General features: G+C 36.9%; 1 protein-coding gene and 1 long non-coding RNA gene across 4 annotated transcripts; one reads left to right on the top strand and one right to left on the bottom strand.

Annotated features, from left to right (window-relative positions):
- Positions 1-15,679: 15,679 nt before the first annotated feature.
- Slc12a2 (solute carrier family 12 member 2) lies at positions 15,680-91,839 on the bottom strand. 3 transcript variants are annotated; one of them, XM_090340119.1, is made up of 27 exons: positions 91,105-91,839; positions 71,344-71,463; positions 70,883-70,958; positions 70,511-70,606; positions 63,852-63,991; positions 62,289-62,399; positions 61,459-61,567; positions 60,041-60,168; positions 59,863-59,947; positions 57,608-57,759; positions 50,332-50,439; positions 49,136-49,259; positions 47,886-47,987; positions 46,059-46,214; positions 45,127-45,226; positions 42,713-42,824; positions 40,017-40,157; positions 37,635-37,741; positions 35,240-35,319; positions 30,487-30,612; positions 27,773-27,820; positions 26,232-26,354; positions 24,427-24,538; positions 22,851-22,937; positions 21,839-21,974; positions 21,046-21,113; positions 15,680-18,482 (listed from the first exon to the last, which is right to left on the bottom strand). In XM_090340119.1, the coding sequence occupies exons 1-27, from the start codon at positions 91,807-91,809 to the stop codon at positions 18,347-18,349; spliced, it is 3,588 nt and encodes a 1,195-aa protein (XP_090196245.1). In that variant the 5' UTR covers positions 91,810-91,839; the 3' UTR covers positions 15,680-18,346. The 3 variants fall into 3 exon arrangements, with proteins under 3 accessions (XP_090196245.1, XP_090196243.1, XP_090196244.1); XM_090340117.1 differs by lacking the exon at positions 27,773-27,820; XM_090340118.1 differs by lacking the exons at positions 15,680-18,482; positions 27,773-27,820 and adding an exon at positions 20,528-20,646.
- On the top strand, positions 34,521-45,250 carry LOC150057361 (uncharacterized). The gene is made up of 4 exons (XR_016536820.1): positions 34,521-34,608; positions 38,759-38,843; positions 40,764-40,799; positions 44,755-45,250. It is a non-coding gene; the product is annotated as an uncharacterized LOC150057361 (long non-coding RNA).
- Positions 91,840-127,240: the final 35,401 nt, after the last annotated feature.

Genomic DNA, 127,240 nt, shown 5'->3' with positions numbered 1-127,240 from the left:
TTTTCTTATATTTTATGCCCTGACACACTATTTGAGATGTGACAGCTCAATAACTCTTGGCAACCTTAATCAAATTAGTTATTTTCACAGGTCACATATACAAATGGTCAAATATTTCTCCCTCAGCAGGATTACAGAAGATACTAAGATGACAGCAGGCCTAGACAAGTGAGTGGTTTCACCTCTTTAAGCATGTCTCAATTAGAGTAAATAAGCCATGGGACGTAATGAAAATGAGACTTTTCTATATCGTTTATCATCTCAGAATTTACTCAGAATACAATGTATCAAGTCAGATTTTACTTTTACATTAGGTTACTCTGTTCATTTAATTCATAATTACCTATTGAAGGATGACTATGTGAGTTCAGTTCTTGAGTGTTCTGAAAGAGGTAGAAAACACAATGAGTAAAAAATATATCAATAGATCATGAAGTGGTTTTTTTTTTAAATGACCCAATCTTCAAATAATAGCCTAATAAGGAGTAAAGATATATTTATGCATTACAATAGTAGGTAGTAAGTAAAAAGTTTCAAGAATTAAGGAGTGCATGAAGTGCCAGGTGTTCGTGGCTCACACCTGTAATCTTAGCTACTCAGAAGGCTGAGATCTGAGAAACATAGTTGGAAGCCAGCCTAGGCAGAAAATTGTGAGAGACTTCACTTACAAGCAACCAGAAAAATATCAGACTAGCAACGAGGCTCAAGTGGTACAGCACAAAAACCAAGCAAGAGTTCAAGGTCCTGATTTCAAAACCTAGTACTGGTACAAGCACACACATACAAAGAACATATGAAGCATCTTACAATGTGTAAATCATATTAGAGGGAAGTTGGCACAACTAGAGAATGGAATCAGATGCCCCATTTCAAAAATCTTCAATCCTAAGGAGTCTCTACAGCTACAACTCTCAGGATCAAAAACCTTCTTTGGCATAGGACATTTTTTTCCTTCATTTATTCTATCATTGAAATATGCCACTTCTGACCAGAAGATTTTGGAGTAATGGATGAAGAAATGACCATACACTGATTTCTCATTTTTAACATAATTTAATATAATATTAGAATTTAATAGTAAATGAGTAATAGCCCCAAACCATCACGGGATAAGGAATGAGTTGACTGACAAACATTATTAAACCAACCATGCTTCTCTATAACCTCTGCTTTTACAGGCTCAGATAGGCCAGCCCATTTTAAAGGAGTTAGGGAAACATAAACAAAAATGGCACATTCTAAGAAATAGACAATGAGATAACAAGAAGTACTGATAAGGAGTTTCAGCAATATATCCAGGATGCTAGGAAGGAGATAGAATCACACAAGGACTCATCTTATTTTTTGACAGGATTACTGCAAAAGGCCAGACATTCACACTCATAACCAGGGTTTTTCACTGGTGTCATCCAAACACCAATCAAATCTTCTGCAGAAAGTTACCAGTCCCACAGGGCTGTAGGATCCTCACCGAAGCACACAACATTGAAGTTTCCTACCTACTTAAAGGATATGTCACTGTAAATATGAAAGTACTTAAGTTGGCTATTCAATCTAATTGGGAAATCAAATGAGCACAGATTGATTGATTGTCCCTAATTAAAAAAATCTAAAATCTAAAATGCTTCAAACTCCAAAACTTTTAAAATTAAATGTCAACTTAATGCTGCATCTTAAAGAGGCCACTGTTTACACTATGGCATAATAATAATAGTAACTAATGATTTAGGTATAAATATGGTTTAAACATGTCATATACCATAATTATTTATTATTGACATATAATTGTATGGCATAATTATATATAACTATTCACTTATATCTGAATAATATATTATGTAATAATAATTAAGGAGAAGATGGAACCATTGTTGACTATCCCATATAATGCTAAGATCAAGCATTAGTATCAATGTCCTGCAGTTTGACTAACAGTGGGGTATTTAGTTTCATCTTTGATCAGAGTATGGTAGGAAAACATACTCCACCAAGTGCTATGGCAGTGATGGTAATACAGAAGTTACAATCTTTTCTGCAAAGTGGTTGCTTAACATATACATTGTCATTTCAAGGGTAGCTGCCATCTTTGAAGTTATTTTAGGTTAACTACATCCTATTATAAAAATTGTTATTTTAGGGATTGGACACATAGCTCAAGTGGTAGAGTGCCAGGTGGGTAGAAATTGTTATTGATAAGTTTTTTCCAGTTGTCTTTGTTTTGGTTGATTGGTTAGATAAACTTTTAATCCCTTTCAAATTAGCCAATCATGAAAAATTATGTACCTAGTTTCTGGCCAATCAGAAGAAAGAGCAGCAGTGATGCATTATGGATTAAACTTGGGTGGACTGCTTGAGCCTTGTGCTTGCTTACTCAGCTTCCTGTCAGTAGCACACCCACGTGTGGAAGTCAACTTTGCTTTGCATAGTTCCTTCTGAGTTAATATCTTTATTCCTAGAGGACACCCCAATATCCAGGGACATTTTCAACAATTTGGGGGATTCCCAGGATCTTCCATGCCACTTGAGGGGGATCCTGGGAGTCCCTCCTTGGAGAATACATTTCTTGCTGACACCTTCTGCCACTGTGTTGCAGCAGCCTTCATCTTGGACAAAACCTGTGTTTCCTTGTGGGTAACAACAGACTAGACATGTAAAGCTAATTGTCAATTCAAACAAAGGGCCCACAGAAGTACCCCTCATGCATAAGCCAAGGCCAATAAACTGGGCTATAAGTTCTGCCTCAGTGACTGGTTATATTGGGAGGTTGAGTGTGTGTGACTGAAATGTGTCCTAGCAACAGAGAGAATGCAGAGTGTGGATTCATGTTTTCAGTTCTCTCTAATGAAGAAGAAAACATTTGAGGTAGAGAAAGCAAACTTGGGGTGTGCAAGAAACCTCCTCCTGCAGGGGAGTTGAGTACAAGAGGGGTACCCAAGGAATTTCTGATTTGGGGTGAGGGGCGTCACATACACAGGAAAACTTAGCCCCATAAACCTACTGAAAATGGAGAATAAGAATTCTAGGCCTAAGTGTAAACTAGTTCAACCACTATGGAAAGCAGTATGGCGGTTAATCAAAAGACTAAACATAGAGTTCCCCTATAATCCAGCAATTCCACTACTTGGCATTTACCCAATCGTCCAGAATTAAGGACATACTAAACCCTCTAGCACAACAATGTTCACTGCAGCACTATTTACCATAGCAAAGATATGGAACCAACCCAGATGTCCCTCAGTTGATGCTTGGATCAAGAAAATGTGGTATGTATACACCATGGAATTCTATGCTGCCATCAGAAAGAATGACATTGTTCCATTTGTAAGGAAATGGAAAGACTTGGAAAAAATGATATTAAGTGAAGTAAGCCAGACCCAAAGGAAAATAGGCTCAATTTTTTCCCTCATTTGTCATAATTAGTACAAACCTAGGACTTTCCTAACAGAAGATTACCATAGCTCAAACCCTAGATACATAAGGCCATATAGGATGAGGCTAAATGAAAGTATCTCCAGGATATGGAAACAAGAGCTTTATCTTGTGTGATTGTTGTTCTTAATGTACTATATAATTTCTCTTCTCTTTTGTTACCCTTTCATTAATCTCATATTGTTATAGTATTTGACTTTGGTACCTTGTGTATTGTATATATGTTTATTTGTTTATTTGAAACAGAAAAGGGAAGGAGGGAAAACAAGATGATTGGGAGGGGGTGGAGGGAGGAAGGGAAATGGGGACAAAAACCATGAGAAGGGGTATCAATATGTAAGAAGTAACCCCTCTATACATTACAATAATAAAATAAAATAAAGAAGAAGAAAAATACCACCAAAAAACCACAAAGAATTCTAGGCTTAGCTGGGCGCGATGGCTCACACCTGTAACCCTAGCTACTCAAGAGGCTGAGATCTGAGGATCAAGGTTCAAAGCCAGCCTGGGCACAAAAGGACCTGAAACTCTTATCTCCAATTAACCTCTAGAAAACGGGAAGTAGGGGACTCAAGGGTAGGGTGGTAGCCTTGAGCTGAAGAGCTCAGGGACAGGGCCCAGGCTGAGTTCAAGCCCCATGACCCCCCCGCCCACACCCGCAAAAAAAAAAAAAAAAAAGATTCTAGGCCTAGAGAAGCCAAGAAAAGTGAAGCTAAGGTGACACTCCTAGACCATACCTAATAGTTCCTTGAGGAAAAGGTCTGAGTCTATAGAATGGCCAATATTCTTTTGTATGTTGGTCATTCGTGCGGCCTGAACTCTGGTCTGGGTGCTGTCCCTGAGCTCTTCAGCTCAAGGCTAGTGCTCTACCATGTTGAGCCACAGCACCACTTCCAGTTTTCTCCTGGTTCATTGGAGATAGTGGTCTCACAGACTTTCGTGCCTGGGTTGGCTTTGAATTGCATTCCTCAGATCCCAGCCTACTAAGTGGCTAGGGTTACAGGTGTGAGCCACCACACCTGGCTCCAATGGTCAAAATTATGTTATTTTTAATACATAAAATTTTATCACTACAAAGATGGTTATCTTATCGCAGTTTAATCAGGCACAGGCATTCAGGAATTAAGGGGAGAAATGGGTGTTTAAAGTCAAATAGCAATGATATCTTGAAATTTGGTTATTTACAGTGTATGGATTTTAAGGGAAATAGTTTTAAGAATGCTCTTCTTCCTGAGTATTTTTATTTAAAAATAAGGTTATCTAATGATGAGAACCAACTGACTGTAGCTGGTTTGGGCTCACTACTCAATAATTGTCAGCACAAACCTGTCAACATATTAACAAGCAATAGTTCATCAACAGCAAAGAGTTAGCTGTTGTCCACAGGTTGCTTATTTAAATCCTGGAAGGTTGCCTGAAGGACTATGTGCCAGGTCAGTCCTTTACTTTCTTTGGTGTTTGTGAGGACTTTTAGCTCCAACTCCTCTTCCTTGTGCTTCCAGCTCACCCTCAGCAGCCTGTAAGAGAAACCCAGTCTTATCTAGGAAGGATAGCAAATGCTCACAGCTGAGTCAGTTGCTCAAGACTGGAATTATTACACCAGAGTCAAGGTTGTTTGGCCTTCTATGGGACGGGACAATAAACAATGGTCCCATGCCTCAGTCCTAAAACCTTCTATAGGGGTGATCTGATTCCTGTAAAACATCATTTGCTAACATGACCATCCTTGACTCTGAGGCCTGGACTGACCCTCCACTGGAGCTGAATCCCTGGGCACACTCAAAATTCAACTCATAAATCCTCCCACTTCAACAGGCCCTCCAGTGAGGTCCTGCACAGGAGAATCCAATACCCCTATCCCTGGGCACACTCAAAATTCAACTCATAAATCCTCCCACTTCAACAGGCCCTCCAGTGAGGTCCTGCACAGGAGAATCCAATACCCCTTCAAATGACTCCATTAAGGTCACCATAGTGGAGGTAAGGATTTGAGACCAGTGGCATACACTGAGGCTGGATATGGGAGACCAGTGCTTGCGTGGAATGAAGTAAATATTCTGTTGGCACAGGAAATACTGCTGGTCCTGGTCCTGCCAGGATTGACCCCAGACCCTAGGGGCTTGGGGTATGTGATGTCTAGCATGAAGACATGACCTGGGAAACTCTTCTTGTGAGATCCTGTTATTTCTGTGTCAGTCAGTTAAGAATCTAAGACAATAAAAGAATGTCAATGGAAGAACCCCTTGCCTCTTAAGTAGAAGGAACTATGGGCATTTCCGGGAAACTTGACTGGGAGTAGTGAGGGCCAGTCCTTAGAAGGTATGAACAGCCAGCATTTCCCATAGCCATGGCAGATGTCTGGTGGCATGACCCCAGACCACTGTTGGGGACTTACCAAGCCACTTAATGAGACATTTGTGTTGGTTCAGTTGGCTGTTGCTAACTGCAACCTGAGGCAGTGTGATGCAATAATACCAGAGCCAGGGAAAATCAGAAAATCCACAGACAGGTGTAGAGAGGAAGAGAAAGTTAGTGGGACCAGGGGTCCTAAGATTTACTGGCACTGGGGCCCTGAGTTCCCACTAGGAAACATATTACAGGGAAGGTTACCATGGGTACATGCAAAAAAGAAATCATCTATACTAATGTTACAATTCAAGCCAAAAGAGTTTGTGAGAGACACTGTCTCCCTTATTGTTCTGAGATAAGAGACTAAAACCCAGGGAAAGTCCAGACATGAAGGTCTACCTTATTTAGCCCCCGATGCCAGGCTATCAGCCTTTTTGTCCATCCTTCAAAGCCCCCAGCAGCCAAAGTCCAGAACCCAGTCTTTCCAGCACTGCAGAAGGGGTGCAACACCTCAGCCTTTTTATCCTCTCTAGAGCTGTCTGTTTTAATCCTTCCATGGCCAGCTCAGCATGAGGTATCACCAACTCCCCCTTGCCAAGCCTGCAAGTGTCTAGATCAGAGTTTGCCTACTTGCTTCTCAGCCAGTCTGATTAGAGACCCCTGTGGCAGCATTTCCCACTCTGCTCACACCCTTTGCCCCATGGGAGCACTCAGACTGACAAGACCCATCCAATTTATCTAGAACTTAGAGAGGTACTTAGTGAAGACTGAGTGGCACTGTGGCTGAAGTGGTAGAGCGCTAGCATTGACCTGAAGAGCACAGGCATAGAACTCGGGCCCAGAGTTCAAGCCTCATGACCCACAAACAAACAAACAAAAAACCCCACTGGTGTGGAGACTGGCCTGGGATAGGGAAGAAAATCCCTTCCAGGTCTTTGTACCCAGTGCACTGAGGATTATAAAGTGAGCTGTGTTGTTGCTAAGAGGAGGAAAATACAAGAAAATAAAAGATTGTTAGGTTTTTTCCCCTAGTTGGATCCCCTTTATGCTTGTCTCTGTCACTTTGTTGCTCTAGCTAGGAATTCCAGTACTATATTGAAAACACATAGAGAGTGGACATCCTTGTCTCATTCCTGATTTTAGAGGGAATGGCTTTAACTTTACACCATTAAGTATAATGCTGGCAGCAGGTTTGTCATCCATAGCCTTTATTATATTGAAGAATGTTCATGGATTCCAAATTTCTCCAGAGCTTTTATCATAAAGTGCTGTTGAATCGTGTCAGATGCTTTTCTTGCATCTATTGAGATGATCATATGGTCCTTGTCTTTGCTCCTGTTAATGTGCTGAATTATATTAGTTGACTTACTCATATTGAACTAGATTTGTACCAATGGAATAAATTCTGTTTGATCAAAGTATATGCTTTTTTTGGGTTAGTTGCTGTATTTTGTTGGCCAGAATTTAGGGACTTTTGAATTGATGGGTCTGTAGTTCTCTTTCTCTGATAAGTCCCTACCTGGTTTTGGAATGAGTGTCATGCTGGCTTCATAGAATGCATTAGTTTGATCTTTCCCTTTCATTGAAGAATTTGAGGAGCATTGTAATTCCCTTTTAAAGACCTTATAAAATTTGGCTGTAAATCAGGTCCTAGGCTTTACTTGTCATTTCAATTTTATTATTGGTGTATTTGGTTGGTTTAAATCTTCTTGGTTCAATTCTTGAGAAATGATTTTATTTCTCCCGAATTCTCCACTTTGTTGGCATAAAGGTTTGCAATGTATTCCCTTAAAATATTCTGAATCTTGCCTTTTTCTGTTGTGATATTCCTGTTTCATCTCTAATTTTATTAACTTGGATGTGTTCTCTTTAAGTTTTTCCAATATCCATTTTGTTAATTCCATGTTTTCTTTTTTTTAGTCACTACATTGTTTATTTCTGGCTTGGGGTTTGTCTTGTTCTTATTTTTCAAAGAGTTTGAGGAGCATCACTAAAATGCTGATTTGACATTTCTCCAGTTTGTTGGTGTAGGCCCTTTGAGATATAAATTACCTTCTGAGCATTGCCTTTGTTGTGTCCCAGTGGAGGTAATATTTTATGTGTTTATTTCTATACAGTTTTATAGTGCTTGAATTTCCCTTTTAATCTCTTTGCAGATGATATGATATGATCATATATATATATATATATTTTTTTTGCCAGTCCTGGGGCTTGAACTCAGGACCTGAGCACTCTCTTTGGGCTTTTTCTATGTATGTAGTTCTGAGGAATCAAACCCAGGTCTTCGTGCATGCTAGGCAAGCACTCTACCACTAAGCCAAACTCCTGGCCCGATATGATCTTATATTTAAAGAATCCAACAGTGTGAGACTCAAATCAGGACAGGACTCTCAATTATAATAGCTCCAAAAATACCTAGAAATTAACCAGAGATGTGAAGTATCACTATTGTGAAATTTTATCATAAAATTTGAACAAAAGGTGAAGCAGGTTTAAGGAAATGTAAAAAGGTTCCATGTTCCTGGGTAGGAATAATTAACATCCTAAAAATGGCAACACTGCCCAAAAGCTTTCTACAAATTCAATGCAATACCCATAAAAATCCCAAAAACTTTCTTCAAAGAAATAGAGAATGCAATCCAAAAATTCATATGGACTCTAAATACCAACAACAACCTTTAGCAAGAACAGTTTTGGAAGCATATCAATACCAAACTTCAAACTCATAACATTATAAAGCAATAGTAACGAAAACAGTTTAGTACTGGCACAAGAACAGGCATAGGGCCAGTAAAACAAAAAAAGAGTGTGGGATAGGGGTAGAGTGCTTGTCTAGCATGCATGAAGCTCTGGGTTTGATTCTTTGGTACCACATACATAGAAAAAGCTGGAAGTGGTACTGTAGCTTAAGTGGTAGAGCACTAACCTTGAGAAGGCTCAAGGACAGTGCTCAGGTGCCCAGGCCCTGGTGGCAGAAAGAGAGAGAGACAGAGAGAGAGAGACAGAGAGACACACACACACACAGAGGGACAGAGAGAGAGAGACACAGAGAGAGAGAGACAGAGAGACAGAGAGAGACAGAGAGAGAGACAGAGAGAGACAGACAGAGAGAGAGACAGAGAGAGACAGAGAGAGAGACAGAGAGAGAGACAGAGAGAGACAGAGAGAGAGACAGAGAGAGAGACAGAGAGCGAGAGACAGAGAGAGAGAAAATATTTGGAAAAAATATTAAGGGAAGTAAGCCAGACTCAAACATACATAAGTTGCATGTCTAGAATATGCCTATAAATCTATAAGTAAACATGGGACATGACAAATTATACAAGTCTCTAGAAATTCACACTGTGAGACCAAAGGAGAATATTCATAGGAGTGGATTACAAAGACTAAATAGCTATGTGCACAGGATCATGCAAAAAAATGTTTTACTAAATTAATCCTAAGAAATAGAAATAAGAGAATAGATTGCACTCTATCAATCAAATTTATATGGAATCTTTCAGGAATTAAGTAGATGCTTTAGATTAAGCTACACTTTAATATAAGCACCCTTCCCAGTATGTTTACCTTGTTATGATTTATGGCCTCTTTTAATTGTATAATTATATATTTTAGTTGGAAAATAATAGAGAGGGGAGGCTCTGGGCACTTTATGGTTCTATTCAGTTAGGCTCTATATTCTATTTAACACTAAATCCTTTGACTCTTAAAAAATATTTTATTCTTAAGGTATTGTTTCATAAGTCGGGGAATGACTACTTCTGTTTTTTTGGACAATGTCACCCTTCTTCTGCTTTTCTTTAGCTCCCTTTAACCCTGTCCCTACTCAGAGGTGCTTAGTTCATTTTCCACAGTGTCTACTGAGTATGATGATGCATTTGTTCATTTGGCTTCCATTTCTGTGCCCTCCAGGACAGAAAAAAAAAACAACAAAACACCCCCAACACCAATACCAACCCATGTTTCCATTTCCTAGACTTCATTTGGATAAATAGTATTTTAAGTATTCATAAGTGTTGTTTTGGGCATTTTAGTCTCATTGTATATGACTGTCTAGAATCCTGAATAATGTATCATGCCCCTGTGTATTTTAGATCTAGCTTCTGAAAATGAGAAAAGGTGCAGTTTGGGTCTCTGACCTGGCTTACCTCATCTGATTAGTTCTAATTTTCTAGATTCATCCATTCCCCTGTAAATGACCATAAATATTCTAATGGATGTGTAAAATTCCATTGCGTGTAAGTAGGGCACCTGGGCTGTTTCTGTAAGTTGGCTATTGTGAACAGTGCAGCAATGAACACTTGTAATGTTCTAGGATGATGCCCAAGAGAAGTACGGCTGAGTCATAGAGTTTATGTTTAGTTTTTTGAGGAACCTCAAAACCACCATCCAGAGTGGTGTACTTGTTTACAGTCCCGTCAGTAGTGTAACAGGGTAAAAGGGTTTCTTTTTACCCGCCCTTGATTCTTTAATCGTTATCCTCATTACCATCCTTCTGTAGTTGTAGAAGGAGTTGCCATTTAACAAAGCAGTTTATGAATACAATGTATCCTGATCATTGTCACCCCTTTAAACATTCTCACCCATCCCTCCCTTGCCTTCTCCTTCCCCCACTCTTCTTTTGTAGGAGATACATTGGATTATGTGCATTTTCCCCACTTACCCTTGATTTTTACCCCACCCCAGCCAATACCCACTTCCTGGTGTTTTGTTTTGTTGAATGCTGATTTTTGGCTTTTTAAGCAATTACATTAGTTGAGACCTTCCTTGAATCTACCATATTTCAATGAATATATTTGTATACACTTGTATACCACCTAAGGTTTTTACTTGTGAGTGTCCAAGTTAAATCTAGCTTCTACATAAAAGGGAAAACATGCATCCTTTGTCTCTCTGGGCTAGACTTACCTCACTTAATCTTTGCCAAGTCTCCATTTCTTTACAAATGATACAGTATCATTCCAATGGATGAACAAAATTCTACTGTGTCCATAAGCCACATTTTCTTGATCCATTCATCCAGTTTCATTAAGAGCTACTATGGGAAATATTCTTGAAGTAGAAGATAGAACCCATTTCTTTGTATCCCAAGGATTAGTTCTTGATCTAACATTTTTATGTCAAGAGTTGTACTTTTAAGACTGTCTTAGGGCTGGGGGTTTGGCCTAGTGATAGAGTGCTTGCCTAGCATGCACGAAGACCGGGATTCAATTCCTTGGTACCACATACTGGAAAAAAGCCAGAGGTGGTGCTGTGGCTCAAGTGGTAGAGTTCTAGCCTTGAGAAAGTCCAAGGAAAGGCCCTGAGCTCAAGGCCCAGGACTGGGGAAAAAAAAAAAAAGAGACTGTCTTAGGATTTGCTGAAGATGGTACATGGGATGAGTTTGCAAAAGATGGTAAATTTTACGTGGTTTATCAAATACAGAATAGGCTCCTTTCAAGAGGGATACTACAAAGTTCCTCGATTCTTAAACTACTCTGGTATTATTTGGGTGAATAATTGTTGTATCCTTATTTTTGGGACTAAGCATAATTGAGTAAAGCCAGTTCCGGTCTTTCTACTGTAAATTCAGATACATAAAGGTTGCGTGTTGTGTGTGCATGTCATTCCTTAGGTTTGAACATTCTTGCTGTTCCTGAGCTTTTTCTTAAGGCTAGCACTCTATTATTTGAGTTACAGTTCTACTTTTGGCTATTTGGTGACTAACTGGATATAAGGTTCTCATGGACTTTTCTGTCTGGGCTGGCTTTGAACTACGATCCTCATTAGCCTCCTTAGTAGCTAGGATTACAGGTGTGAGCCATTGGCCCCAGCTAAAGGTTACTTCTATAATTTTATTTTTTTTCTGTAGTCTTTGCTGCTTAAAGTTTAACATAAATATTTTGATTTTTTTTTACTTGGAGTTAATTATAGGACTTTAATTTCTGGTAGGAAGTTAACCGATTCTGATGGTAATGCTTGGTCAATATTTCACTTATTGCTTAATTTTTGACCCTGCTAATGGGGTTGCGCTCAGGCAAGGCATTGTGAACTACTGGGTAGTGTTTGATGCCTGCTTCTTTGGATCTTTATGGTCAACCAGGCATTTGTACTGCGACTTTTTTTCTAGTATTTCTACTAGAAATTAATAAAGTCCAGGACCCAAACTGTATATTATTGAGCTATAAAGGAATCTAAGTATTTCAGTATCTTGCTTTTAAATGGAATCATTCACAGAAAGTAACATACTTTATGAGAGTTCGGTTAACATTTGCTTCTATTTGGAGCTAAATAAAACCCCAAACATGCAGAATTTTCTTCAAAAACCTGAAGTGAACTAACATCAGTGGTGGGATTTGTTGCGGTTTTGTATTAAATTTCTATAGGCCTTTTTTGTTGTTTTGATTGTGTTCTTAATTTACTGAGGAGAAATAATGGTGATGTTTGAATATCCTATAGATATAATTATTAAGGACTATCCTGAGTCTTGGGAAAAAAAAGTAATTTGAGGTACATTAACGTTTTTTTAATGGAATTATTTTCAATGTATGGATTGCGATAAAATAGAAATTTAAGTTTTAAGATGTGTACATGTGTGTGTGTGCGCGCACCAGTGCCAGGTCTTGAACTCAGTGGCCTTGTGGAACTGTTTGGCTTTCTATCTCACTCTACCATTTGAGTCTTCATGGACTTTTCAATCCAGGCTGGCTTCCAGAGTAGCAACAATTACAGGTGTGGCTTGCTTTTGAGTGATTTTTTGAGGAAAACAAAATTGGTCTTCATGAATATTCTACAGGTACGCCCTTATTGCATGGCAATGGAAGTTGGCTCACAGTTGTACAGTTGTTATTACTGTGATTTAAATTACTTATGGCAATTTAAATGATTGGTGTTATTAACTAGAGGTGAGGTTGAGAGAATACAGTTAAGACTAATCCTCTTTGGTCAGAAAAAAGTATTAAAGCTGTTACTTGAAAACAGGTGACATTTTGAGGGGCTACTTTTAAAAAATGAGATGAGCTGTAGAAGAGTGGATTCCTTAATTTGACTTAGTGATAATTTTATATCTGGCAATAAGAGGTAAATAACTGGGAAAAGTCCAAACAGATTTGAGAATTTACAGTTATGGGAGAATTTAATTTTAAGGAAATAATTAGCAGGTCAAGTTGTATTGCTAAACTGAAGTCTGAATAGGGCAAGAGCTGATATGTTTAGGTAAGATGGCACAGCTAACTGAGGGATATTTACAGAAATAAAATTATGAGAAATGAAAATATCTGCAGAAACACTAGTGACTATAAAGTTATTTGCTTAAAATTATATAAGAAATGGACTGTTTTTGTTAACTGAAGTTAGAGGTCACAGTTATTCTTAAAGCGTAAGGAAGATAATGTGTGTGCTACACAGCTGGTAGGAAAGTGGCAATGAAGGTACCATAAGGGATCTTGTGTTGGTATGTGATGTACTTCAATTCAATGGCTAGACTTTTGGTATAAAAGCCTGTGTAACTGGTTAAGTAATAGGCTTCCAATAATTAAAAGAGGCAATGATTAATGGCATGGCTTTAAATAAATCTTTTTTAAACATTTTGCTCATTTGATAAAATTGTGGGTCTTGAGTACATATAACTTTAAAATCATGTGTGTACAACAATGTTCATTGCAGCACTATTCACCATAGCAAAAATATGGAACCAACCTAGATGTCCCTCAGTTGATGAGTGCATCAACAAGTTGTGGTATTTGTACACAATGGAATTCTATGCTGCTGTCAGAAAAAAACGACATCGCCCCATTTGTTAGGAAATGGAAAGTCTTAGAAAAAATCATATTAAGTGAAGTAAGTCAGACTCAAAGGAAATTAGGCTCAATGGTTTCCCTCATTTGTCATAATCAGTAGAAACCTTGGGCTCTACTAGCAGAGATCTGCAATAGAGCAAAACATTGATACATAAGGCCATATAGTATGAATCTAATTGAAAAGACCTCCAGGATATTGAAACAAAAGCCATACAATGAATGATTGTTGTCCTTAATGTACATGTTGTCTCTCATCTCTTTTGCTGTCCCTTGGTTATCTCATACTGTTACAGTATCTTACTTTGTTATCTGATATATTGGATTTATTTGTATTTGGTTATTTGAAATTGGATAGGGAAGGGGGGGAAACCAAGACGGGGGAGGGGGTGGAGGGGAGGGTAATGGGGACCAAGACATGTGAAAGGGTATCAATGTATGTGAATTAATGCACCTTCTATCTGGCAAATATCATGTAACCCTTTTATTAATTACAATAAAGAAAAGAAAAAGAAAAAAAATCATTTGTGTAGACAGATATGGAGATATGCTAGATGTAACTGACAATACCAACAGTAGTTGATATGATAGAAATATACTTTAGTCATTGTTTAAATAATATGTTAAACATGTGAATAACATGTTAGAGTTGCCTATGTAAATGAGTGCTTGATTGTTTTGTCTTGTATTAATGGACCTTAGATTGCAGGAAGTTTTGTTCTCATTTTGGAATGGAGGGGAGTCAATATGGATGCAAGCCTCTTTGTTACCGAGGGCATTCAGGCTAAAAACTGGCAAATCACTCACTCCAGTGTGGCTTCACTCACGGGGCCTGAGCACTGTCCTTGGACTTTCTCAAGGCTAGAGCTCTACCACTTGAGCCTCAGCACCACTTCCGGCTTTTTTCTATATGTGGTACCGAGGATTCGAACCTGGGTCTTCATGCATGCTAGGCAAGCACTTTAACCACTAGGCCAAACTCCCGGCCCCTCTTTTTCTTTTTTCTTGTTCAAAATTAGTGCTCTACCATTTGAGTCACAGCTCCAATTCTTGACTTTGAATAGTTAATTGGAGGCAAGAGTCACACTTTCCCACAGGGCTAGCTTCAAACTATGATTCCCAGATCTCAGCCTCTTGAGTAGCTGGGATTATGGGCGTGAGCCACTGGTGCCTGCACAACATAATGTTTTATATAAACTGTATTTATAGCATATGCCTAATTATTGGACACTGATAAGAAGGGAGAAGACATATGAAGGCATTCTGTCTGGTGAAGAATGGATAATCGTTCAATGTAATATGTAACTTTTCCTCACTGAGTTATAATGAGTACATAAAGTGAATACATGCTGTAATAAGCATAGCAAACCCCATGACAATGGTGAGGGTAGATTTCCAAAGTTATTGAAGTTGCTGACCAGCCTTAAAATGCTCACAAGTCATACAAGATAGCTACTGGCTAGTCAAGACTGTTTATCAGAAGACTGAGATGTGAGGTTCAAAGCCAGTCTGCAAGAAAAGTCCTCAACCATCAAAAAAAGGGGAGTAGAGGTGTAGCTCAAGTGGTAGAGAACCATCTGTGAGCCAAAAAAATCAAAGTGAGCATGCCAGAGGCACAAGTAAAAGCTCTATACTTGGAGGATTAAAAAAAAAAAAAAGGTATTGGTAATTCTCTTGTAATATATCTCTTGTAATATACCTACCCCAAAGAGGGAAATACTTTGCAAAACTGCAAATCAGCTTAGCAAAAGAAAACTAAATCAGCTTAACAAAAAAACCTTAGGAAAATATCAGATTATTTTGGAGAACACGAATCCTTTTGAATATTCTAGTTTCTTCATGTATAAATGAGGGATTTAGCCCAAAGACAAGCAGTATTAGAAAAGCGAAGTGTTAAATTCAGTCAAAAACAGTTATAAGGAGTTGAATTATACAGTCCAGTCTTTGAATCAGTGATTATTCCAAAGGACAAGGAATAGTGTACAATTTCAAACAATGTTCCCCAAGTATAAATATTCAGAGAAAGGTTTACTTATTCAGATGCTAAGATGTAACATCTACATGAGATGAACTCATTAAGCTAACATAGTTGATAGCACAGGTAAAATACAAGGGTAGACATTGAATAGTTTGAATGAATCCGCTTCCTTTATTGCAGTAACCTCTGTACAAGCCGCAACTGCAATACTCAAAGTTAAAACATTAGAAAAGCAGCTGTGTGACAGTTATCATACAGTATTATCAAAATATTACGTTTTCAACTTTAGTAGATAATAATCCACCAGAGCTCAAACCTTTAAATTATTTCCATAGTTTTAAAAAACATGTAATGTCAGAAAGCAATATAAAAAAGGATGTAAAAGGAAACCTAAAATACAAAGGAAACAATGTAACAAATAAATATTTGATTTAATTAACTGTTAATAATTAGCTCAACAACAACATTCTCTCTGAACCCACTGAATTCTTCACCTATAAAAACAACGAACTCAAATGCCATGGTATAATTACTTCTGAGTTATCACCAATGATTAGTACTATACAAATTTGGCATAAAATAATCAAAATTCAGCATAAATAAAGCAAAACAGCTTCACACTAGCTAGCATCTCTAAGGATTGCTGAAATTTTTCGAGTACTACATACAACAATCTGAAAATTTTTGACCTGGTGTGTTGTGTTAAGTGAAAAGAATGCATCTCTATAAGTGAAAACCTTCTTATGTTATTTCACACAATATTACCCTTCCTGTGTTATGCACGTTTAGATATATTTTATGTACTTTATCCACACACAATGCATGACATTTGGTTCATGTAATACAGATGCTTTTCTGAATGGGAAAAACCTGAAATAATAAAAAAAAGTAAGTGTACCTGTGCACATTTCAATATAGCAGCACTAAATCCATGCCCTAGTATCATTTAGAAAGTTCACACATAATGATGCTTATGAAAATTATGACATATCTACTGCCTTTCTCCCAAACATTGCAAAACCTGTGACAAAGGAACAATGCTGTTATGCTGTAATAAAAATGGTGTAAAAAATCAAGTACTTCATTTTATTAATATTCTGAATTTAAATAATCTGATCTCCAATTTATATATAGTTCATATTCATGCAGCAAAAAATGCTGCACGACTAGGAACAATTCTATACATAGAATCTTACTAGTAAGATTCATGAACCCTGTCTAAGTTCTCTACAATTGGAGCTTATTGATGAACACACTGTGTGGTACTTTACATGAGATGTTCTCCACATTGTACCTGGATGACAGCTGTGTGAAAAGGTACACTATGTCCTTCAAATCATCTTTATTCTCTGTGAAACCTACTGTCTGTGATCTGATTTTGAACATGTTTAACTAAAACAAAAAAAATTAATGAATCCTGATCATTGAAAAATGTAAAATACCAGAAACACAAATTTCATTATATATACACATATGCATCTGTGTATGCATATTGGTGTATGTATGAATGTATGTATGGTATATATACACATACACAGAGATATGTAGATATAAATCCCTTGAAATGTTTTTAGGAAATCCTTCCTTGAATAAAAAATGAAAAACTTCACATTAATAATTGAATATAAAGCTTTTAATAACAGTACTTAACGCACTGCCCAAACTGTAGACTAGTAGACTATGACGTCAAAACAGACATTTCAAACATACAAACTGGCAGTTTTTCTTGACACAAGTTTTGAAGTATTATGAATGGTTTAAATTTCAGTGTTCAGAATAATCTGCTCAAGCCTGAGAGTATTAAGACCAAGTGTACTTGACAATTGAATTAATTAAGCCTAAAAAATTTCATTAAGAAACCAGTGGTCCATTTAACCATTTGATAAAACATTTTAATGCTTATAAAGGATACTAGATGTAGTGTTATTGAAATACCCTATTACATAACATTGTTTTGTCTATAAATTTCTTCCAGAAATTTTCTGTTTATTAGAAGTCTCTCAGATTTGAGGGAAATTCTAGATCAGGACAAATCTCTTAAATACAAATGATCTTGAGGAATTTTGTTTCAAGAATGATGGTTTTTTTTTTTTTTTTAAAGCATAGGGTTCAGAAGTACTTAGGTAAATTTTCAACCTTTTCTTAAGTTTCAAATACAGATATTTTATGCCTCTTTCTCTTAGCTCTACATTTTCATACACTTATAGAATCCTAAACTTGGGTTCACTTTTTGGATATATGTATTTTTTCCATTAACTTGCCCTAATTCACATCTGTAAGTATCTAACAGATATGCTTTTACAAAAGTAATAGAAAACATACAGTACTCAACACTAACTGGTCAATGAAAGATGAAAAGCAGTGTCCATTATGTTTAAGGTGGAAGAGACTAACTAAAAGTAAAAATATCTAAAAGGTAGAATTTGACAGTCTATAAATTTATAAAAAAAGGATATATGGATGAAATTTGGTTAATTTCAGAAGGCACCTCAAGGCTAAAGGCTTTTTGTACTCTTTTCATCAATCAAAAAATAACACACTTTTATTGCTATTCAAGTAGCAAAGGAAAACTTTACTCTCATCAACTTCAGTCCAACAAGAATCATCATTCATTAAGATTGAGATATGGAACTGACTACAACTGAAGTCCCCACGCACACATCAATGGAACAACTTTCCTGTGTGCTTTCAAATTAATGAAACAGTGAGAGAAAAGTCACAGTTCACCACTGTGATGTTAGCATGTCAATGAAGATTTCAGTCACTTCACTAGGCACTGAAGTACCATTCTGGAGGGCAGTCATATGTAGTACAATTAAGAATAGAAGGTAAGGACACTCTGATGATTCCCTCGAACCAGGAGGATTGGTGGCAGGTCCTTAGAGAGAGCTTCTAACCATGCCATGTAGAGAGCACTAGACACAGCTCCTTTTCGTGCTACTGGGAGACTCCTAGGATCAAAAAGAAGATATTGAGCAGTGGCTTCTAAGTTGAGAGAAAAAAAAATTGTAAAGTTCCAAAACAGAAACTATACATTACAAAATTCTTCTGAGTGCAAGGAAATTATATATGTGGAACAGCAACTACTATGTTCTAGCACTATTCCTATGTTTTCAAGTTTCAAACAAAAGTTTTTTTTTAATACTTGTTCATTAGGATTAACAGACAACAAAATAGAGGATTAGAAACATCTGTTTTTTGTTTTTTAACTCCATGAGCGAGAAGAGTCTGAGGCCACAAAAGAGTATATTCCAAACAGAAAGACAGAGCAAGAAACCTTAAAGGAGGTGATGAGGAGGCAGAAAACAGCAGAGAAACTATTCTAGTGAACTGCAACAGCCACCACTCCCAAGTTAAGTAAAACAGTCTAGCCTACAAGCTGTGGGAAAAATCCCTAATAGCTTGCAAGCCATAATATCTGTACAAGGACTGGTCAGGACTGACTTTAGAAGGTAGCCTTGGTGAAGAAAGACATTCTGTCTGATGTCGGAGTGTGACATCAGCCTGTTGTTAGGAATGAGTTACGCTGGAGTCTCAGGATGAGGGGCAATCATGACTTAATGACTCCCAGAGCCATAAGACATTATGGAGAAGGGAGTGTCGGCACCACCATGCAGAGAATCCTACAGTGGGAAACTATGTCAGTTCACACCAACAGCAGACACCTGGGAAGCTTGTTTGTCTGTACTGGGTGACACAGCTTAGCATTTCCTGCTGGGCACACAGCAGAGGTTGATAGCCACTGTTTTCACAGATGGTGGGTTGCAGTGAGAATTCATAACAAGGCACAGATTGCCATTAAAAGCTGCTCCAGATGCAAGGCAGTGAAGGAGTCTGAGGACTTCCTGCAGGTCACACTGCAGAAGCATACATTACATTAGAGGCAATTGGGACTCTGAAAGCACAGGTGTGGCAGTTGTCTGTGCTCCACCCTCCCCGTGTACAAAAGAGGTAAGGAAAACTTTGAGTGGGAGGTCTATGAAGTACTCACTGTCCAGGGAATGTTCCCTGGATTTATATGCTGACTGCTGACACAGCCCTGCACCCTACAGCACTAAAATCATATCTGTACCATAACACTTGCATTCCCCTGTTCAATTTGAAATCATACTCATCCTGTTTCTAGAGCCTTTCCTTCTATCTCCAAGAAGAACTGTCCTCTTGTTCATATAACCTCAGTACCTACATTCTTAACTAGATTACATAATTTGTAACATAATTTGTTTGGAAGTTGAATTTTTTTTCTTTTGTTACTGCTTCTGTTTTTTTGTGCATGTGTGTGCTTATTAACCTTTACTTCTCTACTCACTTTTTTTTTTTTGTCCTTGGAAACTATTTGTTCAAGGCTAGTGCTCTGCCATGAGCCACAGCACCACTTCTGGCTTTTCCTATGTGGTACTAAGGAATGGAACTCAGGGCTTTATGCATGCTGGGTAAGCACTCTACCAAGCCACGCTCCCAGCCCTCCCCACTCACTTTCAACACAACATTAACTAGTCTCCTACTATCTCACTTCTTCGCCCCAAGTGAAGAAGACACTCACACTCAGTGTCTTGTGCACTGAAATTTGACAATTTAGCCATATTCAATCTAGTAACAGGAAAATGTACAATTCAGCCACTATCCAGTCATGAATGGCCACTGAGAAAACTACAAAGAAGATTGAAATCTCCAGATTTCAATAAACCTCAGTGAACAACAACAACAAAAATCACTGAACTCATGAATAAGCTAGAATTCCTATACACGAACAAGAATCGTATAAACCATAATACACATATTTGTACCTAACATTAATTTTGAAGTTTCTTTTTAAATAAGGGTATACTTGTCAACATGTATCTTCAGGAGAAACTTTCTGTCAGAATTTAGAAAATGAAAGCTATCTATGGGTAAACAAAATTCAAGCATAATTTTACACACTGATTTTACCTTATCTGTAATCACTTATCTGTGATCACTTATCCATAAGGTTGACTCTTAAGTTTCTATTCTTTACTATCTTCCCACATTTATCATCACCAACATAAGTGGACATTAAAGGTGTAGTACGAGTTTGAGGATGATCATTTGCAGTCTTTGGAGACCCAGGAAAATCTGAGTTCTAGTAGCTAGCTAATCAAGTTAAGCAGAAGAAAAGCCAAAGTAAGCACCAGATACAGGACTACTACTTTTCTTAATTTTCTAGCTTCCTGGGGTTATTTTCACAAGGAGGATGTTTAGGGTCCAAATTTTAATGTGGGATCTTCCTATCCCACACCCCTGCCTAAGTCTAGTTGGAGGTGTTTCCAAAGTTAGGTATTTTTTCAAAGGTTAGAAAAGTAAAGAATAGGAAGAAAACAGTAACTTTATATAAGAATTACTTAGATTCACATGAACTTAGAAATTTTTGGGTTCTCCCCTAACAAATGATTTCTCCCTATGCTTAATGCAATATATATATACATAGTGAGACCCTGTTTGAAACAAAAAGTGCATTTTCAGGAACAAGAAACATTAACAGACAATACTTACATGACAATAATATTAGCTGTGTTTGAATGTTCCTTTAATAATTCATTTAATCTGATCTGTCGATATGTCTGAAATGAAAAGGGACAAATATCATTGCTAGACAATTTGCAAAACTAGAATTTGTAGCTCAGAGATGAGACTGGAGCCCTATGGAGAGTGTATGCCTAGTATGGTTGAGCTACTGGGTGCAATCCTTAAATCATTAAAAAAGAAAAAATACAAAAAGGAGCGTAGTTCAAAAAAGAAAAAAAATCAAAACATGGTTGAATTTTGTTAGAATAAACTATCTGGCTGGGCAAGGTGGCTTATGCTTGTAATCCTAGCTACTTAGTAGGCTGAGATCTGAGGATAGTGGTTTAAAGCCAGCCTGAGCATGAACGTTCATGAGACTCTTATCTCCAATTTAATCGAACTTAAAGCAACTTTAATCTATATAGCAGATATCTCCCAGGTCAGATTATAGTGCTTGAATTGTTTTCTGTTAGGAAGTTTTTATATTGATCATGACTCATGTATTCATTTATTGTCTGTCAGTCATGGGGCTTGAACTCGGGACCTGGGAACTGTCCCTGGGCTCTTTTGTTCAAGGCTAGCACTTTGAGCCACTTTCTCAGATCTCAGTGTCTTGAGCAACTAGGATTACAGCTGGGACCCACCAGCACCGCACTTTGATTCATTTATTTATAAACTAACATGTTGAGTGGCAACTACCCCTTTATTTGCAATTATTTAAATGTAATAAAAACAATTTATAAAATGTTTAAAAAAATGAATGAATGAAAAGACAGAATACCTTGGTTTTATAAAGTTCAAGCTCATTGTCTGTTATTCGCCATGGTTCATCTTCTTTCATTTTATCTGCAATATCTTGTTCTTTATCATCTTCATGAAGTCTGAAAGGCTCAATCATCTCATCAAAAGCTACAATACTTAAAAGAACAGACAGGCCACCGATTACCTCATTTTAAATTATGTAACTTTACAACAGTGAATCTTAACTTAGGTTTTCTTATCAATTAAGTCCAAGGATATTTTGAAACAAATAAGGAGCAGACAGCCAAAAAATAAAAAACAAAACAAAACAAAACAAAGTAAGATACAAGGATCCATATATACTTACAAAAACAAAATACAGTGAAAGAACATGCACAAATATCTCTCTAATCTGCTACAGATATGAACACCTCTGAATATCAAAGCTGTTGCATATACTTCCATAAAGCAATCTCTTCCTGATTAAAACATTAGAAACTGTACTTTACTCTTTTCTATTTAAAATGAAATCTTTACAGAGCTTCATCATTTATTCAACATTTATGTGAGGATAATTAAAAATATGTGATACAATATAAATACAATTACAACTTCTACACAGTTTCCACGTAGACTATCCCAAGAGCACACATTTTCTGTAGTAGGAGAATCTTAATGGAATTACTACAGGCAAATGAATTCTTAGATTCTTCTATGCTAGCAATAAAACAAACAATGAAAAGTCAAAACTTATGTAGAGAGTTGAATGCTTATGATGGCTATAGAAAGGAACCTATCTAAAATGACAAAAACTGAAATTTCTGTGGCACTAACAATTTTTAGGAAGCACTTATAAAGCAGTAATAAAATCCTCTCTGAAAATTAAGACTTCAATGTTTACTACTAGTTACCTATCAATTGGCTTTACATATAATTAATAACTGGGAAGAGAAAAAAATCCATTTAGGTAACTATGTAATTGAATTATGTCTGAGTATTGTGTCCATAAACTGATTGGAAACCTGTACAGAATAATATATTCAAAAACTTACTTTTCTTTCTTCGGCTTAGTATTGATATCTCCTAGGACCATGATATCAGAGAAGTCTATTCGGAACTTGCTAAGCAAGGTAGCCATCCTAGAACAAAAAATGAACAGCATTTACGTATGTGAAAACTTTAAGTATTTTTTTATTGTACATTGGGCCCAATTTATTCACTTGATGGTGTCTAAATTATGTCAATAGACTACAGTTATATTCTTCTTTCTTGAAATCTCTCCTCAGTACTCAATAGAGGGTAGATGGAGAAGGAGAAAATTTAAAGTGTACTGATAAATGTTAGATTTAAGGAAAATTATTTTTAAAATTAGCACTGGATTATCCCAATTAAGAAGGATGTTTATCCAAATGTGACTTCCTAGGCCAAATAGAAGAAACAGCTGATGGAACAGCTGACTTTTTTTTTTTTTTTTTTTTTTTTTGCCAGTCCTGGGGCTTGGGCACTTTCCTTGGGCTTTCTCAAGGTTGGACTTCTACGACTTGAGCCACAGCACCAATTTTGCCATTTTCTGTGTATGTGGTACTGAGGAATCAAACCCATGCTTCATGAACACTAGGCAAGCACTCTACCACTAGGCCATACTCCTGTCCTAAGCTGACTTTTAGGGGGACATATATAGTTGCGATAAAACCTTGGTGACAATAAATGATATTTCAACATATTAGAAAACACAAACAAGATTTTATGGCTGATGATTTTTCTTTCAATTAACGGTATTAGGAAACAGACAAGCAAATTGCTATCCAACTTACTAAGCATTATAGAGTCCAAAAAATTCAAAATTAAGAAAATAAATATAAGCCAGAAAGTGTTACAGTGATTTAAGAAGGAAACATAATTTACTTGGGAGTGAGAGAATCAAGAGAACAATGCACATTCTGAAAAACTGAGGTAGGCTATAGATGAACAAGAGAAGAGGGAAGCTAGAGCTGGTCACTCACACTTATAATCCTAGCTACTCAGGAGGCTGAAATCTGAGGATCAGTTTGAAGCCATCCCTGGAAGTAAAGCCTGTAAGACTTTTATCTCCTATTAAAAACCAAAAAGCCATAAATGGACTTGTGGCTCAAGTGGTAGTTACAGGGCACCTAGTTAAGCCCCAAATACACACACACACACACACACACACACACACACACACACACACACACACGAACACACAATCATGCACAGACAGAGACAGGAGGGAGATGAGTAAATGCAAAGCCATGAAAGCCTGAAATTACAAACGTGCTTAGGATATGTGCAGAAAGACACACTGGATAGAGGGCATATCTGAAGGAGTAAAAAGTAAGAATGAAAAGGAACGTGAAGACATCATCAAAAACTTTGTTATATATTGCTTTAATATAAGAGTAATATGAATGGTCATTTCTGAATTGTCTAAATTTTATCCTATAAAATGCATACTATGATAATTGAGTACCATTAAATTAAACTTATGCTTCAGTATAAGATAGACCAACACGACTGATATTTTGTAGATTGTCTAAGCTTTATTTTATCAAATGTACACTAGGATATAAGATAATAAAGAGCCATTAGATTAATTTAAAATAAACTTACGCTCTCCGGTCATGGTCTATTCTGTTTATTTTTCCACCAATGAATACTCTGATCTTACAGTCCTTCCACTTTTTCTTGGTAGTCAGAAGATAAGGTATTAATAAGGTCAAACCTAAAATATAAAAATATAACAAATCATTTACTAAAATGATAGTTCCAACTTGGTCTCTATAAACATTTACCACAATTCAATATAAATAAAATTCTGTCCTGATGATTCAGTCAAAAAGCTATTAGGGAATAAGGGAAACTGGATAAGGATCGTCAAATAGTGTGGATCAAAAGGGAGACGGTAGGCCTGGTAGTAAGAAAATGAATCACGTAAGGGAGGATTGAAGAAATGGATAGATTAAATGATTCTAGGAGGAGTCAGGCTTCATACTGGGAGATTTTTTTCCAATGTCGTGTATACACAAATATGTGTATGATACATTTTCCAGCTCTGCCATCAGCCAGTTTAATGCCCTGATCTTTATTATTCGCCATGAAATGGGGGTTGCTAGATTAAAGTCTCCTTCCATGGATTATGTTTGCAAAGTGTAAACTACAAAACTGAACCTGCAACATGGTCTTATTTCAGAAAGCAACTAAAAGAATGAGTGGGCATGATAAGTGGACATGGCATTTAAGGAAGATCTTGCTGCTAAATTCGGGCAACTGGAATATCAAAACAAGTAAGTAACAATTTATATCATAATGAAGATCTAAAATAAGAATCAATACATAAACACTGATAAAGAAGTTTTTCCTTACAGTCAAGTGCCAACTAACAAAAAGGAATGGTGGGAATGGATAATTCACCTTTTGACAACCAACACAGCAATAGCACAACAGCAATAGCTTTTGAAACATCAGTGGATGCTAAATATATATGTTTAGCTGAAAAACAGATAGTGTATTTATACAAAAACTTCACAAAGATCTGTAATCATAAAGTTGAAGATACAAGCAACTTTTCAGTGAGTAAACTAGGCAAAAATACCACTTGAGAGGCTGGGAGGTTGGCCTAGTGGTAGAGAGCTTGTCTAGCATGCACAAATACCTGGGTTCAATTCCTCGGTATCACATATACAGAAAAAAGCCAGAAGTGGTACTGTGGCTCAAGTGGTAGGGCTCTGGCCTTGAGAAAGCTCAAGGACAGTGCTCAGGCCTTGAGTTCAAGCCCCACGTCTGGCAAAAAAGGAAGTAGTGCTGAGACCCAGAGTTCAAGTTCCATGACCAACCAAAACAAAGAAAAGAAAAAACAAAACAACAACAAAACAAAAACAAAAAGAAAAAACAAATTAAAAAAAAAAGGATTCATCTGATACATTGTACATATGCATATTTGTTTATTTGAAATAGGATAGGGAAGGGGGGAAAACAAGATGAGGGGTGGGGGTGGAGGGAGGAAAATGGGGACCAAGACACGAGAAAGGTTATCATTGTTTTTGAAGTAATGCACCTTCTAGCTAGTGAATATAATGTAACCCTTCTATTATTACAATAAAAATATAAGGAAAAAAAGGCAAAAACAACAAAAACAAATAAAAAAACAAAAACAAAAAAAACTTGACTCAATGGTTCAAATTAAGTCCAGTGACAGGACAGATTAGCAACATCAGCACTATCCTGCTAAGACACAGAAAGAAAAACATGGCACCATTCCTGTGATATTTCTGTCCAAAATGAATAATTTAATTGCAATGAAACATCTCATGGTAGTCTAAATGGAGTGATATTTCTACAAAACTTGCCATTTTTAGTACTATTTTCACATATGCAGTAAGTTTTAAATTATCTAAAACATATACTAATGGTATTACCTCCATCATCAAATAGCCACCAAACATCAATAGTATTCTTTCCTTGTTTTTTCTGAAATTGTGTACTAGCTTCAAGGAGTTTTTGATCAGCTACATTTAAAGGTGCAACAGGGCCTTTGGATTCTAAAGGATCAAGAAAAAAAAAAGATGTGAGAGAGGTAGAGTCCTTTTCGTTGCATTTCTATAATTTCCTAGTTTTGTATATTTAAATGTTTTAATAAAGGTAACTGTATATGGCATCCATCATAAGCTTGCAGTAGTTTATACTTAAATATACTTCAAAATGTTTATGCTTTCTTATAATAGCATTCCTCACTCAAATTATCTTGTTTGCTCTCTAATACGATGGTGCGTTCTGATGAATGTTAGTGGAATCAATCTTATACCACTCAAAAATTACACTTTGCTAGTGAAGACACTTTAGGTTAACTGGACAAATCAAGTTTATACCTGCTGTGTGAAAATATTTCTTTTGCCATTCAGAATCCCAGTGATTTACAGCTCACACAGCATTTTATTTAAAAAGTAAAGTTATCATCAGTATTATAAATGACAGAAGGGAGTTGAAGATATATCAATAACATCTTACAATGAACACAGTAATACCTTAGGGTAAGGATCAACTCCTTCATTTTTATCTTTCGTCCTTTCAATACGTGATACCCAATTCTAAAACCATATAACTCTTACATCTTTCTTACAACTACAGAAAGATGATGGGAACTCTGTGGAAGAGAACCCCACTCTGCTGTAGCATTAACAGACTATATATACATATGTATATATATCTATACATGGATGTATGTGCATATATACATACATACACACACACATATATATATATATATATCCTTAGCCCTGTGAACAAGCAAATGACTATTACAAAACTCTAGTACTAAAATTGTAAAAGCAGAAATCCATAGAAGGAAATCTGCCCACTTTTCCAGGATGTCTCTATCATTCACTTTTCATGCTGCCATAATATATGCAAACATGACAAATGATTCTGTGTGATGGAATAATATGGCTACCAAACCACACTGCTCCGAAACTCTCACCTCTATCTCCTGCTCATAAAATTCATGTATGTTGACATGACTGTATCTCCCAAACGCAGCACGACTGTGAGAAATATTATAATTTTTAAATGAAAAATATATTAGTATCAAAATTGAGGACTCTGCTTGGTACAACTGATGGTAAAGAATTCAAGTGACACCTATTTCAGTGTCCCTACTTATCTAAACCATGCAGTTTAAATAAAAAGAAAATCAAGAATGGACTTTTCAGGTTGGAATATTTCAGAAATTCCATCATGATTTAATCAAGAACTTGTCTGTAATATGTCACTTTGCCCCAGGAAGCTTTAACTGTTTAACTGGAATAATGATAATTTTACTAATCTGCATTTAATAAATAACTGTAACATCACCTCACCATGGAAATAAAAACTAAGGTAAAAAAGAAAATAATAAGGTTGGAATTAAAGAGTTAACAGTATGAAGAAAGGGATTAAAATAAAATGATGAAAAAATGCCTGCCTTTTTTCAACAGTGGTTGAGTTGGTGTCTTGCCATCCTCTTCCTCATCTAGATTATGTTTAAAAAACACAAAATATTAAGTTAATTGTCTTTATATTCATAAAATGAAAAAGTAAAATAGAGTACATTTTTATAAACAGAACATAGCATGAAGCAACGGTCCATGAAAAATGATTAAGACTGAAGATTAATATTTTCTACACTGAGTGTTCAAGATCTTAGAAAGCAAATATTTTAGACTCTAAAGGTGAATGATTAACACTCACCCAGAAGAAGTGTGATGCTTAATATTGACTTTGTAGACAACATTTATGTTTTACGCATGCCACTGCATCACTGCTCAAGTGACTCAAAAGCAATTTCAGAAACACTAAATGTATGGGTATCTGGTTATTTGTACAAGTTAGTCACTACTGGAAATACTGAGGCATTTATTTCATCAGAGACACAAGTCTTTTGCTTCATATAAATGTAAGGTTGCATTGGATTGAGTTTCTTCAAATAAAAATTGTATATGTATACATATGTGTACATAAATAAATCTATTTATATTTCAATATTCCTTTTTTTCCTAGAGTTAACACTGTACTTATTTTCTGTTGGACTCAGGGCCTGGGTACTATCCCTGAGCCTAGCTCAAGGCTAGCACTCTACCACTTCAGGCCACAGCACCATTTCCAATTCTCTGGTTGTTAATTGGAGATATGAATCTCATGGATTTTTCTGTACAGGCTGGCTTTGAACTATGATCCTTAGATCTCAGACTTCTGGGTAGCTAGGATTATAGGCATGTGCCACTGATGCCCTGCTATTTTTCTATTACTTAAAACCCGAACTTTGAACTTGGACAGGGATCTTCAGTTAGAAACCCAAATTTCCACTATTACCTCTACCACTCTCCTAGTTATGTGAGCTTGAGCTGATTACCTAACTCCTTGATTTCCTCATCTGTCAAAGGGTTAGCAGTACCTACCTCTTAAAGTTATTGCTTTGTAAGTACTGATGCAAGGAGCAAGGGTCTGGCACACATCAAATACTTAAAGGGTGTTCTTTTTGTTCCCTTGCATATATATACACATATATATATATACACATATATATATACACATATATATATATACCTTAATAACCTAGAAAGACATAATACTGTACCTAATAACTACACTAATATGCTTCTAAGTCTACAGATCTTTTAATACTCATAAATTTCTCTATAGTATTTATGCTAATCTAGAGAACTGACCAAATAGAAAGCAAATATAAAACAAAGCTACACTATTTCTGAGTGCTATTTGTTATTCAAGTTATGAAAAAAGTAAATTATTACATTAAATTTGAAATGTTATTCTCTTTACAAAATAGGTAAGTTAGTAGTGTTTACTTTTGATAATTAAAACTATAACTATGGACATTATATATTTAAAAGAGCTCAGAAACGTCAAGAAAATCTTGGCAATTAAAAGTTGTTAAAGTAGGTTAAAACTATGTACGTTTGTACAATATAAAAGTGAAGAGAAATGTATTTGGCTAGTTCTTATTCTTTAAAAATTTAATGAGATCATAAATTTGTGAGATATATTATTAAGTTAACATAAGGGTAACACTAAAACTGGGTACACAGAATAGCTGCTTGATACATTACATTTTTCCCACCCAACACAACTATACCAATAATTCTTAGTAGACTGTAGAGAAAGGATTTGTGCTTAGGCAAGATAAACAAAAATAGGAAGAAATAAAAAATGTACAAATAAGTTCAAATAAAGCAGAAACTCAAGTTATCAGAATCAGTTTATGGAGTTTTAAAGCAAAGCAGAACAGAACTATAATCAAGCCAGCAAAGAACTGTAAGGGGAAATGGGTGAGAACTATAGACTCAACTTTTAAGCAAACAAGGAACATAAAAAAGTAAAGAATAAAAAGCATCAACAGGGGCTGGAGTTTGGCCTTGTGGTAGAGTGCCTGCCTAGCATGCATGAAGACCCGGGTTCGATTCCTCGGTACTACATACATAGGAAAAAGCCAGAAGTGGTGCTGAGGCTCAAGTGGTAGAGCTCTAGCCCTGAGAAATCCCAAGGACAGAGCTCAGTCTCTGAGCTCAACCCAGGACTGGCAAAAAAAAAAAAAGCATCATTAATTCTTTCAAATAATCTAAAAGGAGATGAACTATGCAGAGACATGCTTGCCTACAAATTATTTCAGAGAAAGAATGACTAATTTCAGAGAAATCAAAAGTATGCTATGGTTTGATGATTTACAGTGCAGATTTTTTTTCCTGTTGCCTATCAGCTGGGAATAGGACAGATGGAGATACTAGTTTGAACAGAGGTAGGAGAGTGAGGATGGGAGAGTAAGATTTGGAAGTCATCCCTCTTCCCTTTTCATAGATGAAAATAATCTAAAAGCCTTATGAGATTTGTTACTATGAATTTACCGTACTTTATTCCTATGCATCAAACTGAAATGTTTTCTTTAAACCAAATTTAACACACAGGACAATGTTAGTAGCTAATTCATTCACATAGTTTTGTTTTATAATTCAATTTAAACACTTTAACATAGGTAGTCATTGTGTAGCCCGTTTTGAAAGTGATTAAATTTACCTGACCAACTAGAAATCAACAGTGCCAAGTTAGTGACTTTATTATAACCACCATCTCCTCTGAAATAAAAGCACAATCATTAGTACAATTTCTTGTTGGAATAAAAATTACCTTTATGTGTGACAGATTTTTCTCCAGATGGTTTAGATGTATCTAAATCTGATTTTTTACTGTAGTCCACATTTAGTACAACATCCTTGGTGCCAGGTGATTTTTCTTGTGATGACAATAATTCTTCTGTAGACATGACAGTATTGAAAAGAGTAGTTAAGGTCATATTTTAATTGTTCAAGAGGCATTATATTTTTATTTTTTTATTTTTTTTCAAGTGGATTTTTTATTATTGTCTTCAACTATATGAGCAAAGGACTTGCAATTTAACAAAGAAGTTTCTAAGTACAATGCATCTTAATCAATATCATCCCTTTTCAACATTCACATCCATCTTTCCCCTGCTGACCCAGTGCCTCACTCTTCTTTATTTTGTAGGACATATATTTAATTCTTGGCTGCAGTATTTAAATATTTACAAAGAAAATACAAGTATGTTATCATGTAACCCTCTTTTTTATACAAGTTACTAGACTCAGGACACTATGGTTACTTACTAAAGTTACTGAAACATTTAAGAATAATAACATTTTAAGAATCATATAAATATTTTATTCTTGGTTAACAAACTTTTCATAGTAGTAATAGAAAAACATAATCTTAATGATCCAACAAGTTACCAAAATAAATTAAAATTTTCTATATCAATGTAATAATATTTTAATAAAATTTATTCATTTTAAAACATTTTATATAACTTGAATTCTTTAATTTTTAACCATATTTATTTGTGAAACAAACATATTAATAATTTATTGTAAACAGACACTATGCTAAACTATGGGGGAGAAAAATGATAAATTTCCATCTTTCTGATCTTTGAGGAAGTAAAATGATTATATATGTATATGTACATAGTTTTTTTTAATATTTTTATTGTAATTAATAAAAGGGTTACATGATATTTGCCAGATAGAAGGTGCATTAATTCACATACATTGATACTCTTTCACATGTCTTGGTCCCCATTACCCTCCCTTCCACCCCCCCATCTTGGTTTTCCCCCCTTCCCTATCCAATTTCAAATAACCAAATACAAATAAATCCAATATATCAGATAACAAAGTGAGATACTGTAACAGTATGATATAACCAAGGGACAGCAAAAGAGATGAGAGATAACACAGTACATTAAGGACAACAATCATTCATTATATGGCTTTTGTTTCAATATCCTGGAAGTCTTTTCAATTAGCTTCATACTATATGGCCTTAACCAGAATGAATTAAAACACAATCATTATATTATAAATGATTTCTTGAAAAAGTAAGTATGATATTGTTTGAAATGCCTATACATTTAAGTATGTGAGTTACAATAAGGTAGATAAAATATTTGAGTTAGGCCCTAGGGAGTAAGTAATGTCTCAAATTCGTATAATAATATAACTAGTAGATAAAAGAAGACATACATGAGGCTGGGAATGTGGCTTAGTGGCAGAGTGCTTGCCTAGCAGGCATGAAGCCCTAGCTCGATTCTGCCATACCATATCAACAGAAAAAGCCAGAAGTGGCACTGTGGCTCATGTGGTCCAGTACTAGCCTTGAGCAAAAGTAGCTCAAGAACAGTGCCCTAGCCCTGAGGTTCAAGACTCAGGGCTAACTGCTACCCACCTCCCGCAAAAAGGTGATAATGTGGCAAATGTTCATATGTATATCAGAAGGATATACAATGAAAAAGTTTACCCATAAGTACACAAAGCCAAGACCACAGGTAGAGCCTTTTCCCAATAAGCTCATAATGAAAGTATAAGCTTCAGTTATGAAGCAGTTTCAGTTGAGGGGACAATGAGTTTGATAACTATTTAACCTGTATAAACAGTGAAGATGAAGACAAATGTAAAACAAAAATGGGAAATCTATCCTCAATCTTTATCACTTATTTGTGTGGCTGAAGAGAAATAACAGTAGCCCAAGTGCCAGCACAACTAGGAGTGACCCTGTATTTATCTTCATGACAACTCTATGAGGCAATCGTGTCAACAATGAAACAGGCCATTCTATTTCTACTGCTTTCAACAGAAAACGAAGGGAAAGAGCTGGGATTATAAAAAAACATGTTCTTGGTCCCAACAGTGTTCTCTTAATTACTATGCCAAATAATTATACTACATCTGAATCTTAGTGATGAGTGAAACAACATTTCGTAATGACTGTACATGCATAAAAGTGCATCTTATAAGTTTCAATCATTACTCAGATCTCAGATTATGTATTTTTAAATACCAGGCATCTCTTTGAAGGATACTGAGATTTCCAGTTTTTATGATGGCAAAAACAAAAATCATACTTTGGGCATTAAGCTCATTTAAAATGCTTTAAAAATCCAACAGATTTCTTAGTATTACTGACACGATGGGAAAAAGGAAAAGCATATGATGAGGGTTGCATAGGGGAACCACTGTACATCTTGATTGGCAATGGTTACATGTGTATGTGAAACTGGCAAAACCAGAATGTAATCTGTGGTCTATTCTAATGTAAATTTCCTGTTTTAGTCAAATTTTATGGATACGAAGGATGTACAGGACTTCAACTATTTCTTTTACAGTTTCCTATGTATCTGTATTTTGTTTGCATTTTAATAATTTTTATTGTAATTAATACAAGGGTTACAGTTATACTCGCCAGATAGAGGGTGCATTACTTCACACACATTGTGTATCTGTATTTTTAATGAGAATTTAAAAAAAAAATCTGGGTCTTTGTACACATGTACATACTGGATGAGGCTAAGCAAAATGAACTCTATGAAAACAAGAGGTTTATCTTTGTGATTGTTGTTCTTTTTTCTTTTTTTTTTTGCCAGTCCTGGGCTTTCTCAAGGCTAACACTCTACCACTTGAGCCTCAGCACCACTTCCGGCTTTTTTCTATGTATGTGGTACCGAGGAATTGAACCTGTGTCTTCCTGCATGCGAGGTAAGCACTCTACCACTAGGCCAAACTCCCGGCCCCAATGATTGTTGTTCTTAATGTACTATGTAAAGCTATTTCTTTTTTCTTCTTTTTCCCTTGAAGTTTATCTCATGTTGTTACTATACCTGACTTTGGTACCTGGTATACTGTATATACACTAATTTGTTTATCTGAAAATGGGAAGGGAAGGACAAGATGAGTGGAAGGGGTTGGGGGGAGGAAAAGTGAGAAAAAACATGAGAAGTAATGTACCCACTACCTGAAGAATATAACTGCAACCCCTCTGTACATCACCCCAACAATAAAATTAAAACACAAAAACAACAACCAAAAAACCCTGGTTCTTTCTAATCAGAGGAAACATTATGATTAAGTATGTCTTTCATTATTAATGCCTTCTAATAAAGCATTACTTTATTAAATAATCACTCAAAACATTTTTTCACACTATTATTTTACTTATATACACAATTTTTTTGAAAATGTTAAAAAGAATAATTTTATTTTTTGAACCCTTATAAATGTATTTATTTTTCATATATTTTTATTGCAATTAATAGAAGGGTTAGATTATATTCACCAGATAGAAGGTGCATTAATTCACATACATTGATACCCTTTCTCATGTCTTGGTCCCCATTTCCCACCCTCCACCCCCACCCCTCATCTTCTTTTCCCCCCTTCCCTATCCTATTTCAAATAACCAAATACAAATATATCCAATATATCAGATAACAAAGTGAGATACTATAACAATACGAGATAACCAAGGGACAGCAAAAGAGATGAGAGATAACATAGTACATTAAGGACAACAATCACTCATTATATGGCTTTTGTTTCTATATCCTAGAGGTCCTTTCATTTAGCATCATACTATATGGCCTTATGTATCTAGGTTTTGCTCTATTGCAAATCTCTGGTAGGAGACACCAAGGTTTCTACTGATTATGACAAATGAGGGAAACCATTGAGCCTATGTTCCTTTGGATTTGGCTTACTTCACTTAATATGATTTTTTTCTAAGTCTTTCTATTTCCTAACAAATGGGGCGATGTCATTCTTTCTGACAGCAGCATAGAATTCCACTGTGTACAAATACCACATCTTGTTGATCCACTCCTCAACTGAGGGACATCTGGGTTGGTTCTATATCTTTGCTGTGGTAAATAGTGCTGCAATGAATATCGTGCTAGTGGATTAAGTATGTCCTTGTTTCTGGACAATTGGGTAAATGCCAAGTAGTGGAATTGCTGGGTCATAGGGGAGCTCTATGTGTAGTCTTTTGAGAAACTGTCATACTGCTTTCCATAGTGGTTGAATGAGTTTGCACTCCCACTAACAGTGTAGTAGTGATCCCTCCTCGCCACATCCCCTCCAGCATCTGTGGTTATTCGTTTTCTTCATCCTGGCCATTCTAACCGGAGTGAGGTGGAATCTCAGAGTTGTTTTGATTTGCATTTCTTTTATGACCAGAGATGTCGAGCATTTCTTCATGTGTCTATAGGCCATTTTTATTTCTTCTTCAGAGAAGACTCAATTTTTAAAAAATTGTGGCCAACTTCTAATAATAAGTAGTCTCTTCTCTAAAGTTCATGATTCAGATTAAATTTTATTTTCTCCATTAACAATCACTAACCATCAACCTTCACCTATGCTGGTACAAAGAGAAAACAAAAACTATGGTGGGTTCCAAACAGAGCTGATCATACAATGCCATATAATGAATATGTAAAGAGAAAACAAATATTTATGAAAATAATTTATAGTAACTATATAATTTACCTAGCAAAGTAATTCATACCTTTAATTAAAACATTTCAAACATTATTTACCTTGGCCTTGAAGATGAGATATGTCTAGACCTTCCTGAAGGCGGATAACCACTACTCCGTATTGTATGTCGAAGGCATCACTAGAGTGGGAAGGGGGAGTACAGAAATCACAAAGACTTATTTATGTTCTATAAGAAGTAAAGGCCATCATAAATGATTCTTGAGAATATCTGAGTTGGTTGTGGCATGAAGTCTTGAACACAGGGCTCTGCATCTGATAGGCAGTTGTTCTACCACTGAAGCCACACTGTAGCCAGCTTCTTTTTATTTTCAAGGAATGGTCTCACTTTATGCCTAGACCAGCCTCGGGTTTGCTTATTATACTTGTCCCTCTCATGTCATATGGCAGAGAGGTGTAGGGCATTGCATCTGCCACAGATTTTTCTGTTTGATCTCTTAACAAGCAAAGCATGAGTCACAGTACTCAGGCATTGACTGAGATGGAATTTTGCAGACATTTATGCCCAAGCAGGCATTGAACATAAACCCCAGATTTTCTCCTCTGAAGTAGTAGGATTAGAGGCTTGAGAATGATTCTAAGCTAAAAGCTGTTTAATATGTTTAAAATTTTAGTTGGGAGTTACGAATGACAGTTTGAAACCTAAACCTTCCATTTTTCTTTATGCTGGAGTACTCTCAAAAACTACTTATATGTAGATCTTTATAGTATAATCATGCTACACCTGATATTACACTCATAATGAGGTTACAAAGACACATGGCTTATGCTACCTGTATAGTAGGCTGTGTCATCTAGGTCTGTATAACTATGTACACTCTGTTCAATCACAAGGAATCATTCAATGATACATTTCTCAGAATGTATTTTCAGCATTAAGTGACACGACTTCTACTGTCATGACAGGTTAAAGTAGTATTTTCACCCTACCAAACTATGAAGTAATTCTAGTATCTTTACATTTAAGATTGTATCTTAAAGCCTATGACCTGATCTTGGTTTCTACTGTCTTTTTCTAGCCCCCAAGTATATATAATATAGATTTTGCTTATAAAAAATGAATAAACCCCAAACGAAACTGCAGTCAAATGCAAAATCTGTAGTTTTAATCTTCTAAAAAGCATTTAATAGTAACCTAGGAAATTTACCTCACCTATTGTGCAATATGATGAGTTTTGTTTTTTTTTTAAAGAAAGTATAGCTCAGTTCATTTCCTCAAAAACTTCAAAACCAGCTATGAAAAAAGCCATTATATGCAAACTACAGTGAATTAAACATTGTCAGATCAAAATTTGTAAAGAAAAAGACTTGACTTTGATTTTAGAGCTTTGCTATATACATGTTTAGTTTTGATTTTCTTTTGGTCAGTCCTGGGGCCTGAATTCATCAGGGGATAATTCTCAGTGTGAACAGCATGGTTCTGCTAAGCAAATCCAATAATATTATGAAAAGGAAGTATTGCTTAAATTTAAGAAATAAACCTGACAACAAGAAAAAGAAGTTGTTTTTTTTATATAACTCAGCTCTAAAAATCACTAGTGACAGATTAAAAAGATACACAGAAATCCATGAAGAAAGACTAAGTAACAAAAAGTACCCATGAGACAATTTTCATGAAGGAAACTTAACATGATGTAAAACAAAACTAAACTTTATCATAAAGGTCATTAAAATTACCTTTAAAAGGTAAACAAACTCAGAATTTAAATATTTCAAGGAAGTAAAAAAAGAAAGTAAGTACATACAAATAAGAGAAAAGTGAATAAACTCATGGATAAATCAAATGACAAACTGAAAAATTCATCTGAGAAAGGAACAAAATAACCATTTGAGATGGAGAGCACTGAACAAATGCTGTTCTTCAGACTAAGACATCAGTATCTACAATTACAAAGTTCACACTGTGATGGTTCTTACCACATTTGGAGATTCTGGTGAGTAATAACTTAGGAACAGGAGAAAGCTTATTAAATTAAGGATGCCAGAGTGTACACACACTCTCTTATGAATGTTTCCTTCTCTACATATATGTGTTTATCAGTGTGTTATATGTACAAAGACATAAATAAAAATATTTTGTCCACAGGACTATAGATATAATTAGTGCGTGTGTTCATGTACTGACATATACATATGTATTACTGCATGTTGCATATAAAAAGGTAGTAAACTGAAAACCTGTTACAGATCACCAATTTAAAATTCATGGGCTGTAGCCATAGCTCATGTAGCAAGGTTACTGCCTAACAAGTACAATAGATACCCTGAGTTCACAAACGAGAGAAAGCAAAATAAAAGTAAAGCAAAATAAACCCTTGACAATTCAAGATTTTTTTTTCATTTGTATGTTTCTGTTTGAAGAAATTATAAGGCAAGGATGAAAAAAAACAAGGGCAAGGTTTTAAAAAGCACTTTCTGAGCCAAAAAGTTACTTACTGAAATAAGTTTATATACATATCCACATCTCTCATATCTGCTTGTAACCAATCTTTCTTAAATCCAAGGACAAGTGTGTTTGGTTTCATACGACCAAGACCAGCAGCCTGAAATACATGACAAAGAGTACTTCAATTATATACTGTTTAACAAAATAATATTTTAAGAGATACTTTCCAAACTCATCATCTTGTTGTTGCCCTTCCCTAATTTCAATAAACAAATTCTAAAATTTTAATTAAAATCATCTAGGTTAGAAATCAAACCTCTTACAGTAAGAGATAGATATTTTAACCCTATTTAGATATTATGCAATGCATTACCAGTCAAAACACATTAAAAAATATTTTAAACTGACAGTCTGTAAAAACCTCTCATCTTTATCAGCAAAAGTTCTTAAGCATCTAATAAGTATACATATGCTTGCAAGTTGCATGTACATTGATCACATATTCAGACAAAAATGGAATTACAAAAACTAAACATTTGAAAAGTTCAAAGTGTACATTACTAAGCACTTATGATTAGTCAAAATTCATGCTTCATAGAGAGAAATATAGGACTATATATTTTAATAAAAAATCCTAAGTCCATTGTGGTTTGAATTATTTTAAAACTAGACTTCAATACCTAGAAACAAAAGATAAATGACTGTAATTCTGAATCACATCAATAGTAAAAATTTGAAATCTGTAATTAGGTGAAATGTTTCTGCTAAAATTTAGCTTATTTCTCAACTTTATCAGGCTAATTATACTTAAATGTGACACACAAAGTCCAATAGTCTCTTCTTTTGTAAGGTTTTAAAACACACCAAAGGAAGAGCACAAAGGCCCATAGTTTCAATAACCACAATATCTTAATTATTTAGCAACCTAATCTCTACTCTTTCTTATTCCTGAATATTAAACAGTGGCTAATTTGTTAGACAGGTATTCTTCCACTTGAACCATGTCCTCCGACCTTGCCATGGTTTCCTAAATGAGTTCTGAGGAAGGATTAGACGACAATCCTCTTGAGCCTCCCACCTCTACTTCAAAAGGGAGGCACACATTTAATACAGAATGCTTCAGTGGTAAGCTATTTTTCTTTCAATAACATAATTCTTGTACTTCTCCACTTAGGATGAAGAAAACTGAATAGAGAAGCTAAATTTACTCACTCAGCATAAAATCTATTAAGATAGAAGTGGCACTACTGTTATTTAAGGTAAGACTTATTCCATAACTTCAATTCTGGGCTGGGAGTTTGGCCTACTGGTAGAGTGCTTGCCTAGCATGCATGAAGACCAGGGTTCAATTCCTCAGTACCACATATACATAGAAAAAGCTAGAAGTGGTGCCGAGGCTCAAGTGGTAGAGCTGTAGCCTTGAGAAAGTCCAATTCTGGCTACTATGCCACACATAAAACTAAAATTTATATTTAATATTATTAAATAGTGAGAAAAACTAGGGGTCAGGATTTTTAATTAAATAAGGATTAATTTACTTAACAGTCTTACAAAATAAATAACTTAGACACAATGCCTATGTACCTCTGAGCATATAAAATAATATTTATTGAAATGACCTCCAGGAAACAGAAACAAGAGGTTGTTTCCTTTGTTGTTGCTGTTTTCTTTTTTGTCGTGTTTGGTCACTTATGTGTCTTCTGAAGGTAAGGGTGGACACAGAAATTGAGGGATAAGAAGTAAACAAATGCAGCAGTGGTGCTCACTAGATATAGATATTATGTTCAAAAAGAACTATACAAATTGTGAGTGGGGACAGGAGGGAAACACTGGGAGAGAGTGAGCAAAGGAGGTGACATTGCCCAAGAGAAATGTCCTCATTACTTGACTTATGTAACTATAACACCTCTATAATAATAGGATTACAAAGGATTGTTTTACTTAATATTCTCTCTTTTTTTGTTTTTGGCCAGTCCTGGGCTTGAACTCAGGGATTTAGCACTGTTGCTGAGCTCCTTTTGCTCAAGACTAGCACTATACCACTTGAGCCATAGCACCACTTCCAGCCTCTTGTTCATGTAGTATTGAGAGATTGAACCCAGACTTCATGTATGATAGGCAAACACTAAGCCACATTCTCAGCCCTTTACTTAATATTCTTACAAAAAACTCAAGTCAGATAGAGGAGGACCTAAGTACAAAATATGTTCTAGAAGGAGAGAAACAATCTAAGATAGCTTTCAAAGAGATTCTTTGTTGTCAGTTAATAGCACAAAGTTTCTGAAGTTTGTTTAGTTCTAAATTAGAGAAATCTTAGTAGTTAAGATCTATTATACATTCACCTGCAATACTATGAAGAATAAAATTTAAATAGTAAACTTCTTAGAAGCTTATACACAACTAAAACATAGGCATTTGCAAGGCTAGCTCACCTGCATTAAATACTGTGCACCTTCTCTCAAGTCATCGGCGTGTACTGGAGCATAGAAAGCCTTCATTTTGTTCTTAATGAGCCATCGTTGATATCTGGCTTGATCAATGGACATCTCTTTCATGGCCTGTCTTCGAGGGCCCTTCATAACAAAATATAAACATGATCTTTACTTGAAAGCTAATCAACTTCACCTCCTTAAAAGAAGATCCTATTATACTAATATTTCGATCACATCATAGTGAATCTTTTCTAATATTTAAGATATCAAAAAGATAGACTTGGTGGGCATGAAAGGCATGAGTGCTGCAAGGAGATGGGAGGAAGAAAGTGGAAAGATACAAAAATTAAAAACCAATTCAATCCCCAATTAATGAGAGAAGTTAGAAATCACTGATAATAGATTACATAGAGCAAAATAAGTCTTCTCTTTTTCTCCAGAAGTATTTTTGTTTGCCTTCAATGTCTTGAGTTATTCTCAGCAATTTAAAAACACCATTGAAACAAAAGTAAACTATATAATATTCGTAATTTCTTCTTCCTAACAGAAGGAAGGAGATTCCATTTTGATCCTTGCAAGTAACATTTAAAATGTGTTATACATAGACATAGAAAGCAAAAATGTAAAATTTTAAGAATACATACCTCAAACATGAATAAGCAAAAGAAAAATACAATTTATCTTTTCAAGTAGGGAAACTAACTTATTTGTAACATCTTGTGCTTGACCCTGACCTGAATTGATCAGCTTGGAGACAAACTGGGGACAATCATCCCAACTGAGGTCAGTGTCTTTTTCCTGTATCTTGCCACACACCTACCCCCCACACACACACACCCTTGACTTTGCCACTAGGCAAGCAGAAGAGCAACTCTAACAGAAGCTTAGTGGCATATAACACTCTTTCCCAGAACCAAAATGAATGAAATGAGCTTAGAAAAAAAAAACTCATATATAATTATTCCACTTTCTTACACATCATCCAGTGATTGTTCTCAGAGCTAAGATTCCAGAAATAAAATATGAAAGTTCATCACTTTTTGTTTTGAAATCACACTCATACTTTCTTCCCACTCCTATCCCTTTTGTGTGCCAATCCTGGGGCTTGAATTCAGGGTATGAGTGCTTGTCCTTGAGTAATATTTTGTCAAGTCTAGTGTACTACCGCTTGAGCCACATAGCTCCACTTCCAGCTTTTTGGTAGTTTATTGGCTGGCTTCAAACTTCAGTGTAGAGATACCAGTCTCCTGATTAGCTAAGATCAAAGGCACGAGCCACTGATACATGCTTATCACTCTTTTATAATGGGTTTCATTATCAATGACATTTTCATACATATATATAATCATATAATATGATATTCACTGGATTATCTGCTTCTCTTTCCTTCTTTTTCCTGCTGGTCTTCACCCACATAGGCTCCCATTTTACATTCATGTAATTAAACAGAAGTTGTAAAGTCTAGATTCAACTTTTTTTTTTTTGGTTGTTGTTAAATTTTTGCTTCTGTTCTTTTTGGTATTGATTTGTCTTGTCTATAGTATTGGGGATTTGCTACTGGAGATTGAACCCCGTGAACTCAGGGCCTTGCAGAACTGGTTAGAGCTTTGCAGGATTTGTACTAGGGGTCTAAACCTACGGTCTTGGCTCTTGCTAGATAAATATTCTCCTACTTGTATGGACTATGCCACCCATTGCATAAATTATTTTCATTTTATTGATTGATTGAAGCCAGTCCTGGGGCTTAAACTCAGGGCCTGAGCCCTGTCCTTAGGCTTTTCCACTTTAGTCATGATAGACTTTCCAAACTCACGCCCAGCTTTACTTCATCTACCACTTTAGCCACCACTTTGGGCTTTTTCGATGTATGTGGTACTGAGGAATCGAACTCAGGTCTTTCAGTATGCTAGGTAAGCATTCTAACCACTAGACCAAACCCCTAGCCCCAATACTTCTTTATTTTTTTTCTGTCTTTGGTTGTCATGGAAATGGTTTGAACTCAGGACCTGGACATTGTTCCTGAGCTCTTCTTGTTCTACCACTTTACCATTTTGAGCCACAGCTCCACTTCCAGTTTTCTGACACTTACCTAGAGATAAACTGTCTCATAGGATTTCCTGCCTGAGCTGGTTTTGCACCACATTCCTTAAATCTCTATCTCCTGACCAGCTAGGATTATAGACAAGAACTACCAGCACTGGCTTTCTTTTTTCTTTTAAAGGTAACTGTTTTTGTCTAAGTATTTTGCCAGTCTCAAAGTAGCAATTTTTTTTTAAATAAAAGGATTTTGACATTTCAAAGTTTCCACTGTTTTAATCAGAAAATGCTGGAATGAATATGATTAAAGTATATTATGGGTATATATAATAAATATCACTATAAAACTCCTTTGTACAATTAACAAATTAAAACAGGTCTATCAATTTAGAAAGGTCTACAAATAACAAGTTATACAAGTTTTAACGAGCTGGGAGTTTGGCCTAGTGGCAGAGTGCTTGCCTAGCATGCACGAAGACCTGGATTTGATTCCTCGGTACCACATACATAGAAAAAGCTGGAAATAGTGCTATGGCTCAAGAGGTGGATCTCTAGCCTTGAGAAAGCCGAAGGACAGTGCTCAGGCCCTGAATTCAAGCCCAGGACTGGCAAAAAAAAAAAAAAAAAGTTTTAACACAGAAAATAATGGTGATACTTACCATGTGTACATGGCCACAGATCATCAAACCAACATTTTTTGTGAAATCATGGACAAGATGAAGTAAAGCTGGACGTGAGTTTGGAGAGCCTGTCATGACAAGACACTGTGGTCTAGTTTGAGATTAAAAAAGATAAAGTTAGAGAAGTTTGTGTTTTCAGCAAAAAAAAAAAACCAAAACATGATTTTTTAGCTGCTTCTTCATGAGATATGAGCAACAGGGTTCTCAGGTAACTTTCAGTCACATCATTTTGGTAGGAGAAATGAAAATAAAACAAATACCAGGTCAGTCTCCAAAACAACTGGTGATATTATATAAACAAGATTCTACTGTATTATAGAAAGAAATTAATTACCATACCTGTGTAAAATTTTCTTATCCTCTAAAAGTAATCATGACTCAAAGCTTCCTGAGTATGACTGCTTTCATAAATCAACAGGTAAGCTCTACCTTATCAGGATTACTTCTATTGCATGTTACCAGCCTTCTCTAAGTCTCTTAATTTTTATGATTAATGTCACATAAATGAAATCACTTCTAATGATTTAGACTAAAAGATCTACAAGAACTCAAAGCTCTTAATTCTAATGATGGTGAGGGCTGAAACTAGATACATTTATCCTTAGAAACATCAGACTGTGACATGCATTTCATATATGTTTGATTTTTACTTACTAGAAGTGGAAATCAATCTCATTTAATGCAAAAATATTCAGGTATCCATTTTATTAGTCAAAATAAAATAAAATTTCCTTCAGAATTTCTATAACAAAACTTTTAGCATCTTTTTTTAAATTTTTTTATTTTTTATTTTTTTTATTTTTTTGCCACTCTGGAGCTTGAGCTCCGAGCCTGAGCACTCTCCTTGGATTTACTCAAGGCTAGAGTTCTATCACTTGAGCCACAACACCACTTCTGGCATTTTTCTATGTATGTGGTACTGCGGAATTGAACCCAGGTCTTCGTGCATGCTAGGCAAGCACTCTACCACTAGGCCAAACTCCCAGCCCCAAGTAAAAGACTAGTGTCATACTTAAACATTCAACTAACTTGTAGAATATTATGTAATCATGAAAACCTATAAAGACTTCTTTTATCTTTTTTATTGTAATTAATAGAAGAGTTACATTATATTCACCAGATCTATAAAGACATCTTAAAGGTACTTTTTAGAATTTTCGAAATTAGCTGAAAGATCAAATTTGTCTGAGATGGCACCTTTGGGAAAATCAAACAGTATGTCATGCCCCCTAATCAAGGCTGCTAATTATTTCTTGGGACTACATAGTCCTGACTCTGAGTATAGCAGGTTACATAACTCCTCTACTACAGAGGACATTTTTTGGCCAAACTAGAAGGGTATAGTCTTCCCATGAGTAACTTTACAGCTCATGTTCCTATTTCCAGGCTATATGGATTCTGCTCTTTGATCCATAAGGGCAGAAACACATTTTAGAAAATGGAAGACTGACAAGATATAATTAATATGGATCTCAAATAACTAAATCTGCGTACTTGCTATGAACCATACATCCATCTACTTCTAGACACCAACTATTATATTTTTCAGTTTTTCTTTTATGGTAATTTAGAATATACACTCAATATCCTCCTCCTCCTCCTCCTCATCATCTACCACTTAATTCATGCCTCCAGCACTCTTTTGCAATGGTGTTTCTCAAGACAGTGTCCTGCTTTATGTCTTGGGTGGCCTGAGCTTTGATCTTCCTACTTGTGTGACCCCATGTTGCTGAGAAGGACAGACACAAGCCACTGTGCTCAAACATGGGGTTTCACCTGTAGCTGGGATAATAGGTATGTACCATACAACCACTGGCCTAGGATGACCTCCAACCTCAACCCTGTGGTTTCCATCTCTCAAGTAGCCATGATTATAGGCTCGAGTCATCTTGTCTGGTTTGTGAAAAATTATTTTTTCCTTATCTTTGCTGAGTAGAAAACATAGTACAAACAAAGCATATAGCATTTGCCTTGATTTTTATTGTTTTCTTGGAAATCTCTATGGATTTTTTTTATTTTAGAAAGCATAAGAACAACAAAAGCAAGAAAACTGATAGGAGAAATAGAAAACAGATGGACATGTGAGAAGAACAATGAAAGGCATGACTGATCAAGATGTATAATATGCATAAATGGACATATTAAATTGAACACTCTTGCCTACTACTTGAGGAAAATAATAAAATTACCATCCTAATATTTTAAGACTCACGGAAATGAAAATACTAAATGTGATATAATCAAAATAACAAGTTCAAGTAAATGAAACACAATATTCTATAGTTTTGAAGGATTTTTTTATGAAATGTCAACCTACAAACATTACTGAACAATAACTGAAGAACTGAATGGCCATCTGAAAGCAAATATTTCCATCATACATTATAACTGACCTGAAGTTTTTCACATGGTCTTCTACGCCAGAAAGACGAATTGAGTGTTGCAGTGCACTTAGGTAAGTCAAAGCCTGAGTAGAAGATCCCCAATTCACATCTGAGGAAACAATATCCATGTAATAAAAACTCAATGATCGATAACCAACTTGATGCTTACAGAGATTTACTGGAAAGGTCATTTGGTATTTAACGACTCAATTGCTAAAATAAAGAACCATGTTTGTAAGTTGCAATAGTTCCAATATATAGTATGACATTTATGTTTATCCTATCTCAACTGATATTTAAAGAAATAGTATACTTTAGCCGAGATGCTAGTGTTGTATTTATGTTGTACACAGGAGCTCAACATTTCAACTTACTGTTCATGTAGTCAAAGGCACAAAGGTAGATCATATCCTACTGAACTGTTCAGGTTATTTGAAAATGAAAATCTTGTGCACAGAACAAATAAATCCCCAATGATAATTTTAGACATATTAATGTTTATGTTATTCATTGGTTAAAATAGCTCCTAACCCAAAAGCTCATGATTTCATATCTTATTTCATATCTCAATTAATAGTTTTTTCAGATCTAGGGACATACCTCATGGAGTTCTTGCCTAGTACATGTGAGGCCCACTTTGAACCTAGCACAGTACATCTGAAGGTTAATTATAGTAAAAATAAAATTAGTCATTTAACTCATGGACAAGAATAAAATCCCATAAGGAAAAAGCTTACAGAAATTGTTTCACTGAAATCATACAAAGTTGAGAAAAAGGGAAAATGATATATTTAGAAAATCTTTCAGATTTTATAGGAAGTAGCTTTCAAAAGTACACATGATGATGCTTAAAAATATAACAAGTATATAAACATAAAAAATATAACAAGTACAAAGACACATTTTCTAGCATGAAATACTAAATAAGAAAGGCTACTAACCTGGTTTTTTGTATGTAACATAAATATACAGTCCAAGGACTATCACATATGTAAGCAATGCAGCCCACCAGTTAATGACAAACATTACTATGCAGCAAAGAATTGCTCCAAGAAGTGATATCCACATGTTGTAGTATTTGAATGCAGGACGCCATCCTAACAAGAACAACAAAAAAGATTGATCAAAGTTACCTATTTCAGATCCACTTTTACAGATATATTCACCTATTTATTACAGATAATAAACAACTTTCTTTACAGAGAAAACTATTTTCTTTCACATTACTTTATCTCTCTAGGTCAGTGTTCAATCAAGTCTTTTAGAAATGTAAATCAATCAACAACAGTCTATTCTGAAACTAGAGAATGCTTGATATGTTCTTTTTTTTTGCCAGTCCTGGGCTTGAGCTCAGGGCGTGAGCACTGTCCTTGTACTTCCTCAAGGCTAGACCTCTACCACTTGAGCCTCAGCATCACTTCTGGCTTTTTTTCTATGTTATGGGGTACCGAGGAATCGAACCTGGGTCTTCTTATATGCTAGGCAAGCACTCTACCAAATAGGTCAAACTCCCAACCCCATTGAAATGGTTCTTTAAAACTTTTCTAGTTTTTAGCATGACATACCCATCTTCAAATAAATATTCAAAACCCTTTCAAGCCGAACTATTTTGGGAATCATTAAAAATTAATTTGATCCAATGACTGGACTACAGGAACACATAATTTCTCATTTTTGAAGTATTTATATTAAAAATACTGCTGTAAGCTGGGCCCTTGTTTATACTTATAATCCTAGCTACGTTAGAGGCTGAATCTGAGGATCATGGTTCAAAGGCATCCCAGGCAGGAAAGTCTGAGAGATTCTTACCTATATATAAATTACCTTACCTCTGCCTCCAAAAAGCCAGAAGTTGAGCCACAGCTCAAGTGCTAGAGCATTAGCCTTAAGCAAAAAAGAAGCTCAGGGACAGCACCCAGGCCCCTAGTTCAAACCTTAGGACCAATACACACGCACACACACAAAAAATTTTCTAAAAAGATTTGAAGACCTTGTTTTAAAATTTTGATCACACACACACATAATATTATATATACATATCACTATAATAAAAATTATTCACAAGGTTGATCATGATCTGGGAAAAAATACAAAGAGATCAAAGTGTAGCTGAAGTGATAGAGCCTTTGACTAACAAGTATAAATCCTTGAATCAGTTGTCAGTACTTTCCTCCCCCCAAAATATAGGATCATTTCAATAAAATTTTATCTTACAGGAAAAATGGAAGTGGAAGCTTTTGTTCCCAAAGTTCACATGCCTTATTTTTCCTGTTCTAGAATCTGATTTTTCAGCCTTTTCCTCATTTCTAACAATTGTCACAGTTTATAAAAAAAAATAACCTTATACATCTTTTTTCAATCAGTACAGTCCCTAATATTACAATTCCACAGAACTCATCATGCTCAAAATATTTTCAGGTCTGGGATTGAAGTTCACTAAGAGAACACTTGGTATGCACAAGAGTTTGGATTAAATCCTCAACATACAAAAGGGCTTGGGTGGCTAACTATATTATAATAATAGTATTACAGAACTGAAACAGAATTAGCTAAACAGTGAAAATAATTAAAAAGAGACTATTTTTCCCAATGATAATCAGAATTAGCAATGCTATCTTAAATGTGCAGGAAACCAGAAATCAAGTATCACTAAACTTCTTGATAAAAATCTCTTTGAAGACTTAACTTGATTTATGTAAAGTTTTCTTTTTTCTGAAATTAAATACATCATGACACTTGGAAAACTTGTAAAAACAATGAAAATTCACCTGGAGATTTTGCAAGTGATGCATGGAACACTGAAAAATTGATCAATGCATATGATGCAAGGAAGAAGTTAGAGATAATTGGAGCAATGACGTTCAGTTCAGCTGCAAAAGAAATGAGAGGTAAAAAAAAAAAGAAATAAGAGGTAAATTCAATGACATCTGAAATTACAAAGCATTTAAAATCTCTTGATAAAATCATAATGTATACCAAAATATTTATCATCTAGACTGAATATGTATATTTTGCCAAAAGCATCATATAATTTCCAGAAATTACACTGTATATACAGAGCTGAAAACTCAACTTCACAATTACAAACTGATATATTCCTTCCAGTAAGATTATGTATATTGTAGGATATATATATATATATATATATGGATATATTTTGTATCCTACAAGATTTACATTGATTTACCAAAGCTGAACTAGTTCAGTTTTTAACTTGCATATTGCTTTGCAATTTCATTCTTCTGATCACTTAGCTTGTATTCATTTTGCACTATTACAATCACACAAGAAACATCCTTGTATATGGTACTTCGGGCAAAAATACAAATTTCTCTAATTTGTATTCCAAAAAGAGAATTAAACACTAGGAAAATTCACTAGACAGACATTGCCAATTTGTTTTCCAAAACTAGTTAAAACAAATACACACCTAATCATCATTACTCAAGTTAGTTCCTACATGACCCAATAATTGCTGGCATTATCAGACTTCCAGTGTCAAGTATTTAAGGGGTTTGACATGATTCTTGCACTTAAAGATTTGCAGCACTTTACATATTCTTTCCTTGATTAGAAAGAAATTAAACTAGCCAAGCGCAGTCTGTAATCCTAGCTACTTAGGAGGCTGAGATCTCAGGATCATGATTCAAAGCCAGCCTGGGCACAAAAGGACTCTTATCTGCAATTAACCTACATAAAATGGAAGTAGGGCTTGGCTCAAGGGTAGGGTGGTAGCCTTAAGGTGAAGAGCTCAGGGACAGTGCCCAGGCCCAGGGGTAGGGTGGTAGCCTTGAGCTGAAGAGTTCAGGGACAGGGCCCAGGCTGAGTTCAAGCCCCATGACAAAAAAAGGAAGGAAAGGGAGGGAGGGAGGGAGGGAAAGAGGGAAAGAGAGAGGGGGGGGGTTAAACTAGCATTGCAAGAAAAGGAACAGCCTATTAGTAATGCAATAATTTAATATTTAGAATTAATTCTATAAATGTACCAAATCTATATGTCATATTATTTATTATAACTAACCAATTAAGATGAATCCAAGTGCAATCAGGAATGTTAAGATGTAACCACGAAGAGGTTCATTATTTTTTCCATAACCTTTAGCAAACATCTGAAATGCTGGGTAGATATTATCCTTACACAGAGCCTAATGAAAAAGTACAAATGTTAAGAGGAATTATATTAAAACTGAGACATGCAAAATTACTTACAGGTAAAATAAGTTAATCATGAAGGGGACCCAACTTTCTAATTCTTCATCCTCTTTCTTTCCTATTTCAGTGTTTTATCTACAATATATGAACTAGTGTCAAACATTCTGTGATACATGGTTTACAATAGTGCTTTAGTTTTTATCTCTTACACTTTACTGAAATCCATTTTATTTATAAAGAAGGAATTAGGGGAAGTTTTATAATTCAAGTACCATAAAAAGGAAATTGTAATCATGATAAGGATAACACAATAAATTATGTTTTAAGAACACTAAGTACAAATTTATAAAGCTTAACCATTTCCATAAAATATATCACTAAACATTGTTTTAAGAAATACATCCTACATTTTTGATATACTAACTGGCTATTACACTATAATATTAAGAACAAGGTTGAAGAATCAATATTTCTTTTGTTTGATTTAGTAACAAAATGTATTTCTTAGCCATTATCTCGTTGTTTTTTTTTACTGTTCATTAAATAGAAATACTGATCATCCTATTTATCATCACAGTTGTAGCAGTTAATGAAATATAAGGCACGTAACAGACACTTGAGGAGTTGTAAAACAAAACAATTAGATTATCATATTGATGAAATAAGATATTTTACTATTTCTGATTTATAATGGATGTCAAAAACTATGTCATCATTTCTAAAAAGGTAACTCACTTGATTGGAAAGTAAACTACCATGGCAAGCAAAGGAACACTTCATTAATAATGTAATAATTTAAAACTTAGAATTAATGCTATAAACATATACCTTGATAGGAAAATGCACAAATGTATGAATACATTCACCATGAACATTTTTGCTTCACTATGAAAATCTGCATACCATATGTATGAATATACATTTGTATATTTACCAATCACATATGTGTGTTCTTATCATTTATATGAAATTGGTAGACATAATTTGGAAATAACAGTAATTTCAAATTATAAATTATCACTTCAATTCCCCCTTCAATAAAGCTTGTAACATTTAAACACTTACCTGAAAGATTTTAGGAGCACTCACAAGGGATGCTAATGCTGAAGAAAGAGTGGCTGAAAAGATACCTGCAGAAATCAGTGGTGCGAATCCTGATACCATGCTCATTACCTTAAATAAAAATGACAAAAAAGGAAGAAAGTATTACAAATAACTTGAAATGCAGCACAGTATTAACTTTGACTCCTCTAAAAGAAACTAATACCAGGATTAATATGACAATAACAGTTAAGTGTATTACAAATGTTAAACACAGACTTACCATTATAAGAAAAAGTTTATCTTGTAAACTTTCAAATACACAAAATGGCAAAAAGTTCATAATGACCCAGCATACCAGGTGTGTGATCGATGATCGCACACAAATGCAGGTATTTGATGCATAAATGTTCTGTATGTCTCTACCACGTGAAGACTTTAGAAAACCAGAATGCCACTGTCCCACACTGCAAATTTAAATCCTTCTTTCAGAGTATCTCATATGCCAGCAGCATTAAAGTTCCTTAAATTATCCCCTTTTTCTTGATAAGTTTAGAAAGTGTTCAAAACACTTTCTCCACAGAAAATTAATGATATTAGCTTGACATGTCTCTAAGTCTTTTTCAACCTAGTTTCACCCTATTTTAATTTTATTCATTATGTGCTGATGCCATGTCTCTTTTTGAGGCCAACACTCTATATAGTTTGCTGACTACATCCCCACTGTGTTGTTTATGCTCTGTGTCTATCACTTTGTCTCAGCTGCTTTAGATTGAGTTACAATGAGGTATAAATACTTTTATCAGGAAGGTAGTTTCTTTTTGTGCCATTAAGACAGCATTGTACACGTTTAAGAAACAATTCCTGAGCTTAGGAATAAGTAGTAGAGCACTTCTCAAGATGGAGGGAATTTCAAATTTCAATACTGAAAGGGGGGGGGGAGCAGGGGTGATGAACTGGGAATCAGGGCCAGGGCCTGGCTAAAGCAGTATCACTTTTGGCTACCACAGACAAATACTTGGGTTCAATAAAATATGGAAGTGTTTCCAATTAAAGGATATTTTTAAAAGCCTACAGATTTATCAGAAATTATAAAGTAAGTCATTCATTGGAATTGATGGAGCTGAGGCTGTCCAGTGCACTTATTAGATTCGTTGTAGTGCTTTCCCTACGAAGACTTTCTTCAACTAAAAACAAAACAAACAAACAAAAAACAGAAGACTGATCATTCAGATCATGAGAAAAACAGTGACAAGTCCAAAAGAAGAAGCACAATGTAAAACAACATTGTTGGCTAGCTCAAAATGTGAGTGTATTGTAAGAATTAGGACAGGCTGGGAATTGTTAAAATAAGTGATAAGTAACTAACTAAATACTATTTGTGATCCTACCTTGGAACTTGGCCCTGGAAAATATAAAGATCATTATGGGACAAGTAAAGTTAACAGTACTTTATCAATATTAAACTTCTTAAGAAGTGTGACTATAAAAAGTATTGTAAGAACTTCAAACTGATTACCACATCATAATGTCTATAACTTATTCTCTTATAATTGATAAGAAAAATAGAGACACTAGATGAAACAAACTGGCAAAATGTAAATAGAAAGTAAATATAACTGAGAGGCCGGGAGTTTGGCCTAGTGGTAGAGTGCTTGCCTAGCATGCACGAAGACCCGGGTTCAATTCCTCAGTACCACATACATAGAAAAAAGCCAGAAGTGGTGCTGTGGCTCAAGTGGTAGAGCGCTAACCTTGAGAAAATCCAGGGACAGTGCTCAGGCCCTGAGCTCATGCCCAGGACTGGCAAAAAAAAAAAAAAAGAAAGTAAATATAACTGAAAGATAACAAGTATTCATTGCAAAGTCCTTCACTAGCTTTAAAGTTTCAAGCGATAAAGCAAAACCTTGATACAAAAGGCCATATACTATGACGCTAAATGAAAGGATCTCTAGGATATAGAAACAAAAGCCATATAATGAATGATTGTTGTTCTTAAGGTACTATGTTATCTCTCATCTCTTTTGCTGTCCCTTGATTATCTCATATTGTTACAGTATCTCACTTTGTTACCTGATATATCGGATATATTTGTATTTGGTTATTTGAAATTGGATAGGGAAGGGGGGAAAAAAAGATGAGGGGTGGGGATGGGGGGGGAATGGGGACCAAGACATGTGAAAGGGTATCAATGTATGTGAATTAATGCACCTTCTATCTGGAAAATATCATGTAACCCTTCTATTAATTACAATAAAAAATATATGAATCTATGGCATACAAACCCTTAGCCTAATTTTGATTAAGTTCTAAATACTAAGTCCCACTGATTGTAAATAGAGATTCCCTCCTTGAACACTTGTTTGTTAAACTTGTCATTTAAAATATGATGTAAAAATCAACATTAATAAATTCTTTAAAAAATATATATGAAAAAATTAAAATGAATCTACCAAATAAATTTAATTTTAATTTTAAATCTACCACTATAAATTGTCCAGCAATAAATGGTAACTATTATCTAGATTTATTAATTCAGTAGGGGATATTTACCTTTCATTTATATTGACATAGAATTTGCAAACTGAGGTTAATGAGGTAAATTTTATTTAAGCTGTGTCTATCATATACTATATTAGAATTTACATACTTTATAACATATATAAAACTAGCTTTGGGCACAATTCTCGGCCATGATGCATAGATTCCCCCAATCATGTGTTCAAAAACTACCTTGTTTTACTTTTTTCTTTTTCTTTGATTATCAGGGTGATGTATTGGGGGGTTACAGTTACATTTGTAAGGTAATGAGTACATTACTTCTTGAACATTGTTACCACTTTCCATGTTTTTTTCCTACCTTCCTTCCCCCCACCTTTCCCAAGTTATAAAGTTTATTTCCAACATATTGTCTTAATCATAGCTACACTGGTTTAGCCTTTGTCCTGTCTCATCGTCTTGTTTTTCCCTTTCCCTTCTATGATTCAAATAACCAAATAAATGTATATACAATACACTAGGTACCAAAGTCAGACAGAGCAACAAAAGGGGATAAGCCATAGGGAAAGAAAAAGAAAGAATAAAGGAATAACTTCACATAGTACATCAAAACCAGCAACCACAAGGATAAATCTCTTGTTTCCCTATCCTGGAGTTCATTTTACTTAACCTCATCCTATGTTTCTTAAAATGTATTATTTTGTATCTTCTACTAGACTTAAAAATAAGAATTTATATTTTAAGTCTTTTAGTAAGAAACATTAGCATTAACTTCTATGTATAAGGAAGGATTTTCTGTTTAGCCATTGGTAACAATTTCATTGTTCCATGTATATGACCCAGTTTTTATAATCACTATTTTCACAGTAAATGTAGTTAGATTAGCACTCTCAGTCTTACCTCTACAGAAGAGATTATACAAGGACAAAGCAATCAAAGACTAAAAATGAGTAGACTAACTTCTGCTACATCAACAAAATTCTATGCCTGTCTGTGATGGCCTCCAAATTTTAATAATATATTATTAGCCCGAAGATAAGGAACAGATGAAGAGAAAATATCAAGTCATGTGCTGTGGCATACACCTATAATTTTAGCTACTCAAGAGAGTGGGTTCAAGGCCAACCTGGGCAGAAAAGTTCACATGATTCCATCTTAAATTAATGCGCAAAAGGCTGAGTTAGAAGTATGGCTCAGTGGTAGAGTGAACTAGCAAGTTGAATGAGCTTGTGCTCATCTTGGCTCTGAGTTTAACTCTGGGACTAACCAAAAAAAAAAAAAAAAAAAAGATAACTAATCATAGCACATACTGAACTAAGTCAAAACATCAGACATCACATACAAGTGTAATCTTCCAGCTTCTAGTTTAAATAAACAAGTACATTTATTTTCCCTTTTCCTATCAGCTCTAGATTAATATAAATAATATAATACTATGTAACAGGAATAGCCAGTAGCTTGCCTACTAAACTTCTGGTTTTTCAATACCTTCTGCATTTCCAAAAATGTGATGAACAACAAAGAAAGTATTGAATGTAAATATCAGTAGTATCAGTGCTGCTCACACTGCACAGTAGAACCAAAGATGCAAACAAGATGGTCCTGTCTCAGAGAATAAAGAGAAAAATCTACTAACAGGTGACAAGTGAACAAGATGAATATTTAGAGTGTATGGGGGCAATTCAAGCAGGACAAAGCAGTGTGAGCCAAAGGTAGTGATAGTTCAGGAATGACAAACTTTAGCAAAACAAAGCAGCTCATAGTTGGGTGCCGTGGCTCATGCCTTTAATCCTAGCCTTGAGCTGAAGAGCTTTGGGACAATGTCCAGGCCCAGTGGTAGGGCGGTAGCCTTGAGCTGAATTGCTCAGGAACAGCACCCAGTCCAAGTTCAAGCCCCATGACCAAAAAAAAAAAAAAAAAAAAAAAGAATATATAAAAAAAAGCAGCTCAGATTTTCTTTACTGGGCAATGGTTGAGTCACATATTTGACAGAATATTGAATGGAGAAATATACAAAACAAAAGACAAGATATGCTGGGTGCTGGTGGCTCACTCTTGTAATACTTGCTACTGAGGAGGCTGAGATCTGAGGATTATGGTTCAAAGCCAGTCTGGGCACGAAAGTCCATGAAATTCTTATCTCTTACTTAACCATAAGAACCTGAAGTGGCACTGTGGCTTAAGTGGTAGAGTGTTAGTCTTGAGCTGAAGAGCTCAGGAACAGCGCCCAGTCCAAGTTCAAGCCCCATGACCAAAAATAAATAAATAAATAAATAAATAAATAAAAATATATATATATAAAATTGAAAATTAAGACTAATTTCTTAAGCATGAAAAGTCAATTATGTATGAGTACTATAAAGTGTGGTTCATATAGATTTTATCCCATTTGTCAAACAGTTATGTTCTAACTACCTAGTTATGTTCTAACCACCTATTTTATTCTCTAAATGACAAGTGATATCATTTACACATTTTACTTTACACTGTTTGGCAAGGCATTATAAAATTATTTACTCAAATTGAAAATGTCTGTGCTTGAATATGCCTATAGTAGACTTGGTAACAACAACAAAGTTTTGAATTTTAAGGCAACAACAGAATCAGATTGGCCATATCCTGTGCCTTTCATACTCAATGTCAGAACTGGCTTGATAATTAGCTGGACATGAAAACTTCTTTCTTTTCATTCCATACTTCTGTCTAGTCCTGTGACTAGAAAAGACCAACTTTTAAAAAAAATTTATTTTCTGGATAATGTATAGAGAAGTTATAGTTACATAAGGCAGGTAGTAGGTGCTTTCCTTATTGCCCATTGATAACCCTTCTCATGTTTTTGTCCCTGTTTCCTTCTCCCCACCCCCTCCTAATCATCTTGTTTTCCCAACCCTTCCTTCCCTATTTCAAATAAACAAATAAATGTATATACATAATATATTAGGTAACAAAATCAGATATAGTAACATGAGATTAATCATAAGGGCAAAAAAAGAAGAGAAATAACATATTAAGAACAACCATTACACAAAATAAACCTTGTTTCCATATTCTAGAGTTCATTTCATTTAGTCTCATCCTATGTGACCTTATGTACATAGGTTTTGAGCTATTGTAATCCTCTGCTAAAACAACCCAACTTCTATTACATAACTGCGTTCAATATTTAAAACTAGTAAAAGTACAACTAATTACTTAAAACCACACAACGGTATTATAAATTTGAGTGAAAAGGCTAGTCAAACAGTTCAAGCAGTAGAGTGCTTGCCTAGGATGTATGAGGTCATGGGTTTAATCCATAAGACCATAAAAACAAAACACAGCACAAAAAGTGTTTGTGTTGCATTATGGGTTTATACCTCCTACATAATAATGAATGCATTCAGATTTTCAATTATTTATTAGGTTTCACTTGCAATTACTGTTTTTCATTTTACAATTACATAGTCTATGAATTTAAGAGAAATTTATTTCGTAACTCTATACCTTTCTGCTCTTTCTACCATTCTAGGTCTTAGCAACAACTCAAAATGCATTTATAAATCTTTCCTTAATTTCTAAAAGCCCATAAAGTTCCCTTAAAATTTCATTTCCCTTTCTATGTCATAATGGAGATAAGTAATAAGCAGAACTGATCATAAGCAGAACTGAAAATCTCCAAAAACTCGAGAACTTTATACATTTAATGTTTTAAAAATTCACTAGCTTTCAAGAATTCATTCAAAACTGATTCAGCCATTTTAAGTACTTTGGCATAGCAGGGCTTTATATAATCATGCAAATCAGAATGGAAGTAAAATAGCTAAAACTACTTTGGAAAAGGACAGGTAGAATTAGGGCCCCTGACTTCAAGATGTATTATAGAACTATAATAATCAAGGATGTGTGGTGCTAACCAAGAGAACACAAAGTTCAATGGAATCCAACAAAGAAAATCTAGAAATGATGAGCCCAATATGACTTGCTGAAGATGTTTCAGAAGAAGCTTTCCTGCTTTTGAGATGGCATACTCTTACTACACATCATACATATAGGTACACATACATACATACAAATACAATAAATTACCTATTTTCGGGAGGCAGTCATGGGCCTTTAACTCAGGGCCTGACCACTGTCCTTGGGCTTTCTCAAGGCTAGACCTCGACCACTACAGCCACAGCACCACTTCCGGCTTTTTTCTATGTATGTGCTACCAAGGAATTGAACCCAGGTCTCTGTGCACGGTAGGCAAGCACTCTACCACTAGGCTAAACTCCCGACCCTAAATTATCTTATAAAATACCTACACTCAAGGATCTTTTGCTCATTAATAGCCTCACAATTTACCCTTTCATATTTTTGCCTTATGAATAATATACAGGGCTTTTTATTTTATTTTTGGAGGGGAGGGGAATAATAATCCCTCCCTTCTAATTTATTGTCATATTCTGAATGGTCAAGATTTGACCATTCACAAAGTGTAACCCTACCTGGAGTACTGTATATATGTTTAACCAAATTAGGGAAGGCAAGGGGAACAACAAAATGGTAAGACAAAGGCAAAGGGTAACCCAATACAACCGTGATACCCACAAAACAATATGTTGGAAATGAACTTTACAACTTGGGGAGAGACTGGGAGGAGGGAAAGTGGGAGAAAAACATGGGAGAGGGTAACAGTGTTCCACGTGAAATGTACTCACTACCTCATGTTTGTAACTGTAATTCCTCTGTACATCACCTTTACAATAAAATTAAATTAAAAATATTTAACCCCCAGATAAAACCAGAAAGTCTGTACCATATTCAATTTGATGCTCACCTGAAAATTGTTCATTAGACCATAGGAACAAGTACTGGTTTCACAAGATGAAAAGTCAAAGTTTAATCTGCATGCTGCAGAAGTACAGTTCGTTAGCTCTGTTACAATGGTGTCATTGACATTCCCAGTGGCATCTCGAACAACACAAGAGCCTGAAGCACAAAATGACAATGCAAATAATACAGCTAACATCAATATTTACTTTAGGATTCTATATATTCATAATTAAATCAAGTATTGCTTAGATATATACTGAAGATAGCTTTATACTGCAAAGAATGTGAAAGTATCTTAAGTCTCCAATATTTAAGTAAACAAACAAACTGTATCTTTCTTTTTTTCTTGAAGAATAGTATTTACACATAAATACCTAAGAATTTTGTAAATGTTGGGCTGGGAGCATGGCCTAGTGGTAGAGTGTCTGTTTAGCATGCATGAAGCCTTGAGTTCAATTCCTTGATACCATATACAAGAAAAAAGCCAGAAGTGGTGCTGCGGCTCAAATGGTAGAGCACTAGCCTTGAGCAAAAGAAGCTCAGAGACAGTGCCTAGGCCCTAAGTTCAAGTCCCAGGATTGGTGAAAAAAGAAAAAAAAATAAAGAATTTTGGAAATGTAGTTGCAGAAATAAGATTATTCACAAAACCATTTCGTTTACTTGGTTAAAATATCCACAGGCAAATATAAAAAGTGTTGAAATTGGGGCCAGGAGTTTGGCCTAGTGGTAGAGTGCTTGCCTAGCATGCACAAAAACCCAGGTTCAATTCCATATACATAGAAAAAAGCCAGAAGTGGTGCTGGGGCTCAAGTGGTAGAGCTCTAGCCTTGAGAAAGTCCAAGGACAGTGCTTAGGCCCTGAGCTCAAGACCAGGACTGCCCCCCCCCCCAAAAAAAGTGTTGAAATTGAGTCTCAAACAGGAGAACTGTTTTCCATCACTCCTTGAAATATGGTCAAAGATAGGATGTCAGATATATTACTCCTCTGAGAGCAAACAATTTGAATAGTTATAGCAAAAGAAAATTAAGCTTGAGTTGGAGAGTATTTTAATGACTGGACAGACTACATAGTTCTTTATTTGTTCCTGAACCTTTCAATTTTTCCAAAACTGTATCATGGAACATCTGAAACTATTAAGGGATAAGTGGGAGAGAGCATAGCCCTAGGATGCTCATAAGCGAAAAAGCAGCTATACCTTCATGTTCCTCATATTCCAATGTTCTGAGCCTGCAATTATTTTTTAAAGTAGTTTTACAACCACTGGGGCAGAAGCTGTCCTTACTGGACAGCCAGTGGGTATCAGCGACAGAGAGCATTCCAACTGATTCAAGGGCCATATAGCACAAAATGAATACAAGGTAGGTCAAAACAGAAATTGCTTATTCATGATAACACATTATTTTACAAGTTGAAAAATAACTGGTAATAGCACTCTTTCATTTAAAATTAAATTTTAGGCTGGGAGTTTGGCCTAGTGGTAGAGTGCTTGTACGAAGACCTAATCACATCTGTTCTCAGAAGCTATGCTCCCCACAAGTGCAATTAAAATGGCTCTAAAATCATGGTTTTTACTCAGAAGATTTTAGCAAGGATTTATTTGACTCAGCATATTCTATTCTTTAAATCTAGTACTTATATAATAGGCAAGGGTAAGTATTGTTTAATGATCATGATAATCTTGTATTAAGAGAAAAAAAACACTAATAAACTACTCAAAAATTTATAAAGATCCAGGAGTAAAATTAATTTACTTCCACATCTGAATGTTTTCAAGAAACATATCTGAGTGAATTTAAAATATTTACACATGACTTTGTATCTTCCTAATTTAGTATAATAAATAAATCTGGGGGGGAGGGCAGGAGTGTGGCACAGAGGTAGAGTGCTTGCCTAGCATGCACAAAGACCTGGGTTTAATGCCTTGGTACCAAATACATGGAAAAAGCCAGAAGTGGTACTATGGCTCAAGTGGTATAGTGCTAGCCTTGAGAAAGCCCATGGACAGTGCCCAGGCCTTGAGTTCAAAGTTCCAGGACTGCCCCCCGCCCCCCCCAAAAAAATCTGAAGGAAATGCAATTAAAATCCTTATTTGATAGTTTCCTATCCATAGAAGCTCAGAATTTTCCTAAAACTATTTTGAAATAGGCTGCTCTATGACTTTTTATTGAAATATTTTAGAACCTGAAAGCAAATTTAATAAAGATAAACATTTTATACTCAGAAAGTTTCTGAGACACATAAAGAAATGGAAAGGCTTACCTACAGATACAGCAATTCCTATGTAAACCACCGTAGTAATTAATATGGCTAAGAGGGTTCCTTTGGGGATGGCTGACTGAGGATCCTATAGGATAGAAAATTTTTGTAAATCCACTTAAGAAAAATAAGCACATGTACATAATTTAATATAATTGACCTTATAATTGATAATACTTACTGCAAGATCACCTGAGATATTTGCTCCAGCTAGAATACCAGTTGCAGCAGGAAAAAAGATGGCAAATACAGAAAAGAAAGTCTCTTCGCCTCGAAAATCTGGTCCAAAGTTCTCATTAAATATTTCAGCTATGGAGAACAAAATATTTTTTGGCCATTAATGGATAGCAGATTAGACCATAATAAATAAAAACAAGGTGTTGTGTATCACATCTGTAATGCCAGCTACTTAGGAGTTAAGAGATAGAGAGGACTGTGGTTTTAAAGCCAGACAAAAATTTTTTGAGACCCCATGTGAATAAACAAATTGGCCTATAATCCCAGGAGAGGGTAGAAGGATTAAGGTCCAAAGATCGCAAACTACAAGACTAGATGAAAAAGGGAAATACGGCTAGAGATGTGGCATAATTCACAGAGCAAATGCCTAGAAAGATCAAAGTTCAAAAAACACTATGTCATCAAAACAATGACATTAAGAAAAAATTTAGTAACATTTTAACAATATTATTGTTAAAAACTATAAGAAAATTTAAATACCCAAATGGGTTTTATTGTTAGGCATGATTACAACTATAATCCTAGCACTTAGGAGTCTGAGACAAGTGATTATGCCTTTGAGACTGAACTAAGTGACACCATGTCTCAGCTGATGACAAGCCTTTCTGATGTTTCAGCAACTATGCATTTTTAAAATTTTCTTTATAGAGATAATCCAGGGTTGCTAGCTGATATCAGAAGATGGTGAGGAAAATACTGATGGACACTGGGAAATAATAAAGGACAATTATAGTTCACTTAATGAAAATGAAAAGTTATGGAGAAGAAAATTTCCAACATAATGTAAACTGTAGAAAAATGTATTTTGCAACTTATCAAGAAATTAAGACTTCCAGTTGCTTTTATCATCTTCAGCATTTTTAAATTGTTATGTTTTTAAAAGGTCATGAGATAAACAACATTATGTTCAACAATGAACTAAATATATGACTGCGGTTCCTGGTAGTGTCATAGATGTCTTTGTTTGCTAAGTATATTCTTTGTTCCTACAACAATGAAATATCCTAAACACACATTTCTCATAATTTGGTCCTGTCAACAGACATATAACTGTGCATCTAAAATAAGAAATAGACATGTTAGGATAAAATCACAAATTCATTTACAAATTCCCAACAGTAGTTCTGAAAAGAAAAGAACTTGTTTCAGTAGCACTGATTTCTGTATTGCTAGCATATTTTATTGTTAATATTTTGAAAAATATGAACTTAAGAATGATTTTTACTCCAATTGTATAGCCTATAAAAGTGCCAAAAACTGAACTATGAATAAATGTGAATCACCTGATCAAACTCTTTTACTATACAACTTTTAATAGTAGAATATGCCCCCTCAAAAAAGTATTCAACCTTTTTTACTTACATTTATATCCAAAGAAACCTTTGGGCTTCTTACTCTCTAGTGAGATAAATGTTCCTATGATGAAATCAGCAATGGCAAGAAGTAGAATCACCAAAAGAACTATCTGAGCCTGTAATTTAAAACATTAAAAATCAAAATTGGTACTCTTTGTCTACAGTTTTATTCAGTTCTAGTATAACACAACTTCATTTAAAGGATCGTATATTATTTTGTCTATTTCCCCAATGCCTCAAGATTGCCAAGCATGAAGTAGGTGCTCAAACACCTTGGTTAAATGAACAAACGGTTCTTTAAAAGAAGTATCATAAAAGCTGGCCACTGTTGTGTATTCCTATAATCCTAGCTATTCAGGAGGCAGAGATCAGGTGGGTTACAATTTGAGGGCAGCCCAGGCTGGATCTGTGTAAAAGCACAAGTCTATCTGGAAAAGAAACTAAAGGCAAAAGAACTAGAAGTAAAGCTCAAAGTGGCAGGGCACTTGCCATGGGAAGCATGAGGCCCTGAATTCAAACCCAGTGCTGCCGAAACTAAACCAAAGCAAAACAGAATCTAATCAGGACGGCTGGGCATGAGGCTCTAGGCTCATTCACAGCACTGAAAAACAAACAAAAAACACAAAACTTTATCTTGTTTTCTTTTTGGTTGTAAGTCCCAAAATGATTATTTTCAAATTTTCTGTGCCCTAAATAATAACCATATATAAACTTCTGTGAAAATGGTCACTGAAACAGTACCACCAGAACCTGAAAAGTTACATTTTAGTGTTCCTAAAACATAAACACTAAAAGTTTACATATTAAACATATACATCTATTCCTACCATGACTTACTTTTGCTTCCCATTCCATTCCAGCTACTGAAATACCTAGAAGAATCACCACTGTAATGGCTCCAATAATTCGGATGTCATTGACATCATCTATCATAAGTATGGAATGCTCCTAGAAAGAGAGAAATATTATGAATAGTAACTTATGAGATAAATGAATGGGAAATCTATGGAAAGGGAATGCATTCCAATTTACTACTAAGTTATTCAAGTAGCTGATAAATCTAGTGTCAAACAATGAAATGTTAACATGCTAGTTAACACTAGCATGAGTGAATTCAATGTATCAAAAAACAATCTGTATACAAGCAAAATTTTGAATGCTATACTGCTGGTTAGATTTGCCAAAGTGACACGGCAGAACTGTATTCTGCATTCATAATAATAAACACACTGTTGATGGTAGTTCAAGCCACTGGACTGGCAAAAAAAAAAAAGAAAGAAAGAAAAAAAGAAAAAAAAAAACAAAAGTCATACTATAAGGGTACAATGTAATATTCAATACATGTATACATTTTCTAATGTTTTAATCAGGTTAAACACATTTATCTCCTCAAACATTCATCAATTCTTCATGGGCTTTCTGAAACCTGTAATACATAACTATCCCTGATAGCCACCAAGCTGTGCAACAGCACTCACAGCTCCTACTTAACTCTAACTGAAAACAGAAGCATTTCAAAACCTTCAGGAATCATAGCTCAAACTAAAATCTTAAACTGAAACTAGGGACAATTTCTTGCTTACTTGTGTCCCTACCTTTACTTTTTATTTTGGCTTACAAAGGCAGAAGCTAAAGTCAATCTAGTTATAAAGAGAGATGCCAAAGTCCATCTAGTTACCAGTTCTTTAAGATTCTGAATTTATCATAAACTAATATAGAAGGCACACCTCAACATGAATGTTACAAGATTCTTCTCATGAAGCAACATGAAAGAAACATGAAGGACTATGAAGGAAACCCCTCATAGAGAGGGGTTACCACTGTATCTGCTTTCTAAATGTTTAATCCCAAGAATAGGAGGCATAAAGAGTCTGTCTAAATCTTTTTCCTTTGAGATGCATTTCTTTATTTTGGCCAGTCCTGGGGCTTGAACTCAGGGCCTGAGCACTGTCCTAGGGCTTTCTTAAAGGCTAAAACTCTTACCACTTGAGCCACCATTTCTCACTTTTCTATGTATATGTTACTGAGGAATTGAACTCGAGTCTACATGCATGCTAGGCAAACACTCTACCAGTAGGCCAAACTCCTGGCCTTAGGGGCATTTTTTAAAAAGGTATTGGATTATTTATAGGAGGCAAAGAGAGAATTAGAAAACATTCCAGGTAAAGGTTAAGTCCTAAAAACCAACTACTGTCCTTATATTTTGGGTTGGCCTACATTACATTTCCATGTTTTAGCATAGACTATAGTGAGAAACTACAATTTTCAGCCTTCAACTCTCATTTCCTCCATAGGGAGCTGGAAATGTTTCTTTCCCATTTCTTCCTACTGTGATATGAAATAAATCCTAATACAGCTAACCAACTTAAAAAATTGGTAAATAACTAAAAGGTCAATTACCTTGAGCAATTCCACCACAGTTTCTGCAAATCCAACCACATACATAGCAACAGCAACAGCGTTGGCAAATGCGAAGATCAAGCCAATTGCACCCCCAAATTCTGGCCCTAAACTCCTAGATATTAAATAATATGCTCCTCCTAAAGAATGGAAATAAAACAAAAGTTAGGACTTGAAATGATAATCTTTTTAATCCCATAAGAGAATTCACAAAGAAGAGCATAAAACAGGAAGTAGAAAGGTAAGATTAAGTATGCTTTCAGTAGATCATACTCCAAAAGAACTATTCACAAACACTAACACTTCCTAAAACTAATACCAAATAAAAATCCATTCCAAGTCCTTACTTTTTCCTTTAAAGTTTAGATTAAAATGGACAAACGTGTCTTCCTCATATTCACAGATACCAAGATCATCTCCCAATAATTTTACAACATATGTAACTTTTCTAATATATCTAACTTTTAAAATCACAGTTGGCATGATTTCCTGTTACTTAAAAATAGAATGGCAATTGGTTGGTAATATTAACATAATGGCAAAACAAAAATCTCATGATAATAGCATATAATAACATTCCAATGAGAAGTAATTTATGTTTTAATAAATCCTGTCTAAATACAAGAGCAAACAAAGTATTACATGAAGTAACATGCAAGTATTATCATTCAGAGTCTATCTAATGCATTTCTGACACCCTCACACCACTTGTAAAATCCTAGTGTAATATGGCCTGCAAGTAATAAGTAGAACTTACCCTTGGTGAAGATAATGCTAAATAAAGTTTTAAAAATGTTCTTAATCACTAGTGAAATGCCTAAATCTTAGTACTCTTTAAAACAGAATGCCCCTCAACAGCTGAATGTTTCTACTGTTCACTCAGTAGAAGGACAAATGCAATAAAAATACTACTCTGATCAAAGTAGTATTCAAATTCAAATTTTATTTTGAAATCACCTAAATCACCATTTTTCCCACTTAGTTTATATGTTTACCTTACCTACTTAAAATTTATTCAACTACCCACATTAACAATTACTTTCATCACAGAAATTCTGGGAAAAAAATGTAATCTAACCACTTACCATTAGTCTTATAACTTTTGATAAGGTGACAATGTCTTTAAAATTTCCCAGGAGTATTTGTGAACACTAGTTATGTAATGATAGCTCAAACAGAGATCTTAGAATAATGCTGGTTACAGGTGGCTCATGCCTGTCATCCTAGCAACTAAGGAGGCTGAGATATGAAGATCATGGTTCGAAGCCAGTCCAAGCAGAAGAGTCTCAGTGAGACTCTTTTCAAAAACCAGTAGTGGAGCTGTGGTTCAAAGTGGTGGAGCACTAGATTTGAACAAAAGGGCTCAGGGACAGTATCCAGGCCCTGAGTTCAAGCCCCACAACAAGGACAAACAAAACAAAAACCAAGATCTTAGAGTAAGTTCTGAAAACATTAAATTCTATTATGAACAAAAACAAGGGAAAACTCTGGAATACTATCATTTGCACATCTATACTTAATGAAGATATTCCAAAAAATTTTAAATATACTGTCAATATAAACAATGAATTAAATTAAGTGCTATCAATCCTCATTTTACATATGAGAGTTTTAAATCACAAAGGAAGGCTAATAGCAATCAGTGAAGTGATCATTTTTTTCATAGCTAAAAATATAAACAGATTATTACCAATAGGACAGTTTCTCAAAATCCCACGGTAAAAAGCCTCAATAACATTCAAACTGTCTTAAAGCTGGAAAAAATACTTGAGTAGCTCTTTATCTTTACCCAAGCAGATGCCCCAAATCTTTAGCTATTATGAAATGCAAGTGAAACCATCATAAGACACTAGTATAGACATACTAGAATCAATAACGGAAGAAAAAAAAGAAAAGACAAATACATGAGCATACAACTGTGGGAAAAATAGGATCTCACTGTTGGTTGCTCAAAATGATAATAACATTGGAAAACCATTGGGCAGTTTGTTTTCAAGTTAAGCATGCACTTTTTTGATCCAGAAATTCTTGTCCTTGGCGTTTCCCTGAGTAACCTAAAATTCTACATTCACACAAAATGTCTATGTAAGTAGAGGCTTATTTGTAATATCCTATGAGATGTGGAAACAACCTTGCATACCTTTTAACTGGGGAGTGGTTAAGCAACAATGGTGGACAATAGAGTGGACTAAAATGCAGAGTCAGATATGATCTAATAATTTGCACAACCATGGGACTCAATTCACAAAAGCATTTTGCTAAGTGAAAGAAGCCAGTCTCAGAAAGCTAATAACATATGAGTCTATCTGTATAGCACATTGGGGGGAAAAAAAGGGTAAAACTGGCCAGGCCTGCTGGTAACCCATATAATTCTAGCACTCAGAGGACTGAAGCAGGAGAATCAAGACCTCCAGGTTACCGTGATCTCTATTCCAAGGCCTTGGTTCAAAAGAAAAGGACTACAGGAACAGAACAATCAAATCTATGGTTATGAGTAAGGAACGATAATTAGAAAGGGTCCTAGTATATACAGTACTAGAGATATGGAATAGGTCTAATACTAGTATGTGTAATACAAATAATAAAGATACTACAAAATAGGGGGCTGGGAGTTTGGCCTTGTGATAGAGTGCTTAACTAGAAATCAAGACCCGGGCTTGATTTCAATACCACATACATAGGAGAATTTAAAAAAAGCTGGAAGTTGTGCAGTGGCTCAAGTGGTAGAGCTCTAACCTTGAGAAAGCCCAAGGACAGTACTCAGGCCCTGAGTTCAAGTCCCATGACTCACCAAAAAGAAAGAAAGAAAGAAAGAAAGAAAGAAAGAAAGAAAGAAAGAAAGAAAGAAAGAAAGAAAGAAAGAAAAAAAGAAAGAAAGAAAGAATTTTAAAAAAAAAGCCAGAAGTTGTGCTATATCTCAAGTAGTAGAGCTCTAGCCTTGAGGAAAGAAGTCCAAGGACAGTGCTCAGGCCCTGAGTTCAAGCTCCAGGATTAGAAAAAATAAATGAATAAATAAGACTAGAAAATTTTAAATAAATTATCTTATTAAAATATATGTGAAAAGTTAGAAACATCTTTTGTTTACCTATTAAAACATTACAGTTTAGTTCTATTAATGAGTAAGATAACTATAAATATCAAGTTTAAGAAAGGGATCTTCAAATTAAAATCATAAAACAGAGTAAACAGTGTTCCCCAGCCTTAAAACATTTCATATAAATTATTTTCTTAACAATGTTTGTCTACAAAAAGTTAGATGGGACTGGGAGCATAGCATACTGATAGAGTGCTTGCCTAGTATGCATAAAGCACTGGATTGATTCCTGGGTACCACATACACAGAAAAAGCTGGAAGTGATGTTGTGGTTCAAGTGGTAGAGCAGTAGCCTTGAGAAAGCCCTAGGACAGTTCCCAGGCCCTAAGTTCAAGCCCCAGGACTGCCCCCCCCCCCAAAAAAAATGTTAGATGGGTAGCTTCCCTGACTATTCCCATAGTATCCCTCCATTTCCCCTTTGTCACCCTTTGAATAGTGATAGCTCTGCTAGATTAATTCTAGGCGGCCATTACAAAACAATCCAAATTCGTACTCAGTAGTAAGACTGTAGGAGATCTTCTCAGGCCATGTAGTATTCTGGTTTAAAATGACATATATAACTCATATCTGTACACTGAGATTCTTTAGTATGTTCTTTAGTATGGGAATGGTACCTGCCTGCTATGCTTTGAATATGAAATGGTCCTAGCAGGATCATTTATTGAACACTAGATGGTGCTATTTTCAGAGATTTTTGCGAACTTCTGGAGATGGGACCTAGTTGAAGGAAGTAGCTAAGAGAATATCCTCAACGGTTATACCTGGTCTCTAATCCCTCTCTCTTTCTCTCTTCTTCCTGTCTACCAAGAGGTGAACAACCTCCTGTTTCACATACTCCCACTACCACGATGTTCTGTCCAAGTACATGAGCCAAGCAACCACAAACTGAACACTCTGAAATCAAACCAAAATCACATTTGCCAACCTTAGGTTGTTTTTGTCAGATTTTGGTCACAGTGATGAGCAAAGTAATGTGGAAAACTTGTACCAGAAAAGCAAGTTCATGATTGTTACTACCCAATAATGTGGTTATTATGCCTTTGAATGCAGAAATTCGGAAATCTTAGGAAGAATGGGCTCAAAAAGCCTACAAATGCCATAGCCAAGATTAAAGTGCACATCTAATGGGAATTCAGAAAACAAGAATGCCAACTGAAATGAAGCAGTGCTCACAGATTATGTTGATGAGGTTTCAGAATGAAATAAGGACTTTGCTGGGAATTAAACTAGAAGCTACTCATGTTACATTCTGGCAAAACTCAAAAAATATGACATTCTGTCTGTTTTCTCAGACTTTGAATAAAGCTGAATTAAACAACTATGGATTCCTGTACAAATGTCACAACTCACCATTTATCATTAATATATGTGAATAAATTGTAGCTACTGATGGCTGTTTTTAACAAAGCTCAGTGTGAGACTCAAAACCAATGTAATAGTGAGAGTACTTGAAAATTATGTGCTTTGGCTACAAAAGGAATATATTTACTATTGTACCAGAATTGTAGGACTATGTGATTAAAGATATTCCAAACATTGCAAAGAAACCATTTACTATCTATGGGGCAATAGGAAAGGTACATTGAGGGCATCTTAGGAATTGGCCAGACCTACCCATCTTAGCATCAGGGTGTAAAGCTTTTGACTTATTGGGCTTTAAGAGAGATCCAGGTACCTAGCATGCACACAGTGCCATATAGGTATGGGGCCACAATCCCAGTAGGTCTGGCAGCAAACATTAGGAACCCCCACAGGACAGTGGTTTAAAGGGATTCACATAAAGTTACAGAGTAAGGAAGACTTCTACCTGGATTTCAATGGGAGGCCTGTGGAGTAAGCAATGTATAGTAGGGTTGGGACCACTACAAACAGCTCTTGAGATTCCAGGATGTTGGAGATACCAGGAATGTGGAATATCTGCCCAGGAAAACTTAGGCAATGTGTATAGCCAGCCCAAGAAAGGCCATGTGGGCCACAGTTGACCAGGCCCTAGGGGCAGGGATGCTCAAGCCTTTTGGAGCTCATATAACAACAGTACATGGTCCAGATGCTGGACATGGAGCTACAGAATTTCACATTTGCTCTGTTGTATTTTGGTATTGGTTTTGATCAGTTCCTTCCTTGCTATTTTCTTGTTCTTCCTTTATAGAATGAGAATGTTATTCTTGTCATTGCACTGTATGTTAGAGGAATGTAACTTATTCTCTTATATGAGGGCTCATAGCTAAGAGTTACTTGAGTCTCAAAGGAGAATCTCAAGATTTTTGTTGTTGTTGGTGGTGGTGGTTGTGAGGCTTGATCTCTGGGCCTGGGTGTTGACCCTGAGCTCTTCAGATCAAGGCTACTGTCCTACCCCTTGGGCCACAGCCCCACTTCCACTTTTCTAGTGCTTTACTAGAGATAAGAGTCTCACAGAGTTAAGCGCCTGGGCTGGCTTTGAACTGTGACCCTCAGATCTCAGCTTCCTGGGTAGTGAGGATTACAGGCATGAGCCACCATGCCCAGCTTCAAGGAGATTTTGACCTTAGGCTTTCAAACAATATTAGACGGTTAACATTTGGGGGATTCTTGAAGATACACTAAATGAATTTTGCATTATGAAATTGGCCATGAACCTCTGGAAGGTAAGGGCAGAATGCTACTCTATGAACATGAAATGTGTTTTACTCCCCACCTGTTTATGCATTAAACACTTGATCCTCAACTAGTGGCACTATATTGGGTAGTTCTAAAAACTTTAGATGCAGCCTTATTGAAGGGGAAATAAACATGCTTTTGTATCTTATCCTTAGCCCCTTCTTCCCTTCTCAACTTCTTCTTCACCATGAGGTGAACAGTCTCTTCCCCTAAATGTTCTGCCACCTTTCTCTGAGCACATTGAGCCCCAAAACTATGGACAGAACCCTTTGAAAAAAATGTCCCCAAATAAAACCTTCCTCCTTTGTTTTTGTCAGGTATCTTCGCAGAACAATTTAAAAAATCAGAACAAGGGGGTAAATGAAATTATATTAACACAATGTTGAGCTTATGCTGGGGTGAATGTTACTGATCCAATGGTAAAAGCTTAGAAGAAAGCAACAAGGTAAGGATTAGTATATAAGAAACTAGGGAGAAACTCCATTTTTGCTACTTATTCCACACTTTAGGTATTCTGAAGTACTGTATGATATCAGTCAAAATAAAATTTCACATTCAGTGGGACCAGGAGCCTAGTGGTATAGTGGTCACCTAGCATGCACGAAGCCCTGGGTTTGATTCCTCAGTACCCTTACACAGAAAAAGGCAGAAGTGGTCTGGTGTTCAAGTGGCAGAGCTCTAGCTATAAGCAAAAAGTGTCCAAGGACAGTGCCCAGGCCCTGAGTTCAAGCCTCAGGACTGGCAAAAAAACAAACAAACAATAACAAAAAAACCCCTCACATTCAAATTAACAGAAATGCTCAGCACAAACTTCCACATACATATACATGTGGGTGATGTGTCTTCTATGAAGACAAAAATAAATACAAGTAAAATTTAAATTTCTATTTAGTAGTAGTAACATAATGAAGTAAAAGACTGAATTTACCTCCTCTTACAAATCCATTAGTTGCTATTGCTGAAGTAGACAGTCCCGTGATAGTTGTCACAACAGTAGCCATTGCTATTACGATAACTGACAGACCTTTAGAGAAAAAGCAAAAATGTAGAGATTACTTAAAACTGTCATTATCTAGAGTGAGTTGGTCTGGATACATTAAATTTATAATTTACAAATTACCTAGATTTGACTTTCACTTTTTAAAAAATAAAAAAACAGGTCTAAAAGCAGTATTAATGTAACAATCTCAGAACCAAGGGAAACAGCTAAGGATCACTCTGCCTAAATTTAATGAGGGTGAAAGTTTGACAAGAGTACCATTATTATGCTTACTATACTCTGAGACAATATATAACTTACCTATTCCAGCTTGACCCACAATCCATGACAATCTAATGAACAGCATCACACCCCAAATGTTTAACATGCAACGTACCTAGGAAGAAAAAAAAGAGCAGCTAAAAAAAAAGTTACAGCTAAAGAAGAGTAATCAAACATAATAATTGTTGAGCTAATATTAAAACACTTATTTCTCAATACAGAATGTGAGCTGTTCATACTAAAAAAAAAGTCATTAGATTGGGTAATATTTCCATGCCTTAGACATATATATACATATAAATGCATATACATATATATGGATATAAATTGCCTACTGAATTTAGTATCTCAAAAGAATGAGGTACAAGAGATCTTCCATAGTACTAAGGTAAAAGTTAAAGAAAAATATTTCTTTTGAGACTATTAGGTAGGTTTTATAATCATAAGAAATACTTCCAGTTTTTAAATAAAATCTACATATCTATATTACATATACTTACTAATACACCCTTGATCCAGCCAAACTTCACGACTCCTTTACTTTCTGGAGTATATGTGACCACAGCATCTCTGGTAGGAGTACTTTCTTCCCCGTTTGCAAAACCATCCTCAAAAGGTTCCTTATAAAAAGAAATGAGTTGTGCTTAATAATTTCAAACTTAAAATCATCTCATAAAACCAAACGTAACTAATATATTTCAACACATTTGGAATCGTGTGCTATGATTTGGGTATAATTTATTCCCACAAAGCCACAAAAGTTCATATATTGGAAGTTTGTATCTGTGGTGGTGGTGGTACTAGAAGTGTGGAAGCTTGAAACGCAAGATTTAGGGTGAGGTTCATGGTCCCTGGGGAAAATGTCCTCAGAAAAGAAATATGGGTCTAGTGATGTGAACTCTCCTAAGCTATTGTAAAAGTCTGAACCTGATGGGAATCTCTGTGTAGCTTCCTGTTGAGTGATGAGTTGCTCCCTCCTATACAGCATCCAGGACTACAATCCAATTCTAAAGAATCACAGGTAGGACCAGGAGTTCAGCCTACTGGTAGAATGCTTGCCTAACATGCATTAAGACCCAGGTTCGATTCCTTGGTACCACATACACCGAAGAAAAAAAGCCAGAATTGGTGCTGTGGCTCAAGTGATAGAGCTCTAGCCTTGAGAAAGCCCAAGGAGAGTGCCCAGGCCCTGAGCCCAACCCCAGGACTGGCAAAAAAAAAAAAAAAAAAAAAGAATCACAGATAAGGGAAGCTTTCATCAGAGGCTACATCATAGTATTTGGACTTTCAGCATGCACAGGCACTACATAAACTGATCTTCCTCTCCTAAGTAGGCTGCCATATATTTTTCACCATGAAAATGAAGGATCAAGTGTTTTACCCAAGGAAAATATAAAGCAAAAAAGTGGAAGGAAATATTGTTTCCTAAAACTTCTTAAAATATGTCTCACTATTGATAGTAAACTCATACTAATAATATCAAATTTTAAGTCAAATCTGTAATCCAAGCCATTTGGGAAGCTGAGCTATAATCCCAACACACTATTTCTTAAATATATAATAGATGGAAACAACCCAGATGCCCTGCTACAGATGAGGGATACAAAAAATGTGGTACATATATACAATAGAATTTCACATAGCCACCAGACAAGATAAAATAAAGGCATTCGCTGGGAAGTAGATGAAACTAGAGTGAATCATGTTGAGTGACCAAAGCAACAAAAGGCACACGGACTCCTTGATATGTGGATATTAGATCCAAACAGTACAAAAGCTATGACTCAATATTTGGGTACCCAAGGTTATGGACATGGTGTTGAAGATATAAACATAACTACATAGAAATAAAAATCTATGATGGGATATATACTCTCTAGATGTTCATTATATAGATTAATATGTATCTATGACATACAAACCCTCAGCTTAATTTTAATTATGTTCTGAGATTTATGTGCCAGTGATGGCATATAGAGATTCCTTTTGAATACTTGTTTTTTAAACATGACATTTTAAATATGATGTAAAAATCAGTTAATAAAATAGCTTCCAAGAAATTTTAAAAAATTGGTTAGTCTGGCAATTTGCCCACCCAAAGATATTTATTTTCTTTCTCTCTTTTCTTTTCTTTCTTTCATTCTTTCTTTTTCCCTACTTCCTTTCTTCCTTGCTTCCTCCCTCCCTCCCTCTCTTTCTCTCTCTCTCTTTCGTTCTTTCTTTCTTGTGGGTCATGAGGATTGAACTGGGCCTGGGTGGTGTCCCTGAGCTCTTCAATTCAAGGCTACCTCTGGGCCTTGGCAGTATCCCTAAGCTCTACAGCTCAAGGCTACCACCCTGCACTTAAGCCAAGCCCCACTTCCCATTTTCTAGAGGTTAATTGGAGATAACAGTCCCATGTCCTTTTGTGCCTGGGCTGACTTTGAACTTTGATCCTCAGATCTCAGCCTCCTGGGTAGGTAGGATTACAGGTGTGAGCCACTGTGCCTGGCTCCAAAGATATTTTCTGTATAAAAACCTCATAGTCGGGCCGGGAGTTTGGCCTAGTGGTAGAGTGCTTGCCTAGCATGCACAAAGACCCGGGTTCGATTCCTTGGTACCACATACTTAGAAAAAGCCAGAAGTGGTGCTGAGGCTCAAGTGGTAGAGTTCTATCCTTGAGAGAAAAAAATCCAAGGACAGTGCTCAGGCCCTGAGCTTACGCCCAGGACTGGCAAAAAAAAAAAAAAACCTCATAGTCAAAAAAAACTTGAAATATGTCAAATAATGCCTAATATTCAGTTATGAGCTTAAAAATAAGCTGATACAAAGATATATAAATAAAAAAATTTATCTGCCACTTTCATAGAAGTGACAGGTTTGTATTTTTAACTGTTTAAACAAGAAGTAAAATCAAATCATTTTATAGCTAATGCTATATTAAACAAGTTAAAACAAATCTAATTCGGGGAAAATGATCTTTCAAGAAGTAATATTGTGATTCTAAGCTTACTAAGCAGGAACTGAGGCAGGAAAGAGACTAAAACATGCAGTAAGTTTGACTGAAAGAACTGAAAATAAGTAACTGAAAGAACAGTGTACACACACATACGTACGTACACACACGCACGCACGCACGCAGGCACGCAGACAAGGAGTAATTTCTGGTAATCTAGAAAGGTATATGCTGATTTTTAAGCAACAGGAGACAAAGACTCTATCAAGCAGTTTAAAAGTTCATGACTGAACTTAGGAAAGAGCCCATTAATAAATAAGGAGCCTGTGAGTGAAGCTATAGAAAAGACTGACAGAGAAAATTAAACATTTTATTCTGTATGTTGAATACACAAAACTGAAAAGGAACTCTGGTTTATATGGTCATTATTTCTCTTCAGGGAGCTGAGGAAAGAGCATCTCTACTTCAACTTGATCACTCTTTCTCTAACCATGACTCCAGCCCAAGTTGCTAAACACACAATACCTTAAAAACAAAAACAAAAAATAAAAAACAAACTAACAAAACCCAGCCGGTTTCTAATAAGATACCCAATGACTTCTGGCCAAATTCATGGCATATATTTCTCACTGGATTTCTGATTCTAGTTTGATACTGTTAAGTCTTATATGCATCTCATTTTCTTTCTTGGATTATATTAGCAGACCAATAAAACACTAACTACATGTGATAAGTCATGAGTGATGGCTTACGTTCAATTTCAGATCTGCCCATCTTTAGCTAGCTCTAACACAGTATAGGACTGTTTTCTGTGGATATCCTTATCAATATACACTACATTTGTCATCTTTAAAGTTGTTAGTATATGACAGAGCAAAATGTTACAGCTCATTTTCTTTTTTTGGATATTCCAATTACTAAGTCTACAAATATTTATCTGGAACATACAATGTAGCTAGATAGTTTTCATGTTGTCACTGCACAAACATAGAAATATCCAAGAAAGGAGACAGTGCTATAAAGCTGTTATTCACTACTCCAGAAATGTGTTATACACAGAGTAGTAGCAATGGTGGAGAACATGTCCTAGTTTCAAATTATTCGAGTGGTCCATATCAAGTAAATGTTAAGGACTTCTGGCAATTGTAAGTGTCCAAAGAAAGTTACAAGTCCATCATTTCAGAAGATTACACATAAATAAAACTAACACAATAAGCCTAAAGGAACTAAGCTTTATATTTTGCCCAATGAAAAAATTCGCACTAAATTAAAAGCAAGATGAAAAGTGTATTTAATTTTGTAACAAATTAGCTTCCCAGTTAAATATACTTTTCATCTAATCCTGAAATATTTCTTTACCATTTCCTGTAACTACACAAATACTCAGCCATGCACCAGGTATAGGAAACTATTTTCTTATTATAGTTAAGAAGTTGAACTCTAGATTAGAACTGGCTTCTAGTGGGGGGAACAAAAACTTGATGTTTCATACTAGAAATAAGGTGAGGCATAAAAAGCCAATCCAAATCCAAGTTCTGAAAAACACCAGCTTCCTCTGCACTAAATAAATAGTATTGCAAGATACTGCCCTCAAGAAATAAGTAGTTAAGTCAGTGGTGGTGACTCACACCTGTAATACTGGCCATATAGGAGGATGAAATCTAAGGATTTCAGTCCGGAGCTAATCCAGACAGACAAATCCAAGAGATGCTTACCTGTAATTAACCAGCAAAAGGTGTGACTCAAGTAGTAGAGCACCAGAACTGAGCAAAAGCTAATAGAGAATTTGAAGCCCTGAGTTCAAACTCCCATGTCAGCATTAAACAAATAAAATACGGTACATATAGGATAAACCATGTAATTTCTAGCATGTGAGACCCAATAATCCAACTAGCTTATTCTATTAACAGCTACTATTACTGAAAGCCTATAGTGTATAAGACATCTGAAAAGTTCCTACACATCCTATTTCTATGAATCTTTAAGAGGAGGATAGCATTATCTCCCACTTCACATGTAAGAAAACATCATTTTGAGAGGTTTTAACCACCAATCATGAAGCAGAACAAATATTTACAAAGATAACTTTTTTGGGGTATTTACTTTGGGCAAAGTGACAAAGATGGGCAAACTGCCCAACTAAGGACATTGTTCTGCTCAAACTTCCCAATTTCCCAGATGTTCTTGCTATTCATCTTGGTCTATCAATTCCCTCATATTTTCATTTCAAAATCTACAGACCCTAAGGATTTCTAACCTGGTTCCCACAAAGGAATAAAAAAATGAGTCTTGAATCCTAGTACTAGGAAAGGGGGCATAGGGATGTTAAAAATTCTACACTGGATGGAATTCAGAAGCTTTATTTTACTTTTCAAACCTAGGGTCTGGTGTTTACTCAGCTTATTCTCTGCTACTTTAGCCATGACTCAATCTTAGCTTTTTGCTTGGGTATTTTGCATATGGAATTTGGTGACTTCTCTTCCCAGGTTGACTTCTAATTGACATCCTCTGGATCTTAGCCTCATGAGGAGCTACAACTATAGGATGAGCCACCAACATCCAGCTACCACAGGATTTTTGTTTTTAACTCTGTGCTTCTTTAAAATATCTCAGGGATAATATCTATTAAACATCTGTCCTGACATGCACCAGTTACTCATGCCTATAATCCTAGCATCTCAGGAGGCTGAGATATGAGAATAGAAGTTTGAAGCAGAAAAGTCCCCTTGAGACTCTTATTGCCAATAAACCACTCAAAAACTGGAAGTCATTGGGCCAGGAATTTGGCCTAGTGTTAGACTATTTGCCTAGCATGCATATAGACCCGGGTTTGATTCTTCGGTACCACATACAAAGCGGTGCTGTGGCTCAAGTAGTAGGACTCTTTAGCCTTGAGAAAGCCCAAGGACCACGCTCAGGCCTTGAGTCCATGCCCCAGGACTGGCCAAAAAAAAAAAAAAGCCAAGCAAACAAACAAACCTGGAAGTTGCACCCCATAGCACAAGTGGTAAAGCATTAGCCTTGAGCACAAAGAAGCTCAGGAATAGTGCCAGGACCTGAATTCAAGTCCCACAGCTGTTAACTTATAGACACACACACACACACACACAAACTGTCCCATATTCTACATAACACACACACACACACACACACACACACACACACACACAGCACAGCATACATAAAAGACACATAAAATGTTTTAAATATGAAGTTTTATTTATTACTTAATTCTGAAGGCTATCATGGAGTTTATTGTGATAGACGAGATAGGTAAACTAGGCCAGCCAACCATTCTGTTTTTATGTTCCTTAAGATTTACTTTTCCTTATTAAAAATGCTCATTAGCTGCTCAAGCTAGCATTTCTTTTTAACCAATATTCCACATCATACAAGAGTTTTCATCCTTTATATTCCCTCTCTTTCACAACCCTCTCAACTTCTGGGCCCAATTATATGTACACTCATGCTTTTCAAGAAAACTTGAAAAATAAAATTATCCATAGGCCTTTCTTTAGATTTGCCATCAGTATTTGCTAACAAAAATGGTAATATATGACATGATTAAGGAAAAACACTGGTCAGACTTACAAAATTGAAGTTCTCTGTATTTTCCCACAGATCATGTCCCTACTATTAATTTTCCTTGAAACTATTTTTACCTCCCTGAAATTGCTATATTTTGTTATAAAATACTGAGAATTTTAGTTACCACACTTAATTTGATAGAATTTTAGGTGTTTTCTTTCCTAAAATAATGGTTTTAGATACTTTTTATTTTGGCTTACTATTTTTTCTGCTTATAGTACATTTTGAAGATGGCTGGTTCATAAACCGCTCAAATGAAATATCCTTTCTAGGCTATACAACACATTGTAATGTTTCTTAATATTCCTTTTGTTTTCTCCAATAATTTTAAGTACTTTCCCTTATAATCTATGCCTCCAATGTCATTAACATTGAAAGTTTGACACAGAATCAAAGATGATTATTGAGCTTTTATAGGCAATCTGTTTTCTAAATGATGCCTTCAAATAGTGAGTGAGAACTGCCAGTTCTCATCAGATCTAAGTTCAAATCCTCACTCTGCTACTTATTCACTTTGAGATTTAACTCCTATGACCCAAAATTTCCACATCTGTCAAATCAGAAAAATATTACTGACGACACATAGTTTGAAAAAACAAAGTAAGAAAGTATGATCATTATACAGAACCTAAAAACTCATGTATTCCTGGTGATATTAATTGGTAAATTACAGAGGAGAAGGGACATTATTTTCAAGTTTAAAAACTGCATTTGGGCTGGGAGTTTGGCCTAGTTGTAGAGTGCTTGCCTAGCATGCACAAAGCCCTGGGTTCAATTTCTTGGTACCGCATACACAGAAAAAGTAGAAGTGGTGCTGTGGCTCAAGTGGTAGAGCGCTAACCTTGAGAAAGCTCAAGATCAGTGCCCAGGCCCTAAGTTCAAGCCCCAGGACTGGCCAAAAACTTTATCTCTATTCCTAGCACTTAGAAGGCTGGTACAGTAGGATCTCAGGCTCAAATTTCATCTGGGCTACAGGGTAACTTTGCTGCCCATAATAACAAAGACTTAGATGAACTGGTAGCTTGCCTGCCTGGGGCTCTAAGTTCAAACCTTTAGATAATCAAAATAAACCAAAAGCCATAACAAATAAGATGCGTATGCTTTTAATCCATCAATTCTACTGGTAGACATATACTTAGATGTATACAATGCTTCTATGAAGCAAGATATTGTGTAAAATATTCACATCAGCATTATTTAAAATTGGAAACAGGAAACAATCTAAACACACATAACTGCCAAATAAGAAGCTATATTGGAGTCATACAATGGAAAGTAAATAGCAATAAAATGACCTGCCTTGGTGCTCTAAAATCGAGACCAGCCTGGGCAAAAACATAAATAAATGTATATACCCTCCTATTATCTAAAGGCTTGGAGGGGTCTTTCATAGTATAGGAGGTCAAACACAGGGATCCTACCTGTTAGGGAAGCACTCCACCAGTTAAGCCACACACTTAAACCTTTTTTACTCTTATTTCTTGAACAGGGTCTCATGTTTACGCCTGACCTGGCTTAGACTTTGATTCTCCTATTTATGATTCCTGGATAGTTGGGTAGTTACAGGAACACATCACTATGCCCAACATCACTGAGATGGTATCCTGCAAATTATCCTCTAGACTTAGGCCTCAAGGAGCTAGGATTACAGGTGTGAGCCACTGCACTCAAAGCACAAGTAAAAATGGTAATAGTTGGGGCCAGGAGTTTGGCCTAGTGGTAGAGTGCCTGCCTAGCATGCACGACCTGGGTTCGATTCCTTGGTACCACATACATAGAAAAAAGCTGGAAGTGGTGCTGAGGCTCAAGTGGTAGAGTTCTAGCCTTGAGAAAGTCCAAGGACAGTGTGCAGGGCCTGAGCTCAAGCCCAGGACTGGAAAAAAAAAAAAAACAGTAATAATTTTCAGAAGCACAGAAACGAAACAAAATAATTTTAAAGTCAACATCAGAGCCGGCTATAGACACATGAATAAATGCTCAACATCTCTGGTCATAAAAAAAATGCAAATCAAAACAACTCTGAGATTCCACCTCACTCCAGTTAGAATGGCCAGGATCAAGAAAACTAGTAACAACAGATGTTGGAGGGGATGTGGCCAGGAGGGATCACTACTACACTGCTGGTGGGAGTGCAAACTTGTTCAACCATTATGGAAAGCAGTATGGCAGTTCCTCAAAAGACTAAACATAGAGTTTCCCTATGACCCAGCAATTCCACTACTTGGCATTTACCCAACTGTCCAGAAACAAGGACAGACTAAGGACAGACTAAATCCACTAGCACAATGATGTTCACTGCAGCACTATTTACCATAGCAAAGATATGGAACCAACCCAGATGTCCCTCAGTTGAGGAGTAGATCAACAAGATGTGGTATTTATACACAATGGAATTCTACGCTGCTGTCAGAAAGAATGACATCGCCTCATTTGTTAGGAAACAGAAAGACTTAGAAAAAATCATATTAAGTGAAGTAAGCCAGACTCAAAGGAACATAGGCTCAATGGTTTCCCTCATTTGTCATAATCAGTAGAAACCTTGGTGTCTCCTAGCAGAGATTTGCAATAGAGCAAAACCTAGATACATAAGGCCATATAGTATGATGCTAAATGAAAGGACCTCTAGGATATAGAAACAAAAGCCATATAATGAGTGTTGTCCTTAATGTACTATGTTATCTCTCATCTCTTTGGCTATCCCTTGATTATCTCATATTGTTACAGTATCTTACTTTGTTATCTGATATATTGGATATATTTGTATTTGGTTATTTGAAATTGGATAGGGAAGGGGAGAAAACAAGATGAGGGGTGGGGGGAGGGAAATGGGGACCAAAACATGAGAAAGGGTATCAATGTATGTGAATTAATGTACCTTCTATCTGGCAAATATAATGGAACCCTTCTATTAATTACAATAAAAGATATATGGAAAAAAAAATATCGGGGCCGGGAGTTTGGCCTAGTGGTTGAGTGCTTGCCTTGCATGCACGAAGACCCGGGTTCGATTCCTCGGTACCACATACATAGAAAAAAAAACAGAAGTGGTGCTGAGGCTCAAGTGGTAGAGCTCTAGCCTTGAGAAAGTCCAAAGACAGTGCTCAGGCCCTGAGCTCAAGCTCAGGACTGGCAAAAAAAAAAAAACAAAAAAAACGGGGGCCGGGAGTTTAGCCTAGTGGTAGAGTGCTTACCTAGCATGCATGAAGACCTGGGTTCAATTCCTTGGTACCACATACTTGGAAAAAGCTGGAAGTGGTGCTGAGGCTCAAGTGGTAGAGTTCTAGCCTTGAGAAAAATCCAAGGACAGTGCTCAGGCCCTGAGCTTAAGCCCAGGACTGGCCAAAAAAAAAAAAAAAAATCAATACCAAGACCCAAAGAACTGATCACCATTATTCCAGGCAAGTGGCTATTTTGTGGGGAACTAGTAAGAGGTGTACAGAGAATTTCTAAGAGAGCACCAATGCTGTATTTCTTTATACAGGTGGTAATTACAAGGAATTCACTCGATAACTCATGCATGTGCATAGTTTATTCACATGCATTTTCTATTCGCAACAAACAAGACTTTTAAAAGATTGAGAAAGTGTTAAAATCTTAGCATACTGCCTATAAGAGCTCCATAAACTTCACACATTACTAGGAACAAACAACAAGTGATTACTGCAATTTTCCACATTGCAAGGTAAAACTAGACTATGTATCATTAATGCAGACTATTACTTAACTTCTTATAACTCAATATGGGCAGAGTTTAAAGTTACCTGTGTAAGAATAAAAGCACTGACTTAAACATGATGCCACCAATACTAACATCATTATCATAGGGTATAATGCAAAGTATGCAGCTTTGAAAATCAAGTCACATGACCAGAAAAATGTTGTGCTAGTACTGGGACTTGAACTCAGTACCTCATGCTCTTACTTAGCTTTTTCAACAAGGAAGCCACCTGAGCCACAGATCTACTTCTGGTTTTTTGGTGATTAACTGGAGGTAAGCATCTCATGGACATTCCTGCTGGGTTGGCTTCAATTCTCAGATCTCAGCTTCCTGAGTATGTAGAACTATAGGTATGAATCACAATGCTTATGACTAGAAATATTTGTGACTAAAAATTTACTTTCATAATGACAAATTCCTTCAGCTCTCATTTCATTTACTGGCAAATGATCTGTACTTGACAGCATGTAAATTAATGTTATTAATCTGAGAATAAAAGCAAACTTCTAGATCCAACATCATTCAAGCATACTAAGTAACAGGTAATTGCAGTTTTCTGTTAAATAAACCCCAAATCAACATTAAAATATTAAAAGGCTATTGGCTTTTTAATTAAAATATTAATAAAATACTTTAAAGTATCAAAATTCCTCATTGTTTAATAGCATCCATTTAATATTAAATGAGTATCCTAAAACAGTTTACCAACTAAAATATATGCACATCTATGCATGCACAATAGGTTATTACAATTGTTCTAAAATTTTTAAAAATTAAGTACTGGCCAACTGTATCATCCAAAAGCTACTAACATTTCCTGTTGGTGCTGTCGGTGATTGGTGTAATGCTCCTCCTCCTCACACAGGCTACACTCAAAACAAAGTATTGTTTTATAGGAATCAAATCTGCTGGGTAACAATGGTCTATTAATATCCAGTGGCATAAATGCAAAGCTCCAAAACTCAAGTATCACAGATTAAAGTGGATGGTGTGACCATGTGATTTCACAATGAATCAAGTTAAAACTGCTGACCAAAGGCAAAGAATTTGGTCTTCCACCAATCTACCTCTATACTAACTGGGTTAGAATTAAGACTGGATTACAATCTTGAATAATGTACCTTACACATTGTTTCAAATCCAACAGAACATGCGACTGTCAATAAATTACAAATGTAAAACATTTTCATTCAAATTACTAGAAAACTTATGCCTTAGATCAATATTGTCTTTCATTTTAAAAGTGACAAGCAAAAGATGGGAAAGATATAGAGACTACATGGCTAGCAGCCTCCAGCATGGTCAAACAGTAAGAAGCAGGACACATGGAAATCCACGTGATAATAAAAACTACATTTAGAATACACTTGAGAGATACCATGCATTCAGCACTTTATGTATTTTTCACAGGGATAGATAATATTTCTCACTAGGAATATCTTCTGTTCCATTTTTCAATAAAGGAATGGAATTCAGAAGTGGCAGGACTTTTCCAAAGATCATACAATTTTTTTCTAGAATGGCAAATATTCAACTACATATGCATGGAAAAGAACCGAGGGGAATGGAAAAAAAGCACAGAAACAGAGAAAACAGAACAGATACATCTATATTTAGTGAGGCTGTGAGTTTACTGCTTTTTACTGAGAACCTTCCCAAAGTATACATGGCTTAGATGGCTGGCTGAAGATTTCCTAGCTTGAAATAACAGAAAATGAATGGAGACTGAATAATTAGAAATTAAAGAGTAATTTTTAGGGAAAAATGGAATGTTAGCAAGGGTATACCCTGATCAGCTGACTACAAAAAATGTAAAGGAAACACCAAGGACTAAATTAAGAAAGAGTAGATGGAAGCCCTAAAAAAACAGAACAGTTACCAGCCATTGCCGTTTATAGCCTTGTTTTTGTTTTTGTTTTTCTTTTTCCTTACTCAAGTCTGGTATTCTACCACTTGAGCTATGCTTCTGCTTCCAGATTTTCACTGAGGATCCATGTTCAAAGCTAGCCCAGACACTGATCTCCAATAAACCACTAGAAAACTGGAAGTGGTACTGTGGTTCAAGGGGCAGGGTGGTAGTCTTGAGCTGAAGAGCTCAGGGATAGCACCCAGGTCTAGAGCTCAGCCCCACAACCGACAAAACACTAAAACTAAAACTAACTAAATAATCAAAGGTAAATACAATTATCAATGAGTTTCTCACCAGAGAAATTAAAGCTGTATTTTAAAAATTGTAGATAGACCAGAATACATTTTTAAAGACTTAGAGAACTTTCCTAGAATAGAATTAGCACCAGAATGGAGAAGGCAGAAGATGGAGGTAGCAAACAGCCCAAATTTAAACCCATGAGGGATACACATGGAGAAAAACAAAAACATCCAAAACAAAAACATCATTGACTGACTTCCTAGCCCTGGTGATCCACTCCTGTAATAAAAGCTATTCAGGACGCTGAGATCTAAGAATCACAGCTCAAAGCCAGCCCAGGCACAACTATCAGAAAACAGGAAAAGGCGTTGTGGCTCAACAAGATAGAGTGCTAGCCTTAAGCTGAGGAGCTCAGGGACAGAGCCCAGGGCCAGAGTTCAAGTCCCATGACCAACCAAAACACAAAACACTATGAAAGGCCATAGAGTACATACAAAGGGCTGAGAAAGGAAAAATGTCAACCAAAACGTTTAGATCCGTCAAAAGTAATATAAAAACATGTTCAGATAAACAAAAAAGGAATTTGGGGCCATGAGTGTGGCATAGTGGCAGAGTGCTTGTCTAGTATACACAAAGACTTGTGTTTGATTCCTCTGTACCACATTCATAGACAAAGTCAGAAGTGGTGCTGTGGCTCAAATGGTAGAGTCCTAGCCTTGAGGAAGCCTAAGGACAGTGCTCAGGTCCTGAGTTTGAGCCCCAGAACTGGCAAAAAAACAAAAACAAAAACAAAAAAACCCCATAAGATACTTTTATGTGTGTATAAATATTTTATAATTATACTTTCTTTAAAAAGAACATGATTTTTGAAAACAATGTATGGTGCACTATGGAGTTTATCATTTATTTGACAATGACAAGTACATTAAGACAAATATATATACATATATATTATTTCTATTTATTTTTTGCCAGTCCTGGGGCTTGAACTCAGGGTAGGGTCTGGGTGTTATTCCTGAGCCTCTTTGTGCTCAAGGCTAGGACTCTACCAGAGCTTCAACAGCCGCTTCCAGCTTTTTCTGAGTAGTTTATTGGAGATGAGATTCTCATGGGCTTGTCTGCCCAGACTAACTTCCATTGCAATCCTCAGATCTCAGCCTCATGAGTAGTGAAGATTACAGGCATGAATGAATGACCAGTGCCTGGCTAGAGTCTTATTTTTAAAGAAATTCAATATCTTCTCTTAGTAAAACTACCATTAGTCAGGAATCCTATCACTCAATAGGCAGAGACAAGATTACAAAAGTTTCAGGCTACATAGCAGGACCTTGTCTCAAAGAGATCAAAAAACTGTTTTCTTAAGTTCCACTAAGTTTTATTTAACAAATCAGGAGCTGCCATTCATAAGTGTTTGTTCTATAATAGAAACAATTTGTTGAATAGAACTCTGTATCTCCCAAGCTCCAATGAACTACTCCTTTCCACTCTCAATTCCATTCAATTAAGAAAATAATCATGGCATTAGCCTTTTCATACATTCCTCACCAAACCATCAGTAAATCCTAAAAATTAGCATTTGAATATTTCTCATTCTATGAACGGGTGTGCGTTTGTGTGTGTGTGGTGTACTGGGGCTCGCTTGAACTCTGGGCCTCAGGCTCTGAGCTTGTTCAGTGAAGGGTGACACTCAAGTTATTCCTGCACTTCTAGCTGTCCGCTGGTCAACTGGAGATAAGAGCTTCTCACATTTGTCTTTCCCAGGCTGGCTTTGAATCAAGTACATAGGATTACAGGCATGGGCCACCAGCACCTGGAACATCCTCATCTTACTCATACCTCTGCTTCTAACTAGTGCCCAAGCTTCCAGTCCTGCCAATGTGGCCATCAGTGATATTTTTTAAGACATAAATCAGATAACATCAAATCTGTGCCCAAGAGCCTTCAGTACCTCCTTGTATCATTGATACTTTCCTGAATCCCTAAGCCTTTATGATGACCTACAAGGTTTTATGCTGTTGGGTGTCTTCTGGCCTCCTCTCCTCCCATCATTGTCTTTTCACTTCAGCCTTAATGACCTTGTCTCTCAGTCACACCAAACACATTCCCATCTCAGAGTCTGGATGTCTGCAGTTCCTCAGCCTGGACACTTCTTCCTGGTATTTACATAGAGTGATCCTTCGGTTACTGCTAGTGTTTGCTTCCTTATCAGAAAAACTTTCTCCAAGTACTCTAAAAAACAGAACCACCATAGCTGCCTTCATCTAGCCATATTTTTCTTTATCCTGTTTTTAATTTCTTCATAATACTGACCTTCACATCTGACCTATTTGTTTATTGCCTCCTACAACTAGAATGAAAGCCCTGTAATTGTTTTGTTCACTGCTATATCCCCCGCACTTGGAACAGTGCTATTGTTGATAGTCAGTAAGGATTTGATGAATAACTGAATTGACATTCATCTCACTTCAACATGGAACTAATTTGATTAGCATTCAAGAGTTCTCAAACACATGTATGAGAAAAAGAATGAAAAATCACTGAATGCAAAACACTGACATGTAAAAGCCAAGAAACTCAATTTTGGTTAAGTGCCAGTCTCACAGGACTGTGGCTATGAACATAAATACACAGAAAGACATCAATTATGATTAGTAGTATATAGGATATTTCCCCTCACATTTTTCATCTCAAATCTTCTTTCCTACTTTTGTGGTCAGAGGTTATGTGTTTATCAGGGTAGATAAAGTTCCCGGCCCCTGTAAAATGAAACAAATTTGACTATGTCTCATGAAATATTTATTTTTAAGGTACCACATTTACTCTACTAAAACTACTCCCAGATACCTCCCAGGATGTGATCCAGTTTTGTTCCTTTCCAGGATGACCTTCAAGAAATCAAGTAATATCTTGAAATGATTACCAGGGTATAGAATGTCTTATCTAAAAATCAGTATCTACCCAGTCAGAGAAAGAGCTCAGTGCAAGAGGAGGTACCAGGACTGTTGATAGTGCTCGTATTTATTAAGTGATAGGAAGTGCTCATCTTGACACATTCAGCGGACAAATATTTATTAAGTGCCTAATCTTTATGGAGATTAATGAAACACATGCTCAGATTCTAATGAAGAGTCACACAAACTAATAACCACATCAAAGTATTCTTCTTTCTTGTCTCTTCTCTGTCATCTTTCAACTCTTAGGGTCAAACTGGTGAAGGAATGGTGAGACCCTAGGGTCTGCCTCTGATATTCTTGTTATTCTGAGCAGATGTAGGAGTATATCTGGGAAATGTGACAGCCAATGTGCCAGCATTAGTCAGAAAAATCCCAATATGATATCTAGTCTTATACTGCTTTCAATGAAAATGGCTATTAAACCAATTTTTCAGTTTCTATAAGGCCATTTTATCATTAGTAAAACATATAAAAGACCTACTTTTTAGGAAAAATCCATAATTTTCAATAAGCCAAGAAAGATAGTACATTTACCACCTTTACACTTTTCCCCATTTTTTGAGAAAGACAAAAACATAGAGGCCATGTACTAGGACTTGATCTATCATTGGCCTAAGGCTCTCAAGTTTTGGCTTAATGCAACTGCGAAGCTGCTACCCTGCTAGGCACCAGTGGTTCACACCTGTAATCCTAGCTACTCAAAAGGCTGAGATCCCAGGATCACAGTTCAAAGCCAGCCAGGGCACAAATGTCAATGAGACTCTTACCTCCAATTAACTACCAGAAGACAGGAAACAGCCCTGTGGCTCAAGTGGTGCTAGCCTTGAGCTGAAGAGCTCAGGGACAGCCCCCAGGCCCAGAGTCCAAGCCCCAGGACCAACAAAAGGAAAAAAACATAAACAAAAACCTGGTACCCTTAAAAACAAAAAAGAAAGACAAGATAGAGTGTAGGTCATTGGTGGAGCACTCTCCTAGCAAATGCAAGGCTGAGTTCTTTCCCCAGAACAATACTGATGTTGTGGGAGCTAGTGTGCATTAACTTTTCTACCTGTGATAATCACAACTTCTTATGAGAAATGTTGTCTACCAAATACTTACTTGGTATTCTCTACTTTTTATTCCTATAGAAGCAGAAATCATCATTTTGACTTTTTCAATCTTTTAACAAAAAGACTGTTGCTTCGTTATTAGACAGAGTTGACTCCCTACACAGCTCAGGCTGTCCTGGAACTATATAGATTAAGGTAGCCTCAAACTTGAACTTATGTTCTTCCTCTTTCCTCAGACTCTGTAGTGCTGGGCTTCTAATTATGTGCCACACATTTAGTTCCTGTTGTCTTTAAAGTTCTTTCCTTTCTCCTTCCTGACACTGATCTTAGGGCTGTTTGGTAGGTCAATCTCTTAATATACCATTAGGCTTTCTCTAGGCCACTTGCAGACTATTTTCCTACATACCCACCCTCACTCCCAAAACTATTTCATCCATAACTTTAAACACAAATACAACTTTTAGATGTTCTCTAAGCCACCTGCAGACTGTTTTCCTACCTACTCACTCACATTTCCTACCTACTCACTCACATTTCCTACCTAAACTATTTTATCCATAACTATAACCAACCACACACACTCTTTTTTGTACTCCCCCTTCTAAAGAGAAAGCTAGATAAACAATGTTTTCTCTTCACCACTCCAAGTCTATTCTTTGTCTGATTTTTCCCCAGTTTGGTCAGCAGTACCATCATCTATTCAGTTGCCCAAGACCAAAACATGGGAGTTGGCTTCTCTCACTCCTACATCTTAATCCAACACATTCAATCCATCATTTTGGCACAAATACTAATCTCTAGTCTAGATCAAGGAGACAGCTTTTATGTTCTTTGAATAAGCCACTCTTTTTCACCTCATTACCATTATGCATGTAGTTCCTTTGGCCTGGAATATTGTTTCACCCTATCATCAAACTATCCTTCAGGATTCAACATCAGTTATCACTTACTCTTTTCCTAAACCAATTAAAATTAAGTCCTATTATACTGTGGCTAACAGCTTAGTTTTATAGCACTGAACAAAATAATTTATAACTATGTCATTGTCTCAACATTTGGTTAGTATCTCTCTAGATAATTCATATGAGTTTTACTTATCACTGCATCATTCCACAGTGAAACAACCGTGTAGCCAGCATCTAAGACATCATACTCCCCTCCCCCAATATCTGACAAATAAGAACTCATTAATCTTGGCCCTAGAATGGCTGCATCAAGATGCACAAAAAGATTTTCATTCCTCTGTAGTTGAATATTTACACAGAATACTTTCAAAAGATCATGGTGATGAGCAATGAGTGGAATTCAAGAAGAAAGAATAGAGTCCTTTTCCTAACAAGTTCCTAGAACACTTATCTCTTTACTTCCATAGTTTCTAGTATAGACTTAAGATCTATGGTGGATATAAAATGGTGTAATGATAATCAAATTCTAGAATCAAATGCTGTAAAAATTCTAAATAAAATTGAGGGCTAGAATATTAGAGAAGTATTTGAGGATCTAGCAAATCCCATGTTATCTTCCTGCTCCTCCAAATAGTGACATTTAGCTATATTTGTACTATTTAATATGTATTTCCTTGATCCACTTGTTAACGTTCTAAACAGACTTCTGAAGACTGTGTCCTGGGGGACTGTGGCTTGAACCCAACTAACCAGCAAAAAGCTACTTGAGGCATTGCTCAAGAGGTAGAATGCCAACCAACCCTGGACAAGCAAAACTCAGGGCAAGACCCTGAGTTCAAATTAAAATACTGATAAAAAACAAACATCTGGGAGGAGGATGAGAGTTTCACCATATGATAAGAGTTCTTGTGTAGAAAGCACTATAAAACAGGATAGGGAAGGGGCTGGGGGAAGGAAATGGGGACAAAAACATGAGAAGGGGTATAAATGTTTGTGAAGTAATACACCTTCTATCTGGTGAATACAACGTAACCCTTCTATTAATTACAATTAAAAAGATTTAAAAATAAAATAAAACGTAAAACATGAGAGAATTCATTACACTATCCGTTCTACAAATGAAAGTCTCAATTTGACACTGTATATACTATATTCATCTAGTAGGGTAACTATGCAAGAAATCTAACATTGAAATCCCAAAGTTTAATTGTACTTTCTGAAGAGCCAATAATAAAACTATACTAGCCATTATTTTCCAGGCACTAAATTACTAGGCAGCTAACAACACAAATGTTGTTATTTACATGGTCTGCATTGAGCAAAAACACTGAAAACAAACAAACAAACTGAAAACAAACACACCCAAATTTAACTAATGCCTTAGAGAAGTGCATTGTTACAGATAAAATTTAAATCAAAACAACAGCTTTCAAGTTCAATTTGACATCCTTCATCTTAATTCTACAGATCAGGGCAAATACAGACTGCTTTAAACAATTTGAACTTGGTGAAATAAATCTGAACTATACACTCATAATATTTTCAATAACCAGAACGCTCCAAAAAGGAAAATTTCTAACTCCATTCCTGCTTTAGTCTACTAAGATTTGGAATTTTAAAAGAAATAAAATAGAATTTTAAAAAGAATAGATATGAAAGAAACTGCAAAAGCTCAAAACAATGTTTTAAAAAATGTCGTTTCTCATATGATAAAATACCACAATAGAACAACTGTAGTATTATCTGAAGCTAAATGATGTCAAGCTTTTAAATAATCAATAAGCTGTAAGGGTGGGATCTATGTAATTACTTCAAGCTTTGAATGTTACTTTATCAAAGTGGGACAAGTAGTCCTGTGAAACAAAAGTGTGTGATCATATAAATCCACAAAATAATCACGTACTGATCACATTTAAACCTATCCATACTTACTTGGGTGTTTTCAATATATGTGGTACCAACCCTACAGACTCAAGTTCCATCAACATCATACTCAAGTTCCATCAATATCGTGAAAGTATTCCAAACCATATAAAAGTTAAAATTTAACCAAGCCTCCAAAGGGGATGGGAAAGGACAATGGCTCAAGAAGTAAAGCACCAGTCTGGCAAGCTCAAAGCCCTCTGTTCAAACCTCAATACCACCAAAAGAAAAGGTAGAAATCAAATGTTATTGACATTGTCTCAAAATAACGATTTTTCAACTCTGGTGGTCACTGAATTTAGTAGTCTGTGGAGAAGCTTTTGCATCCACAATGTACAACTGTTTTTGTCTTTCTGGACTTTCTCACAAAAAAAAAAAAGAAAAGAAAAGAAAGACCTGGGTATTTTTTCTTTAAAGGCATCCCTGTGTCATTTTTTTTAATAGTCCTCTCGGTGAAGGTTTCGTTACAAATAAATGACTTTATCCAATTACCAGGAATAGCACATCCTAAGATTTAAGATTTCTATAATCCTTTGCATATTCAAGATTGCAAAACATTGAGCTTTAATAATTCACAGACCACAGGGCCACCGATTAAGATTTTCCTTCTAACACTAACCTTCCCACTCTGGGGATCCCTAATAGGTTTACATGAGGCACAGGCTGAAGTCTGAAAAGGACACAGATGGCAGGTGTTCTCCCCGCTCTCCCAGGGGAGATCCTCACCTAAGCCTCCTCCCCGCTCTTCCCTGGGGTCCCCCCGGACCCCAGCGCAACGCAGAGCCGAGAGTGGCACGGCCAGTGTGGACAGGGAAAGGCTGCTAAGTGCAGCCTCTGGAGTATCACGTAACCAAGCCCGGCCCTGCGAACTTTGAAGAGATTAAGTTACATTCCACTGCGATTCCACACTTGACAGCTGAGTCCAGATGCCAGCGAGTCGTGGCCGCTGTCCACTCCTGCCACCTCACCGGGAGAGAGTCGCGGCCACGTCCTGCGGTCAGCACGCCCCAGGGGATGCTGAAGGGGGGTGGCGGGCTCACCTTTTCCAGCTCGTCGTGCAGCTCCGCCAGGCTGGGCCGGAGCAGCTTCTCGCCCAGCTGCGCGGCTGTGTGCCGGTAGTGGTCGATGCGGGGCACGGCGTCCATGGTGTTGTGGCCGAAGGTGCGCAGGTAGTAGGTGTTGGTGTGCGTGTCGTAGTAGTACTGCTGGTGGTGCCCGCTGCCGCTGCCGCCGCCGCCCGAGTGCTGGCTGCCGCCCTCGCTCAGCACCGTGTCCCCGCCGTTCTGGAAACTCACGTTGGGCCCGTCGCCGCCGACCCCCGCCGCCTCCGACAGGCTGCCGTCCGCCGACGAGGACGCGGCCGGGTCCACGAAGTTCACGCGGAAGCGGCCCTTGGCTTCCTCGCTGCCCCTGGTCGCCGCGCTCTCGCCCGCAGCGCTCCCCTCCGCGGGGGTCTCCTTGCCCGCGGCCGCCGCCGCCGCCGCCGCCGCCCGCCCGGCGTTCTCGGAAACCGGATCCACCTGGAAGCGGCTCTGGCTCGGGGTGGGCCCCAGGGGTCTGCCCAGCCCGTCCCCGGCCGCCGCGCCCTCGCCGCGGACCCCGCCGCGGCCGGCAGCCGCAGCATCCTCCGCTGCCGAGGGCACCGCCGTGCCGGGCAGGTCCACCCTAGCCACGGCCCCGAGAGTCTCCCCGGCCCCGACCAGCCTCGGGGAGCCGGAGGAGGGCGCCGTGGGTCGCGGCTCCATCGCCGCCCGACCCTCCGTGGACCCGCGGAGTCAGACGAACGTTGCGGACTGCGCGGCTCCGCGCTCCGGGCCGGCTGTGGCCGCGCACCGTACCGCACCGCACGGCCAGGTGAGGCGTGGCTCTCCCGCAGCCGCCGCTGCCAACGCCGCCGCTGCTCAGCCCGGCCGGGTCAGGAACCTGCGCTGCTCAGCCCCGCGCGAGTGCCGCGAAGCGGGGCGGGCCGCTGTTTAAAGGCTCGGCGGGGCCGCGGCGGCCGCCCGGGCTGCAGCACGCGGGAGGCGGGGCCGCGGCTCGCCCGCCCCTCTGCCCGCCCACCCCGCGGTCCGCAGCGGCGCGCGCCGGGCGCTCCGCTCCCTCGCGGCGGCCTCCGGAGCCTCCCGGGTTCCCGCGCGGCCCCACGCGAAGGCGGCGGCGTGAAGAGCGGGCGTGCGAGCGTGGGCCCGAGCGGCCCGCGGCGACCCGCGCGCTCAAGCCTCAGGGAGCAGGCGCGGCCGCACGCCGTCCCGCCGTCGCCGGGAAGCTCGCCGCGCCGCCGCCCTCCTCTTCCGTCGCCCTCCGCCTCCCGCCCCCGCCACGTTCTGCGGCGGCGAAGAGCGGGCCGCCGCCGCCGCCGCTGCCGCCCCGCTTCCCCGCCCCGGGACGGCGCGTCCGAAGATCTGCAGCCCGGGCCGCGGGGGCTACCGTGTCCAGGCTCCGGCGCTCATCCTTCCCGAGGCCGCGACCGGCATCGCGGCGGCTTCAAGGGCGCTTCTCGATTTTTTTTTTTTCTTCTTCTTTATTTTGGAAGTTCTGGGCGCGCTGTAGTGGGGCTGCGCCGGCGAGATCTCGCGAGATGCTGCGGGTGACAGGGCTCCTTCCCCTGAGGCGCTGCGCGTGGTACCCGGGCCTGGCCGGCGCTTCCCCGCGGGTGCTGCCTGCGGGAGGCTGGCCCAGGGGGCGCGGGTCCGGGGTGGCCTAGGCCGGGGACCGCCTCTGCACAATCAGCGGTTGATGCAGTGGGTGTGTCCGCAACTTTCTTTTAAAAGCCGGAGGTGAGAGTGGAGACCGGAGAGAGTGTTTGAAGACAGTGTTTGACTTGCTTGGGAGGAGCAGTGCTGCCAGCCGTAATTAACCCCGAAGATATGTCTGCTTGGTGTCAGCCCGCACAGGAAGGTACCTCTCTGCAGGCCTAAATTCTCTCCTGGAGAACGGAGGGAAATCTTAAACCGTGCTTCAGCTGTCCTTAGCATTAGAATCCACCTCCAGCCTACTATATTTACTCAAAGCCCTAAACCAGGGAATGGCAATGAGTGACTTCCTCCGGTCCTTTGACCATCTGTATCTTTTAATTTCATTTTTGGAGGTAAACTCCGCATCTTTCCCGAATCATTTAAGCATAATCGAAGTGCCTCAGAGTTTGCAAATACAAAAATTGTGTGAACTAAAGGCAATGTTTACGAAGTTAAGATAGCCATGATCTTTTTTAAAAACTTGACAACTATCTTATTCATTATCTGGATTTTAAAGATAAATATTGCATCATGTAATCAGAGTAGTTTCAAAAGCTTTGCCTGAGCTTTTACTAATAGCAGGAAGTCAACAGCAGGTAATCTTTAAGCAGTGTATCTTTGTAGTATTGCTGCCAAGTGGTTGGCTCATGTCTATAATGTATAGCTCGCTACTCTGGAGTTTGAGATCTCCCTAGCAATCAGTCACACATGTCACACTCCTACCTCTAATCTGCAGGAAGCTATAACCCCCCCCCCCAACACACACACACACACACGCAGGAAGAATCAAAGGTATTTAAGTCAGAGTGGAGATAATGATGAACCAAAGGGTATAGGACCTTTTAAAAGGACTATTAAGTGTATTTTGACATTTCAATCTGAGTGGAATGATACAGTTCAGGCTTCCACAACAAAATACCACATTCTAGGTGCCTTAACACAAAACTTTTGTCTTCATTCTAAGGCTAGAAGGTTGAAATCAGTGTCAATATTGTCAGGTTCAGAGAAGATTGTTTTTGGCTTTCAGACAGCTACCTTCTCCATGTCTTAGTAGAGAAGAAAGTAAAGTTAATAAATACTAAAAGGACTGGATTAAAATCAGATAAAAACCATAATGTAACAAAGAATGTAAAGAGAAGCAAGCTCCTCTTTTTATTTTTATTTATTTTTTATGATTCTGTTGGTGATGGGGCTTGAACTATGTACCTGGGCACTGTCCCTGAGCTCTTCAGCTCAAGGCTAACATCCTATCCCTTGAGCCACAGCACCACTTCCAGTTTTCTAGTGGTTAATTGAAGATAAGAGTCTCACAGACTTTAGTGCTTGGGCTGGCTTTGAACCTTGATTCTCAGATCTCAGGTGTGAGGTGTGAGCCACCACACCCAGCTTCTTTTTATTTTTGTAAATTTTAGTTTACAAGAATTAGGAGACATAAAGGAGCCATAGACATCTGTCTTCTTGGAGGCTGTTACATAGTTTTTACAACATAATGAGGTAGAACAGAAAGATGTGCCTAGTAGAAAGAAAATCCTAAAATCACCCATTGTCTCCATGTTTAGGGTAGGTCATGATCACATCTCTATCTTTTATTGCCGGCACTTTGGCAGGACTGTGGTTTCCTACAGCCTCTGGTTTACTAGACTGTTGCTCATCACTTGAGCCTCACTTCCATCTCAGATTTTTGCTGATTATTTTGGAGACAGAGTATAATGGACTTTTTTTATCTGGTCTGATGTTGAACCATGATCTCCAGATCGTAGCCTCTTGAGTAGGTATGATTACAGATGTAAGCCACCAATGCCAGGCATTTCTGGCTATATTTGATATAAGGTCTCAGGAACTTTTCTGCCTGGGCTGTCTTCCAACTGACGCACAATCTTTTACTCCTGTTTCCTGTATGGGGAACAAAAAATGCTTACTTTCTTTAAAATTTTTTTCCTCCAGACATTATCTTGCTATCTTGAAATAAATCCTTGCTTGACTTCTATCTTATGAGACACTTTTTTTTTTTGGTAGGACACTTTGTGGTGTTTTACATGTGTAAACATCAAGTACCTGTGATTGTGTGTGGAATCTGGGAGGCTGAGAGAATACCTGCACCTCGCACCTGACAACAGTATCAATATTGGGGCATCACAATTCATTCTATACCATTTGGCAAGTCCTTGGAAGAACTCAGAAGAATGGCATCTGAGTTGCCACATAATGTTTCAGGAAAGCAGCCCTACAAAACCATAACAAAGCTGAAAAAGATTCCTAGCCCCTCTTTTTACTTTTTTTGTTTGGACACATATAGTAGTATCAGATTAGTTACAGATTGCTGTCTGGAACTATACACCGCTGTAACACTCAAGTTTCTATTAGGCTCTACCATATAGGTGTATTTAGGGTTTTGTCATCACTATGATAATTGCACAAGACAAAGTCACTTACAGACATTACCTCTTTCATAAGATGTCCCTATGGACAGGAGATACATGATTGTACAGGGTCATTGTCTTTACCATATTGTAAATGGGCAAGTAAGTGGCAGAGACAAAGAAAGAGGCAAACTGTGATAAGAGATGTTGGAGCAATCCACAAAATTATGGTGTAGCCTTGACCACAATGTAACAGTGGAAAGAAAATAAGTGGTTGAATTCTGGGTAGGCAATAGGATTTACTGATGGCTATGGAGAGTGGAAGAATCTAAGGGTTTATTTAGCCAAACTAACTGGAAAAAAATGCTGTTGCTGTTTTGTAAGATAGAGAAGGTGAAAAGAGCATTTAATATGGCTGGAGTTATGACTTAAGGGGAAGAGCACCTGCTTCAAGCGTGAAAAAAACAAGTGTATAGGAAAAGTAAATGGCAGTTATTCATATGAACCTATAATTGAAAACTCAGCTGTTCTAGGGGAGGACATGTTGCAATGAGAGTGTGAAATAGAGTGGCCAGACTTGGGAAGGAAGTGACTTTTCAGCAGAAGTCTTTAGGACACGATCAAACTGAAGATTACAGAGAGGTTCAAACAAGGAAAACACCATGGACAAGAATCCTCATGGAGTAAACATAGCCTATCTAAGGAGCTTGAAATCAGTTTTGTTAAAAGGGCAAGAGTAATTAAAAGATCCTTACACTAAAACCATAAAACATTAATAGGTACATAGGGAGAGACAAAGGCATAATTAAATTAACATGGAACTTTAATTATGAATAGAACAATGGAGAAGAAGATGTAAACAAGAAAATGCAGGACACAATTTCACTAGTCATAGATGATGGTAATAACTAACATTTCTACAGGGCTTGTGTCCTTGATTCCACAGTTCTCTCAGAAAAGCTACGTAAAAAATCATAAGATTACCTCCATTTTGCAGATGAAAAACTTGATAAAATAAAAGAAGGAAGTGATTCCAACATTTGGTGGCTACAGATTTAGAACAAGTAGAAGGAGTAGCCTAAACTGGGAGAAGAACGTTAGATAAAGGCATTTATCTGAGAAACATAGAAAGATGAGATGAATATATTTCTGATATAGTAACAAATTCGCCAACAAAATAGGCTGGCCTTGCAGGAGAAATAGCAGGAGCACTGCTAGACAGTCTCCTTTAGTTAACTGCTAGCATTCAACATGACTGACAGATTTCCCAGATGTCATATCTGCTCTGTCATAATCAAGATTCCCACTTATTTGGCTCATTAATCCAAATGTTCTTAAATACCAATCTTTGACAATAAATCTGTCGATGACCTTAGCAGTGTGTATTGAACGTACACAGATTTTAGGAAGAGAAAAGAATTGCATTGTTCCAACCCTCTCATTAGGCAGATGCTGAAAGGAGATACAAATTATGCTAGATCTGCAATTCCTTGTGTTCGTAACATTAGAGCATATAAGGTGTGAAACTACCTAGAACTTCCTGAGATAGGGACATGTTGTGTAACTGAGGCTGGCCTGGAACTCACAGTCCTCCAGCCTCAGTCTCCCAGATGCTGACATTACAGGCACATGCTACCACCCCTCGTTTTTGTTTGGTTTTATTGACAGTGGAATTGAGTTAGATGAGCTGTGCTGACATTTTACCTGGTTGTGGTTTTTGCATTTTTACTAGCTGGCATGCAGTGCACAGATTTCCCTGGAGAAACAAAGTGATTATCCTATCAAGAAAAAAGAAAATAATTACCCTAGAGAAGCTTGTTTGTGCTTTAAATGTTGTAATTTTGTCTTCTTACCTGTCACAATTATACATTCACCTTTCATTTGAAAATATAAAGATTTTAAAGTCATAGTACTGCATAACCAAAGCTTTACTCTGCTTTTCCAACACAATATTTAAAATCATATTTGTAAATGTCTTGCAAAAAGTAAGCCCATGCTTTCCAAATGTTTAAATATTTTGTTTTGCTTTTCCAAATTGTAAGCTTTATGACAAATGAGTTTAAAATAAACATAGTCTCTTTCCTCTTTTTCCTACTTTCTACCTACGCATGTGTTTGTCAGAAAGCTAGAAAACAAAATCTCTTCCAATTTGAATTCTGTATCTGGAAAGTTATGTTTCCTTCTGTACCTATTTATTTTTGTTCTTCTAATACTCAAGAATGAACAGTTGCAAACTGATCTAATAGTAATATATGAAATAAATTTCTTTACATAATAACACAGGGACTGTATTAACATAATGCCTAGAGTTGAATCCTTGCTTCCTTATGACTAGCAATGTGACTCCAGGCTGACAGAATTTTTTTTCATATATTTTTATTGTAATTAATAGAAGGGTTACATGATATTTGCCAGATAGATGGTGCATTAATTCCCATACATTGATATCCTTTCACATGTCTTGGTCCCCATTTCCCTCTCCCCCACCCCCACCCCTCATCTTGTTTTCCCCCCTTCCCTATCCAATTTCAAATAACCAAATACAAATATATCCGATATATCAGGTAACAAAGTGAGATACTGCAACAATATGAGATAACCAAGGGACAGCAAAAGAGATGAGAGATAACATAGTACCTTAAGAACAACAATCATTCATTATATGGCTTTTGTTTCTATATCCTAGAGATCCTTTCATTTAGTGTCATACTATATGGCCTTTTGTATCAAGGTTTTGCTCTATTGCAAATCTCTGCTAGGAGAGCCCAAGATTTCTACTGATTATGACAAATGAGGGAAACCATTGAGCCTAAGTTCCTTTGAGTCTGGCTTACTTCACTTAATATGATCTTTTCTAAGTCTTTCCATTTCCTAACAAATGAGGCGATGTCTTTCTTTCTGACAGCAACATAGAATTCCATTGTGTATAAATACCACATCTTGTTGATCCACTTATCAACTGACAGGATTTTTATGCCTCAGTTTCTTTATCTGAAATGGAAGAGAACTGCCTTGTAAAATTGCAAGGATTCATTGAATCCATAGGATTACTAGAATTGTGCCTGACACATGACAAAGCCTACTCTTTGTATATGTCAAATATTTTAAACATTTAATGTTTAATGCAGAAAAGAAATAGTGATAAGGCAAGCTTTTTTTGGTGGGGGGATGGATGGTACTAGGGTTTAAAATGAGGTGGTTGAATTTGCTCTGCAGGTATACAGGTGTTTTATCACCACTTGAGCCATGCCACCAGTCCTCTTTAGGATATTTTTCAGATAGAAGTGTTAATTTTTGCTTGGCTCTAGTATTTTACCACAGTCCTTCTATGTTGGGGACTGAGTATGGGGTCAGTGACCTTGGACCTGCACAATTAAGTACACAAGGAAGTAAGCTGTTACCATGATTTTGGGCTGTGTCAATCGCTTTTCATTTAACCTATTTGAGACTTAATCGCTGTTTTGTACCAATGTAACCCCTGGCAGTGTCCTGGTTTTAAGAAAGGTATTTAAGGTTGGAACTTGAAAGAAACTGAGCTACTGGCTTAAGCTCACGGCCTTAGGCTATAGTCTTAAGTTCGCCTTAAACTAGAATTTTGGGCTACTGACTTGGGCTGTAGTCCTCCTGATCCCATCTTTTTTGTCTTCTTCTTTTCCCAGTCCTCACCCCCAAGGTCAGGAATCCTGGTTTGCTGCTGGCTGGCTCCGGCACTTCTACATAAGGGATGTGGAAGGGATGACAGGCAAGCATCACTACCTTCCTGTTGTTTGGATGGAATGGAGTCTGCTTGATGTTTTGCTCAGGCTAAAACTACCATCCTCTTGATGACCTTGTCCTGAGTAATTTTGATTACAGATGTGAGCTAGATCCCCCAGTGGCAATGAAAACAACTCCTCTGTCTTCCTCCTCTTCTCCTCTTCTGCCACCTCCTCCTCCTCGTTTTCCTCCTCCTCCTCCTCCTTTTCTGTCTTTTATTATATTCCCTAAGGTCTTCAGTTTCAAAAACCTGTACACATAATTCAAATGTATTTTTATGAGTGCTCTAAAATGTATGGATTTCAAAAGCTGTACATATGGAAATATATTTATTTATTTTCCCATAATGCTGCTGATGAAGTCAGGGCTTAAGAAAAGCAAAATAACTATCACTGTGCCACACCCCACCCTATAGAAAGGATCTTAAATGGTTATGTAGCAAGATGATTTCCTTTCCTTAGTAACACATTCTAATAATTACAAGATTTTAGAGCAAGAGCATTGATTACATAATAGGCATTCAAGTATTTAGAAGCATGACATATTCCTAATGACAAAAGAAAATTACTTTTAGAACAATTCAGATTATTTGTTTCTTGTCCTGTCCTTCAGAGAGCATAGTACTCCATAAAGTGTAAGGTAATCTTCAATTTTGGTTTCTCAAATGATTTCCTCTTGCATGTCATTTATGATGCCCAAGGGCTAAGTATGTAATTATTTTTATTATTTTGTTTGAGCCTCTTCCAAGTCATTTAACCTTTCTTTAAAAGTGGGTCAAAACTATTAGGTCTAATATTCCATTATTCCTTTTTTAAAACTTATTATTATAAAGATGATATAAGTTTTAGAATTTAAATAATTATAAAAAATTTGGCCTGCAAGACTGGAGATGTATCTCAGTGATAAAACCCTTGCCCAGGGTTTGATTCCCAGAATAGAAAATAAATTAGCCAATTAACGCAATTTTGTCACTTAAAGATCAAATAAGCCAGGCACCAGTGGCTCACACGTGTAATCTTAGCTACTCAGGAGGCTAAGATCTGCAGATCACGGTTCAAAACCAGCCTGTGCACTAAAGTCAGGAAGACTCTTATCTCCAATTAACCTCCAAACTTGAAGTAGTGCTGTGGCTCAAGGGGTAGGGCAGTAGCCTAGAGCTGAAGAACTTAGGGACTGCACCTGCTGGACCCAGAGTTCAAGTCCCATAACTGATCAAAAAAAAAAAAAAAAAGAATCAGGATTAACAACTGGAAATGTGGCATAGCAGTAGAGTGCTTGCCTAACATGCATGAAGCCCTGGGTTTGATTCCTCAGTAGCACATAAGCAGAAAAAGCCAGAAGTAGCTCTGTGGCTAAAGTGATAGAGTGGTAGGCTTGAGCACAGAGAGGTTCAGGGACAATGTCCAAGCCTTGAGTTCAAACCTGGAAAAAACAAAACAAAATAAAACTCTTAATTAAAAATTAAAAGTTTACCTCAAGAGGATATTGATTAGAACACATTGTCTAAATGTGTAGAAATGTTATAATAAAATTCCCCCTTTGTATAGTCAATGTATGCTAATAACTTCTTTTAAATCACGAAAAAAAATCTAACCCAAACTGCATATGGGGTATTGTAAGACATGTTGGCAATCCTAGTGATCTCAAAAAGATGAAAGATATATGCACAAAGAGATTGGATACAGAGCTGGATGTGGGATGCGTAACTGTAATCACAGAACTGGGAGGCCAAGACAGGAAGAATGAAAATTCTAGGCTAGCCTGGACTGTATAACAAGACATGCCCTCAAAAATACATAAACAATTGTAGTGCAGTAGCCTTGAACTGAAGAGCTCAGGAACAATGTCAGGTCCTATGACTGACAAAAAAAAAATACATAAACAAAAATTCATTCTATTGCTAGCAATTTCAAAAGTATAATATAGGGGCCAGAGTTTGGCTTAGTGGTAGAATGCTTGCCTAGCATGCACGAATACTCGGGTTCGATTCCTCAGTACGACATACATAGAAAAAAAGCCAGAAGTGGTGCTGAGGCTCAAGTGGTAGAGCTCTAGCCTTGAGAAAATCCAAGGACAGTGCTCAGACCCTGAGCCCAAGCCCAAGACTGGCAAAAAAAAAGTATAATATATGTAATCTCATAATAATTAAGCAGTTTTCATTTGCATTTTTCTAGGTACAAAATCATACATGTGCAATACAAAAGATATTCAAAAAAGACAAGTAACTCAATGCTAGCACCTCAAAGTAACATGTATCTTTTATTTTTCATATTGCAAAATAATTTTCTTTATGTCTTAGTTTTTAAAAGTACTAAAACATGAATATCTTTCTAACTACAACAATAACACTAAATATGCTAAAATTGAATAATTTATTTTTATTTTCAATTGCATAATTGATAATTAACACATTAAGATTTATGATGCTTCACTGAATCTGTCACTTCTTTTTTAACATTTCATTTCTTTTCTTTATAAGTAATATCAATCTGGTGTACTAGGTATCCTGGGGGCTTTTACTTGACATATATATATATATATATATATATATATATGAGGGGTTTGTGGTCATGGGGCTTAAATTCAGAGCCTGTGCCTGTCCCTAAGTCTCTAAGCAATTTAGCTCAAGGCTAACACAAGGCTAGTTCTTTCGCTCAAGGCTACCTAGAGGCTAGCTAGTTATTTAGCTCAAGGCTAGTTGGGTTCCATTTCCAGTTTTCTGGTGGTTAATTGGAGATAAGAACTTCATGGAATGGCTTTGAACCTCAATTCTAAGCTCAAAGCCTCCAGAGTAGCTAGGATTATAGGCATGAGCCAACAGTGCCCAGCTTGTTTGTTTGGTTTTTATTTCTTTGTTTGATTTATTTGCAGTAATGGCAAAGACACTATACAACTAGGCAAACCCCCAGCCTTGTTACAGTTTTTAGACAGTCTTTTTACATAACCCAGGCTGGTCTTAAATTCAAGATTCTCTTACCTCAGTTTCCATGTTTGTTCTGGCATTATAGATGTGCATCATTATTCTAACTCTGCCTTGACTGTGTGCATTTATCTTTCATCTTTTGTTGTTGTTGTTGTTGTTGGGCTTGAACTCTGGGCCTGGACACTGCCCCTGTGCTCTTCAGCTCAAGGCTACCACCCTACACCTTGAGCCATAGCCCCACTTCCAGTTTTCTGGTGGTTAATTGGAGTTAGTCTTACTGACTTTAGTGTCCCGGCTGGCTTTGAACCATGATCCTCAGATCTCAGCCTAATGAGTAGCTAGGATTACAGGCATGAGCCACTGCGCCCGGCTCTTTCATCATTTTTGAGACCAGGTTTTGATATGTTGTCTAAGCTGGTATTGAACTCCTAAGCTAAAGTGATCCTCCTGTCTTAGCCTCTGAATTCTAGGACAGCTGACTTATACTATTCAGAGTTGTTATATCCCTCTTAACAAATTGGTTTTCCTTAGAATAAACTCCAAGAAGTAAAATGCAGGAGACATATATTTTAAAACATGACATGCATTGTAAAATTGATGCTCAAAAACAGTACAGGAGTTTTCCTTGCACTGAAGAGCCTGTCTTCCCTACCCTTACATATTCTTAATAATGTCTTTCTTAGTATTTATCAGTGTGATTAACAAAAACATAACTTGTAGATGTTACATTGCTAGTCAGAGTGTGATTTTAAAAGTTTCTTAGCTCATGGAAGTAGTATGCACCTATAGCTCCAGCTACTTGGAAGGGAATGCAGGAAATAAGGTGGGAAGACATCTGTTCTAGGAATTTAAAGACAACGTGGGCAACACAGCGAGAGCCTGACTCAAAGAAAAGGTTAAGTAATGATTTATATATTTTCTGAAGTTGCTGCTGAATTCTATAGTAGATATTTGCCATATCCCATAAATCTTAGTAAGAATATAGAAATATTTTTGTTTTGCTGATGAATTAAGGAATTTCCTCTTTGTATACAATTTGTAGGTACAAAATTGTAGACCATTCCTTGCTATTTCTCAATGACAAGGATGAAGTGAGGGAATGGAAAACAGCTTCTCTCCTTCCTCAGACAGAGTCCCCCCCAATTCTCTCTCTCACACACACACTTTGCCTTATTCATAGCAGATGAGGTGGCCGTAACAGTCTTTGTTTTCCTATTTATTTTTAGTATTAGGGATTGAATTAAGGTACTTGGGAAGGAAATAAAAATTTCTTTTTCTTAAAAAAAAAACCCAAAACCTGTCATGTGGCCCACAGCAGCCCATAGAGTTCCTCATAATTGTGAGTCCTTTGAGTCAAGTATAAACAACCTGTGTTTAAAAAGATTATAAAGCATGTTAAATGCTAGAATTAAGATTGTAATTACATTGAGCATGGATCTGAAAGTGCACATACAAATATCAACTGGAAACAAACACATAGTTAACATTTTACAGTGATTCCACCCTTAAAGTAACAACCATCCCATTAAAAGATGGGCCAAAGACTGAAAGAGAGTCTTCTCTGAAGAAGAAATAAAAATGGCCTATAGACACATGAAGAATGCTCAACATCTCTGGTCATAAAAGAAATGCAAATCAAAACAAGTCTAAGATTCTACCTCACTCCAGTTAGAATGGCCAGGATCAAGAAAACTAATAACAGATGCTGGAGGGGATGTGGCCAGGAGGGATCACTACTACACTGTTGGTGGGAGTGCAAATCGTTCAACCACTATGGAAAGCAATATGGCAGTTCCTCAAAAGACTAAACATAGAGCTCCCCTATGACCCTGCAATTCTACTACTTGGCATTTACCCAATCATCCAGAAACAAAGACATACTAAATCCACCAGCACAACAATGTTCATTGCAGCACTATTTACCATAGCAAAGATATGGAACCAACCTAGATGTCCCTCAGTTGATGAGTGGAATTCTATGCAGCTGTCAGAAAGAATGACATTGCCCCATTTGTTAGGAAATGGAAAGACTTAGAAAAGATCATATTAAGTGAAGTAAGCCAGACTCAAAGGAACTTAGGCTCAGTGGTTTCCCTCATTTGTCATAATCAGTAGAAACCTTGGGCTCTCCTAGCAGAGATTTGCAATAGAGGAAAACCTTGATACAAAAGGCCATATAGTAGGACACTAAATGAAAGGATCTCTAGGATATAGAAACATAAGCCATATAATGAATGATTGTTGTTCTTAAGGTACTATGTTACCTCTCATCTCTTTTGCTGTCCCTTGGTTATCTCATATTGTTACAGTATCTCACTTTGTTACCTGATATATCGGATATATTTGTATTTGGTTATTTGAAATTGGATAGGGAAGGGGGGAAAACAAAATGAGGGGTGGGGGAGGAGGGGGGAGAGAAATGGGGACCAAGACATGTGAAAGGGTATCAATGTATGGGAATTAATGCACCATCTATCTGGCAAATATCATGTAACCCTTCTATTAATTACAATAAAAATATATGAAAAAAATGATATAGTAGAGATGGTGCCGGTGTGTATGTGTGTGTGTGTGTGTGTGTGTGTGTGTGTGTGTGTGTGTGTGTGCACCGTAACAGTTTTAAAGTCTTTCTCCTTCTTCTCTACCACTACCATTTGTTGGCCCAGGCAACATTCATTTACTAATTGCCATGCTTTGTGAGCTCTTAATCTTTCAGGTTCTTTCTATACAAGGTAGCTAAATTTGAGTTATAATGATAGGATGCAGTAATATGAATGTTTAATCTCTTCAATTTATGAAATAAATCTATCATAAATTATAATGCCCTTGAAAAGAAATGGCCTGTACCTAATTTTGGAATGAGGAAAGATTTACTAATGAAAAAAGAATTGGAAATTCTACCTTCCTATCTAAATATAAAATCTATTTTGGGGACTGATACTCATCTTTATCACAATGATTTGACACAGTTCCATATTTAGCCTCTTTGTAATTTAGATACTATATCCTGGTTATTTGTTACAGACTACAGTGCTTCTTTGGGGGGGTGGTGAGTGTGCTGCTACTGTCCTCATATGGCCCTAATTTCCCACCTGAAGCTGATTTTGAATTGCAACCCCTAGATCTCTGTAAACTGGTACACACAGCTTATGGATTGTAGTGTTTTAAGGTTACTTACTTTCCTGTGTGGATCACAGGCATTCTCTTCTTTCTTTTAACCTTCCTTTTTGCTTCCATGCTCAGACTTTTGTGTATTTCATCCTCTTCCTCTGAGTAGCAGTTGATTCCCTATGATGCTGGCTAATCCTTTCCTGGCCATCCAGGGGATGCTCGGTCAGCTGTGCAAAGGTAGAGCAGGCGTAGGGGTTCACAGGAAGCAGTTCAAAAGTCTCTGCCCTGTTTATTGTTTGGTCAACTTCCTCTACTGGCTATGACAAACTCCAAGTCTTACTCATGCTGGATTCTTTCACCTTGAGTGAGTTTTCATTGTATATAAGGATTTTTTTTCTTAGTGAATTATACATATGAGCATTAGAAACTGGTTTCTGGTTTGTGAAGAAAGAAAAATAAAGTTAAATGCTTTGTTTATTCATTTACTTTTACCAAATAATTTGAGTAAAACTAGAAGTTAACCAAATAATGTCCCACCTAGTAACTATTAGTAAATATGAAGAACCCAGGACCTTGAGAATGATGGTGATGAATAGGTCTTGAACTTAGAGCGTAGATGCTATTCTTTAACTTTTTTAAACAAGGCTGTACCACTTGAACCACACTATAATACTGTTTGGTTTTTGTTAGTTGATGGGAGATAAACGTCTCACAAGGTTTTAACTGAGATCCTCAAATCTCAACCTCCTGAGTAGCTAGGATTACAGACTATAGCCATTGGAGCCTAACAAGACTTACTTTTCAGATCTGCCTATTTGAGACTGGGGCGTGTAGTTCAGTGGTAGAGCATTTTCCTAGTGTGTATCATGCTACCAGAGCCTCTAGATCTGGACACTGGATCAGAGCAGTGGTACAATTGAATCCTCACTCCTCTGCTTCAATGACATTTCCTAAGTTATACGATATCTATAATGATGATGAGCTTACTTCTCTCATGAGGTCTTCCTGGAAAGAAAAGTTTCTTCTGTCTCTTAGATTTATTAGCTGACCGTGGGTTTGGGGGAAGAAGCAAGAAAAAAGTCACTCTCTAGACAGCTGAAGATGAGGTTTATATGTCTACTTAGTATGAAAGAGGGCCAAGGAGCAAAGCTTTCTATGAGAACAAATGAGTATCTATGAGCTCCAAGAGAGAGAAAGTTTGTGGCAATGTCTGTTACATAGGTGGCAGTAGTCTTCCCTGCCTCTGTCCAACAGCTCCCTCCACCCTTTATAGCAATATTACTCCTAGTAGTTATTGCTTTAATCAGTTAAAAAGTTCTGGACCAGTTGAGTTCGAAGTGTCCTTAATTCAAATGAATATTGATACCAGCTCTGGGGTACCAAGAGTGTTCATAAAGATGACTGTGATAAAATGTAAAGCATTTCACATATAGCACTCTGTAAATATATTCATACATTATTGACATTTGAAAGTTAATTTTTTAACTGTGACAACAGTAGTAGATGAAAAATTATGATGGATTTTTGTTCTAATATGGACTATCTAGGAAATCTCTTTTGGTCCACTTTATTACCTTTTGCTAATATTCAATTCAACCTAACCTTTCTAAATTAATTTCTGTCTGATTTGCGCTTCATTGTGGTTGTTCTAAATAATTTGAATAAGTCAAGAAAAAGACCATCTACTAAGATGTGTTTTGTCTTTTCAAACATCCTGCTGGCTGCCCATGATAGTCTCTATGCCATTCAATGCTTTTTTCTTTCTTCAGGAAAAACAAACAAAAAACAAAAACAGAACACTATATCCCGTTCTTCATTTGGCTTCTTACTTGTAAGGAGAAAGAGAAAAGTTATATCTTTGATTTTTCCAACCAACTCATCACCAGCTGCTTATAATTGGTTAGCGTTTCTAGGGCAACCATTGGTCACTGGCAAAATTTCATCTTATCAATACATATCTTGGTGGCTTTTGTTCATTATTATTTGATAATGGATTGGATTTTTCCATGAAAGATTTGTAGCTGGAATGTGCTTTTTCCTATTAGTTTTAGGATAGATTAGAAGGTATGTGTAATGGACTGAATGTTTGTGTCTTTCCAAAATTTGAATGTTGAAAACTGTATCTTGTTGTGATGGTATTTGATGGTAGCAGTTAGTAGTTGCCTTTGAAACTCTGAGAGCCAGTACTCTGAGAGCTAAGAGACAAGAGAGATAGCTCTCTGCAACTTGTGGGAATGCAACCAAAAGAGCATTGTCTCAGAACTTGACCATGTTGGCACTCTGATCTTCAGCCTCTAATATTTAGAACCTTAAAAAATAGATTTCTTCTGTTTAGAAGCTACCTAGTTCAAAGTGCTTTAGTATGACATATCTGATTGACACAAATTATTTGCATATTGGGCTTGTAGAAAGTATGTGATTTATTGAAGCATATAAACCTTATTGAAGCATGTTACCTTTTACCTAAATTCAATAGATAAATACCAGATTTCCTTCACTTGACAATGTAATTCCTCATGATCAAAAAACATCTTAGAGGTTATCTGTTCAGATTCAGTGGTGTATAAACATGCTTAGTAGTACCTTAAATTAGAAGGTACTACTTTATACCAAAAAATGTCTTACCCACTTAGCTGATATGAGGGTTTGTACTCAGGGCTTAGCTGGCATTCTACTACATGAGCTGTACTTTGTGTCTTTATTTCCCTTTCTTTTTTTGTAGTTATATAGGAAATGGAATTTCAAAGACTTTTCTACCTGGATTGGATTTGAACTTAAAGTTCAAATTAAATTAAATTCTCTGAATTTCAACTTCTTGAGTACCTCTTACCTTACCAGAAAAGTAATAGTTTTTTTGTTTGCTTTTTTGCTGCTGGTTGACCCATCAAAGCAGCCCCACTTATGTGTTGCCTGATTTTAAAATTGAAAATAAAGGAAGTGGCGATGTGGTTCAGAGTGGTAGAGTGCTAGCCTTGAGCTGAAGACAGCTCAGGGACAGTGCCCAGGCCCAGAGTTCAAGCCCCATAACTGACCAAAAAAACTGGAAAATAAAGCCAATTATGATCCAAACTATATTGTTGTAACTTTGTTCTTTGACTAAATGAAACAAAGGAGTACTGAGAATTTGTCATCTTTGTTGCTATATATGCTACAAAAGGTATCCCATTAATGATTTCCAATAGCCAGATTAAGTGTGGACTTCTTTTGCTTGTGCCATAAAATTCCCTTCCTAATTAAATGCTAAAAGTTCATCATCTGTTAGTGAACACAGGTAATCTCTATTCAAGCTTAGTGAATGTCCTTGTATTATCATCAAGAGTTAATGTGACTGGATATCCTAAATGCCTTATTTTAGAGCAGGCATTGCTGGGAACTGAGCATACTAAATGCTATATTTTGTTTTGGTTTGGTTTTTTAAATGAGAGTTATGAACTACCCCCTTAGACATTTTTATTAGGGCATAATTTGTATTAGTTCTTGGTATTGATAACATGAAGAATGGAAAGCACAGAAGTCTACTTGAGAAAAGCCTCTTTAAAGTTTGGGTTTTTTTTTTCAGCCTCAAACTTGTTTCTCATGAAAGTGCTTTTTGAGCATTTCTGCCTGGAAACAGTGGAGATATCCTTCAAAGATTGGCAGTCTTTCTTTGAGTGACGTGATGACAGGTGTTTTTGTGTTTTTCAAGCTAACAATTTGCTTTCCAGAGTATTTTTAATTTTTTTATATTCATGATAAAATAAACCATTTTTTTTGTCATGGGACTTGTACTATGGGCCTAGGCATTGTCCCTGAGCTTTTCAGCTTAAGTCTACCACCTTACCCCTGGAGCCACATTGCCATGTCTGGTTTTCTGTTGGTTAATTGGAGATAAGAGTCTCATGGACTTTAGTGCCCAGGCTGGCTTTGAACCTCGATCCTCAGATCTTGGTCTCCTGAGTAGCTAGGATTACAGGCCTGAGCCAACATGCCCGGCTACCATTTTTAAGCATGATAATAAGGTATCGTAGCCTTTTCACATAAAAATTTTAATAACTATTTGTTGAATGGATGGGTAACTTCTCTCCTAGTACTTTTAAAAACATGGAAGACATTTACTTCAGGTCAAAATAGAGGAAATAGTCTACAAACTTTATCTTCAATATTTGAAATACTCCGATAAGAAGAGAAAGAGTTTGGTAAATTCTTTGGAGATTATATTGTAATCAAAGGATATTAATTCCCCCTTCTCCTCTGAAATATTTCTAAATGAAACAAAACACTATTTGTATATAGAATGTAAGCATACATTTAGGCATTGACAGCGATTACTACACTTGACAACCCAGACACATCCTTCAGTGTATCTAACAGGAAAATAAGCCACAACCCAGGCATACCTAGTCTGTAGTGATCTGCAAGAAATCACTAACTGGACATACAAGTTTAAAATGTCCACAGAAACTTGGCTCAAGATGCATAAGTCCTGGCAAAAAAAATTCACCAACTTTATGAAGAAACAAAGAAGCATATCTCTTTAAAAAGTCAACAATTCTACAATAAAGGACTGAAGTGATAATGAAAAAGTAGAAAAGTTGAGTATCATCATATTTTTACCTAATAGGAATCACTAATATCTTCTGATTCCCTCCCTCCCTCCCTCCCTCCCTCCCTCCCTCCCTCCCTTCCTTCCTTCCTTCCTTTCTTCCTTCCTTCCTTCCTTCCTATCTTCCTTCCCCTCTCCCCTACTCCTCCCCTGCCTCTTCTTTTTCTGGTATGGAGGCTTACATTCAGAGGCATGAGCTCTCACTCAGCTTTTTCATTCATAGCTGGGACTCTAAAACTTGACCATGCCACCAGTTCCAACTTTCTACAGGTAAATAGGACATATGAGTCAATAGAATTTGTCTGCCCAGTCTGGCTTTGAACCATGAAACTCAGCTTCTTAAGTAGCTAGAATTATAGATATAGGCCACAGACACCTAGGTTGTGACACATCCTGATGGGCTATAGAAAATGTTAAAAAGAAAAAAAAAGTGTCTACTACACTGCAGGACATACAGATAAGTAAATGTGATGAGAATCGATTTTAAGTTACTGGAGAAATTTGATCTTGATCTTAGGTAGAAAATATTAAAACATGGCTATAATTTTAGTTTAGTTGGATAAACTGGGTGTTCCAACTTTACTCAGAGATGATGTTGCTAACTTAGTAAATCTCCTACACAGATGTTCCATGGTCTCCAGAAAAATAAGGAAGTTGGAACACAGCATCATGGGAGAACAATTCAAGATTCAATGTTCAATAATGATAACTAGGGAGTGTTTTGACATAACTATTAGAGGCAGATCTAAAGAAGGATGGTTGTAGCCATTGATAAAATTCCAGAGAGGTGAAAATATGAAACAAATTACCAAAAAATCAATCAATTTTTTTGGAAAAATAGAACTAGAAAAGTTTACACTTTTAACATCATGAGAAAGTTAATTGCAAAGAACTGATTTATTTAACAAGTACTTTAGTTGTTTTGAATAAATGTATGTCACTAAGACATTTAGAGTCTTCTAAAAGAGATTCACCAACAAATTAAATACGAAGACATAGCATAAGCAACTTCTTTTTCTAGCAGTTTGTTCTGATAGATTTGAATCAATATTGTGTATATTCACCTGGATAACACTCAAACTCAAAATATTTGCCTACTACTTTCTGCAAAGTTTCTCGAATGTTATGATAAAGACTAAGAGAACTGCATAGACTCATGAGTATGTCATTGGAATGTGTAGTTATTGTTGGTGGAGTCATGTAAAGTCACGGGGGCAGTTTATAAATGTTTCTTATTTACATTAAGATTTTTAGCATGTATTAATTGTATGAGAAGTTCACAACAGTTCCACCCAAATTTATAATGTACCTAATCAGTTTCAGCCCTTCTATCACTCTGCTTTATCTCCTCTACCTTCTTAAAACACTTTCAACAGGTTTCATTGTTTTATTTTCATATGGACATATAAAGTACTTGGACCAAATTTACCCTATTACCCTCTCTTCCCCTCCCCATTATGCAAACCCACCACCCCCAACAGAGCCTGTTTTACTTTCCAGTCTCATTCATTTAAGTTTATTAATTGTACAAAAGGATTCCCGTATGGAAATTTGCATGGGTATGTATTATATTTTATTGAGAATTATCCTCCTGTTTCTGTATCTCTTATTCTATTGTTCAACATCTTCCAGTGAGATCTACTTTTAAATATTTCTTATTTTCATCTCCCATTTGGCTCTTCTGAGATTCATTTTATAAAGCCTAAAATAAGACCGTGGCAAGGCCAAGTATTAGTTGCTCATAGTGGTAGCCAGTTTCATAAGGCATCTTTGAACTATTATCTCTCATTTTATTTCCCATTTCTTCAAATCGCCATCATATGTCTTCAGATCACTGCCCAAACACTAGCATTCAATCCTATTTATTAGGTCTTCTTCTCAAAACTCATATCAGACATGGATGGGAAGAAATCATTGTGACCAAAAGGCTGTAGCCTAAAAACAATAACTACAAACAAAATTAAGAGAAAAATTTGAGAGATAGATGCTGAAAGAACTGACAAAACCTAGATACTAAATAATTAAGAAAAACATTAGTCAAATACTGAATTAACAGCCAGATGATGAGTTCCATTCTAGATGAAGCCTTAACATAATGGTTCCTTTGGCAGTTGAGACAAAGATAAGAATTAAGCAAAAGTTGAAATCTTGAGAATGAATATCCTCAAAAATTGTTATAAAGAGATAACTAATGGGTTGTGAATGGGCAGATTAAAGGAGTCCAGAGGAAAACAGAGGGAAGAAATATGAAAAGTTAAGGATATGTGTAACGGTAATTGAGTGGGGAGAACAAGTAATTCCATTCTACCATCAGATTAGAGAGCAGTGGAGAGACTCAAGATGGAAATAGAAGACAGGGAAGAGTTGGAGACAGAGGTGTAGGTCGTTCCCTGAGGAAATGTATCATCCACTTGTGACAAATAACAAGTTCATTAAGTATAATCTGGAGGGCAAAAGTTAGTGCTTCTAAATTTAAAGTATAAGTTTATTTATTTAGTTAAATTTAAAGTATAAGTTTATTCAGTTAGTTATTATTTTGCCAGTTATGGGCCTTGAACTAAGTGCCTAGGTGCTGTCCCTGGGCTCTTTTTGTTCAAGGCTAGCACTCTGCTTCTTGAGCCACGTTGCCACTGCTGGCTTTTTGTGTGTATGTGGTACTGACTGTGTATGTGGTACTGAGGAATCAAACCCAGGGCTTCATGCATGCTAGCAAGCACTCTACCACTAAGCCATATTCCCAGTCCCATAAATTTTTGGCAAAAGAATTTAAATTACATTAAAAAACTAAAGGAATCCTGAATTTATCTTATTTTTCAAATAAAGTTTATTAAAATTATTCCAGTGCAGAGAAAATCTAATATGTATCTCACATTTATGCAATTTTAATACTCAAGAGCACTCATTTAAAAAAAAAACAATATGAGCATGCATATGCACTTTAAGACGTTGGTCCACCAAATGGCATATCTGATTAGTACCTCTCTTCCAGAAAATATTGGAAGAATTCCACTTGAATAAATATTGCATAATGTGGTGCCTACTTTTACATATCCATATTTGTGGTAAGCTAATCCTAGTTTCTAAAAAAAGGTTTTTGTACTGTTGAAAAGCATTTCTGAAATATTGCCAACTCCATCTTGTGATTGAAGAAGGAATGAGATGCCAAGCAGGTATTTAGAAAGAGAGCTTGAGAGAGGTTTTTTTTTTTTTTTTTTTTTTTAAATGATCATACTTTAGGTACTCTGCTTTTGCAAAAACAAAAAAATCAATATGCAATTTAATCATTTTTTATTTTTTCTATTGAATATTTTCTCTTAGGTCTTTCTGTTCAAGACCCCAGGGGGGCTTGAACTCAGGGCCTGGGCCCTATTCCTTAGTTATTGTACTCAAGACCAGTGCTCCATTTCTAGCAATTTTGGTGGTTAATTAGAGATAAGAGTTGCATAGACTTTCCTACCTAGGCTGGCTCTGAACTGCAATCCTTGGATCTTAGCCTCCTGAGTAGCAAGGATTATACTAGCAAGGATTATACATGTGATCCACTAGTGTCTGGTTCTTTGGTGTATTATTGAAGAATTTGCTTTAATTATAATTGACTGTCACAAGGTACCTAAATTATAGCATCTATCATCCTCTTCTTCCTCTCTCTCCTCCCCCCCCTCTCTCCCTCTCCCTCTCCCTCTCCTTCTCCCTCTCCTTCTCCCTCTCCCCCTTTCTTTCTTCTTTTTTATTTTGAGGTAAAATCTTACTTTAAAGCCCAGGTTTGTCATGAACTGGTCCTCCTGTCTCAGATTCTGAAGTGCTGGGATTACAGATATGTGTCCCTTGTTGTCTTTGTCCCATCATCCCATTCTCCTTCCCTTCCCCCAGTTACATTCCATATTAAATAGGCACTATATGAGTAATATTTGAGAAACTGCAATTGCCCATAGGGAATGAATGAGCTTTACAAACTGCATCTTTTTTATCCAGTTACTTGGGTAAACTCTTGTTTATCCACACAATAAAATTGTGATAAACTAATTCATTGAATTTCTTTTTTTCTTTTTTTCATTTTACATTCATATACCTAGCATATTTTCTGGCTTCCATCAACATTAAGGTTGGTTGAGTTCCTTCTAACTATTACAAGTTTCAATATTGCTTTCTTAACTTGTTGTCAACAAATATTCCACATATTATTTTAATTTCTCCTTTGGTGTAAAACTTCATTTGATTCACAAAAGGTGTGAATTTTTTTATTGATAAGTATTTTAAAGGGAGATAATGCAGGGCAGTGAGTGTGGCCTAGTGGTAGAGTGCTTGTTTAGCATGTATGAAGCCCTGGGTTCAATTTCTTAGTACCATATTGAGGGAAAGAGCCAGAAGTGGTGGCTCAAGTGGTAGAACATTAGCCTTGAGAAAGCTCAAAGTGCCCAGGCCCTGAGTTCAAGCCCCAGGACTGGCCAAAAATATATATAAAAAGGAGGAAATACAAATTTTTGTAAATATACCATTTAGAGAAAACTGCTCTTGACATGTTTTGCTTATATGTTGTCATCATTTTATGTGCCTTCGTATAATTTAAAACACAAATAGTGTCACACAGAACTTTCCCAAACTGCTTTTTTTATTAACATGTATTTATGCACATAAAATTCTTGTTGGTGGTAGTGATGGAACTCTCTTCCTCTTCCTCTTCCTCCTCTTCCTCCTCCTCCTCCTCTGCCTTCTCCTCTTCCTCCTCTTTTACTTCCTCCTCCTTCTTTGCCAGCTCTGGGACTTAAATTCTGGATCTGGGCACTGTTAAGCTTCATTTGTTTATTGAAGATAAAAGTCTCCTGGACTTTCCTGCCTGGGCTGGCTTTTAACTGCAGTCCTCAGATCTCAGCCTCCTCAATAGCTAGGATTACAGGTGTGAGCACCCAGTATCAAATTCTGTTTTAATATTTCCTTACATGATTTATATTGACAACACAATGGATGTACTAATCATTTGCTGCTGATTGTTTAAAATGTTGCCAGAGCTGCCATGGAAAGCTATATAGTTAAATATTTCTCAGTATCTTTAATGTTTTTATATTACTGCATCTTTCTGCATTTAATATAACTTTTTTAAGTAATAGAAACCCCAATGGGCTTAATGATAAGGAATAATACCTTGGAAAAAGGAGCACCTTCACAACCCACAAAGACAAAGTTAGAGACAGTTTCTTGATTGTTAGGTATACTCCCCTTCTTTCCTTCCTTCCTTCCTTCCTTCCTTCCTTCCTTTCTTCCCTCCTTCCTTCTTTTTTTATTTATTTTTATTTTATTTTTTTGCCAGTCCTGGGCTTGAGCTCAGGGCCTGAGCACTGTCCTTGGACTTTCTCAAGGCTAGAGCTCTACCACTTGAGCCTCAGCACCACTTCCGGCTTTTTTCTATGTATGTGGTACCAAGGAATCAAACCCGGGTCTTCATGCATGCTAGGCAAGCACTTTAACCACTAGGCCAAACTCCCAGCCCTCCTTCCTTCTTTTTGCCAGTCCTGGGTCTTGAACTCAGTGCCTGAGTACTGTCCTTTGGCTTTCCTCATGGCTAGTGCTCTACCACTGGAGCCACAGCACCACTTCAGGCTTTTTCTGTGTATGTGGTACTGAGGACTTGAACCCAGGGCTTCATGCATGCTAGGCAAGCACTTTGCCAGTGACTAGGCTTTGCTCTTGGCCAGGTATACTCATTTCTTATTTTTTCATATATTTTTATTGTAATTAATAGAAGGGTTACATTATGTTCACCAGATAGAAGGTACATTACTTCACATTCATTTCTATAATTCTGTCTTATTCTCTCCCTTGTGCCCAGTAGCATTTTACTACATGAATGAAAGAATGAATGGTCACAACCAACATTCAAGTTTTCTTGTCAAAGACCAGCCATTCTCAAAGCAGCAATATTATTTCCAGCTTTTTCTCATCGCTCCTTTACTCAGCATTTTAGATTTTCAGGACCATTGATGTTCACCTGGTGCTGCAGACTGATGTTGATGAGTGATCCTTTATAGGCTCACCATGGAACTAATGGTGAGGAGCCATTCCAAAGACAAAAAAGAGGTTGAAGTAACAACAGACAAATGCCATCATAGTCATCTCTCACCACAGCCATTTTTCAAATGGACAGAACTGATGCCCAAAATTAGCATTGTTAAACCAATAAAACAAAGAAAAATATATCTGGACAGTGTCTAAACTTGGAATTGATATACTGAATCGTTGAGGTAAAGAACCTGTGGATATATGTTCTTTTTCTAGCACTATCATCAGAAAGATTAGGGGATGGCCCAAGGGGTAAAGCACCTGCTTATAAAGCATGAGGTGCATGTGTGCATGCATACATGCACACATAGGCACACACACACACACACACACACACACACACACACACACACACAAACCACAAAAAGCCAAACAATTTGTAAGGTTGTAAGAATATGCAGAGCAATCAGAAAATATAGGTGCTTCTCTGTTCCTTCCTGGGATTGCTCTGCAGTTCCAGAAGCCTGGAGGACTGGTGACTGCAGCAAACAAGACCAAACAAGCAACCTCAGTAACCTGTAAACTTACCTAGTATGAATTCTCCAATTGCAGACCTATCACTTTATTCCTGAAATTATCTAAATGAAGCCTCAAGAGTGATGCTCAAACATTTTTTACCAAATGTTCTGAACACACCCAAATGCTGATATGCTTAATAATCAGGTCACCAATGAGGAAAAATTGCATCTTAATTCATGAGATTCTTAATAATAACTAATGTTTATACATGCTCTTCAAAATCAAGCAGATGTTAAACTGGATTTCTTTCCTTTAAAATATATATATAACATATATATAATATAATATACATTTGAAATTACATAATATATTATGTCATATGTTATGAAATATACAGAATACTGAATATGCATTTTAGATATGTGTTATACAGTTTAGAATATACATAATATAGTATATAGAATATAGAGTATTTTCTAGGATAAATATTATATGTGTATATATTATATATGTTATATATGACATTATTTATGTCATATACTTTTCCCCTGAGGAACATGCATATTTTCAGAAATATATATAATATGATTGGGAGGGGGCGGGGGAAGGGAAATGGAAACAAAAACATGAGGAGGGGTATCAATGTGTGAGAAGTAATGCACTTACTACCTGAGGAATGTAACTGTAATGCCTCTATACATTGCCTTGACAATAAAAAATTTAAAAAAAGTATATATAATATGTACTATGTGTTATATGTTATGTAATATATAACATTTTTGTCTAGGAAATATATATTGCTAGAGGAAAATATTCCTAAAGAAATATTATATATATACATACATATACACACAAACATGCATATACATATATATGTATATTGCTAAAAGAAAAAAATATATGTATGTGTTTATATGTTTGTGTTTGTGTGTTTGTACGGTAGTGCTAGTGTTGAAACCCAAGTCCTTGTGCACTGATTACATTCCTAAGTACCGGCTCTGGAATCATTTTCAGTTATTTGTATTATATAACTGAGATTAGTTCAAGTGGCTGAATATCTGCCTGGCACTTGCAAGGTCCTGAGTTCAAATAATATAGCTAATGAGTACATTATAGATAAATTAGAAAGTACACAAACCTAATGTAAAGGACTGTAAGTGCTCTTATTTTATTACTCACAGATAACTTGCACATAAGTTTTGCTGTGTGTTTTCCATAGAACTTCTCTTTGTATTATATTTGGCAGGCTTAGGAGCCTGTCAAGTGTCTCTCAGGCCTCAAAGTAGCACTGCTATGAGCTGTAATTCTGGAGTAAACATCTCCTTTAGCTTCAATTACCAACCCCTGTAAGTAAGCTAGCCTGCAAAATTAGAAAAAAAACACACACACGGGGCCGGGATCTTGGCCTAGTGGTAGAGTGCTTGCCTAGTGTGCACGAAGACCTGGGTTCGATTCCTCAGTACCACATACATAGCAAAAAGCTGGAAGTGGTGCTGAGGCTCAACTGGTAGAGTGCTAGCCTTGAGAAAGTCCAAGGACAGTGCTCAAGCCCTGGGCCCAAGCCCAGGACTGGCAAACACACACACACACACACACACACACGCACACACACATTTGGATTCATAAGACCAACAGACATTTTTCAGAACAGTGAGATGCTAAGTGAACATATAAAGCAAAACAGTTCCATAGAAGATAATAACACCTGTCAGGTAATAAGAACACTTAGCTTATCTGTATTTTCAACTTCCTATGTTGTGAACATCTTTGTATTAAGACAGTCAAGGTTTGGTAATTCACCATCTCAGAATACCTTCTATTCAGCTCAACTACTTTCCCCATTAAACAGACTATTTGGGACTCTCAGACTAAAGGAACAATCTTCCGTAAAAGTAGATCTAGTAGCTATAAAGTAAACAGACAATAAAAAAAAAAACTATGTCACTCCTTTGACAGTTTTGTAGGCTTATTTTTTTCTGCATCCCGATTTAGATAGCCACACTTTAATAAAGATATAAATTCAAGGGTTTTGTTCCTTGATGAACAGTTCCTCAGTTTTTTCTAAAGAGGGGCTTGACTACAGAAGCAGACAACATTGGATTACTTACAACTTTCATGCCTTTGGCATATTTTCATTTTTAAATTATCAGAAGGATTTTTTCATATGCTAGTGATGTAATTTAGAAAATACACTGTTCCTAGCCATTCAGGAGGCTGAGATCTGAAAAACAGGGTTCTAAGCCTCAAGGCTCTTATCTCCAATTAACTTTCAAAATACCAGAAATAGAGCTGTGGCTCACGTGGTACCACACCAGCCTTAAGCAAAAAGCTAAGGGACAGCACCTACACTCTGAGTTCAAGCCCCAATCCCACCAGTGCAAACAAAACAAAACAAAAACACAAAACAAACACGATCAACATCACAAAGAATAGAAATCCTGCACAAACATGTTTAACATCAAATGCTATGGTGCTAAAGTATTCAGAGCCAAAACTTGTGCATACATAATAACTGGCTCTATAAGTATGTGGTCCTGGGGAAGCTTATATCCCTGTTTAAGACCTCTTGAAATATATAGCTTTCAGCTGAACACTCAGATTGTAACAAATGTTACACACTTTCACTTCTTCAAATAAAGTTTAATCTTCTGAGTTCCCTTTTACTGGTTGGGAGGAAATGTCAGTTTTACATGTTCAGATTTCCCTTCCCTAGTGTTAAAGAATTTGTTAAAGACCTAGGGACCTTGCAGAATCCACATATCTAAGATGATCCCTCTGGCCTCCAATGGGCACACAGTATTATGAGTAATTTCTTGTTTAATCTTGAAAAGTTTCTCTTGGGGGGAGATCACTCTGTTTCTTTTCATCTTATCTTGGCTTCAGAATCCTTTATAAGCAAGTGACACTTGATCTTGTCTTTCTTTCCTCTGCTCTAGAAGTCTCCATGCTGCTGTGCCTAGACTCCCTTGCTATGCATAGACTTCTATTTAGTTCTTCCATTAGGTATTGACAAGATATTGGAAGGCAGAAAGTGAGAAGAGATTCCCCTGTGGCCTCCTGAGCCTGGCAGTATTGGGCTGTAGCGATGGTATGTGCTGTAGCAACCTTGTTGCCAAAATTTCCTCCCTTGCTTAGGGTGGCACCAAAGCTAGTAGAAAAAGTGTTTCCAATGGCACAGTGGCACATTCAGGCTTGTGAAGCCTATTCCAGAATGCCAACAATTTTTACTTTTTGGCTATCATCCTTGGTTATCTTCATTGTCTATCACCCTCTTTTCCTAGGTTCTCCATTCTATTAATTGTGCAACCAAATTCTTGAGTTGAACATCTTTCAAACTAATACTTAACTTTATTTGATAGCACACACTCTGTTCTCTCCTTCCTAGCATCCACATCTCAGGTATAGTTACTTCTTCTCAGGGCTCTACATAAGTCAAACATGCTAATCCTGCTGTTCCAAATTCAATAAAATCATACTCAGAATTTTCATGGTCTCAAATACCAGAAATCTAATTGAGGAAACCATAAGGCAAATTGAAAATGTATTATAATACTACAAGTATGAATCATTAAATCATACTCTCAGAACAATTGATGCAAACAGTATAGGTAACTGTATTTGTTAGGGAAATGTTATCTAACAACTCATCCTTATAATAATAACCATTTATTATTTTCTTTCTTTTTTTGCCTCATGGGGCTTGAACTCAGGGCCTGAGCACTGCCCTTGGGCTTTCTCAAGGCTAGAGGACTACCATTTGAGCCACAGTACCATTCCCGACTTTTTCTACGTATGTGATACCAAGGACTCAAACCCCTGCTTTCGTGAATGCTAGTCATGGACTCTACTACTAGACCAAACTCCCGGCACCGTTTATTATTTTCTACAAGTTGTTTGGGTAGTTCTGCTTCTCTAAGCATAGATGGTCTCTGCTAGGCTTTTAGACTCTCTGGTCAACTGGCAAATTATATAGGACTGGCTTGCTAAAATTACTTTGATAGGGGCAAAATAGCTATTCTTATTAATGATCAATGATTAGGCATCAATAGGGGCCAAAGCCAGAAGTGGTTGGGCCAAAGAGAAAAATTGTATGTGTGTACTATAGTTTGGATTATGAATGTCTACCAAAGGCCCGTGTGTTGAAGGCTCATTCCCTAGCATGTGGCACCATTAGGACATGGTAAAATCTTGAGGAAGTTAATCTACTGAAATGAAATTAGGTCACTGTGAATGTGCCTTTGAAGCAAATAATGAGAACTCAGATTCCCTTATTCTTCCTCCTTCTTTTTCCTCTTTGCCGTCTCCTCCTCCTCTCCTCCTCCTACTCCTCCTCTTTTCCTTCTCCTCCTCCTCTTGATACTCCTCTTCCTCTCCTCCTGATACTTCTCCTCCTCTCCTCCTGATACTCTTCCTTCTCCTCTTCCTCCTCCTCCTCCTCCTTCTTGTCCATGTTTCAGTCATGATGTGTGCCTCACCACACATCCTCAAAACTATGAACCAAAACCAGGATTTCATTTTTTAAATGTAATTGTCCCAGATATTTTATTGACATCGTGGAAACTGACCAAATTTAATCTAAGCTTCAAACTCCTATTTTACCCAAGTCATAACAACAGATTCAATGATGTTTCATTAAGCTTTCACATATTAAAGAGGAGAGCCTTAAAATCATATTTTAAATAGAATGGTATATAAGAAGGAAAGTGAAGCTTTGAGGTTAATAAAGCAAAATCTTGCATAGGTGTATAGTAACTTAAAAAATTGTGTCTGTTCTACAGAAGTTTGCTTTGTTTTTCTTTCACCATAGACATTACTGCTTAATCTATTTGATAGAAAATGACCAGTCCTATTAGTTCCAAATATAAACTCTAATTAGTATTCCTAAAACTAGCCAGAGTAAAAGTGGAACTCCAGTCTACTTCTAATGTCCTGGACAAGGTCTTGGTGGTTTTATTCACATTTATATTCATAGCAATGCACTATCACCTTGGCCTTCCCACTTTAGCCATATGGATAGAAGGAGAAGAAAGAGTACTTCCCCTTAAGATGGAGCTACAAAATTTACAAAGGGTTTCATATGTCTAAATTTTTTGTGAAACAAATATATATGTATGTATATTTTGGTGCCTATTGTAGGGCTTGAGCCCCAGGCCTGGGGCCTGGGTCCTATCCTTGAGCTTTTTCGATTAAGGATAGAGCTCTACCCCATGAACCATACCTCCAGGTTTGGCTTTTTTTTTTTGTGGGGGGGTAATTGGAGAGTTAGTGTCATGGATTTTTCTTGAAAACTGTGATCCTCAGATCTCAGCCTCCTGAGTAGCTAGGATTACAGGCGTGAGCCATTAGGAATAATACATTTTTGCAACTTTGCCTTAGGTCATGAGCAAAGGAGGAATATGAGTTAGTAAGATGTGCAAGAACAAGGGTGCTAGAATAAGACTGCCTGTGCTGTTATTTTTCCCTGCCACACCCTGCTTTTGTGATCTGGGACAGATTCTTGACTTCCTTGTAGTCCAGGTACTTTGTAACTCTCAGAGGAAAATGATTGTTGTGAATAATTACCTAGTAAGTACCTAAGGAATGTATAACTGTGTGTCTATGAAGTAAATGCTTGATAAATATTAGCTAGTAATACTATTATTATTAAAGAAAAGATATTGAAAACTGAGATGATAATTCAGCAGCATGATGTTTGTTATTTCTTAACAATATTAACCCCCAGTGTCACAATGATAAATACTAATATGAGAGCTCAACATGGTAGTCCTGTCATCCCAGGACTGTAGAAACAGAGGCAGAATGATGTCAAGTTCAAGAACAGTTGGGTTACAGATGGGAGACTCTCTTCAGTAGAAAACAAAAGCCCATGCAAGGGATTATAAAAGTGTATTAAAATAGCTTCTTCTGTTTCATTAACCACACCCACATTCTTTGTGCATATTCACATAGGAAGGCAGGCGATTAATTCCCTTAGAATCCTCCCCAAAATAGAAGCCAATAGTTATCATGACTCACTTATTTCCTCTAGCTTTCAATCCTTATCTTGAGACCACAGATTACATTACAGTAGGAAAGTAATTGTGAATCCTTTGTGAAGCACCTTGCAATGTTCTGGTATAATCATGAACAAAGGACCATGTTTTAGCATTCCTAAACAAAGCTATTTTTGATGAATCACTGTCTCTTTAACATAACACTTCACAATCTCCTGAGAACTTGTAGTGAGTCACTAACTAAAAATTATATCCCAGTATTTAATAAACAAATTAGGAAGATGATTTCCTGCAGTGCAATCTACTTGTAAATTTCTTCTAATATGTATACAATGTATTGTAAATTGTACATAACTTGATTTTTAGAGATTTTTCTTTTATATGGCCCAGTTAATATTTTTCTCTGAATGTAGTGCAGTTGAATCATTGAAAGCTATAAATAATGTTAGCATGAGTATGAAAGGTTCACTGAGATCAACCCTTATTTGATTTTAACATTGTTAATAGTCACAGCTGATTTGATTTTAGCATTGTTTTGTGATATGTAGCAATAACTTCTAGTTCACCCAAATCAATTTTTGTCACTGTTCCTTTGTTAATAAAGCCCTGAGTATTCATCTGGGTACCAATATCAAGACTTTTTCTCAGCATGTCCTGCAATTGCATATAGCCAAATAACTCTGTTCTGAATAATTGGATCTAATTGGCAGTTACCTTTGACTACCTCTGGACTCAGACATGAGAGGAATAAGTCATTGTTATCTCCCTATCCCATCACCATCTACATCTCATTCAATAAAAGGATAATGGCAGGGATAGTAAAGGGAATATTGTGTCTGTTAAAGGATTACACCATTCCAGAGCATTTCTTCCAATAGTGCTATAGTATTTATTAATTTATTAATTTTGTGTACCAGTTCTTGGGCCTGAACTCAGGGCCTGGGTGCTAGTTCCTTAGCTTTTTTGGTCATGGCTGGTATGACTCATGGCTGGATTTTGCTGGTTAATTGGAGATAAGACTCCTTAAGATGCACAAGTAGCTAGGATTATTGGTGTGAGACATTGACATTCCACTTTTTTTTTTTTTTTTGCCAGTTTGGGCTAGAATTCTGGGCCTGAGCACTGTCCTTGCGCTTTCTCCAGGCTAGAAAGAGCTTTACCACTAGAGACACAACACCACTCCTAGCTTTTTCTATGTATGTGGTACCAAGCAATTGAACCTGGGTCTTGGTGCATGCTAGGCAAACACTCTACCACTAGGCCATGCTCCTGTCCCTCAGCTACTTTTTATTTTTATTTTTTTAGTAAAGTGTGATGTAGCAAGAATGCTGGATTCAAATTAAATTTGTAGCAAGACCTTAGGTTCCTGAGGCATTCATGTGTTCTCTTTCCACTGTAAGGAGGATTAGGCTAAAAGGTCTGTGGGATGTTTCCTTCTGCAGCACCACATGCTACAGCTATACTTTAAACCAGCATTTGAAAATTCAGCATACTCAAGTTATATAAATAGCCCAAGTTTTAGTTTTTAAATTATTAATCTTAAAAATTGTAGCACTTATGGGTGGATTTTAGTAGAAATTTGCGATAGCTATTTGTTTGAAAATTCTCTTTGAAATGGAGTACAATCGTTTTATACTTGATGACAACTGAATATAAAACCAGCAAAAATCCAAAGTTATAATTGGAGTAAGTTAAGTAATGAGTAAACCAGCAAATTCACTACTAAAATAACATTGATGTGTGTGTGTGTGTGTGTGTGTGTGTGTGTGTGATTTGCTAACTCTATTAGTGTGTCCTGTGAATTTACCAACTATTAAGTTTTGGGACAATAAAATTGGTATTATAAAAGTCCTTACTATGGGAGGTCACAGTGTCAGCTCCCGAGTCTGCACTGTGTCCCTGGACGGTCAGTTCACCATCTACTTCCCCAATAAATTCACCTTTTTATAAGAGACTGAATCTGTGTGGTGGACTCTGGTGGGACGTGGAATCCCCACCTGGAGGGATGTGGAATCCCCTCCTCTTGACCCCATAACATTTTTGGTGCATGGGTGGGGAATGAGTCCTGAACACAGGGTGATGCATGGGTTCGAGTCTCACCGGTGGATATGGAATCCCATCGATAGCGTCAGACCCAAGAGAGTCTCTGATTATCCTAGAGGAATTTTTAAGCATCTTTTTGGGGGAAGGCACCCAGGTAAAAAGTAAAGGCCTCCAGAGGTAAGTAGAAGTCGGTCGACCGCTCTATATTCCTGTATTTGTATCTGGAAAGTGCACTGTGGCCTAAAACAGAGAGGAAAAGCTGAATGCAGTAAGCTTTTAAGGACAGGGTGGTCAAGGGACACCTTGACCCTCTTGTAGAGCTTCCTATCAGGAGGGATGTGGAATCCCCTCCCTGGGACCAGGTACCTAGTAGGAGGGATGTGGAATCCCCTCCCCAGGACTGAGGTGATACTGAGTCTTGTCAAAAAAGAAAAACTCTTACCCCCCCTGATTGCAGTTTTTGCCAGTTAGGGTAGCCTTGGCCATCCAGCCGGCTGCCAGAGAAAGGAAGTCTTCACAGGGGAGGCACCCACTGAGAGTTTTCAGGGCCCCTACATGTCTTCCTCACTCTGACTGCCAGGCATGCCATCAAAATTTAGGGGTACATAAAGGTCTCTGCTTCTGTCTTGTTTTGTTAGGTGTTTTTTTGTCTTGTCTGGTTTTGTTTTTGAAATTGGTACCAGTCTTAAATATGGATCCTTGTGATTTTTGTGTGTGTATGTCTTTGTTATTTATTTGAATATTTCTGGTCTCAGGCCTGGCATGGCCACTTCTACATGGCTGCAGTTGTAACAAGCTCTGGAAAAATAAATTCCAGCTAAGTTGCCTTGTAAAAACGTTTTGTTTTGAACCTGGTTCTCACCTGCAGGAGTAAAATTGGCAAATTCTCTTGACACGAGCCAGAAAATGTATGGCTGATATTAATTTTGCACGTTTTAAGATCTTTGAGTATGAATGTGTGTGTGAATGGGTTAAATTGTAAAATAATGGGTGAGTTTATATCTGAAATTTAAAGGCAGTTGGGTAAATCTAAGTCTAAACTTCAAGAAAATTATTAGGTTTGAGTGTTTCTAATGTCTCAAAGGATCATTGCATTGTTTTAAAGAGGAACTATTTTTAAAAAGGGATCTTTACAAAGATTCTGAAATTTGCATTTAAAAAATCTGGTATTGTAATGCATAGAGCTGTTTACATTGTAAAAATTGTATCCTTTTTAGCACAGAGGCATTATAGAATTCAAAATTTATTTCCTTGAGTTAAAATTTGGAGATAAGTATCAGAAATTTAAATGTGAATTTGTTTATCAATATCAGAAAGTTTGCCTTCCTGTCTTTTAAAACTGTTTAGGAAATCAAATGCCAGGAGAAAGAACAGAGAAAACTTAGGATAGTCCTGTGTGACCATCTTTGGGGGTGAGAGGTGAACTGGCAAAGGTGCATCTCTAGGTTCTCATGGTGGAAAAGACCCTAAGGGATGGTTCACACATAGTGAAAGAAGATAAGCTGGCACAAAGGCTGTTCATCTAAACCTGGTCAGACAGACTGAGTGGACCTTCTTCATCCTGTCTTTTCCCTTGAAGACTGACACTAGAAATTGAATGGTAAAATGTGGGTGATGTAATTAATTAGTATTTCTTAAACTGCCCCCTAAAATGTATTAAATTGGGGGAAAGGGTTTAAAAGGAATGTTTAAAGGTTTGTAACAGCAGAAAAAAAAAATGCCTCTTCTAAAAGGAGGCCTGGAGGCAAAAGGGAGTGCCTTGAGCCCACAAGGGTTCTTTAAATGCAAATAAAGGCTAAAGTGTTAAGTGTTTAAGCAAAGATCAGTAAAAGTTTTAAGGAAAATTAGAAATAGGTTTCTGAGCAAAATTTAGAAGTGAGGTTGTCCTAAATGTTTATTTCAAAGGGAAAAAAAAGGAAAATTAGGACTACCAAAATGATTGCTTATTTGCTATTTCAGCTTGCTCTTACAAGTTTCTTTATAGCAATTTCAAGCAGGCCCATGGAGAAAGACAGCAGATCCTTATTCAGATGCAGTTTTGGCCCTTACCAAGTTCCAGGTAAGATCATACTTAGAGACTATTTCTGTGTTAACCACCTTGTTGCTTTAATTGGAGTAAAGTGGCCTTTTAAAGGACTCATTGATCTGAAAACTGCAGTTCTGAGCCAGCCCTGGCAAAGCAAAGTCCCTGTGAGACTGTGGTGTCTAATCTAGCAGCAGAGTGCTAGTGAGACAGAGTTGCTTTGGATGTCAAAGTGGCAGAGTTCTAGCTTTGAGCTGGAGAGCTGAGGGACAGTGCTCAGGCCTGAGTTCAAGTCCAGCAACCAACCAAGTGAAAAGCCAATCCCTGTGTGAAGAGACACTCCTGGGACAAAAGAAATAAAGCATCCAGATGCAGCAAGCCATTGCTTGGATGGCAGAGATGGTGTCAGATCCTAGAGTCACTTGTGCTTGGTCCATTCAAAATTAATCAAAGCCAGGAGGTCATAGAATAGTTTGTAAGCATGTCTACTGGGCAGGAACTTGTCAATCATCTGTAATAGTGGGTAGTTTACAATCCTGACCCCCCTATGTTTGCTCAAAGCCCTAACTAAGCGAATTTTGGGTTGACACCAGCCACAAATTAAGGAGAGAAGAAGTCTGTGGACCTAAGGCTGTGTCCCTATTGATCTGTATATAGGCCTACATAGGTAACTGAGGCAGACAATCAAGGAAATGCCTTTATAAATGGTTGCTAAGTAAGCTACACTGTTGTAGCCAAAGAAAAGGTTTGTGCAGTTGTTAAATGTTATATATGATCTCTAGTTTGGAGCAAAATATTGTTCCTGATATCTAATCCTGGCAACCCCTTGGTAAAATAGGCTAAGCTTTTTAGGGTCCCTGGCCATGTATAGAGACAACACCCCTGAGTCATCTTGAAGAAGTTACAGAAGATGGATTGTCGCCCATCAACTCTCCTTAAGATGAAGGACCAGAGTCATTTTTGGAAAATGAGGCAGAAAAATTAAGAAACATGGGAAACAGTAGTAATAAATGTGCAAGAGTGGAGATTACACTTGTGGAGAATGGTTATAGGTTCAAGTATTCTATGCCTGCCTAGAAAATCCTAACTTCATTTAAAAGATAAGTTGTCACCTGGTAAATTGTTTTGAAGTCTCTG

Source organism: Megascapheus bottae, chromosome 10 (genome assembly GCF_031878675.1).
Source record: "Megascapheus bottae isolate mThoBot1 chromosome 10, mThoBot2.hap1, whole genome shotgun sequence".
In the NCBI taxonomy this organism is placed as follows: Eukaryota; Metazoa; Chordata; class Mammalia; order Rodentia; family Geomyidae; genus Megascapheus; species Megascapheus bottae.
This window is presented reverse-complemented; position numbering and strand designations above follow the sequence as displayed.

Bases quoted from the DNA above. Each gene is read 5' to 3' on its own strand.
- Slc12a2 (XM_090340119.1), bottom strand. From the start codon at position 91,809: ATGGAGCCGCGACCCACGGCGCCCTCCTCCGGCTCCCCGAGGCTGGTC. The intron at 57,760-59,862 runs GTAAGCCTTTCC...TTTGTGCTTCAG, and splicing joins AGGAATTGCTGTATCTGTAG to GCTCTTGTGTTGTTCGAGAT. The intron at 50,440-57,607 runs GTGAGCATCAAA...TTTTTATTTAAG, and splicing joins GTCTAATGAACAATTTTCAG to GTAATGAGCATGGTATCAGG.